At 41.4% G+C, this 105,464-nt stretch overlaps 2 protein-coding genes across 2 annotated transcripts; one reads left to right on the top strand and one right to left on the bottom strand.

Annotated features, from left to right (window-relative positions):
- The first annotated feature begins 369 nt into the window (after positions 1–369).
- On the top strand, positions 370–49,310 carry DRP2 (dystrophin related protein 2). Its single transcript, XM_033412438.2, has 23 exons — positions 370–678; positions 17,812–17,992; positions 22,113–22,276; positions 23,865–24,021; positions 25,436–25,556; positions 27,534–27,802; positions 28,167–28,313; positions 28,757–28,835; positions 30,524–30,584; positions 30,900–30,961; positions 32,402–32,476; positions 33,406–33,607; positions 33,831–33,916; positions 35,816–35,973; positions 36,319–36,485; positions 38,354–38,465; positions 39,719–39,855; positions 40,177–40,242; positions 40,507–40,572; positions 41,462–41,605; positions 43,373–43,610; positions 44,773–44,893; positions 45,212–49,310. Exons 2-23 carry the CDS (start codon positions 17,876–17,878, stop codon positions 45,334–45,336), a joined length of 2,874 nt encoding a protein of 957 aa, XP_033268329.2. The 5' UTR covers positions 370–678; positions 17,812–17,875; the 3' UTR covers positions 45,337–49,310.
- Positions 49,311–51,847: 2,537 nt separating this feature from the next.
- On the bottom strand, positions 51,848–68,734 carry TAF7L (TATA-box binding protein associated factor 7 like). The gene is made up of 12 exons (XM_033412446.2): positions 68,328–68,734; positions 67,427–67,505; positions 65,729–65,862; positions 64,961–65,087; positions 64,666–64,721; positions 62,111–62,152; positions 61,174–61,321; positions 60,726–60,839; positions 60,080–60,298; positions 59,771–59,883; positions 58,404–58,463; positions 51,848–52,893 (listed from the first exon to the last, which is right to left on the bottom strand). Exons 1-12 carry the CDS (start codon positions 68,391–68,393, stop codon positions 52,849–52,851), a joined length of 1,203 nt encoding a protein of 400 aa, XP_033268337.1. The 5' UTR covers positions 68,394–68,734; the 3' UTR covers positions 51,848–52,848.
- Between the last annotated feature and the right edge of the window lie 36,730 nt (positions 68,735–105,464).

The raw sequence follows: 105,464 nt of genomic DNA on the forward strand, positions 1-105,464 counted from the left end.
GATCTAAGAGGAGGTAAGGATGGAACTTACGGGTGACTGGCAGACTGCCCTGGGCCCAAGACTCTACCTTGGGTACAAGTGATGATTCTAGAGCAGAGTGTTTCAACCTCTAACACAGAAACTGAATCCTGGACTGGCTAATGAGGGGCCCTGCCAGCTGCTGGCTCTGAAGTTGGCTTTGGCTCTGAGCTAGATCTGTGGAAGTTGAGGCCCAGGCTCCTCGCTCAGCAGCTTGTATTGATCTCTCAGCCTCTTTTGTCTCCTCCTCCCCAGTGGAAGCCTCTCCCCCTCTCCCCCTCTGCCTCTCAGCGTCTTCCGCTTTCCTTCTCTGCTTCTAATAAATTGAAATCTCCGAGAGAGCTGCCAAGGCTCCGGTAGTTCTACAAAACTGTCCTTCCTCTTCCTGCATTTGCCCAGTCAAGGGTATCTTTGCCTGAGGTGGGAGTGATGCTGTTAGTCCTGTGATATGATTGCATAGCAACACAGAGCGGTTCCGAGAGGGGAGGAGGAGCAGGAGAAGGAGGGCAGGGAGGTGGGAGAGACAGAGGGAGAGTGTGCATACAGCAGCTGTCAGCATCCCTGTCTCAGGGACTTCTTTGCTGATTCACACAGGCAACCCAGCCCTGGCCGCCCAGCTCCCGGTTGTCGCCTGCTCCTCAGACCTGCTGGAATCAGAAGGTAGGCCACAGAGAAATGATTCCCAAGCCTCACCCTTTTTCAGCCCACTGAGGGGAAATGACTGAGGGAGGGGAAGCTCCAGAGGTACTCTGTGTGCGCCCGTGTGTGTGTGTGTGTGTGTGTGTGTGTGTGTGTGTGTGTGTATGCACCTGCCTGCCTGCCTGCCACCTGCTTGTGCCTTTAGGGGAAAACTTGCATTTAAAAAAATGCCCACAATGAAGTAGCCACCGCCTGGATTTATAGAAGGAAAAAAAAAAGATGCCCAGGAATAGAAACTCCATCCAATTTGAGCAACTATGGTCTAAAAATGAATAAGAGGAAGGTCCACAGTTTGCTGCTTTGAGAGTAGAGGGGTATTTATTTATTTACATGTTTGTTTATTTATTTATGTCTGTTCTCAATGACAGGCTTTTTGTCCATGGATGGATTTCCTGGAGGGAGGGAAGGGAAGGGGTGTGGAAAGCATTAGCTGAAAAGGGAGGAGAGAGGAAACGCGGGACCTTGGAGCAGGTTTCCTGAACAAATGAGTGTCTGGCCAGCAGACAGGACACAGGAGCACTTCCTTGGAGCAAACCGGGCTCTGACCTAGGAGCCTGGGGTTGAAGGTGCATCCTAATCTCTGCATTTACTTCCTGGCTCAATCCGGCTTCCCCCGTTGCAGTTTTCCTCTGATTGCTTCCCTTGATTTCCTTTCTACCCCCTGTAACCAGGAGGCTCCTCTCCATTCTTGAGAGCAGAGCTTGGAGAGCTTTGAAATGGGGATCACCTCTTCTGGCATCAAACACCCTGTTCCTTTTTCTCTCTTCAGCTTTCCCCAGCATCAGGCCCAATGCCCCAGCCTGGTAAGTGGGCCTGACACTGTGTGGGTAGTTAAGGCTTATCTTGCCTTTGGTAGGCAGGGAGAGCCAGGCCTCAGAGGTGTTGGGTCCAAGCAGGTAGCTGGGCAGGGCCGGGCTGGGGTGGAGTGGGGTAGAGAAGGAGGAAGGGCAGCAGCAGCAGCTGCCTGGAAAAGAACATACTTTTCTCATGTTTTCTTTTTGATTGTTCAAAAGAACAAAAGCCTTTAAAAAAAATCTCTCTGCCTCATTCACCTTAGCATCTGACTTTTCCAAAGGAATCCTTGTTTCTAGATTAAAGGCCCTCAGGTAAATCACCTTTTAAAAGGCCCTGTGGGAGCCACAAACCTCAGGAGATTTCCCCTCTGGGATTTGGATGGGGAGATAGTTCCAGAGAACCCTGGGATCTTCTAAGGAACCCCTCCCCGCAAAAGGCAGTGCTGCCAGTGGAACTGATAAGTGTCCTGTCCCTGAAAGAAGTCGGATCCCCTCTTTTCCTGGGTGGACTGGCCTCGGCTCTGCAGTCCTGTCTACTGCAAACCAGTGCTGGGCGATGAAGGCACTGAGGGCTCCTCTTCCCTTGAGGCTTGTCCCACAGGAATTCGGCCCTGAGCTCCAGGCCAGAGCACTCCTCAGCTCTGCAATCACCCAAAGGAAGGGAGCACGGCTTGAAGCAGCAAACTTAGCAAAGGCCCAAGAGCCACGTACAGAGGGCACATCTGGGATGCAGCACTTCTAACCAAAGATACTCAGAAGTTTCTCATGTTAAATCTGCCAAAATGTGAGATAGGATGGGCTCTCACTAATGAAGCCTAAGAAGATAGCCTTCTACAATGGCCAGGAGTACTCACTCAAAGGAAACCCACTCTGTGGAAGTTAAACTAGGAAACTACATTCCACTCTTTAAAAAGATTCTAAACATCCATCAGCAACTGAAAGAGCAAGTGAGATAAATCCTCCTAGGATGACATTTACCAAACCGATATTCCACAGAACACTGTTAGGAAAGAATGTTAATAGATTCTGTTTTAAAATAAGGAGTGCTGGTGGTGTGTTGCACGTGGCGGGGGACGTTTTCTTTCTTTTTTTTTTAAATTCTATTTTATCTTTTATACAGCACGTTCTTATTAGTTATCTATTTTATACATATTAGTGTATACATGTCAATCCCAATCTCCCAATTCATCACGCCACCATCACCCCCCCCACCCCACTTTCCCCTCTTGGTGTCCATCCGTTTGTTCTCTACATCTGTGTCTCAATTTCTGCCCCGCACACCGGTTCATCTGTACCATTTTTCTAGGTTCCACATATATGCGTTAATATATGATATTTATTTTTCTCTTTCTGACTTACTTCACTTTGTATGACAGTCTCTAGATCCATCCACATCTCTACAAATGACCCAATTTCGTTCCTTTTTATGGCCGAGTAATATTCCATTGTATATATGTGCCACATCTTCATTATCCACTCATCTGTCTATGGGCATTTAGCTTGCTTCCATGACCTGGCTATTGTAAATAGTGCTACAATGAACATTGGGGTGCATGTGTCTTTTTGAATTATGGTTTTCTCAGGGTATATGCCCAGCAGGGGATTGCTGGGTCATATGGTAGCTCTATTTTTAGTTTTTTAAGAAACCTCCATACTGTTCTCCATAGTGGCTGCATCAATTTACATACCCACCAATGGTGCAGGAGGGTTCCCTTTTCTCCACACCATCTCCAGCATTTATTGTTTGTAGGTTTTTTGATGATGGCCATTCTGACTGGTGTGAGGTGATGCCTCAATGTGGATTTGATTTACATTTCTCTAATGATTAGTGATGTGGAGCATCCTTTCATGTGTTTGTTGGCAATCTGTATATCTTCTTTGGAGAAATGTCTATTTAGGTCTTCTGCCCATTTTTGGATTGGGTTGTTTGTTTTTTTGATATTGAGCTGCATGAGCTGCTTGCACATTTTGGAGATTAATCATTTGTCTGTTGATTCATTTGCAAATATTTTCTCCCATTCTGAGGGTTGTCTTTTCATTTTGTTTGTAGCTTTCTTTGCTTTGTAAGAGCTTTTAAGTTTCATTAGGTCCCATTTGTTTATTTTTGTTTTTATTTCCGTTACTCTAGGAGGTGGACCAAAAAAGATCTTGCTGTGATTTATGTCAAAGAGTGTTCTTCCTATGTTTTCCTCTAAGAGTTTTATAGTGTCTGGTCTTTCATTTAGGTCTCTAATCCATTTTGAGTTTATTTTTGTGTATGGTGTTAGGGAGTGTTCTAATTTCATTCTTTTACATGTAGCTGTCCAGTTTTCCCAGCACCACTTATTGAAGAGGCTGTCTTTTCTCCATTGTATATCCTTGCCTCCTTTGTCATAGATTAGTTGACCGTAGGTGCATTGGTTTATCTCTGGGCTTTCTATCCTGTTCCATTTATCTATATTTCTGTTTTGGTGCTGGTACCATACTGTCTTGATTACTGTAGCTTTGTAGTATAGTCTGAAGTCAGGGAGTCTGATTCCTCCAGCTCCAGTTTTTTCCCTCAAGACTGCTTTGGCTATTCAGGGTCTTTTGTGTTTCCATACAAATTTTAAGATTTTTTGTTCTAGTTCTGTAAAAAATGCCACTAGTAATTTGATAAGGATTGCATTGAATCTGTAGATTGCTTTGGGTAGTATAGTAATTTTCACAATATTGATTCTTCCAATCCAAGAACATGGTATATCTCTCCAACTGTTTGTGTCATCTTTGATTTCTTTTATCAGTGTCTTATAGTTTTCTGAGTACAGGTCTTTTGCCTCCTTAGGTAGGTTTATTCCTAGGTATTTTATTCTTTTTGTTGCAGTGGTGAATGGGATTGTTTCCTTAATTTCCCTTTCTGATCTTTCGTTGTTAGTGTATAGGAATGCAAGAGATTTCTGTGCATTAATTTTGTATTCTGCAACTTTACCAAATTCATTGATTAGCTCTAGTAGTTTTCTGGTGGCATCTTTAGGATTCTCTATGTAGAGTATCATGTCATCTGCAAACTGTGACACTTTTTCTTCTTCTTTTCCAATTTGTATTCCTTTTATTTCCTTTTCTTCTCTGATTGCTGTGGCTAGGACTTCCAAAACTATGTTGAATAATACTGGTGAGAGTGGACATCCTTATCTTGTTCCTGATCTTAGAGGAAATGCTTTCAGTTTTTCACCATTGAGAATAATGTTTGCTGTGGGTTTGTCATATATGACCTTTATTATGTTGAGGTAGTTTCCCTCTATGCCCACTTTCTGGAGAGTTTTATCATACATGTATGTTGAATTTTGTCAAAAGTTTTCTCTGCATCTATTGAGATGATCATATGGTTTTTATTCTTCAGTTTGTTAATATGGTATATCACATTGATTTGTGTATGTTGAAGAATCCTTCCACCCCTGGGATTAATCCCACTTGGTCATGGTGTATGATCCTTTTAATGTGTTGTTGGATTCTGTTTGCTAGTACTTTGTTGAGGATTTTTGCATCTATATTCATCAGTGATATTAGTCTGTAATTTTCTTCTTTTATGGTATCTTTGTTGGGTTTTGGTATCAGGGTGATGGTGGCCTCATAGAATGAGATTGGCAGTGTTCCTTCCACTGCAATTGTTTGGAACAGTTTGAGAGGGATGGGTGTTAGCTCTTCTCTCAATGTTTGATAGATTTCACCTGTGAAGCCATCTGGTCCTGGACTTTTGTTTGTTGGAAGATTTTTAATTGCAGTTTCAATTTCAGTGCTTCTGATTGGTCTGTTTATATATATATTTAAAATTTTATTTATTTATTTTTGGCTGCATTGGGTCTTCATTGCAGTGCATGGGCTTCTCATTGCGGTGGCTTGTCTTGTTGTGGAGGACAGGCTCTAGGCACACAGGCTTCAGTAGTTGTGGCACGTGGGCTCAGTAGTTGTGGCTTGTGGGCTCTAGAGCACAGGTTCAGTAGTTGTAGCACACGAGCTTAGTTGCTCTGTGTCATGTGGGACCTTCCCAGACCAGGGCTTGAACCTGTGTCCCCTGCATTGGCTGGCGGATTCTTAACCACTGTGCCACCAGGGAAGCCCCTGGTCTGTTTATATTTTCCATTTCTTCCTGGTTCACTCTCGGAAGGTTGTGCTTTTCTAAGAATTTGTCCATTTGTTTCAGGTTGTCCATTTTATTGGCATAGAGTTGCTTGTAGTAATCTCTGATGACCGTTTTATTTCTGACGTGCCTGTTGTAACTTCTCCTTTTTCATTTCTAATTTTATTGATTTGAATCTTCTCCCTTTTTTTCTTGATAAGTCTGGCTAAAGGTTTATCAATTTTCTTTACCTTGTCAAAGAACCAGCTTTTAGTTTTATTTATCTTTGCTATTGTTGTCTTTGTTTCTATTTCATTTATTTCTGATCTGATCTTTATGATTTCTTTCCTTCTACTAACTTTGGGTTTTTTTGTTCTTCTTTCTCTAGTTCCTTTAGGTGTAAGGTTAGTTTGTTAGAGATTTTTCTTGTTTCTTGAGGTAGGCTTGTATTGCTATAAACTTCCCTCTTAGAACTGCTTTTGCTGCATCCCATAGGTTTTGGATCGTTGTGTTTTCGTTGTCATTTGTCTCTAGGTACTTTTTGATTTCCTCTTTGATTTCTTCAGTGATCTCTTCATTATTTAGTAATGTATTGTTTAGCCTCCATGTGTTTGTGTTTTTTACGTTTCTTTCCCTGTAATTGATTTCTAATCTCATAGCGTTGTGGCCGGAAAAGATGTTTGATATGATTTCAATTTTCTTAAATTTACCAAGGCTTGATTTGTGACCCAAGCTGTGATCTATCCTGGAGAATGTTCCGTATGCACTTGAGAAGAAAGTGTAATCTGCTGTTTTTGGATGGAATGTCCTGTAAATATCAATTAAATCTATCTGGTCTATTGTGTCATTTAAAGCTTGCGTTTCCTTATTAATTTCCTGTCTGGATGATCTGTCCATTGGTGTAAGTGAGGTGTTAAAGTCCCCCACTATTACTGTGTTACTGTCAATTTCCTCTTTTATAGCTGTTAGCAGTTGCCTTATGTATTGAGGTGCTCTTATGTTGAGTGCATATATATTTATAATTGTTATATCTTCTTCTTGGATTGATCCCTTGATCATTACATAGTGTTCTTCCTTGTCTCTTGTAACATCCTTTATTTTAAAGTCTATTTTATCTGATATGAGTATTGCTACTCCAGCTTTCTTTTGACTTCCATTTGCATGGAATATCTTTTTCCATCCCCTCACTTTCAGTCTGTATGTGTCCCTAGGTCTGAAGTGGGTCTCTTGTAGACAGCATATAGGTGGGTCTTGTTTTTGTATCCATTCAGTGAGCCTGTGTCTTTTGGATGGAGCATTTAATCCATTCATGTTTAAGGTAATTATCAATATGTATGTTCCTATTACCAGTTTCTTAATTGTTATGGGTTTGTTTTTGTAGGTCCTTTTCTTCTCCTGTGTTTCCCACTTAGAGAAGTTCCTTTAACTTTTGTTGTAGAGCTGGTTTAGTTGTGCTGAATTCTCTTAGCTTTTGCTTGTCTGTAAAGGTTTTAATTTCTCCGTCAAATCTGAATGAGACCCTTGCTGGGTAGAGTAATCTTGGTTGCAGGTTTTCCCTTTTCATCACTTTAAATATGTCCTGCCACTCCCTTCTGGCTTGTAGAGTTTCTGCTGAGAAATCAGCTGTTAACCTTATGGGAGTTCCCTTGTATGTTGTCATTTTTCCCTTGTTGCTTTCAATAATTTTTCTTTGCCTTTAATTTTTATCAATTTGATTACTATGTGTCTCGGCATGTTTCTCCTTGGGTTTATCCTGCATGGGACTCACTGTGCTTCCTGGACTTGAGTGGCTATTTCCTTTCCCATCTTAGGGAAGTTTTCGACTATAATCTCTTCAAATATTTTCTCTGGTCCTTTCTCTCTCTCTTCTCCTTCTGGGGCCCCTGTAATGCAAATGTTGTTGCATTTAATGTAGTCCCAGAGGTCTCTTAGGCTGTCTTCATTTCTTTTCATTCTTTTTTCTTTATTCTGTTCTGTGGCAGTGAATTCCACCATTCTGTCTTCCAGGTCACTTATCCATTCTTCTGCCTCAGTTATTCTGCTATTGATTCCTTCTAGTGTATTATTTTCTTTTTTTTTTTTTGAAGTATGCGAGCCTCTCACTGTTGTGGCCTCTCCCATTGCGGAGCACAGGCTCCGGACGCGCAGGCTCAGCGGCCATGGCTCACGGGCCCAGCCATTCTGCGGCATGTGGGATCTTCCCGGACCAGGGCACGAAGCCGTGTCCCCTGCATCAGCAGGCAGACTCTCAACCACTGCGCCACCAGGGAAGCCCCTTCCAGTGTATTTTTCATGACAGTTATTGTATTGTTCATCTCTGTTTGTTTGTTCTTTAATTCTTCTAGGTGTTTGTTCTTTAATTCTTCTAGGTCTTTTTTAAACATTTCTTGCATCTTCTCGATCTTTGCCTCCATTCTTTTTCAAGGTCCTGGATCATCTTCACTATCATTATTCTGAATTCTTTTTCTGGAAGCTTGCTTATCTCCACTGCATTTAGTTGTTTTTCTGGGGTTTCATCTTGTTCCTTCATCTGATACAAAGTCCTCTGTCTTTTCATTTTGTTTATCTTTCTGTGAACGTGGTTTTCCTTCCACAGCTGCAGAACTGTAGTTCTTCTTACTTCTGCTGTCTCAGGGGGCCATTTTCTATGGTCCAATAATTTTTTGAAAATGCTTCATAACTGAATTATCCTCTTGAAGAGTCATAATATATATAAATATGTTAAAGGCTCTGAGAAGTACTGCTGTAATCTGTTTAATTCTGTTTGTTTGTTTGTTTTGTGGTATGCTGGCCTCTCACTGTTGTGGCCTCTCCCCTTGCGGAGCACAGGCTCCGGACACGCAGGCTCAGCGGCCATGGCTCACGGGCCCAGCCGCTCCGCGGCATGTGGGATCTTCCTGGACCGGGGCACGAACCCGCATCCCCTGCATCGGCAGGTGGACTCTCAACCACTGCGCCACCAGGGAAGCCCTGTTTAATTCTGTTTAACCCAATATATCCCAAACAGATTTGACCAGGGAACTCTTTTCTACATGGAAAAAATTTTTGTATCTTGCACACACAGTTTTAGAAATTGCTACTCAAAAAAAAAATCCTGGAAGAAATTGACATATGGAAAAAAACTTTAAAATAATCTAATCCAGCACCACATTTTTAAGTGTGAAAAAATGAGAGGTTAATGAAATTGTTCTTTCTGAGTATTTGAGAGAATGGAACCCTTATCTCCTAATTCTTAGTCCCCCTGTGCCCATTTGCTGCTCCTCTAGCAGGTTCCCTCCTGTTAAATTAGTCCCAGGAAGATGAAGCAGGTTGAAGGAATAATCCTGTCATTTTGAGTGAGATGTTTGTATCTTATACATTTCTTTAGTTATTTTGTTATATATGAAAATTCTGAATTTCCCTTTCAGCCTTGGATTTTTTGCATTCTTTTAAACAATATGCTATGAAAATTTTTAGACATTCAAAGAGGTATAAAGAATAATATAATGAAAATCAGGATATCCACCATCCAGCTTAAGAAAAAACATCTCCAGTAGACTTGAAACCCTCTATCCTTCTGTGATCAAACTTCCTCCTTTCCTCCCTCCAAAGTAACCACTCTCTGGATTTGGCATTTATTATTCTCATGCATCTATTTATACTTTTACTATATATGTATGGGTCTTTAAGCAGCATATGCCACTGCTTTATGTGTTTTTAAAATGTATATCAATGGTATGTATTCTTTTCCAATTTGTTTTTTCCTATTCAATGTTATATTTGTGAAATTCATCCACATTGTGATATGTGACTCTAGTTCATTCATTTTTCACTATTGTATAGCATTCCATTTAATGAATGTGCCATGATTTATTTATCCATTCTGTAGTTGATGGACATTTAGGCTGTTTCCAGTTTCTGGCTCACAGGGCTACTGTGATCATTCCTGTGTAGATATTCTTATGTGACTATTGCTATTGGGTATATATCTAGGAGGGAATTGCCCCATTGCAGGGTATGAGAATTTTTCACTTTGGGGAGATATTGTCAGATTGCTCTCCAAAATGGTTTACTAACTTATACCCCCACCAGCAGTGTATAAAGGTTTTAGATGTATTGCATTAATTGGTTCTTTCTTTTTCCCTTTCCAATTCCTATATCTTTTATTTCATTTGGTTTTCTTTTTTCTTTTTTTTATTGGAGTATAGTTGATTGATAATGTTGTGTTAGTTTCAGGTGTACAGCATAGTGATTATGTTATAAACACACACACACACACATACATATTCTTTTCCATTATGGTTTATTACAAGATGTTGAGTATAGTTCCCTATGCTATACGGTAGGTCCTTGTTGTTTATCTGTTTTATATATAGTAGTGTGTATATGTTAATCCCAAACTCCTAGTTTATCCCTCCTCCCCCCTTTCCCCTTTAGTAACCATAAGTTTGTTTATTAATTGGTTCTTATAATACAATTCTCCTCATGAGGATGCATCTCTGATCTTTCTTCCCACTGGAAAAGAAATTGTATTTCTCAAAATTACTTGACATCTACCTTCTCAGGAACACATTTCATTGTTTCCATTTGTAAATGAAGGGGTTGGCCTAAGTAAGCTCTAAGGTCCCTACCAGCTTGACAATCTGTGTTCCCTGTGTTATTCATTAGTGAGAGCATCTGAAGCAGAACCTTGGTTTTTGGCTACATTGCAGGAATTATTTTAGGAACACATAACAAGGTTTGGTACAAATGAAATGTGTGTCTCGTCTCTTAGTGCCATGCTGTCAGGTAGAAAGGCAGTGCTGTGAGAGGGAGGGCCATCATGCAATGTCACCTTGGACTGGAGAGAGGAAACTGTAGCTCACAAGAAGGGGTCTTCTTTTCACTTCCCTGTTCTTTCCCGAGCCTCTCATGATTTAGAAGTCTTCCTTATTTATTTTCTTCCAAGAATAATAAATGATTGTTGTAAAAATTATATATATATATATATATATAAAATATATGTACACACACACAAAGTGTATAAAGTCAAAATGAGGGTCCCCTTCATACAACTCTCCAGAAGCAATGTCGCTGAACAGTTTTTTGTTTTTGTTTTTTGTTTTTTGCGGTACTCGAGCCTCTCACTGTTGTGGCCTCTCCTATTGTGGAGCACAGGCTCCGGACACGCAGGCCCAGCGGCCATGGCTCACAGGTGCAGCCACTCTGCGGCATGTGGGATCCTCCCGGACCGGGGCACAAGCCTGCGTCCCCTGCATCAGCAGGTGGACTCTGAACCACTGCACCACCAGGGAAGCCCATGCTGAACGGTTTGTGTATCCTTGTAGGCTTTCTTTCTGTGCATACACAGAAAGAAGGTTTTTTACAAAACTGGAGTTATACCAGACATGTTCATTCTGACACTTTTTTTTAACCTAAAATATATATCTTCAGCATCTGTTCAAATCAGTGAGTACAGATCTACCTCTTTCTTTTTAACAGCTACATAGTATTCCATAGCATGAGTAGCTGCAATAATAGAAAAGATTTCAGTACTTACTAGATGTCAGAAACTATGAATTAACTCATTACAACAAGGCTATGAAGTACGTCTTTTCATTATCCCCTTTTTTACAGATGCAGGGACTGAAGCATGAAGTCAGGGAGCTTGTCCAAACCTGTGCTGTTAGGTCTTGGAGCCAGGATGCAAACTCTAGTGTACTGGCTCAGAGCCCACACTCTACACTGCTATGCGGTGCCGCCTCTCCGATACTTAACCAGTCCCTTGTTGATGGAGATTTGAGTCAATTGCAGTTTTGCTATTGCAAACAATACTGTAGCAGACACCCTCGTCCACTTCTGCAAGTACTTCTGTAGGGTAGGTTCCTAAACTTCTCCAGTTTATAGGTGGAAAGAGCTTATTCATTTGTTCAAAAAGCAGTTACTGAGCTCTAAGGCACTGGGAAAGGTCTGAGGTCAGACTGGGAGAGTTGACTAGCATTTTACCTCCCAGATGTCCTTGGAAGGTCATTTAAATGCTCTGTAGGATTTGCCAGCTGGCTGATACCCCAGACCCACTGCATCCTGTCCATTCTTAATTGCTTGTGTCTTTGCCTGGGTAGTGGCATGTCTGAGTCAGCCCTTGGGCTCCCACCTGGTGGCCCATAGCCAAGAATCTTCCCTACTTACTAAGTGTCAGTGACCACAGTGCCTCAGAGCCTGGGTTCTAGAATTAACAGATGCAGAATAGTGTAGCAGTGAAGAACTTGTATTCTGAGACACACTAGCCTGGATGTAAATCCCAGTTCCTCACCTCAGAGTAACGATATCACTTTGAACAAGTTACTTACTGCCTATGTGCCTCCGTGTTCTTACCTGCACAATGCAGACAACAGTAGTAACTACTTCATAGGATTGTCCTGAGGATTCAATACTTGATGTATGTAGACTGATTAGTTAATATATGTAAAACATGGAATACAGTAAATTTTAACTGTTATTATTTATTTGACTGTGGAAAAGCTGCTACACCTACCTTTCCATAAAACAGTTGAAGATGTCCATGGCACTTTGGTGAGGGGTGGGGAGGGAGGGAGAGAATAGCCGTTAAATAGCTAATATACTCACACAGCTCCAAATTCAAAAGGTACAAAAAGATATTCAGTAAAAACTATATCTCCTATTCGTGACATGGGGCTTTTGTGGGTGTGAGTAATTATTCTATTTCTCAACCCAAGCCATGATTATATGGGGATTTACTTTGTAATAATTCAATATATTTTACACATATGTTTTATGCACTTTTTTGTAAGTTATATTTCTCAGTTTTAGAAAGAGAGAAAATAAGGAAAAATCCCAAAGGAATGGAAGGAATTCTCCCACCTCTGTCTAGTAGCCACTTGATGCCATTCTCCAAAGGCAATCAATGTTAACGGGTTCTTTTCTATACTTCCAAAGATATTTTATTGCATATATAAGCACATATTTTCCTTTTTTTAAAACTAATGTAAACTAACCACTTTATTTTTTATTCTTGTTTCCTTTTTACTTAAAAATATATCTTAAGAGATCATTCTATATTGGCACATAAATAGTTCTTAATTCTGTTTTTAACAGCTGTATAGAATTCCATTGTATGGATACACAATTATTTATTTAACAAGTCCTTAGTAATGGACAATTAGGTTGTTTGCAGTTTTTTTGCCATTTCAAGCCTTGCTTCAAATGCTAATGTTCTGTATACATCATTTCACACAAATGTAAGAAATGTGTATATCCAGAGCCTTTCTCTTCATGCCCCTTGGGATTTGTACCTACAAAATTGAGGACCTGTACACTCACCTGTTTGGAGTTCAATTCAGTAGATCAAGTTAGTTTTTGTCTCTTAATCCCATACTCCTATCTCACCTCTTCCTGATTCCCTCTCCCCACTGGTAGCCACTAGTTTGTTCTCTGTATCTGTGAGTCTGTTTTCTTTTTGTTATATACACTTGTTTGTTTTATTTTTTAGATTCCACATATAAGTGATAACATAGAGTATTTGTCTACACATAAAATAATTAAGCAACAAGGATATATATTGTACAGCACAGGGAACACAGCCATTAGTTTATAATAACTTTAAATGGAGTATAATCTATAAAAATACTAAATCACTATGTTGTACACCTGAAACTAATATAATGTTGTAAATCAACTATACTTTAATTAAGAAAATCAAGTCAGAAAACATTCACCGAGTGCCTGCTCTGTGCCTGGCTCTGTGTTAAAAATATGTGAGGTAGAAATAAATATTGGGCATGAATCTTGTCCTCCACCAGCCAACAAACTTGCTTTCATGCTGAAATCCTGGTATTCCACATATATTTAAAGCTTTTATCTCTGCCTAAGTTAAACAATGTCTCCTCCCTGAATCCTCCCAGAAGGGCCTGTATATGGCTTTGAGAACTAGGAAAAGAGTATTCCTATTGGGAAAAAGCCACAGTTTGGTATCTAGCAGGATACCTAGGGGAGAGCACAGACGAGTTGGTTCCACTGCAAAAGCATCCTCCATACTACTTCATGCATCCAAAGCTTCTCTCTCACCTTAGCTCAAAAACATCCATAAATATATCCTATATCCCTCCAGCTTGAAGTGAACAGTTCCTGCTCTCTGACCTTTCAGAGTATGATTTCTGTACCCCACGTAAGGTATGAATCATTTCTCCCCTGTGATACTTGTTTATATGTCTTATTTCCCACACTCGACCTTTTGGGTACCAAGTCAGATTCATCTCCAATTCCTCACAGACTCTGCAAGTTAAAAGGAGGAATAGGAAGAGAACAATCAGTATGTACAGGTAGTAATTGGGACAGGATGGAGATAAATAAAGAGGCAGAAAGAAGAATCTTTATGTAGAACAAGGAGCACTGGCCAAGAGTCAGGAGGTCCAGGTTCACTTGTGTCTCAGCATCTTCATCTGTCAGATGGGATCATAATTCTGGCTGGGCCAACCTTACCAGGTCCATTGAGGATCAAGAAAAACAGTACAGCAGGCTACAAAAGCATGCCCTACAAATATAGCAAATGCTAGCATTTTGATGTGTGGCAACTGTTAAACATTAACATTTTAGCAAACCAAGGTCTAGAGAGGTGAAATGACTTGTCACAATCAGTGGCAAAGTCTGAACATAACAGAAGGTAGTCATGGTAGTACTAGAAAGAGTTTATCCCTTTTTGGCCTGTGTTGGGATTAGAAGATCTGAATTCCCTGATTCCTGGATTTGTTTTATTTTTATTTTGTGAAGCATCAAACTGACATCAGGTCAGTAGAGGAGAATAGGAAGGAAGGAATTTAATCTGTAGAGTGGTGAACCTCAAAAGAGAAAAAGGGATAGTTTATGAAAGAAGAACTACAACTGGCCACTAAAAATGGAAGGAAAAAGTTAAGCATTTCTAGTAGTTAAGGATGCAAAGTAATCCTCAAGATGCCATCTTCACTTACAAAATTGGCAAAGATATTTTAAAAATAAGAATACTAACTGCCGGCAAGTGTGCTGGGAAACTGGCTTTCTCATACATTGGGGGTAGTACAAAGTGATCTAACTTTATTCTAGGGCAATTTAGAAGTATGTATTACAAGTCTGGGATTTCCCTGGTGGCGCAGTGTTTAAGAATCTGCCTGCCAACACCGGGGACACGGGTTCTATCCCTGGTCCGGGAAGATCCCACATGCCGCGGAGCAACTAAGCCCGTGCGCCACAACTACAGAGCCTGCGCTCTAGAGCCCATGCGCCACAGCTACTGAAGCCCGTGTGCCTAGAGCCTGTGCCCCACAACAAGAGAAGCCACCACAATGAGAAGCTGGTGCACTGTAACAAAGAGTAGCCCCCGCTTGCCGCAGCTAGAGAAAGCCTGCGTGCAGCAATGATGACCCAACACAGCCAATAATAAAGTAAATAAATTAACAAAAAAAGAAGTATGTATTACAAGTCTGAAAATGGTTCATGCCTTTTGATCCAGGAGTTTTCCCTTCTAGGAAATTATCTTACGGAAAGAATCACAAATATGCACAAGGCTGTTCATTGCAGTGTGACACATTGAATTGTTAAAATAAATGATGGTATATCCATTCAGTGGGATAGTATACAACAATGATTACAGCTAACATTTATTGAACAGTGTGCCATTGCCAGACACTGTACTAAGTTATTTAAATACATTATTAATTTTAATCGTTAGAAGTAGTCTACGAGGGCAGTCATCCCCATTTTACAGATGAGGACACTGAAGCTCAGAAAGGTTAACTTGTCCCAGGCCACATTGATATTAGGTTGAATAGTGTGGGTTTGACCCTAGGTCTGTCTGATGCAAAAATCCATGACCTCAACCATAGCACTCTAACAGCTTTGCAGCCATTAGAAATCATCTTTTAGAGGAATAGTTAGTGAAATTCTAAACTGATCATGATATAAAAGGAAAATAAAAAAAGCATGATACAAAATTATAAATATATAATGAATATATAAATAATATGATGACAAGTTTATTTCCAAAGTGTAAGTATATATTTTTCACAGGAAAACTACCATAAGGATTCACACCTGTTAGTAATGGTTATCTCTGGATACTAGTATTATAGGTTATTTTTAGTTTCAGTTATTTTTTTAATATTTTCCAGTTTTTCTATAAACATGCATTATTTGTATAAAAATATTAATGTAAAAAGAGGGCTGAAAGCAAGACTTTTGTAGCCATCATACTTACAATATGTCCATAGCAGTACTTCATTTTTGATCTGAGTGGTTAATTCTTTTATGTTGGCGTTGGATCAGAGGGGAGCCACCTTTTCAACCATTCTTTAGGGCAATCTCTTTGGGGATGAGGAATGATGTAGTTGTGTGATCTCTAGGGACTTTGACTACAGTAAAATGTCCTTCAGACAATAAATTCTTGCACCTTCATGATCTGTAATGGTCCCAATCTTTGGACCATAGACCCATGAGGAGGAGGGAAGGGTACTTAATGTGAGGAGTCCACAGATCTTTAAATGTATAAGTGTTTTTCTCACTCCGTAAGTGCTAAAAGTACAGCTACTATGTAGGTGTGAGTGGGTGAAGTGAGATGTTTTTATTTTAAGAAGAGGCCCTTATACCTAAAATGTTGGGAACCACTGAAATAGAGACTAAAAATGGTGGCTATTTAATCATCAGGATCAGGAATCAAAGATGTTCACTTCCTGCCCATTGGATCAAAGCTGGCACATCTTTGCCCAGCACTAAAAGATATCACTTTTATCATCTGCAAGCATTGTTTTAGCCACCCATCCTCATCACACTTGTGTACATTCACTAAACTGTCAGTTGGTCTGTACATTTAACTTTTTCATTCATGTCTTTTCTAAGCTTAGCTCTTGACATCAAAAGCTGAACATGTCTAAAGAATAGTTTATTACGGAATACTGCTCTCACCTGCCCCTGCCACACCAAATTTGCTTCTTCTCTTGTCTTTCCTTTCCTGCTGTTGGCAACATTATCCACCCAGCTCCCAAATTAAAGACCTTTGACTCCTTCACCTCTCTCACCCTTCACCTGCAAGTGATCACCGAGCCCAGTGTGTTTTACCTCTTCAATGTAACTCAAAGCCATGTTCTCTGCTCCCTCCTCACTGCAACTGCCTGCCTATTTTGACAGCTCCTCAATGGGTTTTTGCCCAAGAGAATCTCTCCACAAGGTAGCCAGAGGGCTCTTTCTAAAATGCAAATCTAGTCATGTCACTCCCCTGCTTAAAGTCTTCAGTGCTTTCCTATTGTCTACGAGATGAAGCCTTAGAATCCTCTGCTTATCATTCAAGGCATGACCCAATCTGGCCACAGCCTCACCTGCTACTCCCCACAAAGCACCTACCTTGTACTCTGGTCACACCATACATTTTATTTTTGTGCTGTTTGGAATGTTCTTTTTTGTTTTATCTTCTCTGCTTAATAGCAATCTGATTTCTCTTTTATGACTCACTTCAAGTATATTTCCTCTAAGGAGACTTTTCCTGACATGACCAGGTAGAACTCACCTCATCCATCCCTTCACTACAACCCATAAATACTTCTACAATTAATGCAAGTAACACTTTATGGCTTGATTTTCCCCATGTCTGTTCTCTCCGTATGTGAACTCCTCAGGGACAGGCACCATGTCTTTTTCATCTCTGTGCCTCCCAAACTCCAGCCATACTGAACTTACTGTTCTCTGAACATGCTGTGCTTTTTTTGTGACATCCGCCTTTGCACAGGTGGGTCCCTCTGCTGGGAATGCATTTCTCCCTTTCTTCCCTTCTCTGCACAGGCAAACATCTACTGAGTCCTTCAAGACTCATCTCAAATGCAGTCTCTCTGAAATCTCAGATAGAGTTAGTTGTTCCCCACTCTGTGCTCCCCTAGCCTTCTGGTCAAACCTCGATTATAGCATTTTCCACATAAGTGTTTTATTATCATTATCAGCTTATATGACTGCCCCCCTCCATCTCCCACACCCCATCCCCAGGCAGCGAAATCTCAGCATATAATCTTTGTGTCTCTAGCACAAAGCACAATAGAGAAACAATAAATACTTCCTTGATCAATAATTAAATCAAATTTTGATGGTACATGATAGCCTGGGAAAAACTATTGGATAGGTAAGTAAGCTTTGAATACTTATTTACATAACTGGTCAAGGCACCTCTAGGGAAGTGGTGGATTTGCAGTCCTTTTCTAGATCTTGACTCTAAATTTCTCCTTGTTACTCTTCCAGGTGCTTATGCTCAGCGGTTGGTGCACTGCCTATCCTCACTGCCCCCCCATGAGCCTCAGTTCTGATGCAACCTATGGTCATGCAGGGATGCCCTTATACCCTCCCACGATGTCATGAGTGGCGGGCAGCTGACCACTTCCATCACAGCAGCAGCCTCCGAAGCACCTGCCCCCAGCCTCAGGTAAGAGGCCGAGAGCAAAAGAAAGACCTGTGGAGACAGGGTGGACACATGATCTGTGTGTGATCTTGTGGGTATCCATGCTTCCTAAGGCTCAGGGGTACTGTCCATATACATGAAACCTCTTGGACAGCACGAGGTCTCCTTTGGCCCATCCTTGTCACTCATGAGGCCTTTTATGGGGGGGGGCATGGGGCAAAGGAGGTGTGTTGAGCTGGACAAGCCAAAGGGCCCACAATGGCTGAGGGGGCTGGTTTTATGTTAACCTCCCAAGGGAGGTCCCAGAAAAGCATGACCCTTCAGGGTACAGCCAAGGACAAGACAGGACCTTCCTTTGTCTTGACTTCTCTGTGGCTTACCTCATATTCCACACCTGCAGAATATTCCCTCTCCTTCCATTGGCTCTTCTTCTCAAGTCCCTAGTCTTACTCACAGTGGGTTAACCCCACTAAGGCTCCCCTGAGTTTCATACTGGCCTCTCCTGTCTCTCTCCTCCTGTAGAAGTGGAGTGGTGGTGCTGCGTGTGCCCACCTGCATATGTTCTAGGTGGTCAGAGTATGTGTGAGAGGCAGTAATCCCAAGAGGGCAGCCCCCTTTCCTGACAATTAAGGAGGTCCAAGGGAAAGCTGACTAGACAAGAGAGAAGTATCAGCATACTTTGGCTTGCCCTACAATGCTTTGGGGTCCAGAGGCCACAGGAGTGTGTGAAAGTACTGTTTCTTAGTATCTCACAGATGGACTGCAGCGCTGAGTCACTATTCAGCTGCAAACAGCAGCTGAATATACAGGGAGGAGGAAGAGAGCGACACGGATGGAGAGGTGGCATGGATGGAGAATGTAGGTGCTGGGGAGCCCATTTGGGGGAGAATAATGAGGGAAAGTCAAGGTCCAGAGAGGCATAAGACCCAGGTCCTCCCAAGCTGTTTTCACATGTCTAGCCAGAGAGAATTTGCTGCTTGTAACGTATTCTCAAAGTCAGTGTCAGCTGAGAGTCCCCCTGTGCACCTACCCCTTCCCCAGACTGGGGCTTTCAGAAGGTTGAGGGATTGAGAAGCATGGGTCCTTCCATAAGGCTTGCCCTGCTCATTGCCCACCCCCTCCAAACTTCTCCACCTGGCAACGGGACCTGAAGGCTTCATTTTGTGACAGAGAATGGTGAGACCAAGCCCTCTCCTCGGTCACTGTCTAGTTTCTTCTCTTCCTTTTCTATGGCTCTGACTTTGTCTTAAAGTTTCAAGAGATAAGGAGAGAGCCCTATGGGGAGTGGGGAGTGAGAAGCAAACATTTTGGCCACAAAAGCCAGAAGTAGAAGGCTATTGATAGGGAAAGAAAACTATGATTATTCATTATTTGCCTATTGTGTGCCTGGCTCTGCCCCAGGGGACTTGTGATTATTAGGGGGAACTCGGAGGGGAAAACAGGGTGATGGAGCATAGTAAAGGAGCCAAATGGGGGCATAGGAAACTGAGAAGAAGGCTGGAGGGAATGAAAGGCTAACATGGGTGGAGCCCAGCTCATCGTGGGTGCTTCCATCAGAACCAGACAACTAGGCTGTGGCTGGATCACAAGAGGCCATTTCTAACTCTGGGGCATTCCCAGTCTGGGGAACTCTGTGAGACTGGCTTGGGACCAATTATCCCAGCATAAGCCAAGCTGCGACATAGAGCTAGAGCCACTCCCTGCTCTTGGCCTGCTGTCCCCTGCCATCCCCCATCCACCCCGCAAGGCTCTACCCCGTAGTCCCAGAAAGGGTCAGGCAGCTGCTCTAACTATTCCTGTAGGTGGGCCTCAGCATGGAAACAATGTGGAACTGTGGAAAGCCCAGAAGACTCTGTGGGAGATAAATGAGGATTGGAACAGAACTCTTTTTGGTCAAAATGAAGTGTTTTGCCTCAGTGCTGAGGGGTGGGGGCCCAGCTTGGGAATGTTAACCTTTCTCCAGCCAAGTCTGCTGGCAAAGGAGAAGAGTGGCCACCTCCAGAAGGGGCCCTGCCCCTCAGGCCAGGGACCTATGACAGCACAGGCAGGGCACAGGAGCCTCTCTGGCGCTGGATCCCTGCATGGAGTTTCTGGGTTCCTTCTTGCCCTCTCCCCACCCTGCAAAAGTCCAGGGGGGATTGCCCATTGACCATCCATCTCCCCCTGGCCTTAGAGTGCAGGCGGAGGTCTGTGGGGACAAGGCTCTCCCTCTTCCCTCATTTTCACTGTGGGCTTGGGTCAGTCTTCTGCTGCCCACCTTCCCAACCACAGCTCTGTCCCCAGGTGTGCCACACACATCTCTCACTGCCTCTGAGGAGGCTTACTTAGTCAAGGACAAGGCTTATCACCAAGCTCATTGTCCTTCCAGACCTTGGGGAAATTGCTTACCAGAGGTTTGTCACCAAAGCAGTCTGATCCTTTCCTTCACCTCAGGGGGTGGGGGTGGAGGCAGAGTGAGTCCTTTGTGTCTTCCAGGGAAAGGGAACATAAATCAACAGAAGCTCCCCTCTTCGTGCCCCTCCTCAGCACCATGGAATGCTCAGTCCCACTCTCACCATCCTTGCCAGTCTGGGAGGGCCCTCCTGGCCCCGGTGTGGCGGGCCCAGTTGGGAGTGAGCCGGAATTCCCCAGGGACAAAGCCCTGATTCACCGTCTGGAGTCCTGACATAGCCGCCCCCTCTGGATTCCTGGGGGGTCAGTAAACAAACAGGGTGACAGATCCCGCCTCCTGGCCTGGCTCAGCTTTGCCCACCCTCCCTGAGGGAGCCTGCTCAGAGCCTGTCAGGACTCTGCCTTTAGCTCACCAGGCACTGGGTCCAGATTTGTGTGGAGGGATCATCATGGAGCTGTCCAATCCTGCAACTGGGTCCCCAGGCGGCACAGGTAGGGTCCGCTCCCAGGGACGCAAGGCAACTGAACTCAGAGCTTTGCCCCAGAGCCTGGCTGCTCTCCCGCTTCTCCTTCCGTGTGTGGCTGCGAGCTGTGGGTTCTTTTTTAAATCTTGAATATTTTTTATTCTATAGATTGGGCATCATTAATTTTATCAACAGATATTTATTAAGCACCTACTGTGTGTTAAGCACTTCGAGCCGTGGTTTGAATGGGATGATTGGTTTCCCAACTTCCTGAGAGTCTTGTGTGGGGAGGAGGTATGGTTTGGGGGCAAGGGGAGACAAGAGGAGGTTCAGCCACCAGGACCGTGTGCTTTCCACAGGAGGTGAGGAGGTAGACAGGCAGGCAGGCAGGTGGGTTTCCCGAGGCTGAGATTTCCTCTCCACACTCCGCTGCTCTCCACCCCCTTCTGCCCCTGGCTGCGCAGGTTTGGCACTGCGTTGAAGGTAGCTAACTCCTGAAGGGCTACTTGGCACAACCCACACTCCCCCAAACCCCACAATACCCTACAGGGTGAGCAAGTGACGGGCTCTGAACTTGACGGCCCAAGGCGAGACTTTGGCAGGCTCCACGGCTGGTCCTCTTAGCTGTCGACTCTGGTCAGAGTCCTTTGGAGATCAGGATCCAAAACGCTGCTTTAGCCCTTTCTCAACCCATGGAAGATGAACAGTGCTCTTTAGGACTCTTTCCAGCCTTCCTGACTGTGGCGGAAAATGTGAGCGGGGAAGAGGAAAAGGGAGCACCAAGGCCTAGATTCACTTGGAAGTAGGACATCATCTACTACTGATGGCTCTCTCTGGCTGCTCTCTCTCTTTCTTTCTCTCTCTCTGGAACTTTGTGGGACAGCCCTTCAGCTTTCTTTTCTAGAAGGTTGGCTAAACTGTGGGACACTGAAGTAAGAGTTGCAGCTCACCTTGAATGTCATGGTTGCCTATGTTTGGGCAATTCTGAGCAGCTCTTATCTAACACAAATACGTCTAGGGTCCCATCTGGGCAGTAATCCTGGCACAATTTGCAATAATAAGAGTGATAATGATAGGAGTCAGCAGTTAAAAGTGACCGACCTGTACCAAGAGAGGACCTTGCCATTAACAGAGCCATGGAGTCATCCTTCCTCTCAACCCCCACCCCTGAACACACCCCAGAACCAGCCCTTCTCTCCCTCTGTTCACACTTGTCCCACGCTTGGCTTGGTGCAGACCAGGGTGTGGCACACTCCAGGGCTCACAGAGGTGCCTGTGTTTCTGTCCAGGTTAGAGCTGCTGCCAGCACCCCTGCGCCTCCTCATGATGGTGCTGGGGTGCCCTACCTAAGCCCAAAGCTATTCAACGGGTCTGTTGGTGCTGCTGGACCCCTGGAACCACCAGCCATGAATCTGTGTTGGAATGAAATCAAAAAGAAGTCGCACAACCTCCGGTAAGGCCTGGCCCCTCGAAACAGGGGCTTTAGGGAGTTGTCTGGGAAGGTGTTGGGCTCCTCTTGCTGCTGTAGCTCATCATCCTCTTCTCAGCCTTCTCGTCAGCCTCACCCTCTGTTTCTCCTCCTTTTCCTTCTCTGGAACTGGGGGAAGAACACTGGGTCAGAAGTCAGGAGACTTGGATTTGAACCTCAGTCTTGAATAGCTGTGTCACCTTGCATAATTGGTTTGAGTAACCTCTGAATTTTAGCTTCCACTTGTTTGTATTTTTTTAAGGAAAAAAAAATGAGTAGAAGAATAATAGATGTCCTAACTGTCTCCCAGTGTTGTTGTGAGGACTCAAATAAGATATGAAAATGCTTTCTGAACTTAAATGTATAAGTTCAGATGTATAAATGGAGGATACGATTACTGCCTCCCCCTCTTCCTCTCATAACTGTCCTCCATCTTGGTAGATCTCATCTACTCTCTTTCCCATCTTTTTATCCCTCTATTCCTGTCTATTGCTTATCACCCACCCATGCCTCCCCAAAGTAAGGGCGAATCAGTAAGAGCCTGCAGGCAATTTCTGTATCAGTTGTTCCTCTTTCCTCTACCCTTCTCTATAACCCCTGCCGCCCCCACCCCCCACCCACACTTTTCCTTTCTACTTCCTATCATCAAAGACCAAGCTCCTGGCTTCTGGTGGGTTCTGGCGGGGATGAAGAGTGTGGAGAAGTTGAAAGAATGCAGGCTCTGGAATCAGACAAACCTGAGTTCAAATCATCGCTGTACCAGTGACTTAACTGTGTGACCTTGGACAAATTACTTAACCTCTCTGGGTAATAGCAGTGCCTACCTCACGAGGTTGCTCTGAGAATTAGTGGAAGCAAAAATGTAGTAAAAGGCTTGGCCCACGTGGTAGGGACGCAAGAACTAGTTAGCACTGTCGGCTGAGGGGAATGGGCTCGATGGATGCACACAGCCTGGGCTGGCCTCTGGCTTCCTACCACTTGGACCTCAGCTCATGGCTCATTTGTGGGGGAAGGCAAGCAGAGGTGATTATGCGGTACCCATTTTCCTCCTTCCATATATCAAACTTCCAGCCTATGTTGTCCTCATCCTTTGGGACCCCTGGGCTGCTTGTATTTGTATGCAGCCTCACACACGTGCGTGCCCAAACTCAGCCACCTGACGCGCCCTTTCCACCTACTGCATCCGCTTCTGCTCAGAAGGCAGCCTCCAAGAAGCCTCTGAGGATGAGCAGTTTGGCATGACTTGAGGTCCTCTAGGACAAGAGGGCAACCAGACAGCTGTCACCTCTAATGGCCTTGCTCAGTTCGCTACCCTTCCCAGCGTGATGCTGGACACTCAACTGAATTAGCTGACGTCTGCCAAGTGTTTTGGTACCGTACTCCCTCTGGAGGTGCCTTGGGAGCCTTTGTGGGTGGGTCAGAGGGAGGGCTCTGGGCCTCCTCCCACTTCAACCAGAGCAGCACCTCTTTCATCTGTTTATATATTAAGGTTCCACATATGTATTTGTTGGGGAAAAATGTTTTGCAACTTAACAAGAGGATTGAAAATCACTGGTCTTACCATTGTGTGCAGCGCCCGCCTAGAGGCCTTCTCAGATCACAGTGGAAAGCTTCAGCTCCCTCTCCAAGAGATTATTGACTGGCTCAGCCAAAAGGATGAGGAATTGTCAGCTCAGCTGCCCCTACAAGGGGATGTGGCCCTGGTGCAACAGGAGAAGGAGACGCACGCGGTAGGTTAGAGTTACAGAGGCCGTGGTGTGTAGCCTCTCCATCGGGAAGGGATCTCTTCTGCAACACCCTGACTGATGGATGCCCAGTCTCTGCTTAGATGCTTAAAGTCACAGGAAGCTGTGTACAGTCCTACTGGTCTGTGGATAGTACTCCAGAGAATAAGTCAAATCTTTCCCCTCTATTCTTCCCATCAAATATTGACCTCCCTTAAAATTCTGCGCTGATTTGTAATGGGGACATGGGAAAATGAACATAATATAATATTAAGTGAAAAAACACAGGATACAAAACTATATACAGGTGGATCTCAACTGTATAAAAATCAATATAGATATGTATGTATGTATACACATGTATACAAACAGAAGAAGAAACTGTATCAAAATCTTCACAATGGTTAAATCCAAGTGATGAAATCAGAGTTCTTTTTAACTTTCTTCTTCATACTTTTCTGAGATTTCTAAGATTTCTGTGACATATATTACCTCTATAATCAGAAAATAACAACATGCTTCTTAAAATGAATCCAGAATGCACCGGAAGGAATGATAATTATGTGATGTGACAGAGGTGTTAGCTAATGGCAATCATATTACATAAATGTTTGAAATCAGTATATTGTGCACCTTAAACTTATGCAATGTTATATATCATTTATATCTCAATTTAAAAGATGAATGCAGAACGGAATACCATACAACAAGAAAATAAACTATAAATGTGTGCCACAGCATGGATACATCTTAAAGACAATATGCTGAGTGAAAAAAGAGCCAAATACAAACAAGAGCACACATTGTATGATTCCATTTATATAAAGTTAAAAAATGGGCAAAATTAATCGGTGGTGTTACAAGTCAGGATAGTGGTTACCTTGGGGGAGGGGGGAATGAGAGAGTGACCAGAAGGGGTCATGAGGGAGCCTTCCAGGATGCTGGTGGAGTTCTGTTTCTTTATCTCAGTACTGGTTACAGAGATTGAATCACTTTATGGAAAGTCATTGAGCTGTACACTTTTGATTTGTATACTCTTATTGGTGTATATTTCAACAAAAAAACTAATTAAAATTTTAATATAAATCTTGCCCATCCTGGCTTTGATTTCTCTAAGCCCCTCACAGAGGACTTTCTGAGGCTTCCAGAAAACCAAGATTCCCAGAACCAAATCCCCACATTTCACTCTACCCTGTGGCATAGACAGACCCATTTCAGAGTAAATAGACCTTCCAGTGTCAGAGTTATTCTTCTGCCTAAGGAGAAGACTGCTCTTCTTTAGTCTGAGTAGCCCAAAGATACAGGATAACGCCAAAGGATCAAGCTGCACTGAGGAGAAGAAAGATTGTCAATTGCAGGATGGATTTCAAAGCAATTGAAAGACTTTCCTTCCCCATTGACCATGTTGCTAACTTCACAGGCCTTTATGGAAGATGTCAAGTCTCGGGGCCCCTATATCTACTCTGTGTTGGAGTCAGCTCAGGCCTTCCTGTCCCAGCACCCATTTGATGAATTAGAGGAGCCTCGCTCTGAGAGCAAAGGTGGGTGATCTTCCCCTCTTTCATCTTCTTCTTGAGCTGTGAACAATTAAACACCTTCCTGCCCTCCCCAAACTCATTTTCTCAACTGTTACCTAGGAGGATAATTTTCTCCTGGGAGTCCAAAGTTAGGAAGAAGCCAGATTCACACTATAAGATAAAGCAAAGAGAACAGAGCCCGGAGCAGGGGAGATGACCGTGTGGCCTAAAGCTGTATGTAGCTCTCTGGAGCATCATGTGTGGCCATTTAATAAGGCATGAAAAAGAAAAAAAAAAGACTCAAATGCATTAAACTAACTCAGTAAGTAAAAGTAGTAGTATGTCCTTTAAAAGCATACTGCTTTATTACAACATAGAGAGGCATGTGGCACTGCTATAATCAACCAGAAAATAAAAAAAAACCTTTCAAAAAATTCTAAAAGGTTTGGTGATTGCATTTGAAAAGAAAAATGATTGTGGCTCTTTAATTCTGACCCTGGTGAGTTCTGGCCCTCTTTCATCAATAGAGCCGGTCACTGTAGGTCTAGGTTTAAATAAGGCAGCAGGGTGGGATCCGTGGTGCTCAGGTCTGAGTGGTGGCCCAGCATGCCCTCTTCTCCAGAAAGAGGCTTCAACCCTCTGAGATTGGTTATGTATAGCCTGAAAGGACCCTTTGTTAATGCAGCCCTTTGTCAATGCTGTTGACCCTCTCAGTTTACCTCGAGCCCCTCCTACTGAGTACTAACTAGTACTCAATTTACTGTCCAATGGGCCTCAGATAGAATGAGCTCAAGAGAGCAGGACAATTCCAATTAGTCTGGAGTTTGGGGGCTCTGAATATACTTCTGAGGGGAGATCTGAGGGAGGAAGAGGAAACTTACAATTTAGGAGCCTAGGTGGAAAGGCTGGGCAAATTATACTAACCTCTCCTTTGTTGGGTCTTCATAAAATACCTCCCTTTTTCGGAAGGAAGTGGGCAGCAGACACTAATGCAAAATCGCATTCCAAGGTCATGTGAATAGGACTCAATGATTTGTCTCACTACACATCTTAAATATTTTACTCACTCTTTACCTTGCCCATTTTTTAAGAATATGAGGAAATCCTCATGATATAATAAGTGGAAAACACTAGTATGGTCTCCTGACTGTGGTGGTGGGTCCATGAACCTACACATGTGAGAAAATCGCATAGAGCAAAACACACACACACACACACACACACACACACACACACATACACACAGAGAGAGAAATGAGTACAAGTAAAATTGGGGAGGTCTGAACAAAATTGGTGAATTATGTCAATGTCAATATCCTGGTTGTGATATTATACTATAGTTTTGCAAGATGTTACTATTTGGGGAAACTTGCTAAAGGGTACATGAGATCTCTGTATTCTTTCTTTCTTTCTTTCTTTTTTAAAGAATTTAGGCAGGAGCTGGAAGTGATGTGAGACCACAGGAAAGCTTTATTTATTTATTTAAATTTATTTTTGGCTGCATTGGGTCTTTGTTGCTGCGTGCAGGCTTTCTCTAGCTGCGGCAAGCGGGGGCTACTCTTCGTTGCGGTGCGCAGGCTCTAGGCACGTGGGCTTCAGTAGTTGTGTCCCGTGTGCTCTAGAGTGCAGCCTCAGTAGTTGTGGTGCACGGGCTTAGTTGCTCCGCGGCATGTGGGATCTTCCTGCACCAGGGATCAAACCCATGTCCCCTGCATTGGCAGGCGGATTCTTAACCACTGTGCCACCAAGGAAGTCCCTCTGTATTATTTCTTATAATTGCATGTGAATCTACAATGAACTCAAAATAAAAATTTTAATTTTTTAAAAAGCTGAATCTTCAAAAGGAGCTCAACTATGAAAAAATGCATTTGTGTGTGTGTGAATATATATACACACGTACATGCACACACACACACATTTTACAAAGGGCTATCTGTCTCTGTCTTTCCATGGCTATCCTTGCCTGGCTGGCCTGACTTGACTTCGTGCCTGCCCTTGCAGATACCTCTCCCAGACAGCGGATCCAGAATCTTAGCCGCTTTGTGTGGAAGCAGGCAACGGTGGCCAGTGAACTATGGGAGAAGCTGACAGCCCGCTGTGTGGACCAGCACCGCCACATTGAGCGCACTCTGGAGCAGCTGTTGGAGATCCAAGGGGCAATGGAGGAATTAAGCGCGACTCTGACTCAGGCTGAGGGAGTCCGAGCCACTTGGGAGCCCATTGGGGATCTCTTCATTGATTCACTTCCTGAGCACATCCAGGCTCTTAAGGTATGCAGGCCCCCTCCTGTGGCTACAGTCCACCCCGGGACCAGATGTTCCTCCCAGACCCTGACAGTGTTCCTGCTGCTGAGGCTCCATTGTTGCCCTGAACTTCAATAGAGTCTGTCCCAGTTTCTGTGCTAGATTTGGGGGCTGGTTTAGCTGAAGTCTCCTCTGTCCTTCTACTGGCTTCTCTTTCCCTGGTGTCTTCTGAGAGTAGAAAAGGAAGAGGATAAGGACAATGCCCCCCCCCACACCTTAGTCTGGTTGCCCTAATAGGCAAGCACTGAGGTTGCGCTATTAAAACAAAATGACTAATGGTTCCTCTTTCCTATTTTCTACCTACTGTGGCACTTGGGTTTTGGTTCTATAGCTATTCAAAGAAGAATTCTTCCCCATGAAAGATGGAGTGAAGTTGGTGAATGATCTGGCCCATCAACTTGCCATTTCTGATGTGCACTTGTCAATGGAGAACTCCCGGGCCCTGGAGCAGATCAACATCCGGTGGAAACAGCTACAGGTAAAAGAGAAGCCTGGAGTGAGGCATGAGGAAAAGGCTTGGTATAACTAGGCTTGGAGGGCAACTTACCCAGGCCCAAAGGAAGTGAAGGGGCATTGAAATGGAATCTATGTGGGAAAAGAGTTGTAGAGAATTTGGGGCTAGGAAACAGGCTTCTCAACCTCTAAACTGCAGGAAGTGATTAAAATGGTCTGAGAGGGGCCTGTCTGCCCCTCAGGGTAGACAGGGGCAGATGAAGGGTGTCTGTGACCTGGAATTAGGGATGCTCTTCTCTGACCCCTGGGAGTGCCATGGGAAGGCTAGGATTTGGGTGAATGTTAGGAGGATCTGGAACTGAAGAGGCAGCCTCTGAGGGAATTCACAGAGATTGCCAGAGGCATGTGGAAATCCTACCCTGGATATCTGAAATGAGTCCACTGACTTCTTGCATCTTCTTTCCATAGGTGTCAGTTGGTGAGAGACTTAAGCAGCTCCAGGATGCCCACCGGGACTTTGGGCCTGGGTCACAGCACTTCCTCTCCTGTATGTGAGACAAACTGGGCTTCACTTGGTAGAAACTCAGCCACCTTCCAAGAGGGTCTACTCTTGTCCCTTGGGGGCCTAGTGGGAGCGGAGTGTACCTTGGCATCTAAGAAGCAGTAGGATAAAACAGTGTAGTGTAGTGGTTAAAAGGACAGGCTCTTGAGTCAGAGAGACCTGGATCTGAGTCACAGCTGCTCGACTTTATATCTTTGCAAGCTTGAAAAAAATAGCTTAACCTTTTTGAACCTCAATTTTCCCATATGTAAGAAGAGGGAAAATATTACATAGCTGGTAGAATTATGGGAATTAAATGACTTTATTGTTCCAACAATATTTCTTGATGGCCTACTGTGGGCCAGGTACTGTTCTAGGTACTGGGGCTACATCAGTGAACAAAATAGACAAAAATCCTTGGACGTGGAGAGCTTACATTCTACAGGAGGAAGCCAGACCATAAACAAATAAGTAAAATATATATAAAGTCAATCGGTGACAAGTGCTATGGAAAAAAAGTAAAGCAGGGAAGACGTGAATTAGGGAGTGCTGGACTTAATGAGGGAGGCAACTGAGTGGAAACCTCAAGGAGGTGAAGGAATGAGCCATGTGGATATCTTAGGGAAGAGCAGAGGGAACAACAACTTCCAGGACCTTAAGGCAGGGGCATACCTGAGGAACAGCAAGGAGGCCAGTGTAGAAGTGAGTGATGAGGGGAGAGAGCAAGAGGTCAGAATGGGAGCAGGAGGCCAGAGCATGGAGGGCCTGGAGGGCTATGGTAAGAACTTGGGATTTTATTCTGAATGGAATGGAGAACGATTGCAGGGATTTGAGCAGAGGGATGACATGATCCGACTTATGTTTTAACAGAGTGTTGGGGGGCAAGAGTGGGAGGAAGGAGACCTATTAGGATGCATATTGCAACAATCTAGATGAGGGATGATGGTGACCCAGATCAGGGTGGCAGCAGTGGAGATAGTGGAAATGTACAGATATGAAAATTAGATATGCACACAGAGCATTCAGCAGAGTATCTGTCACATAGTAGGAACTTAATCAATGTTAATGGTGATTAGAACTATTGAATTATAATCACTGGCATGCAGATATACCTGCAGAGGGCTCTTGTACCCAGGGAAACTGCAATGAGGAGGTTCGCCAGGTGACTGAGCCTCTCCTGGAGCATCCGGATGTTAAAGACACAGAGCAGAGAGAGACATCCTTTCCCAGAGTTCCTCACCAGAGAGGAGTGAGCAGTCCCATTCCCCATTGTCCCACAGGACTGAGAAGCTTGACCTTCTGGGGGAAGGGCTTTGAGCCCCATGAGGAAAGTAGAGTCCACTTCATATCCACAGCAGCACACCAGCTGCCTTCTGCTGAATGGATAAAATGGCAGACAGCTCAAGGAGAAGATAGGGTGGCCAAGGCCACCTGTTCATGCCCTTGTCATGTCTCTGGCACATGAGGGTATCAGTGACAACCTCTTCTCCTTCCCTCACCCAAATGACAGGGAGAGAAGTGTGTTCCTTAAAAGTGTTTACCTCATGCGCAGGGGCTGTTAAGAGCTGGCAATGAGAGTCAGGCATCCCCTTTTGGGCTTAATTACTTCTTTGAGAGGATAGAGCAGGGGAGTAACCAGGGGCTTGAAGAGCATTAGTGGTCAGCTTCTTTCTCTTTCTCTTCTCCCTCACCAGCCTCTGTTCAGGTTCCTTGGGAAAGAGCAATTTCACCCAATAAAGTTCCCTACTATATCAAGTGAGTGACCATCTGAATCGGAAATGGGTCAGTCACCTGCCCACCCCCTCCTTTTCCTGTCTTTTTTTCTGTCTATCCCTCTCACCCCTTACCTGTTGGGATTCCTCCATCCACTCCAGTTTTTCCTCCTGCTCATCTCAAGAGCTCAAGATTCTACCTGGTAAAGGTGAACCCTTGTGCTTTGGGATCCTCAGGGTTCACCCTCAGATCCTGTTGCTCCTTGCATCCAACCTATTGCTGAGGGGTGTGTGCATGTGTGTTTGAGGGGTTGGGGGGTGGTATAGACCCTGGCACTATTGATGCTTTTATTTGTAGCCACCAGGCTCAGACCACATGCTGGGACCATCCCAAGATGACTGAGTTATACCAAACCCTAGGTAAGAATTCAAGTTTCCTGTATAGTGTGGAGATCTATACAGTTGCCTTTGTCCTATAAGAATATAAGGGAGTAGTATTCCATTGTGTGTGTGTGTGTGTGTGTGTGTGTGTGTGTGTGTGTGTGTGTGTGTGTGTGTGTATACCATATCCTATTTATTCATTCATCTGTCTACAGGCACTTAGGTTTTTTTCATGTCTTGGCTATTGTAAATAGTGCTGTGATGAACATAGGAGTGCATATATCCTTTTGAATTAGTTTTTTTATATTCTTTGAATAAATACCCAGAAGTGGGATAGCTGGATCACACACACACACACACACACACACACACACACACACACACACACACACTCAGCCATAAGAAAGATGAAATCTTGCCACATGTGACAATACAGATGGACCTTGAGGATATTATGCTGAGTGACATGAGTAGAAAGACAAATACCATATGATTCCATTTATATGTGGAATATAAAAAGAGACAATCAAAATAAATGAACAAAACAAAAACAAACACATAAATACCGAGAACAGAGTAGTGGTTACCAGAGAGGAAAGGGTAGGGGGAAGTTGAAATGGGTAAAGGGGTTCAACTGTATGGTGACAGATGGAAATTAAATCTTGGTGGTGAGCACTTTGTAGGGTATACAGCAGTAGAAATAAAATTTTGTTCACATGAAAGTTACAAAATGTTATAAACCAATGTTATCTCAATAAAAAATAAATTAAAAAAAATAGAAGGGAATCCTATTCAACAAGCAGGTGAGGGTGGAAGTGAGTGCTTGTGCTTTTTCCAGTAGCCTTCTTTCCTTTCCCCTCTGCACCTCCCTCAACTGGAAGCTCTATACTCTCCCTGAACGATTTTATCATCACATTAGGTAATTATGCTTATAGATGTGTACTAGAGCTTCTTTGAAAGATACTATCCAGGCTACGAATATGACTCTCATGTGCTTTATCTTTGACTGCCAAGAGAGACTCACTATTATGTTGTAAATTTTACCCATGTTGATGCATGTGACTATAGTTCATTCATTTTCACTGCCATGGAGTGTTCCATTGTATATACCACAGGTTCCTCAACCATTCTACTGTTAATGGACATTTCGGTCATTTCTAGTTTGGAGCTAACAAGAACTATGCTGCTTGGTCAAACAAACAAACAAAACATGTGAAAATCACTGCTCTAGGATATATAGCTGGCTGGGTCATAGAATATATGAATGTTCAATTTTACTAGGTAATACCAAGTTGTTTTCCAGTGTGATTGTATCAGTTTACACTTTCACCAGCAATTCTCATTCATCCATATCTTTGCTGACACTTGCTATTGTCAGACTTTTATTTTTTGCCAATCTGGCAGGTGTAACATGGTATCTTGTTGTGGTTTTAATTTGCATTTCCGTGATCTGAGTGGATCTCTTTCCATTCTCTGCAGCTGATCTGAACAACATTAAGTTCTCAGCTTACCGCACTGCCATGAAGCTACGCAGAGTCCAGAAGGCACTGCGTCGTAAGTCTCCTATTACACTTCCCTTATAGCCTTCATCCCACTCCTACCCTTCCTCATCTGTTGACTGTTTCCCACTTTCATCCCACCTGTCCAGTGTTGTAGATTGGCTTTGTGGGGACTCTCCAAAGGCTGGGATATGCTGGCTGTGGACACCTGATTTTTCCAGGGCCCTTCTATTTTCCCCAACCCCCAGACTTATTTCCAAATTAACGCACAGCTATCCTCTTCCTTTTACCTTCTTCCCTGCCCAAAACGGATAATCAAGCAAGTGTTTTATGGCAAGAAGTATCCCAGCAAATGGTTTGGAGCCACCGGAGGCTTGTTCTTTCACCATCTTGGGGTTATTGGATGTAGCAGCAGAACTGTTGAAGCAAATGCCAGTGGTTAGGGGACAACATGGCTGCAGATATAATGTGCCTTCTGTCTTTTCTCTGAGACACTGTCCATTCAGTCTTCCTGGACCACGTTATCTGGCTAGGCTGATTCCAGCATTGGAGGTAGTTAAAAAATCCTCCTGAGTTATGTCACATTTACCCAGGCATACCTGAGCCTTCATAACCAGTGTCTAGGTTTTCAGAATGAGGTTCACAGACCAACTTATTTGCAGTTGAAATGCATGTAAAGACAAAGAAAGTTTAAAATAATGGTATTCAACCCCTGGGAGTTTACCCAAATCCCACCATCTTCTTGAAACTGATGTCAAGAAACATTTGGGTATAGAAACATTTGGGGTTAATTTAGGGGGCCTTCTGCTGCCTTCTCCGTACTTGGGTTGAGGGTCTTGGTAAACGGCAAGCTTGTTTCATACTTACAAATGGTTAGTCTGGAGATTGAGTCAGATTTGGTGATGCTGGTGGCCATATCTTCCTGTCTAGTCCCTGGGGTTCTACTTTTGGCTATACTTTCTCCTTCTCTCCTTTCCTTCCCAGTGGACCTGGTAACTTTAACCACAGCCCTGGAGATCTTCAATGAGCATGATCTGCAGGCCAGTGAGCATGTAATGGATGTGGTGGAGGTCATTCACTGCCTGACTGCCTTATATGAACGACTGGAGGAGGAAAGAGGCATCCTTGTCAACGTGCCACTCTGTGTGGACATGAGCCTCAACTGGCTCCTCAATGTTTTTGATAGGTAAGGGCTTGCAGTCCTGACAGCCTCCATGGTGAAATTCAGTGGGACATCTGGAGTGGGCATGGTGGGAAGGAATTGCTCCCCTGGTGCACTTGGACTCAGCTCAGCTTGGGGGCATGTCTGGCACAGAGCCCTGCTGGGATCAACCCTGTGAGGGACATGACTGCCAAGATGTTAACCCTTTATAGATATTCATATTCTCAGTCTCTTCTTTTAAACCTAGTGGTCGCAGTGGAAAGATGCGGGCATTGTCCTTTAAGACTGGCATTGCATGCCTGTGTGGCACAGAAGTGAAGGAAAAACTGCAGTGTGAGTACAACTCCAAAGTTTGGAGTAGAGTTGTGTGGAGGGAGAGGTGTGGTGGGAGGAAGAAAAGTCTAAGATAAGCAGAAGATGAGTCTTATGACTCAGCAAAGGGCTACTCAGGCTACCTTGTAATGCTTCCTGGTCCAAACTATTGCAAAGAATCCACGACAGCCAAAGGCCAAGATGGGTCTAAGGCCTGTTATTATTCCCACTGTTACTCCAAGGGCATTGGTTTCTTCTGATCTGGTGTAATTACTTGATGGGGATCTGAGTTGGGATCCTGGGATACCCAGGACCTGGACTTTCTAGTTCCATTTCCCTTTGGCCTATCAGGCTTAGCCCTCTCCCAATCTGAAGCTCAAACCGCATCACACAAATGTGGAAGAGGACAGTTTTATTGTTTACGAGGCAGGTGTGTGCTGGTTTTTATAAATGGAATGGTTTTCACTATATAATACATCACTGAGAATTGTTCAATTTACCCTGACTGTCAAAAGCTTTGAAAGGCATTTATAGTTTTGGGGGTTTCCTGAGAACCTGCATCATCAACACAGGCATCTGAAATAAAATAAAAAGCTATACATTAATAAAAAAAAACTACGTCACACATTCTGTTGGAGACTTCCCATGTGATAACGTGGGTGGTGTGCAATAATCCCCATTATCTGGGAAGTGGACAACATGTAATTCTGTAGTTTGAACCTCTCTGGTGTACAGTACCTTTGCTTTCCCCTCCATCCTCCATCATTTGTACAGCATTTTGCATTTTTCTGCAACAGCATCATTAGTGTCAAGTGTTTAATGTGCGTTGACCACTGTGCTACATGTGGTGAGTACAAGGTCCAGTTAGACATGGTCCCTGCCTCAAGTGGTTTACAGTCCAGAAGAGGATACAGAAGTACACAGAAAGCATTTTTTAGAGTGCTAATTAGAATAATCTGAATGGCAAAGGATATGTGCTATATCAGATCACAAAAGAGTGAGGACAGCCGTCTAGGAAAGATTTACAGGGAAGAAGACTTTTCAAAGTATGTTCATATCTATGATATAATTTATTTCTCCCAATGTTCCTTTGAGACGGGATGGACAGTGATGATTTAGTCTCCATTTATAAGTAAGGAAACTGCAGCATAGAGTGGTTCATGACTTACCCAAGGTTTCACAAGCTAGTCAGTAATGGATCCAGAAATAAACCCCAGGCCCTCTGCCTTTTGGTTTTGTTCCATTTCTGGGCCTTAGGTGAGGTATGAAACGGACAGACAAGAACCTCTGGAGGAGGTTTTCTAAAGTTGGGGTGGGACGGGCGAGTTCCCACAAGGGCAGATATAGACCATGCTCAAATATATAAGTACCATAGTCTGTTCCACAATGATTTAGAGTGAATTCTTAGATGATCAAATGTTTTGAATTATCCCCTTTTTTTGGATTATCCATGCCAGTGTTTCTTTTCATTTGTGTGGATAACTGAGAGATTACTGCAGTATCAGACTACATGGGCTACATGAACAAGAGGGGATAGGGCAGACTGACTGCAACTCATATTCAGGCACCCTTGAATCCCACACCCCTTCATCTTTCTTCTTGAGACTTTGTTTTCCCAGCAGTGTCATATCTGTGTCTGGCACCGCTCTCACACACAGCTTGCTCTCTGTCTTCACCCCTCTCTCCCCTTCTCTTTCTGTCTGACTCACTTTTTTCTCTCTGAACCCAGAGGAGTGCTGCTTTTAGAACACCTGGACTTCTAGAAGGTCAGGGATGGACCTTTAGGTATTCCAATTTCAAAAGTCATTAGCTAAGTCAATGTGCTCTTTCCCTGTCTTCCTTTTCTGTTCTTTCTCCCCTCACCAATTCTCTGGCCATTCCTGTATTGGGCTTGGCCATGACTTACGGTGGGGCCAGCAGACCTCTTCAGCCAAGTGGCCAACTCAGGCAGCCAGTGTGACCAACGCCACCTTGGTGTCCTGCTTCATGAAGCCATTCAGGTGCCCCGTCAGCTGGGGGAAGTGGCGGCCTTTGGGGGCAGCAACGTGGAGCCCAGCGTCCGTAGTTGCTTCCGTTTTGTGAGTATGGAACTGGGGAGGGAGGAAAGGAGGAATGATGGGACAGACGGTGGGAAGAAGGGAGGGAGGACTGAGAGCTGGGCTTTTGATCTGAAGTACTCAGATGCAAGGGAGTTTGTTGGGCTGGAGCGACAGGGCAGAGGGTTCTCTGGGCTTTTAGGGTCAGAGTCCTGAGGGGAAGGCACCAGGTCAACTAGGACAGGGTAGAAGGTGGACACCTCTGGAGAACAGTCTAACCCACAGTCCAACCAGGTCTTGCTGTTTCTCCTCCTCCCCTGAGGGCTGCCATTCTGGGCACAAGACACTGGGCCTCAGACATCACTACTGGGCTTCTTGTTTCTCTAGAGCACTGGGAAGCCAGTCATTGAAGTTGCACAGTTCCTGGAATGGGTCAACTTGGAGCCCCAGTCCATGGTGTGGCTGGCTGTTCTGCATCGGGTCACCATTGCTGAACAAGTGAAGCATCAGACCAAGTGCTCTATCTGTAGGCAGTGCCCCATCAAAGGTTTCAGGTAGGGAAAGCAATACCTGCTGGCGTGATACTAATAATAAATAGGCCATGTTACATATAAACCATATATTGCAAAACAGGGCATTACATAATTATATAATTACAATTAATCTATTGTATGTTGTGATATACTGTTATAATCCTTTCTACTGCAGAATGTTTAACTTTTAAAAAACTCAAAAATGATGAAATTTTTTTCTGTTAGTTGTGTTATGAAGTATTCAGACCTATAAAAATGTATAGAGAAGCAAAAGGGGGTGGGGTGGGAGAACAGCACAGAAAGGGAAGTAATTTGTTCATTGTTTCTCAGGGAGCATTAAGTAGAACCCAGAAGCCCCAGCATCCTGACATATGAGAACACCTACGCACCAAAATGTGTGCTGGCAAATGTGCTACTCTCTAGAAAGCAAAAGAGAAACGTGATATAGCATTGGCTAATTTCCATGATGTAAATACTCCCACTGTGGCCAGTGTCAGGCTACCCATAGGAGGTCAGGAAGAGACACACAGTTGCACACCATTTATAGTATTTCCACCACCAGGTATAACAGATGTAGACAACCTCGAGAGCATAGATAATAGTGAAATAAGAAGTGATGAGTTTGAGTATTTATTACCTTTGTTTTTAATACCATTTGCTTAATTGTGAGTTTATACAATTTAATTTTTAAATAATGGCTATATTTAACAACTGGCTTGGAAAATTCCTGAAATTTTAACAACCAGCTCTCGTGAGCTTGTATGAGCAGGCTCCAGCGCCCCATGGTGGGCACCCACCATCAAGCTGAAGAAACAAACAATATTTTACAATATATTTATATATATTATATAATATATTTATATATCTACGAATTTATATATTATATACATATTTTATATAATATATAAAACAATATATTTGAAGTTTCCTTGATTATATTTCCCTCCTGTCCCCACAAAGGTAGCCGCTACCCTGAATTTGGCTTTCATCATAAAATGCTTGTTTTTACCACTTTAAAGCACTAGCACATACTCTCTTTACAACCACCCTGCTTTTTATAAGCAAATGAGGCACAGAGGTGGAGTTCACACTTCTGGCTAGTGTAGCTCCAGGATAAGATATCAGATCCTCTGACTGTTCTAAGTCTAGACATTTCACCATGCTATGCTATTAGGTCTGCGCAGTCCAATCAGGCTTTGGAATTGGATCTTAAGGGCTAGTCTATATTCAGTCATAATAGAGTTATTATTATAAATAACTTTGGGGAATAATTTTTAGCCAACTTGCCCACGGCTGATAGAATCAGTTGTTTTCATATTGAAAGTGTGCCTTCTCCAAGGAAGGTGGTCATACCTGTGAAACTGGACCCTTTCAGGCCACCTTTGTTTAGAAGGTTATTTGATATAATGAGCTCTTTACCCCATCCCAACCTCCCTTTTATTTTTTATTTTTTTCATTGAAGTATAGTTGATTTACAATGTTGTGTTAATTTCTACTGCAGTTATACATATATATATATATTTTTATATTCTTTTCCATTATGGTTTATCATAGGATATTGAATATAGTTCTCTCTGCTATACAGTAGGAGCTTGTTGTTTATCCCACCCTTCCTTTTAAAAAAGATGGTGAGACAGGGCTACTTCCCGAACTTCCTGGGATTCTGAGCATGTGATTTCATGGAGATTTGTGGTCTCTGGAGTAAGACTAGTTATCTAGTGAGGACTCTATCACTGCTATGCATAGGAGGTTAAGTGCTCCGCGTATAGGAGGTTATGGTTCCATGCCTCACCCCCTTTTAATGTATGTGTATATTTGGATGTTTGGGGGAGGGGGAGGTCATTATAGTACATTGCATCCTGTTTCCTACCACCTCTCCTTTCCCCAAGGTATCGGAGTCTGAAACAATTTAACGTGGACATCTGCCAGACCTGCTTCCTGACAGGCAGGGCCAGCAAGGGCAACAAGCTTCATTATCCCATCATGGAGTATTACACCCCGGTATGGAGCCTCTGGGCTGGGCGGGAGGGGCAGGCAACTCTCAGCTTCTGGGTGCTTGATCCATTTTGTCCAGCATTAGCTCACTGTATTCTGCTCTCCATTGGGGAGCATCCTCCAAACAGGCCTGGTGATTGACCAATTTGGGGGATCCAGGGCTGTCCTTCTAGCAGAGCTTCTCCCTCACCCTCACTGGGGCGGTAGCTGGCTGTAGCACCCCAGGACATTCTTGGCCATCTAAAAGACACTCACTATACTCCTGCAGAGAGAAGTCTCAGGAAAAAATAGAGACAGCAAGGCAGTTACAGGTGACTAGCCTTCGATCGCTCAATTTAGTTTTTCCTGCTTAGCTTCCTGGATTGTTTCTGTCCCCTGGTCTTCACCTGCTACCTTGTCATTGCTTCCATCCCTTCTAGTCAATACCAAAGTTTGTGCTCAACTTCATTACTCAGTCTCTTGCGTGAAAAGGGGGTATGCTCTTTACCTGGGTCCCCAAAATCAACTGGGCTTTCATTGGAAACTGTGCCCTTCATAGCCTCCTGAGCCCAGCATCCCTGAACTCCAGCCACAGAATTTCTCCTCTGCTATGTTCAGGACTCAGACCTCCAGGCTTAGCTTCCTGAGCTGACTCTGCTCCCTAAACTCCTTTATTGCTCTCTCCGCACACATTCTCCCAACATCCCAAGCATATCTCCAGCTCCCCCCACTGCTCTCTCCCATCTTACCTCCCCATCTCCATAATCCATCTCCCTGAGCTGTCATCTCTTCTCCAAGTTCTGTTGACACAGAAACATGTGTGACCCAATGGAAGCAGTGACCTTGACCTTTATTTTTCTTTTATTATCATTTTAAAATAAACATTATTAACGTCATACATGGGAAACTGGCTAGAGATGGTAGACTGATAATTGTCTAGCTCCTGCTCATCTTCTACATCCCTAGAATTTATGTAAAAGATATTTAAAAGTTAACAAATATACGATCATGTAAAAGATTTAAATTATATAGAGGTGTTTAAAGTATAAAACAAAGTCCCTTTTTCTCCTCAGTGCGTTCCCCACCCCTCAAGTCTAACTTCCCTGAGGCAAGCAGTGTTCACAGTTTGACATGTATCCTTCTAGATCTTTTTCTAGGAGCAAGGTGTGGTAAATATGAACAAGAGTGGACTACCAGTCATGGTCCGTGCTCCAGGGGAGTGGCCACACCTCCCTAGAATAGCCCATTAGGGTGAGTCCCTCTATCTTGTCTCCTCCCAGACCACATCCAGTGAGAACATGAGGGACTTTGCCACTACCTTAAAGAACAAATTCCGCTCAAAGCATTATTTCAGCAAACACCCTCAGCGAGGTTATCTGCCTGTGCAATCAGTGCTGGAGGCTGACTACAGTGAGACGTGAGTACCGGTAGCTGAGCAGGGGCTGCAGGCATCCTCATTGAGCCTAGGGATGTGCTGTGAAGGGGCTGAGTCTCACATGGGCTAGGGCAGTCTTCCAGGGCAAACCCAACTAGTGACAGGGCAGTTCAGCTGGGGCCTGACCAGGAATCTGACCTGAGAAACAGACTAGAATCCAGTCTCTGTATCTTGTTCCCATCAGCTCTTGGGAGCTCCCTAATTTGGTGGTGGTGTTGCGGGGTGTGGAAGGGTGGTGGTGAGGAGACAGGCTGCCCAGCTACCCAGTCCTTGGTCTTCTGAGTCTTTGCTGCTTTCTTCTAGGCCAGCTTCTTCCCCGATGTTGCCACACGCTGACACACACTCCCGCATTGAGCATTTTGCCAGCAGGTACCACCAGGTTTTGGGGAGGGGAATTGTAAGGAGTCCAAGGGGGAAAGGAGTTTTCAGTTGGGGCAAACACAATGAAGTCAGGGCCAGGGGAACATGCACAGTGGGCTTTGCAGCAGCCAGCGAGGCCTAACGTTTGGGGCAGGGGAGGGGGAATTGGGACAGCCCCCCAAACGTGATTATCCTACTATGGGATTACAGTCCTTGAGATGAAAGCAGTCTTCACATACTGTTTTCCCTTCTGTTCCTGCTCTTTCTTCCTAGGCTTGCTGAGATGGAAAGTCAAAATTGCTCCTTCTTTAATGACAGCTTGTCCCCAGACGACAGCATGTGAGTTTTCACAGATACATATTTGCCAGGAACAGCTCTCCTTTGGGATCTTTCTACCACTACTTGGGGAGGGTATATCCTCAGTGGGAGGTGGGGTGTGTGTGGATAGGGTCCCTGACACCCTAAGGAAGGAAGTCTGCTTTCTGGGCACAGTATTTAATGAGAGAAGCAGTCTGCCCTCTATCAACTGAGCAGGGTAATGAAGGATGAACTACCTCCCTGCCATCTGCCAAGGTCCCTTTCTGTTGCAAGATCCCATCCTTTTATTCCTAACTCTGAGGGAAGAAGAATATGCCCTCAACTAAAGTTGCAGAAATGAGCCATTATCTTATGCTCAAAATGCCAATGCCCCATCTAGTGCCACATCAACCCTGCGGAGATACCAGGGACTTGACTGAAGTGTGGCCAGAGAGATTCCTTGGTGCTATAGCCCAGAGAAGGGGCCCTTCATCTCTAGGGAGGTCCCCGGCCTCCTCAGAGGACCTAGAAATTGTTGGCTACACGGATAAATCCAGCCCTGGGACTGGGACTCAGGCAGGCCACAATTCCCCTGGGGATGGGAAAGCGAAGGGGGGTGGGGTGGGGGAACATCACAGATGTTATAGTGACCTGCTCATTGTTTCCCAGGTCACTATAAGTAGAACCCAGGAGTCTTGGCATCCTGAAAACACTCTCTCCTACTACCCCCAACAATGACCCCTGCCACCTTTGAACACTTTTATCCCTCTTAAACCTGAATACATGGCTTTTCCCCTCTCTATGTATCTTAGAGAGGGAATCCTCCAGCATGTGTCTCCTGGGGCTTGAGGTGGGAGCTGAGAACTCACACCCTGAGCTGTTTCTTAGTTCAATGCCTGGGCCCCTCTTTCCTCTCCCCACCCCCACACAGAGACGAGGACCAGTACTTGCTGCGTCACTCCAGCCCCATTACAGACCGGGAGCCAGCCTTTGGACAGCAGGCTCCGTGCAGCATGGCCACTGAAAGCAAAGGGGAGCTCGAAAAGATCCTGGCCCACTTAGAGGATGAGAACCGGTAGGTGTGGCAATGGCACAGATCTGCGTGGGTTCTAGAGTCAGACGGCTTAATTCAAGTCCTGAATTTCCACATCCCAGCTATGTGGCCTTGAACAAGTTACTTATATTCTGTGATCTTCCATTTCCTCATCTGTAAAATGGGGATGATGATAAGAGTACCTACCTCTTAAGGTCACTTGTGAAGATCAAATGATCAGGCATATAATGTGTTAGCCAGTGTCTGTCTTATTGGAAGTGTTCAATAAAAGCTAGCTATCCTAATAATTATTTGAATCTTTTTAACTCAACCCAAATATCTCCAAGTACCCAACAGATACAGGCGGAGAGAATATAAACATAGAGAATACAGACGAGATGATGTCTCTGCCCTCAAGGAACTTTCAGTTGTTGGAAATGGAAAGAGGTCCTTATCACTTAGTGAAAGTAATAAGAGGAGGATGATACTGCATAGAGCATTTGAGGACTGGAAGAGGGAAGGTGAAGAAGATTATGGGGATGGCATTGACCTCTGTAAAGCATGGAGGGCAGCAGGAGTCTGAGGAGCATCCAAGACACTTTGGGGGTGTGTAGTAGAATCAATAACAACCCCCAGAAAAGTAATTCTCAAACATTAGTGTGCATACAAGTCACTTGGGAAGCTTGGTGAAATGCAGATTCTGATTTGAAGGTCTGGGGTGGGGCCGTAGTTCCTGCACTTCTAACCAGCTCCTAAAGGATGCCCATGCCTCAGGCCTACAGACTGTATTTGGATTAGCAAGTCCTTAGAATAGGGCCTATCTGCAAAGTATTTGTGGTTCAAGACAAGATAAATACATAAATAGAGAGTAAACTTTTAGAAATTTTCATAGCAATTTGACATGGCCACAATATCCACGCACATAATTAGTGGACTTGTCTTCTTTGAATTGGGTATAGGCCAGGTTGAGTGTTGTTGAATTTGGGCAGCAAGTCATGTGTGGTGTGAGCTGTGTACTAGCTATGCACATTCAGACCATGTATTGATCCATGATGGATCAAAAAATCCCCCTGTTTTTTTGCTATGGATAGTTTGCAGTGGTGGGGAGGCCCTGGGAAACACTAGGGAGAGAGTGATTCTGTTGCAAAAAAGAAAAAAACAGTAATGTTCTCCAAAGGAGACCAACTCTTTGGAATCTGTTTCCTTGATGACTCAACATGGGTGTTTAAAGTGGGTCAAAGAGGAGGGCAGTAGAGAGAAGAGGAAAGATGGGTGATTCTTTGTTTATATTATGTCTTCCCCTGGAATCTAAAAATCTAAAAATGGAGTAGGTGAGTCAGTGGCCCTAATGCCTCATTTATTTGCAGACTGTGTTTCTGCCTGATTTTAAGGTCAGAATTAATCCCCGAAGCAGTACATCAAAGCCCTGAGACATTTGTTATATGAAATGTCAGCTCTCTCTGCTCTGTGGCCTAATGATGGCAAAGTAAATGATATATGTGTTGGAGAGGAAGTGGATATGGCCATTCAAGCAAGAGCATGGCTGGGATGGACTTCCCTGGCCGTCCAGTGGTTGGGACTCCACACTTCCGCTGCAGCACTGCACGGGGCGCGGGTTCGATCCCTGGTCGGGGAGCTAGGATCTCACATGCTGCGACCAAAAAAAAAAAAGCACGGCTTGGGGGCTGGGGTGGGGGTGGGGATGGGAGAGCAAAGAGATTGCTCACACCTAGGTATGAGGGGCCACTGAGCCCTGGACAGTCGATACCCTGTGAAGGTCATTGGCCTTGGCTTCTCCATCCTTGGCAGGATTCTCCAGGGGGAGCTGAGGCGCCTGAAGTGGCAGCATGAGGAGGCTGCTGAGGCACCCACCCTGGCTGAGGGCTCTGCCGAGGTGGCACAGGACCACTGCAATGAGGAGCTGCTGGCTGAGGCCCGGATCCTTCGGCAGCACAAGAGCCGCCTGGAGACACGCATGCAGATTCTTGAAGACCACAACAAGCAACTCGAGTCCCAGCTGCAGCGCTTAAGGGAGCTGCTCCTGCAAGTGAGTCTGGGGCCAGGGGAAGAATCAGAGCAGCCTCTGAGCACAGGTGGGCCGGGGAGAGGTGCTCCTTGCTCCTGGGAGGTGGCTGTTAGAAGACTTTCTAAAGAGAACTGGGCTAGCAATCAGGAAATTTGGGGGGAGGAATGGGCTGCTATATCACATCGCTTGGCCAATTCTCTTGTACCTAGCTTCCATTCCATCCTTGTGTGTTTACTCTCAAGCCACCGTGGGGCCTAGGGCACAGGGAGGGCTTTTGAGGGCTCACTTCCCCACAACCCATTTGAATCTGGTATTGAAAGAACAAAGTTCAAAGAATCATCCAAAACGTTGACTTTGCTACTTTGATGTTTGCTGGAAAGAAGCGAGTTTGGACATGCTTGGCAAGAGGAAGATTTTTGCTGTGAAGGGATCACTTGTTACTTTTTGCCGCTTTCCTCTTTGAGAGGTAGTGTATAGGATGTAGTGTGGTTCTGGAGTTAGACAGCCCTGAGTTTGAGTGTAGTGCTGCTGATTAGTGGCTGTGGGATGTTAGGAAAGTTACTTAGCCTCACTAAGCCCCAGTTCCCTCATGTGTAAAACAGGGATAAAAATATACCAACTTCATGGAATTGTGGTGAACGTCAAATGAAATAACACATTTAAACAATTTGGAATGATGCCAGGACTATAATAAACATTTCATAAATGAATAATTTATGAATAATTATTGTCATTATCCATACCAGGTAATACCACACTGTGCCTCTTCCCCAGATCCTCCAAGGGATGGCCTCTAGATGAATTCCTGGAGGTCTTAACATATGATATTATGTCATGCACCAAGGATCAGGTGTGCAACTCTACATTTCCAGAGGGAATTGAGTTCTAGATAGCTTAATTATAGCTGAAATGACAGCAAGAGATATTTAGGGGCAATGGTATCCTTAGAAGAACTGGGAGCCTTTGATACATGTTGTTGAAGGAAGCGGGTATTCAGTAATTAAATATTCTAAGAAGTTTCATGAAAGGGGAAACCACTGTTTGGGGCACCACCAAAAGCTTCTTAAAGTCCCAGGGCAAAGGGATGGGCATGATGTCTCTAAGGACCTTTCTAAGCTCGGGAGTCTGTCAAAGAAAGGTCAGGAAGGCAAAGCCACTTAAGTCATGCCTTACCTCTTGCTAGCCACATAGTGAATCGAATGGCAATGGCTCTGCAGGCTCGTCCCTGGCTTCCTCTCCGCAGCAGTCAGAAGGCAGTCACCCCCAGGAGAAGGGACAGACTACTCCAGACACTCAAGCTGCAGGTGAGTTCCCCCAGCCCCTCCCAACCCCTTCCTCCATGGCTTTGTCTTGCCCCAGGTCTCCTGACTAAGGTTCTGCTAGGGCTGGGACTGGTTTCTCCTCATGGCTTTGAGCTTAGGGTCAGGGATGATTGGCTTATTGACTGATTCATTCATTTTATTCCACAAATGTATGTCGAGTACCTCATATGTACCTAAGCATCGTGCCGGGAAGATACAAATGCTATAGGTTCACCTTCAGCCGGCAGCATCCTACCTCAGCCCCTTGACCTCATAAGGGAATTTCTAGTTCTCTTCCCACATCTTTCTTCTCCAACTCAGATGATGTGGGGTCAAAGAGCCAAGATGTCAGCCTGTGCTTGGAAGACATTATGGAGAAGCTCCGCCATGCCTTCCCCAGTGTGCGAAGTTCTGATGTGACTACCAACACTCTGCTGGCCTCCTGATGGAACCAGATCCCCATCCTATAGTCCACGGTCCTCTCCCAGTTCTGGTCAAAGCCTTCCCTCAGCCTTCACCTAACCTTTCCAGTCCCCACTGGCCCCACATTCCTCAGCCGGAGTTATCTGGGCTCCAGGCAGCAGCAGGGATTCGATGGTATGCGAGGTGGGTGTGTGAGGGCCGGGGGAGGGAGAGGCATGATTCCTCTGACTCTAGAAATGTGCCCTTTAATCTTCAAGTTTGAGATCAATCCCTTAAGTACAATTCTGTTGCAGCCCAGGCTAATGGCACTTGGAGGCCATTCAGATGGGGAGCAGAGAAGCTGCCTTGCAGAGTGAAGCAGTGCCCATTGGCCCCTTTCCATTCTCCATGGAATGATGGATTTGGGGGAGCCTAATGACCCGAGGGCTCCAGCACTGTGAACACACGGGACTTAGCCCTACTCTCTGGCCCAACACAGGGAGGTGACACTGAAGACACTCCCGCTCCCCCCACAAAGTGCCCCTGAAAAAGTCTGGGCAACGTGTGTCATATAACTTCAGCTCAAAGGCATAGATCTAGTCATCCCGATGCTACCTAGATGCTGTTTCCTCCTTGAATATCTTCAGTTCCTTCTGCCTCAGTCCCTGGCAGACCTTTCTCAAGGGGGGAAACAGTTCATTCAGGTTCCTATTTTCACCTTATATTGGGAAACATTAAAGAAATACTTATGGGCTTCGATATTTTCCCCAGATCCTCCTCTTTCCTGAAAACCTCAGCATCTCAGAGACCAGCTGAGTTGCTCTGGAAACCCAGCTGAAGCCACCCTTGGCTCTCTAGTCGGCCTTCACAGCCCTGGGGGAGGGCCAGCCGCTGCTCAGCAAGGGGGTCTTCTCCTTGGGTGAGGAAGGGGAAGCCACCCTCTAGACTGGAGGAGCGTGACCACCCAACACCCTTTCAGGCTGTGACCCTTCTTTCTCTTAGGCTGAATCAGATGAGGTGGCTGATATCCCCCAGCTAGTCAGAAGGCAGATGCAACAGGCCATCCTGAATAGCGGCCCTTTTCTAGTATCCACGGGCTACAGATCAGGAAGTTGGCCACTTTCCACAGAGACAACAGCAAGGCCTTCCTTTGCATAAAACCATTCTTTCTAACTCTGGAAGGTGAACCCAGTCCTCAAACTGAGCTAAGTCTTCCTAGGCAACATATACCATGATTCCTTTATCCAGAAACTGTTCAGAGTAAATAGTGGGGGTGGGGGATGGGGGGTGGGCTTGGGGACTTTGAGCAGAGTCAGAACCCACTGAGGCAGCTTTCTACCAAAAGGAGCTTTATAACTTAGAACCCTGCAATTGACTTAATTTGCCTAAGTTTATATACATACATACCTATCCTACATATCTACTGTACATCAGTACTCCCCTGGCCTCACTCACACATTAAATTCTAATACCTCTTGAAGTATTAATGTTCTGCCTTGCTCTTTGTTAGTCCCAGCCTCTGGTTGGACAGACAGATGCCTCCTGGCTGCTCCCCTAGGATGTCTCTCCATTTATGTTTGAGGTGAGCTGTCCTCAAGACCAAAGCAACAGAAGCCTGTGGCCACAGAGGAATCTAACAGGAAGAGTCACTCTGCTCTCTTCATTCATTCCACACCTTGTTCCCTGGAGACGTGGGCCTCGGGTGAATCTTCCTGGGCTCCTCTAAACAATGGTTCAGAGGCCAAAATAGAACAAATCCAAGCTCTACTCACCCCATGCAGAAAGGGAGGAACAAATAGCCAGGCTAAGACACAGAGTACATCCTCTTGCCCCTTCCAGTTTCTAAGTCTGGCTCAGGGCCTTAAGGAAAGTAGCAGTTGATACCAAGGTCAGGAGGGTGTGAGACGGTTGGGGTGCTGTCTTATAACCAAGCAGTAGGCCAGTGGGTAGAACTGCTGGGAAGGTAGATTTATCTACTGCTGGGCAGGGAAGGCAGTGGCTTGGGTCCAGAAGCCAAGGATTGCCTCCTTCTAGAATCACCAGGGGGCACTAAGCCACAGGTTCAGGGTGTCAGACTTCATCATGACATCTGCCTTAGAGCTCATGAGGTCTCTGGGCAGGAGCACTGGTGATGTATGGTGAGCAGGTGGCAGGTGGGCATCAAACACAGAGCCTGGACATCAGTTACTGGGGTCGGGCGCGGGGGAGCTATATTTGTAGGAGCCTAGATTGTAGGTAGGAATAGTATAGAGAAAATTTGCTCTAGGACACAGAGTTCAGGGTCTTTGAGGCATACGCCTGCCTAAGAGAAAGTGGGCCCTGTCCTAGGGCTGTGGAGACTTACCTGCTCAGCTCATAAAGAGGGCAGAGGTTATGAAACAATCTTACCAGGAAAGTCCTGGAAAATCCTTTTCCTAACTGCTACTCCACATGAGAGATCTTGGGCTGTTGAGGGCCTGTGGCAACTGCAGTAGGCCATGGTAGAGAAGACGTAGATCTCGTTATGTAGGATTTGTGCTATAGGTAGACTGAAGCAGCAAGTCAAGAGTTGAATTCTCAGTAACAGGGTCAATGACACTTAGTGGTCCTGGGTTTACCTTGATGCCCAAGGTGAGTATATCGCTTGAGAGTCCAGTGATAGTCACTGCAGCATGTGTGGAGAGTTTTCCCACAGTGAGGTAAACGGGTCTTTGGGCACTGTGAATTCAAATTAAGGTGGGATTTACGGAGATGTGTTGCATGTTGTTAAGCATCTGTCGTGTATCTTGTCTCCTAGAGGTATTGTGTGTGATGCTGCGTAGTTTTTGGCCCCGTACTGGAAGGGTGGTGAAGGGAGTTGCTGGGTAGGCAACCTAATGAAAACCCCTGGCTTGTGGGATTAGCATCAGCGATAAGGAATGTGTTTGCTGGGGTTGTTGTCAAATAGTATCGGGGAACAGTTAGGATTGATAGGTAATGTATTCTCGACAGAATCTGGTAGAGGCCAAAAAACCATTATGAGGGTGCCTCTGCTTCTAGTGAGAGCAGAGTGGAGTCAGGTTGACTGGGAAATTATTAAGGAAGGCTGACTGGCTGGAGGACATCAGGCTGTTTGTTGTATGGTTCCCTAGAGAGGGTCCTACCCAGGAGGATATGCACCCTTCCCTCCAGAATGGAAAGACCTTCAAATGTCCATTTCCTTCCAGGCCCAAAGTTTGGAGATATTTCCTTGTAGAGAAACCTGTTTGAGTTTGTTGTACTTTAGGAGCTGGGCTGGCAGGCCATGGTAATGCGAAACCCTGAGGCCAAGCAGAGGCAAATCCTGGGAGATGGTTTCCTTCCTGATGAATTTTAAGGAATACCCATGATGCTTGAGGTGTGTGTTTGGGATCTGGGCTCCATAGTCAGCTTTGGGCTAGAGCATTCCTTGAAGAGGCATTCTCAATGGCAGACTCACGACCTCCGAGACCATTTCAGGCCAAGACTCTCATCAAAGTTCCCTTGACATAGGTGACAGATAACCAAGAAAGTAGCTACATTAAGATGAACAGTCCTGGAGGAGAAAGTGGGGGCCCTGCCCTAGGGCTGTGGAGACTCACCTGCTCAGCTGGGCAATTCTGTCTCTGGGCCTTCCTGCCAAAATCTGGCCCTGAGAACAAAGGAATACTTCAGCTCCTTCTTGTTCTTTAAACACCAATGACTGTGGGAGAGGGAAAGGCTCAAGGCCAGGGCTCAGCTCCCAGTCTCCATCTCCTCCCACAGCTGCCGCATTTGGAGGGGCACCTGCTCAATGTCCTTGCTGTCCCCAGGGAAGTCTTGAGGCCAGACCGAAGCCTGCGATGCTGCTCGCTGGCTGCAAGGACTGGTCACAAGGATGGGATTTGGGGAAGTGGCAAGGGCCGCGCACAAGTCTAGAAAAGTTTGGGATGAAGGGGCGGGGCTGGAGACAAATTAGTTAACTTTGCCACTCACTGTGGTGCTTTTCCCCTTTCCCGTAAATTCTGCTTTGAAAAGAATAAATTCGTATTTGTTTACTTTGGTTCCTCTGGTTACACTCTTTGACTCTGACACTCCACATCTTTACCTTATTTGGGTGTGGGAGAAGAGGGTGGGGCCAAGAAGCCACAGGAACACTGCAAAACATAGGCCACCAGAAGAGTCCAACACCTACAGGACAAGAAGACACCCCCCACTAGCCCCATCCACCACTGTTACCTGGACTGGTCGCCTCTCAAAGCCCCACACAAATTAGCTAGTTATCAGCTCATGGGATGAGCTCTTTGTAGCAATGGTTCTTCAACACCATCCTCATCAATCTGAGGAATTTTTCACCAGCCTAAAGCATTAAGAGAAAAATCTGGACAATGCAGTGAGTTTCCATAAAGTTACATATAATCAATTTAAAAGTCTATCCTTTATTCTGAGATTATGGTTATATATTTGGGGGTGTGTGTTAAAATGTCCCTGTGAATTGGTGGCGATAGTTTTTTTTTTTTTAATGCCATTTTCTGGCAAAATAAAACCCTGTCAGTCCCTCCTCCCCACCACCAATTTTTCTTTCTTCACTGATCTATAACATCACTGTCCAACAGAAATATAATGTGAATCACATATGCAATTTTAAATTTTCTAGCGGCCATATTAAAAAGGTAAAAAACAGGTGAGATTAATTTTACTAATATTTCGTTTTACCCAATATATGCAAAGTATTATCATTTCAACATGTAATCAGTATAAAACCATTATTGAGATATTTTATATTCTTTCTTTTTTTACTAAGTCTTGGAAATTGTCAAGTAAGCTGACAGATTTCAACTGGTAAAAAAGAACAGGAAACCCACATACATCCAGGCACTTTATTACTTAGAGACAGCAAAAGCAAGACCAGCAATGGGATCCGTTCCATGTCGCTGTTGCACAGGATGACACTGAAACAAAAGGGGCCAGATGACATGCAACATGAATGGCAGGACACCATGTTGCTGAGTACCAACTCCACACCGCTGCTAAGCAGCTCTATGGCCTGCAGCTGGACCCTCTGGGGCAAGGGCAGGGGAGTGGGGAGGCAGGCAGAAAGTCTCATGCTCACCAGAATGAGGGAGGCAGATGAGAAACTGCCCCATGACAGCCTCCCTCAAAACAGGGAGGTGAGAAATGGTCTTGTCTCAAATCCTCGTGAGATTGCCCGTCTTCCCAGGTTCCAGGAGGATCACAGGGCATTCTGCCAAGGCCTGGGGCCACCTGCAGTTGAGCCTTGCCTATGTGGAAAGACACACCTCAATTTGGCCTAGGCTGGCCTAGCCATATGTCAAGTGCTCAAAAGCCACACATGGCTAGTGGATACCATATTGGACAGTGCAGTTCTGTAACATGCCAAAGTCACAATCACTGAGCTGTAGAAAAGGAAACCTTCATGATATATTACGTGTGTGTGTTGGGGGAGGGAGGGAGTCAGGGCGGCAACAAGCCTTGGGTGACTGGAGGGCAGTGGTGAAGCAGTTACCCAGGGTTACAAGACGTGGTAGTAGAGGGAACAGAAGGGCACCACAGATACACGAATTTGCTCCTTCCCGTTGTCTTCCCTTCCCCACTGCCTCTCAGCAGAGCTCTGGCTGCTCTTGGGCTACAGTATTGGACAGAGGCTGGACTAGGGCTCTTCTACTTCTCTCACCCCTGGATGCCACCTGTGGTCTATGTGCCACTCTCTCCGGCCTCAGTCTCTCCAGCCACATCCCCAGGGTACTTTTTATGTTTTTGCCCCAGTCCTATGCCATCCTTCATCTGGAAAGGTCTATCTTCTTTTCAAACCCTGCCTCTTCCCCCACCTTCTGCCTCTGACAAGTCCTTTTCCCTATTCTTTCTTCTCATCTTTTAAATTTTGGGTTTCTGAAAAAAAAAAACTTCAAAAAACCATCTTGGTTTTCAAGCTATCCTCTAACTTTTCTCCTAATCTTGGCTTCATTTTGTTTGTCCATGTCTCTCGCCCTTAGACCCACTTCTTCCCTGCATTTGTCCCCAGCATTCCTTCTGCATTCATCCCTTCTCCATAGGCCCTGCCCATGCATACTGACTTCCCCTTCTCTGCCCTTGGCTTATTACCTTCAACTTGGAATGAGAGAACTAAAAGTGGCAGAGAAATCTTGGGGGTTCATTTCCTAGAGTGGCACCGACTTCATCAATTGGGACCAGACCTGGGTCTAGCTGGGCTACTTCCAGAAAACCTTCAGATGTCTCTTGGTGACAAGCATTATCACCCTTGATTTCCAGATAAGGACACAGAGGCTCTAAGAGGTGTAGGGACTTGCCCAAGGTAGGCAGCAGAGCCAGGATTCCAACCTTGTGTTCCTTCCACTACAACATAATTCAGTGCAAATATTGGAGCTGCCATTTTTGTTACTTCTCTGTACCTTCTCTCAAAATCCCAATGATTTATGGTGAATATGAGATGATCTGCTTAGTTCATTAGGAGTTATCCTAAGAGCTCTTTAGAAGGATGTCCCAGTGCTGACAGCATCTTCTTTAATTTCCTAACTGCAGAATTTATTGCTTGTCTCACCAGTTTCCTTTTGGATATGAATGTACTTATCATGGGAGCTGTTTAATAAAGTGACAGTAATCCACTTAAGGAATTTATTTATTGCTTAAGGAATACAGACTATAAAATCTTAACATAGCTGAAAATCACCAAACTGGCCCAGGGTTTTTAAGGAAGTTTTCACAGGCAATACAAGTATCTGTTTTTTGTTCGGTTTTTTTTTTTTTTTTGGCCACGAGGCTTATGGGAGTTCCCAGACAAGGGGCTGAACCCAGGCCATGGCAGTGAAAGCCTGGAATCCTAACCACTAGGCAACCAGGGAGCTCCCACAGGTATCTGTTTTTTTTCCTAACCTTTTCCGATGGGGGTTAGGAAGAAGAGGCTCAGAATAAGGATAACAGCTCAGAATATCATCTCTGTTCTAACTAGTCCCATAGCTGCCAAATAACAACCAGACACAATCCTAAAACCATTAACAACAGAACAAAGATAGCAGCAGCAAGAAATCATCCCTGAGCCGGAAAGCAGCCATTAATGCCTGAACAGAGACAGGATACAACCTAGTATCAACTGCTGCCAGATAGGCACTTATTCACTGTGGCAGGTGCTAGCCCATGGTAGAAATGGTTTGACTCTATGTTTTAGGAAATATTTGGAACAAACAGAAGAAGAAAAAGCTAAAAATCTATGCAAACCAGCTGTATAGCCTTCAGGTTAGACTGTTTGCCTTTGGCAAGCATGGCTGAATCATCTGAGACACCATAAAAGAGAAACAATTTAAGTTAATTCTCAAATTGATAAAGAGAAGCAAAGTCCCATAGTTAAGTTGGGTCTTCAGGTCTACTACTTTTTAATACTTTGTCCCTTTCTACATGGCTACAAACTTTGAATATAACTAGCAAAAAAAAAAAAAACGTTCAGAGAAACAAATACAAATGATGCAACATAAGGCAAAGAAAGGAGAAGAAACAGGTACAATTTCATCTAGGTCTTCAGTCTGGATGGTGAAGCCAAGGTTTGTGTGCCAGGCTGAAGGCTCTCCTCACTTCTTCAGAAAATAGTTCAGTCTTTTCCGTAGATAAATGAGCTGTAGGGAGAGGCAGAAAAACATGAAAAATTCATCTGAAATCTTAAGTTCCATTACTTGATCTAGAATTTACTTATATAAACCAAAAAGGAAGACTGTAATTTGGCATTTATAAGGTTATCTTAGTCTTACAATATTCCAAAGAACAGTGCCACAGTCAAGAACACAAACAATGATGCTGTCCTTTATCATGCCAAACTTATAAAAGGAAGCTTCAAAATTGAATATACTAAAGAAATTAAATATGCTTGCTGTTAAGAATTTGTACTTCTGGGAAGAGTGTACAGAGGTCACAGCTCACTGTAGGGGCAAAGGAGATGGGATCACTGTAGCCATAGTCTAAGACTCAGAAGATAAGGCAGTTGTGATAGCCGATTGCCCCACTGAACGCACCGTGTCTTAAACCGAGTCGTGGCTGCTGCTTCCTGCCATGTTATGAGACCCTTGAAAACTGGCTCAGAGTCCTAACCAATAACAAGTCTGATGACGTTCTACTTACCCTGATGCTTTTTAAGTCAGAAGCCCTGAACATTTTGTGATGTAAGATTTATTTTTTTTATTTACTTGAAATGGCAAAGTGACCAATAACACTCAGGTATACTGTCTTTGAGACAAAGATTGTTTTTGAGTATTATTCAATTTAGCTCACCCCATATCAGTGTGGATTTTCATTTTGTGGAATGACAGGAATGGAGCATTACAAAATGATCCTGTGCTGGACATGAGCTACCAAACTGCTATAATTGCTAGCTGTAGTAATTGAGAGCATCTTTTCACTCAGATGCTGACCATGATTACCACCACTGACTTCTCCAGTTCTTTCTCCTTTATTGGCACTTTCTCCTCCCACCACCTCCTAAAGGGAGGTTTTTCCTTAGGTTCAGACTTCTTGCTGAACAGTCAACCTGGCTAACTCATCTATCCCCACAGCTTCAATGATCATTTCTATGCATGAGGCACTCTCCAATCTCCCATTTTAAAAAGTGCTTCCAACTCAACTCATCATCTTCTCCATCCTCCACCCCCCAAGAATCCTCTTCAAGTTGTCTTCATTCCTGTTAGTGGCTCACCATTTTCCAGTCACCCAGGCTCCTTGTTCCCTTTTTGTCCTGGAAATCCAATCAATTTTTAAGTTCTGATTCCTTCTATCACTTGCATCTTCCTCTAGTCTTTCCCCCCTCCAATTTCTCCTATATACTGCTAGCAGAGAAAATTTCCTGAGTTACTCCCCAGGTGAAAAAGCTTTTAGGGCTTATTATGACCTACACCAAAAATCTAAACTCTTAAGCCTGGCATCACCACCTCTGAGCCATTGTGAATGCTACTTTCTATACAGAATGCCTTCATTTCTCTATCTCTTTATTAGAACCTTACCCACCTCTTAAGGCCCCAAACACCATCTCTCCATGAAGCTTCCCCTAATCTCCATGGACAAAAGTGAGCTCTCATTCCTTTAAATTCCTATCCCTCTCATGTATTTCTCCCCAACTGGAGGCAGAGACTATGTCATAAGCATTTTGTAGTTCCCTGTGGAACCTAGCTTTAAGTAGGTGCCCAATAAATCTATGTTGAATAAATGAGCTAACATAAAGGGTTCTGAGTGAATGAAGTTTACAACTGTAGTTCTATGTTGAAAATAGCACTCCCCAATACTAACTACTTACATGTAGGAAAACAAAGATGTTTAGTGGGTGCTAAAGCAATCCTGGCATTAACTGTTCACATGGCTGTTTATAAGCAGTACTTGGATGAGTGATGTGCTGAGGGGAAGGGAATATACAGAACATAAGAATTCTCCTGGCCTTGTTTGTATGGGGATGAGCATGGGGGATGGCATCACTACCTTAAGAGCTCTATGCTCGGGAATTCCCTGGCGGTCCCGTGGTTAGGACTCCACACTTTCACTGCTGAAGGTGCGGGTTCCTGCAAGATGCGCGGCGTGGGCCCCCCCCAAAAAAGCTCCATGCTAAGTCCATCCTCATAATACGACCTCCAGTCTCTTTAAAACTGTTACTCTACCCTCAACAGTATAGGGCTGGAACCAGCATACATTTCTATACAGCTACTTGACCCTCACTTATCCCACACTGCCCTCTTTTCTTTTCACTCTGCTCACTCTCTTGTGGCTTTAAATGATAGTCTTTCAAGTTAGAAATCTGGCATACATCCTTAATGCTCTTTTCTCCTTCAACACTCAGTAATTGGCCCAATTCCCATCAATTCTACCTTTAAAATACATTCTCTCATATATAAATGTTCACAACAGCATTATTCATGGTAACCAAAAAGTGGAAACAACCCAAATGTCGACTGATGGATGAATGGATAAACAAAATGTTGTATATCTGTACAATGGAATATTATTCAGCCATAAAGTGGAATAAAATACTGATACATTCCACAACATGGGTTAACCTTGAAAACATTATGCCAAGTGAAAGAAGCCAGACACAACAGACCTTGTAGTGTATGTTTCCTTTTTTTTAAAATTTCTTCAGCATCACTGTATTTCTTTTCTTTTTTTTTTTACATCTTTATTGGGGTATAATTGCTTTACAATGGTGTGTTAGTTTCTGCTTTATAACAAAGTGAATCAGTTATACATATACGTATGTTCCCATATCTCTTCCCTCTTGAGTCTCCCTCCCTCCCACCCTCCCTATCCCACCCCTCCAGGCGGTCACAAAGCACCGAGCTGATCTCCCTGTGCTATGCGGCTGCTTCCCACTAGCTATCTACCTTACGTTTGGTAGTGTATATATAGAACTACCATATGACCCAGCAATCCCACTACTGGGCATATACCCTGAGAAAAACATAATTCAAAAAGAGTCATGTACCACAATGTTCATTGCAGCTCCATTTACAATAGCCCAGAGATGGAAACAACCTAAGTGCCCATCTTCGGATGAATGGATAAAGAAGATGTGGCACATATATACAATGGAATATTACTCAGCCATAAAAAGAAACGAAATGGAGCTATTTGTAATGAGGTGGATAGACCTAGAGTCTGTCATACAGAGTGAAGTAAGTCAGAAAGAGAAAGACAAATACCATATGCTAACACATATATATGGAATTTAGGGGAAAAAATGTCATGAAGAACCTAGGGGTAAGACAGGAATAAAGACACAGACCTACTGGAGAACAGACTTAAGGATATGGGGAGGGGGAAGGGTGAGCTGTGACAAAGCGAGAGAGGGGCCTGGACATATATACATTAACAAACATAAGGTAGATAGCTAGTGGGAAGCAGCTGCATAGCACAGGGAGATCAGCTCAGTGCTTTGTGACCGCCTGGAGGGGTGGGATAGGGAGGGTGGGAGGGAGGGAGACGCAAGAGGGAAGAGATATGGGAACATATGTATATGTATAACTGATTCACTTTGTTATAAAGCAGAAACTTACACACCATTGTAAAGCAATTATACCCCAATAAGGATGTTAAAAAAAAAAAAGAGTCATGTACCAAATTGTTCATTGCAGCTCTATTTACAATAGCCCGGAGATGGAAACAACCTAAGTGCCCATCTTCAGATGAATGGATAAAGAAGATGTGGCACATATATACAATGGAATATTACTCAGCCATAAAAAGAAATGAAATTGAGCTATTTGTAATGAGGTGGATAGACCTAGAGTCTGTCATACAGAGTGAAGTAAGTCAGAAAGAGAAAGACAAATACTGTATGCTAACACATATATATGGAATTTAAGAAAAAAAAATGTCATGAAGAACCTAGGGGTAAGACAGGAATAAAGCCACAGACCTACTAGAGAACGGACTTGAGGATATGGGGAGGGGGAAGGGTGAGCTGTGACAAAGCGAGAGAGAGGCATGGACATATGTTTCCTTTTTATATGAAATAACCAGAATAGGCAAAATAGGCTAGTAGAAAGTAGATTAGTGGTTGCCTAGAACTGGGTGGGGGGGTCGTGGTGAGTGAGAGGGTCAGAAGAAACGGGAAATGACTGCTAATGGGTACAAGTTTCTTTTTTGGGTGATAAAAATGTAAAATTGATTGTGGTGATGGTTGCACAATTCTGTGAATATACTAAAAGCCATTGAATTGTACAATTTAAATGGATGAATTGTATGGTATATGAATTATATCCCAATAAAGCTGTTATAACACATTTTTATTGCCGTTAAATATATATATATATTCTTTCCAAATGAAATAATGCCATTTGCACCAACATGGATGGACCTAGAGATTATCATATTAAGTGCAGTAAGTCAGAGAAAAACAAATATCATGATATCACTTACATATGGAATCTAAAAAAATGATACAAATGAACTTATTTACAAAACAGAAATAGACTCACAGACATAGAAAACAAACTTATAGTTACCAAAGGGGATAGCAGGAGGGGGGAAGGGAGATAAATTAGGAGTTTGGGATTAACATATACACACTACTATATATAAAATAGATAAAAAATAAACAACATGGACCAACTGTATAGCACAGGGAAGTATACTCAATATCTTGTAGTAACCTATAATGGAAAAGAATCTGAAAAAGAATACACACACACACACACACACACACACACACATACATACATATATATATAACTGAACCACTTTGCTGTACACCTGAAACTAACACAACACTGTAAATTAACGACATTTCAATAAAAAAAGAAAAAATATTTATTCTTTCCATCTCCATTGCCACCTCCTTATTTCAAGTTACCATCACCTTTTATTAGACGACCCCACAGCCTCCTAACTGGCCTCCCTGCTTCTAGTCCTGCCCTCCCACAATCCATTCTCCAGATAATAATCAAAGTGATCTTTACAACTTCTAAATTAAATGTGACTCTCCTGCTTAAAACTCTCCAAGGGCTCCCCATTGCACTTAAGACTAAAACCCATCCTCCTTATCATGGACTGCAAGGGACCATACAATATGGCCTCTGCCTACTTCTCCAACCTTACCTTAAGTCACTCTCTTCCTCGCTTTAAATACTGCAGAGGTCCTCAAAGAGGCCAAGCTCTTTTCCAATGTGGGACCTGGCATACACTCCACCCAAGAAGCTCTTCATACACTTTTTGCCTGGACTTTTCCTTCAGGTCTCTTAAGTATCACTTCCTCAGAAAGGCTGATTATGATCTCCCCAATTTAATTCAGGACTCTATTCAGATAGCACCACTGACTCTTTCTCCTTCACAGCCCTTCTTTATGATTTGCACCTTTATATTTGTATGATAATTTGTTTGCTGTTGATCTTCCCTGCTAGACTGTTAGCTCCATGAGGAAAAGTATTGTATGTGTCTTATTCAACACTGTGTGTACATCCAGTGCTTTCCACTTAATAGACATTCAATATCTGCTGAATGAACAAATTTTCACAAAGACTTTGTTCCAACCTGCTACCCTCATTTAGAAGATTTGGCCACTACTGTTCCTGTGAAAGAACAGCCAGAAATGAGATGGGGGGTGGGGTTCTTTGCATCAAATATTTTCTGGTTGATGTGAAAACACACTTCTCACCTGCTCATTTTTTTGTTTTTCCTGTAGCTTAAGCTGCTCCAGCACAGACTGTAAATGACTCTGGAAAACGAATTATATAAAAGATGAATGCTGAGTCTCAAAGGAAAAGAGAACCAAGAGAGACAAAGAGTTTGGCAAATAATTTGATAAGTAAGAAAACTGTCAGTCGTAACAAAAGAGTACTTTTAAAATAGGATTTGGAAAAAGAATGTCTCTATGTGTATAACTGAGTCACTTTGTACAGCAGAAATTGGCACAACATTGTATATCAACTCTACTTCAATAAAAACACATTTTAAAAAGGATTTAGAGTATAAAAACTACACTCTCCAACTGCAGGGCCATTCGATTTGATTTTATACACCCTACATGGCACTTTTTTTCTTGCCCTAAAACAAAGAGTTAGAATGCCTTCATGTTACCTTTTTCTAGTTTAGCACAAATCCTTTGACTGTGGTGACCTACTTAAAGAGCTGGCTTGGAATCTGGTGCTGACTCCTTCATTCCCCTGCACTAGGGCAGAATATTACCATTCTTAACTACTACTGCACACGACAACAATCATAATACCATATATCTGTATCTTTCAAAGTATGTCCACATCTATTATCTAACTTGGTTATTCTGAAGGACAACACTCTAAATAAGTATAGTTCTGTGTCAAGTTGCTCCCCTTTGATGACAACAGCTCTATAGAAAAACAAATCTGGCAAGGAATTCTCCAGATGCTTCAGAATTTCCCTCACTATAAAAAGAGAAGCAAACATGGCCTAAACATACATTTTCCTTTTGCTGATATGTGTATTAATAAAATATGTATTAATGCATATTAATAAAAATAAAGCATGATATTAATTTTTGTTCAAGCAGGCATCATAAAAATTTTAAATTAATTTAGTTTCTCTTTCATTGTAATGAATATGTTTTGGTACAGAGCAACAGGGTTCAATCTATGCCCTACCACTTACTGTGGTCCTTGGCAAGTTACTTAATCTCTTTGAATTTCAATTTCTTATCTATAAAACGGGAATAGTGACAGCACCTATATTTCAGGGATGTCAGGATGAAATGAGATAATACACGTAAAATGCTTAGCTCTGTACATGCCTTTCACATAGTTAAATGTTCAATATTGGCAATTATTATCTCAAGTCTCCTGGTCCCCTCCCAAAAATGCTTATATAAGATGATCAAAAATACTCAGGTAAAAGGAAATAGGGCTATCTTTTATTAGGGGTATCTAAGAGGTTGTTCAGGTTCATGAATGAGCCAGAATGCTGCACAGAGATGACATGAGTGGAAACACAAAGATGGGATTTTGAAAGTAAGATATCAGGATATATTTATACCAGCCAACAAGAATTTACCTTGAGCATTAGGTTTTCCACTTTCATAATGAGCTTCTTCTGTCTTTGTGCTTTGCACTGAATCTCTTGGAGTTTTTTCTCCACGTAATGAGTCTGCTTCTGAATTTTCATGACTAACAGAGATAGACAAAAACTTCATGTATCTAAACATGGCCTAAACTAGTGGACCAAGATCCAAATCAACTAAAACTCCACTACACATCTGAGCAATAATTTCTCAAACTTAACTTTGCAACTAACACGTGTTTAAAGTCAGTCTTTAGTACTGCCACGCACTCTGTCCCACCCCTTTGTTTTTCCCTAACTTACCCATTGAGCTGGTTCCCTCCTTTGCCTCATACTGGCCAGATTCAGTGAACTTGTCCTGTAGCTCCCTTTCCATATACATTTCATAATAATCTTCTTCCTCTTCCTTGTCTTTATCCGCATCATCATAGTCCTCCTCTCCCTCTTCATCTTCCTCCTTATCATCCTCAACTTCACTGTTACTGCTAGAGTCATTGACCATCTCCCGAAACACACCATATTCTATGGGTTTTAAGCAAAAGGAAGGTGAAACCATCTGAAGCTTTTCAAATAATTCCCACTCCAGCTGCAATTATACTCCCCCTCAAGTTTACTGGGCAACCAATGAATTTTAAAAATAATTTTTCTCACAGGAAGATTATTCCCTTTATAAAACAAGGACAGGAAAGGCAAAACACTGTAACATTCATTCATGTACTCAATGATCAAAATATTCAGAGAATCCAAGGGCCCACAGGAATTTAGAATAGCAGAGATGGATGGGATATTAGAACCCCAATCTAAAACCCCTAAACTTGTGGGACCAATATGAGGAGAGAAGGGCAAAGGCACCCTTTTTCTGTGATTGGCCTGAGTTTACAGAGAATGGTCCTACACACAGTCAACACCTGCCCTCTCTGAAGCTCCTGCTTTGCCTTTATTAATGCACCTGGTAAGGTATGACGCTGCTTACAGCCACTCATTTCTGAGGCTATCTCAAAGCCTGGAATGAAGCCTTGACTTTCTATTTCCTTGGTTTCACCTTCGGCAATGACCTCCCATCCTGAAAGGAGAGGCAGTCAAGGAAAAAGCAGAAAGAAAGCAGAAGGCAAACTTGAAAGGGAAGAGGCTCTCTGGCTGAAAGTGCTATTTAATTTAGTCCAACTTCAGGCCATTTGTATCTGGATTCCTAGTATAGAAAAGTGCCTTATACTGAATTACGCAAGTAAATAATTTCTATTACATGAATGTACTGTTCCTAGCTAGAAAGTAACATTTCCAAAAATCATAAGTTCTGTACATTAACATCAGCACACAATATCAGAAATGAGAGCTTGTCACCAAGTGCATTCTGGGTGGACCAGACTACACAGAAAATATTTAGTATAAAAGGATACGGACACTGATAGCTTCAGCATCTGAGTGCAGTAGTCTTTTCACTTCCTTTTCCACATCAGGAGGTTCAACATGCTGAACCAAAGTTGGAGAAGAAGGAATACCAGTACCATCACTTAACACCCTGTGTTCTGCAGAAATGTCCTCTTCCTACATACAAATGAATTCAAATAATTAGGCCTCTTTAAGATACATCCAATCAAATTTCTACTTTAAACAATGCTATTTATGAAGGAAACTTTGATCAGGGTCTATATTTTTGTACAGTAAGCTTATTTTTTCCCAATCAAATTACTTGAGACATTTAATCTTTTCAATCTGCAACTCTATATTAAAGACCTCCTCAGAGGCATGACCCTTAAGCCTCAGTTGTTAATTATTTGTGCTGACCCACACTGGCAAAGAACTATAATTTTTTTGTTACTTGGAAGTAATTTGGTTTAAAGATCCAAAATCCCAGATTCCACTTCTCCACATCTTTATTATTAGAGAGTTTCCTATAAAAACTGGGTCTTAGCCACATATTCTCCCTTAAATCCAGTTTTAGACAATTATCTCCACAGCAACCAATTCATCATGCCACAAATAGAGATTAGAACTTTGAGGGGGAATAACTAATTACAAACAACTGCTGGTAAGAGTGAACCCTGGCTTCCAAGAAATGGTTTTTAAAAATAAATATCACAGAAAAGAAGCAGATTAAAATACACAGGGTCACTGATCAAATTGTATCTTTTGCTCTTGGAGTTGTCAGACATTGAACAATGAATTCATTTTTCAGTGAATCAAATTCAGTGTACGTGTATGGGAGTGGGGGTTACAGGTGAGAAGGAAGGCTTGAAAGCAATCTTTATGATTTTTTTATTTGTTTGAAATTAAAGAGCTGTGAAATAAAACACAGCATAGGTTAACAATAAAGTTATATTACGATTTGTCTACCTCAGGAAAGCTGACTTCTTCAGTTTGTTTGATATCAGTGACCTATGAAATAAAACACAATGAACAATGAAGTTATATTATAATTGTTGTACTTTACTAAAGCTTAAAGAGTTCTAGAACCATTCTTAATGTAGTTTTTTTTTTTTCTTTGCGGTACGCGGGCCTCTCACTGTTGTGGCCTCTCCCGTTGCGGAGCACAGGCTCCGGACGCGCAGGCTCAGCGGCCATGGCTCACAGGCCCAGCCGCTCCGCGGCATGTGGGATCTTCCCGGACCAGGGCACGAACCCGTGTCCCCTGCATCGGCAGGCGGACTCTCAACCACTACACCACCAGGGAAGCCCTTAATGTAGTTTTATATTTAGTAGGCACTCAATGAATGCTGTTGACTGACAGTATAAAACCAGAACAACCATGTTCATAGATTAAACATAGTAAAGCTATTGATCTATAGGTTTAATGCAATTCCTATCAAAATTCCAACAAGGTTTTCTATAGACATAGACAAGCTTACTCTAAAATGTATATGGAAATTACAGACTCTAGAATGGCTACAACAATCTTGAATAAAGAAAAGTGAGATCAGTCTTCCTGATTTCAAGGCTTATTACAAAGCTACACTGTGGAATCGGTGATCAACACAGATTAATGGAACCCAGAAAAAAATCTCACACAAATATGCCCAACTTAGTTTTTACAAAGGTGCAGAAGCAATACAATGGACAAAGGGTAGCCTTTTTAACAAATGGTGCTGGAACAATTGGACATGCAAAGGGGGAAAAAAAAGAACAACCTTGAACTAACCCTCAAACCTTTTACAAAAATTAACTCAAAAATGGATTGCAGACTTAAATTAAATATAAAACTTAAAAAAGATAGGAGAAATCTTCAGAATCTGGGCTAGGCAAACAGTTCTTATACTTGACATGAAAAACATGATCCTTAAAAGGAGAAATCAATAAATTGGACTTCATCAAACAAAAAACCTTTTGCTCTTTGAAAGACCCAGTGAAGAACATAAAAAGACAAGTTACAGACTGGGAGAAAATATTTGCAAACCACGTATCTGAAAACTAGTATTTGGAATATAAAAAAGAACTCTCAAAACTCAACAATAAAAGCAATCCATTTAGAAAATGGGCAAAAGGCATGAACAGACACTTCACTGAACTGGACATATAGATAGCAAACAAGCACATGAGAAGATGCTCAACATCTTTAGCCATCAGGGAAATGCAAATTAATACCACAGTGAGATCACTACACATCTATAAGAATGGCTAAAATAAAAAATAGTGACAACACCTAATGCTGGTGAAAATGTAAAGAAATTGGATCACACATACATTTCTGGGGCAAATGTAAAATGGTGCAGCCACTTGGAAAACACTATGGGTAGTTTCTTATAAAACTAAACATGCAACATACCCAGTAATTGCACTCCTGGGCATTTATGCCAAAGAAATGAATACTTATGTTCACACAAAAACCTGCTGGCAGCTTTATTTATAATAGTCAAAAAATGGAAACAGCCAAGATGTACTTCTATGAGTGAACAATTAAGCAAACTGTGGTACATTCATAACACGGCATACCACTCAGCAATAAAAAGGAATGAACTATTGATACATGCAACAATCCACATGGACCTTAAGGGAATTAATCTGAGTGAAAAAAAAAAGCCAGTCTCAACTGTTATACTTTGTATGATTCCACTTATATGACATTCTCGAAATGACAAAATTATAGAGATGGAGAACATATTAGTGATTAGCAGGGGTTAGAACCTGGTGGTTTGGGGTGAGGAGGAGATGGGTGTGGCTTTAAAAGGGCAAGATGAGGGATCCTGGTGGTGACAATACTGTTCAGTATCTTGACTGCGTGGGTGGATACAACAACATACACATGGGATAAAATTGCATAGAACTAAACACATGCACACACATACACAGGAGAAAGCAAAACTGGAGCAATTTGAATAAGATTAGTGAATAGTAATAATGTCAATTTCCTATTTGTGATACTGTACTATAGTTTTGCAAATGTTACAATGGGAAGAACTGGGTAAAGGGTACACAGTATCTCTTTTCTATTGCTTACAACTGCATGTAAATCTACAATTATTTCAAAATAAAAAATTTAATTAAAAAAGAAGCCAAGGTATAGTACTCCTGTAGTTTGCCCAGGGTTCTACAAGTCTGAGTTAAGGTTAGAAATACAACCACAATTCCCAATTCTCAGGTTCTGGATGTGTTCACTTTAAAACAAGATTTTGCAGTTGGAAACTTTTAAAAGCATTAGCAGGAGTTTCAAGTTCATGACACATCTAGATCCCTAAGTGACTACCCTATAACTTCAAGGGTCAAGTCTGTTTTTGTTCTTTACATATTTCCAATTGTTAGCACACAGTGCCTGGCATGTTGCTCATACTCAGCAAATGTTTATTGGACATATAAATGACTGAAAAAATGAATACCCAACTGACTGTCTCCCTTCCCCCCCATTCATAATCCTCTTCCAATCCAACCAGTAGACACAGAAATAGCATGGCACTAACCTCTTTTGTTGTTTTGCAGAAGCTTCTCTTTTTGACATTCCTAAGTGGTGGAGTAACTAAAATAAATTCAACATGGTGAAATGTATATATGACTGATGGTAGTCACATATCTGTCTGAATTTGATAAGGTTATGCTCTAAGCCACTGGCTCATGACACGACTCGTTCCTTTAAGAGTGTCTGGATGCCTACTGAACCAAATACCTAAGTGTGGTTACAGATCCCTGGCTCACAAGTAATTAGGATCCAGCAGATAAATGTAGTTAGCCAGAATGAGCAAGGGACTGATGACTTACTGCCATGCTTCCAGATATGTTTTTTCTGTCTCTCCTTTTTACTTTTCCTGATTGCTTTAAGATCAGTAGAGGTAACCGGTTCTTCAGGATGAGAGTGGACACCACCATCAGCAGTGCACACAAGCATCTGCATTTAACAAAGACAAAGAAGTTGACTGTGGCCACAAATCTTGGGTTAGTAATGGATAATGATCATTCTTACCACCAGAAATCCTGGAGCACAAAAGTAAGGAGAATGCTACTTGGCATTTCCAGAAAACCAAGTATTACATACACTCGTATGCATTCTCTCTCTATCTCGGCAGCACAGCATATGGACTCTGAGTTTGTTGTTGTCTTTTTTAGCTCCAGTGCTTACCACTGCGGAAGGAATGTGTTGAAAACAAGATATATCTTAGCATTTTGATTTATAAAGGAAACAAAAAATCAACAGTAGAGATGATGAATAAGAACCAATGTAAACCTCCAGAGTTAACAGCACACTGCTTTAACAGGAATTTCAGACGAAGATCCCAGATGCTCATATTTTTCAAATAATGAAAGGCACTATAAATGGCAAACAGGAGGCTCTAAAAGCTATTTGGATAAAGTAGTGAAAAGTGATGGATCAAACACCAAACCAGAACATGACATTGTATTCCCCGTGCAATTGAGCTGGAAATTAGAAATGACAAGCAGGTGAAAAGAGAATTGAAAGAAAGAAAAGGAGGGAGAAAGTAAATCCTTGAAGGATGTGTGGGCGAGTAGATTAAGAAAACTTGTCCATACCTGGGAAATATCTGCCGTTTTATAAAAAGTTGTTTTATCCAGAGTTTTCAGGCTTTCAACAACACAAGGCAAATCAACCAGCTTAGCAGATAGTGAGACATCTTCAACCCCAACAACTGCATGACGTCCATCAGCTGAACAGAAGTAGAAAAGATTAAAGCTGACATCTTCCCAATGTACTCTCAAGACTCCTGGGGTTTGAATAATGAAGACTTATGGGGGACAGAGGAGTCTTTCATTGAAACTTACTATTTCTCACAATGCCAGAATTGTGTACGCAATTAGTAACTTCCCACAGCAAAGAAGGCAGAGTATATGGAGCTCTTTTTTTCTAGTTTATGTCATTCCATCAAAAGTAGCTGAGTTTCTTGGTCATGGTTGTGAACTAAAGTGAATGAAGTGGTAACTGTTTCATTCTCATCTTGAAAGGCCAACTCCATTCATTTAAACCCATTCGTTTGGATACCATTAGGAGCATTCGATCATGTCATTGTACATGGGTGTTTTCAAAGGGTTGGGTAAGGGGAGGGTTGATTCTAGAATAGTACTAATAAGTCTCAAGTTATAATCTCTAGTTAAAATTCTAGATAAAAATTCTAGATAAAAATTCTAGATAAAATTCTACACAATCGCGAGAGAGAGAGAGAGAGAGAGAGAGAGTCAGCTATATACTGACAACTCTGAATCCTGCCCAGATGTCTCAAACATGAACGTCTCTTGATACAAAAGGATTCAAGTGTAATCTTCTAATATTAAGTGAAAAAAGAAAGATGCAGAACTATGTTTGACATGATCCTTTTTGTGTAAATTATCTTTAAAAATATAGAGAGATTATTTATATGTTGGTATTATGCATAAAAGTTTTGTCTATAAGGAAACACAAGGAGAAAAGGCCAATATTAGTTATCCTTGGCATTGAGGTTGAGGCACTGTGAAGGATAGTTTCACTTCTCCTTTTGAACCTTTCTGTTTTATTTGAATTTTCTAGCCATGCATTTGTATTCCTTTTTTTTTTTTTTTTTTGCGTTACACGGGCCTCTCACTGTTGTGGCCTCTCCCGTTGCGGAGCACAGGCTCTGGACGCACAGGCCCAGCGGCCATGGCTCACGTGCCCAGCCACTCCACGGCCCGCGGGATCCTCCCGGACCGGAGCACGAACCCGTGTCCCCTGCATCGGCAGGCGGACTCTCAACCACTGCGCCACCAGGGAAGCCCTATGTATTCCTTTTTTTTAAAAGTGTCAGTAAGGGCTACCAGAGTGGTGGGATTATGGGCCATTTAAAATTTTATTCTTCATATACTTCTCTGTATTTAAAACTCTAATAAATATTATTTAAAAAAGATAAAGATATGTCACTTTTGTAAACAAAGAATAGTACATCCACCTGTCATTCCCCTGGACAGTCAGAAATCACAAGTTTCATATAGGAGACAATCAGCAGTATGCAAATCCCACAGTTGACCTCCAAGTTCTTCCTTATACACACCATGATAATTACCTCAAGTTGTATAAGTTCTACTTCCTTTCCTCTTAAAAGGAAGAGATGGAAGTGACTGAAGCCTCTCTTTGAGTCCATCAAGACAGAGACCACATTCTATTCTTTGTCACATACTTGGTATCTAGTATTGTGCCTGACACATAGCAATCCCTTAATAAATTACTGTTCAATGTATGGTGAATGGATATTAACTACTTACACAATAAGTCAATTTTCAGTTTATCCTTCATGGCAGCACTTCCAGACCGTATTATCTTTCTGGCAGTAGAAGCATGTTCCTAAAAAGGAGGTAGAAGGATGAATTGTCTACTTAGCAGGTAATAGAACAGATATGTCAGAGACAGTCCTCCCTTAAATAGAACCTTAAACTTCCAAAACGTTAGGAACAATGCCATGTACCATGAGATACTGTGCACTGGGTAAGTCAAGTTAGGATGAGGTTGACTCTAATCTCATTGTTGTCTTTTAGTAGCTACAGATAATGCCTTCTCCTAGCTGTACCTTCCTGTTTCTCACTGTTACCCTTCAAGTTGTAGTTGCTACGGGAAGGCTTAGCTGCAGTTTACTGGCTATATTAACTAACCCTAATTAGGGAAATACCTTTCTGAAGCCCATCCTTAATGTACCTTTCTTAGACTAAATAATACTTAAATACAGGTGTCAATAGGGGAAGAGTCCCTAACACAATGCTGAAATGAGCTTCAACAGCCTTGCATGATGATGAATTTGAGGAGACAGTGCTAACCCCTCCATTGCCCCTTTTTGAGGTGACAGAAAGGAACTCTCTTTTAGAAGAGTCTTATCTTGGCTGTCCAGTGAGCAAGGCTGTTGGCATCTGTGATAAGTGACTGAATCCATCATTGTCCCACCTGTTTGCCAGGAAATCAACCCACACAGTAGGTGGCATGTGCAGGACAAAAGAAATGCTGCTTAAAGGAGTACACGCTAGAATAGGACTGCTAAATACAACACAACTCCTGGGAAACAAATGTTCTTGGTTTTTATAGCCTACATTAAATAATCAGAAATGCTACAGAATCCAAGCAGGGCTGATACTTATGCCCTGAAGATATTTGGCCTGAGATACAAGGGTTTCTTACCAGAGGCAGACGCAATATAAACTGCTTCTCAAATTCGTAAGGAGGTTCATCCTGGCTTCTACTCATCTCTTGTTTTTGAGTTCACGAAAACAAAAACAAAACCAACAGAGTTACCAAAAACTCCTCTTGCCCCCTCTACTGACCACTTCTGGTAAAATTATACAATATCTTGCTGATAACCCTCACTGGAATGATGTGTGTACAGCTTCAAAACACTTTATTTGACATAACTTGATTATTTATAAAGTCACCTTATCTCCCCTCCCATATGTGCAGATTTTCCAACGTTAATACTAATTACATGATAACAAATGAAGTAAGAGCTGTTACACATGATTTAGTCTTCTTAATATTCTTAGACTCTCCGGTAAAGGATTAACTCATCAATACAGTGGTGACTACCAAAGCAAGTAAGCTACATACCTCTGCAGAGAAGACTGCCAACCAAAGGCCAAAATCAACCCCAAAAACCACTGGCAGAAATGCTCTATGATGATTTGAAGGAAACAGAGCTTAATTTTCAGTATTTCACCTTAATGATCAATAAAATGGTAGGAATTAAACAGTCCGTGTGAGAGCAGGCAGCTTTTTATGACTCTAAAGCCAACATCAACAGCTCCGAGCTATCTCGGGGAAAAGTTAGGAGCCCCAGTCTTATGGCTGGGCTATCTATATAAGTACATCTAACTTCATGGAATAGACTCATTTCTGAAGGGATGATAATGAAAAAACATAAAATCTAATTTGATTTATTCATCACTAACATTTACTGCATGCACTCCATGTGCCAGGCTCTACATTGAGTGCATAAGGTCTATTATTTCATTTAATCCTCACAACCACCACTTATTTGAAATACCCCTAAGAGCCATTTGAAGGAATCCTAAGATGAATCCATACACACACACACACACACACACACACACATATACACACACACATATATATATAATGCACATTCTGTAAAGTGAATAATCTCCAAGTTGATCTTTATTTTTTCATCTTATTTTCCATCTATTAGGGATATATCTGTAGTGGCTTGCATTTTGAGTTTTAGGGCCCACACTACTTCTGAGGAAATTTTTTCTCAAAAATGGAAAAAAGTGGGCTTCCCTGGTGGTGCAGTGGTTAAGAATCTGCCTGCCAATGCAGAGGATGCGGGTTCGAGCCCTGGTCCAGGAAGATCCCACATGCCGTGGAGCAACTAAGCCCATGTGCCACAACAAGTGAGCCTGCGCTCTAGAGCCCACGAGCCACAACTACTGAGGCCTGCGCACCTGGAGCCTGTGCTCCACAACAGGAGAGGCCACCGTAATGAGAGGACTTCGCGCTGCAGCAAGGAGTGGTCCCTGCTCGCCGTAACTAAAAAGAAGGTCCGCATGCAGCAGCAAAGACCCAGCACAGCCATAAATAAATAAATGGAAAAAAGCAGTGTACATATATGAAAACTGAAAAAGTTTTCTTATGTTCTAAGGACACTATGCTATACACCAAGTTATAAAATCTTATAATTTAAGTTAGATGAAAAGCTCCAGATAATGTATAGCCCCTAATTCTCTGTAAACCATTAATTCTGAGTTTTGAATTTGAATCTCACTTAAAAGCACTGGAACCTTTTTAAAAAACACATACAAGTGAATATAACAAAAAAGAAGCAGACTCACAGATATACAGAACAAACTAGTGGTTACTAGTGGAGAGAGGGAAGGGGAGGGGAAATGTAGGGGTAGAGGATTAAGAGGTACAAACTATTAGGTATAAAATAAGCTACAAGAAAAAAAATAATAAAATAAGCTACAAGGATATATTGTGCAACACGAGGAATATAGCCAATATTTTATAATAACAATAAACAGAGCATAATCTTTAAAATTGTGAATCACTATATTGTACATCTGTAACATATAATATTGTATATCAACTATACTTCAATTTAAAAAAATTGGAAAAAGTGGGGGGAGGACAAAGAATATTTAGCACTACCAGTTAAAATAGAGAAAAGGAAAAACAAACAAACAAAACCTCATACAAGTGAGTCTGAGACCCTATTACAGGTAAACCATTCACCAGTTATGATTTCAGTCCTTTAGGCTGACTTCAGAAACTACCAGAAAGGCATAGAAAGCACAAGAGAAATCAGGAGTGAAAAATCAGACACCCAGGATGGGAGGGTGGGGTGGGGGGGGAGGAGAGAGAGAGAGAAAAAGAGAAAGGGAGAAAAAGAGATTGATTATTTGTGATAGCCATTTCTCTCCTTTTCCTGCCTCATACAGTTATACACACACACACACACACACACACACACACACACACAAAACTAAATGTAAAGGTAAGGGGGAAAGTTAATTAAAATAAAATAAATTGAATAAAAAATCTTCGGACTGGGTACATTGCCTAACATAAGAGTAACAAACATTTAAGGTTGGAAGCAGAAATACAGATTTGAAGAACTAGCTGCTAAGCAAGATTTTATCAGATCAGTAGTAACTTTTAGATTTATCAGCAGAATTAAGACTAAGGCATTTTGTTCATTTCAGTGCCTTTCTGGCAACTCCTCTCTTATGAAAGAAAGAATGTAAGAACTGGAACCATTTCAGAGAAGGTAGACATCCCTGGTAGAAATGAGTTTTAATGATTTTTTAGATTTGCTATCTGCATTTATACAATGAACTGGTTGCATCATATTTCTTTTAAGAAAAGCCATCCACATTTTTCCAGCAAGCACTCTTTGATACCTAATTAAATTAACAGGGCCTCTCTCCACCATTCACCGCCCCCACCCAGCCAGCTCCATCTCGCTTCATCAGAATTAGAATTGGAATCAGAATTATGATTAAATGGAGGGCGCCTGACCGCAAGCTCCCATTAGCACAAGTCAGCACAAAACTAAATTGGTAGTTTCTCAAGTTCATAGCTGCTAGCTGCAGTTTGGAGGCAATGACCACTCCATCCTTATCCCAGGGGCACTAGGCTCCCAAGGGAAGACCGCAGCCCTAGGCTTTGATCCCATTTCCCTAGAAAACCTCCCACCAGGCCAAGGGGCCCTAAGCCTTCGCGCCACCCCAGGTGGGCTGGCAAGGGAAGAGCAGCGAGCAGCCCTTGGCGCCTCGTTGAGCCCTCCGACCGCCGGACTCACACGCCCCTCAGCCGACTCGCGCCGGGACGGCCTCTCTGCACAGGGTGGTTCCAGAGGGAGCGAGTGGGCTCCCGGCGGCGGGCGGACTGTGTGGCGACAGGGAGGAGCCTCGCGCGCAACCCCTCCCCACACTTCCGCCACCGCGGATAGGCGGATGGCCTCGAGGCGGCGGCCAGCTTGCCGCGTGCCTGGGCGGTAACTCGAAGGGTGCTGATTGCGGCCGCTCAAGTACCTCGCGGAGCAAGGCTTCAGAACAAATACCCGGGCTTCCCTGGTGGCGCAGTGGTTGAGAGTCCGCCTGCCGATGCAGGGGACGTGGGTTCGTGCCCCGGTCTGGGAGGATCCTACATGCCGCGGAGTGGCTGGGCCCGTGAGCCATGGCCGCTGAGCCTGCGCGTCTGGAGCCTGTGCTCCACAACGGGAGAGGTCACAGCAGTGAGAGGCCCGCATAACGCAAAAAAAAAAAAAAAAAAAGAACAAATACCCTTTACACAGGGACGACCCTTGGGTCGGCCACGGGGGTTTTACCAGCACACAGTGATAACTGTAAAAGGGGTGGCAGAATCGGTTGCTCCACAAATCTGTTAGGTTGGACCGATTTGTTCCTTGGTGACGCGACCTCGCCTGGTGAAAACTACACCGCCGCGCAAACGCATTAAATAACTAGAATCCGCGCCCAAACTACTCTAACTAGCTGATCCCTTCGAAACAGTCACTATTTTACATCTTTTGGACAGAGATACAGCGTACTCCGCTTATTTCTCTTAAATGGGCATCGTGGTTCAAATAAACTTCTAGCAGTTCGTTTCTCCCATAGATCCTTAATGTACGGAAAAAATCTTAAAACCACTTACCTGTCCCTTCTCGTAAGTTTTCCAGAGGGGTTCTGGCAGCAGCCTGGTTGCCGATGGCGGCATCAGCTTGGGCGCCATAGTCGGCAGGAGTTTGGGCGCCAAGACCGCCTTCAGTTTGGGCGCCAAAACCGCCGGCAGTTTGGGCGCCAAGACCGCCGGCAGTTTCAGCTCCATGGAAAACGGCAGTTTGGGAATATCGGAGGCTCATTACTTCTGATGTTGAAGTCGGTGTTAAATCATTTTCTGAGGAACTGCAGCGCCGTCCCTCAGGGCACTCCATGGTCTCTCGCTGAGGTCATAAAATGGCTTCCTATTGAGTCATGTGACCTAAAAGTTTCCAGAACTTTCCTAAAAATGAAACCGTTCCTAAAATGGTGTCCTTAAAGACACAGGGGTAATATTAGAGACATTAAGTGGTGCCACTTAGAGATTATAGACGTGAAGTCTCTGTTGCCTTCACTTATCTAAACTTCATGGTAAGGAATAAATATTTTTAGAAGACTAATTGTGGTACAGTCGTTTCTTCTGGATACGTGATATTTTTTTCCCTTCAGTGAAGCTAAATTGCCAGAGCTTCAGACCAAGACAAAACCGTTTTTTGTCCCTTTGAGAATTCATCCACTGATCTTTACTTTAGCATAATGTGGTGAGGTACACTGAAGATTATAATACAAAATGGACCAATGAAACTCGTTTTTCATGTACTGTAGAAAATTATTGATGGCATTTATATCAAAAATTATTCTTTAATAATAACTCAAAGGAAAATTTCTATTCTCAGTAACTGAAATACCATTAATAGTGTGTTTTGAATCATTGGACAATGTGAATTATGTAATTTCCTTTTGATGGCTGCTAGGAAGCTCAGAATCAATTTTGCAACCCACCTCTAACAACTGTGAACCTCACTGGCATATGTTGATCTCTTGTTTTGAATCATCACATTGTCTCCCAATCCCTAATTATTTTTATCTGTTGTGGTACATAACACTGAAAACTGCTTCAAAACTTTTTGTGAAGAGAATCAGATATAAATATTAGATAAATAAAAATAGTGCTCTGACAGAAGTGTCAGAGGGAGTATCCCTATGGGTGAAGGAGGGGAGCATAGTAAGTAACTGCTCACTTATAAATTCAATCATCCAACAAATATTAACTGATAATCTAATATGCCAGACTTGATTTGAAATATTTATTAAATGCTTAAAATATGGTAAGACTTTCATGAAAGGAGGCAAAAATTAAGGCACAAACATACACATATGTAATTTTTTCCTTTACTGCCAGATTTCCAGCCCCTTCTTGAGAAAGAATGGAATGAAAAGTGAAAAAAAGGAAAAGGCACGAATTATGGTTTCTCTTGGTAGGGGAGAGCAGATCCAAGAAGTAGCTCTGATGTACAGGTAAAAACCTGTCATATACATACTGTCATATTGTCAGAATATTTTTCTGGGTTTTGTCCTGTCATGTTGCTGTCTCTCTGATATCTTCTTCTGAACCCCCATCCCCTCCAAAGCCTTCCTCCCTCTCCCTTAACTATGGCTTCAGTCAATTTCATCATTATAGGAAATATGCAGTTGCATGTATTCCTTCAACAGAAGTTTGAGTTATGTGCCAGGAACTGTTCTAAGGTTAATAATCACTAAGCACTTATTAGGTGCTAAGCACTTTTTTTTAACATCTTTTTTTTTTTTTTTTTTTTTTTGCGGTATGCGGGCCTCTCACTGTTGTAGCCTCTCCCGTTGCGGAGCACAGGCTCCGGATGCGCAGGGTCAGCGGCCATGGCTCACGGGCCCAGCCACTCCGCGGCATGTGGGATCTTCCCGGACCGGGGCATGAACCCGTGTCCCCTACATCGACAGGCAGACTCTCAACCACTGTGCCACCAGGGAAGCCCCTTAACATCTTTATTGGAGTATAATTGCTTTACAATGGTGTGTTAGTTTCTGCTTTATAGCAAAGTGAATCAGTTATACATATACATATGTTCCCATATCTCTTCCCTCTTGCGTCTCCCTCCCTCCCACCCTCACTATCCCACCCCTCTAGGTGGTCACAAACCACCGAGCTGATCTCCCTGTGCCATGTGGCTGCTTCCAACTAGCTATTTTACATTTCGTAGTGTATATATGTCCATGCCACTCTCTCACTTTGTCACAGCTTACCCTTCCCCCTCCCCATATCCTCAAGTCCATTCTCTAGTAGGTCTGTGTCTTTATTCCTGTCTTACCCCTAGGTTCTTCATGACCTTTTTTTTTTTTCTCCTTAGATTCCATATATATGTGTTAGCATACGGTATTTGTTTTTCTCTTTCTGATTTACTTCACTCTGTATGACAGACTCTAGGTCCATCCACCTCACTACAAATAGCTCAATTTCGTTTTTTTATGGCTGAGTAATATTCCATTGTATATATGTGCCACATCTTCTTTATCCATTCATCCGATGATGGACACAGGTTGCTTCCATCTCCTGGCTATTGTAAATAGAGCTGCAATGAACATTTTGGTACATGACTCTTTTTGAATTATGGTTTTCTCAGGGTATATGCCCAGTAGTGGGATTGCTGGGTCATATGGTAGTTCTATTTGTAGTTTTTTAAGGAACCTCCATACTGTTTTCCATAGTGGCTGTATCAAGTTACATTCCCACCAGCAGTGCAAGAGTGTTCCCTTTTCTCCACACCCTCTCCAGCATTTATTGTTTACAGATTTTTTTGATGATGGTCATTCTGACTGGTGTGAGATGATATCTCATTGTAGTTTTGATTTGCATTTCTCTAATGATTAATGATGTTGAGCATTCTTTCATGTGTTTGTTGGCAGTCTGTATGTCTTCTTTGGAGAAATGTCTATTTAGATCTTCTGCCCATTTTTGGATTGGGTTGTTTGTTCTTTTGTTATTGAGCTGCATAAGCTGCTTGTAAATTTTGGAGATTAATCCTCTGTCAGTTGCTTCATTTGCAAATATTTTCTCCCATTCTGAGGGTTGTCTTTTGGTCTTGTTTATGGTTTCCTTTGCTGTGCAAAAGCTTTTAAGTTTCATTAGGTCTCATTTGTTTATTTTTGTTCTTATTTCCATTTCTCTAGGAGGTGGGTCAAAAAGGATCTTGCTGTGATATATGTCATAGAGTGTTCTGCCTATGTTTTCCTCTAAGAGTTTGATAGTTTCTGGCCTTACATTTAGGTCTTTAATCCATTTTGAGCTTATTTTTGTGTATGGTGTTAGGGAGTGATCTAATCTCCTACTTTTACATGTACTTGATTAACTATTTCCTTTCCCATATTAGGGAAGTTTTCAACTATAATCTCTTCAAATGTTTTCTCAGTCCCTTTGTTTTTCTCTTCGTCTTTTGGGACCCCTATAATTTGAATGTTGCTGCTTTTAAAGTTGTCCCAGAGGTCTCGGAGACTGTCCTCAGTTCTTTTCATTCTTTTTTTGTTTATTCTGCTCTGCAGTAGTTATTTCCACTATTTTATCTTCCAGGTCACTTAGCCGTTCTTCTGCCTCAGTTATTCTGCTATTGATCCCTTCTAGAGTATTTTTAATTTCATTTATTGTGTTGTTAATCGTTGTTTGTTTCCTCTTTAGTTCTTCTAGATCCTTGTTAAATGTATTTTGCATTTTCTCTATTCTATTTCCAAGATTTTGTATCATCTTTGCTATCATTATTCTGAATTCTTTTTCAGGTAGACTGCCTATTTCCTCTTCATTTGTTAGGTCTGGTGGGTTTTTATCTTGCTCCTTCATCTGCTGTGTGTTTTTCTGTCTTCTCATTTTGCTTTTCTTACTGTGTTTGGGGTTTCCTTTTTGCAGCTGCAGGTTCGTAGTTCCCGTTGTTTTTGGTGTCTGTCCCCAGTGGCTGAAGTTGGTTCAGTGTGTTGTGTAGGCTTCCTGGTGGAGGCGACTAGTGCCTGTGTCTGGTGGATAAGGCTGGATCTTGTCTTTCTGGTGGGCAGGCCCACGTCTGTTGGTGTGTTTTGGGATGTCTGTGGACTTATTATGATTTTAGGCAGCCTCTCTGATAATGGGTGGGGTTGTGTTCCTGTCTTGCTAGTTGTTTGGCATAGGGTGTCCAGCACTGTAGCCTGCTGGTCGTTGAGTGAAGCTGGGTGTTGGTGTTGAGATGGAGATCTCTGGGAGACTTTTGCTGTTTGATATTACGTGGAGCTGGAAGGTCTCTTGTGGACCAGTGTCCTGAAGTTGGCTCTCCCACCTCAGAGGGACAGCAGTGACTCCTGGCTGCAGCACCAAGAGCCTTTCATCCACACGGCTCAGAATAAAAGGGATTTAATCCGCTGCTCATGAGGCTGCTGGGAAAATTTTCCCTTTCTCTTCTTTGTTCGCACAGCTCCTCGGGTTTAGCTTTGGATTTGGCCCCGCCTCTGTGTGTACGTCACCGGAGGGCGTCTGTTCTTCGCTCAGACAGGACGGGGTTAAAGGAGCCGCTGATTCAGGGGCTCTGGCTCACTCAGGCCGGGGGGAAGGGAGGGGTACGGAGTGCGGGGCGAGCCTGCGGCGGCAGAGGCCAGCGTGACGTTGCACTAGCCTGAGGCACGCCATGCGTTCTCCCAGGGAAGTTGTCCCTGGATCCCCGGACCCTGGCAGTGGCGGGCTGCACAGGCTCCCCGGAAGGGAGGTGTGGATAATGACCTGTGCTCGCACACAGGCTTCTTGGTGGTGGCAGCAGTGGCCTTAGCATCTCATACCCATCTCTGGGGTCCACTCTGATAGCCGCGGCTCGCGCCCGTCTCTGGAGCTCCTTTAAGCAGCGCTCTTAATTCCCTCCCCTCACGCACCAGGAAACAAAGAGGGAAGAAAAAGTCTCTTGCCTCTTCGGCAGGTCCAGACATTTTCCCAGACTCCCTCCCGGCTAGCCGTGGTGCACTAACCCCTTCAGGCTGTGTTCACACCGCCAGTCCTCTCCCTGCACTCCGACCGAAGCCCGAGCCTCAGCTCCCAGCCCCCACCCGCCCCGGCAGGGGAGCAGACAAGCTTCTCGGGCTGGTGAGTGCCGGTCGGCACCGATTCTCTGTGCGGGAATCTCTCCGCTTTGCCCTCCGCATCCCTGTTGCTGCGCTCTCCTCCACGGCTCCGAAGCTTTCCCACTCCACCACCCGCAGTCTCCTCCCATGAAGGGGCTTCCTAGTGTGTGGAAACCTTTCCTCCTTCACAGGTCCCTCCCACTGGTGCAGGTCCCGTCCGTATTCTTTGGTCTCTGTTTTTCCTTTCTTCTTCCCATCCAGGTACGTGGGGAGCTTCTTGCCTTTTGGGAGGTCTGAGGTCTTCTGCCAGCATTCAGTGGGTGTTCTGTAGGAGTTGTTCCACGTGTAGATGTATTTCTGATGTATCTGTGGGGAGGAAGGTGGTCTCTGCGTCTTACTCTTCTGCCATCTTCCCCTTCTCCCCTAAGCTCTTTACTAAGTGTTTTTCATGCATTATCTCATTTAATGCTCACAACTGCTTTGTGAGTTTGATGTGACTATGATCCTGTTCTTGTTTTTGTTTTTGCTTTTTTCAGATGAGTAAACTGAGATTTTAAAAAGTTATCTTGACTCATGTCACACATCTAGTAAATGGCAGAGCCAATATTGAATTTAAGTTCAGTTCCATTTGACTCTGTGTCTATGTCTACATATTCGGACTTCCCCTAAACAATTAGTTGTACAGTTATTCACCATTCCCCCTCTTCCCCCAGCTCCTGGTAACTTCTACTTTCTGTCTCTATGAATTTGCCTATTCCAGGTACCTCATATAAATGAAATTGTGCAACATTTGTCTTTCTGTATCGGGCTTCTTTCACTTAGCATAATATTCTCAAGGTACATCCCTGTTGTAGCATGTATCAGAGTTCATTCCTTTTAAAGGCTGAATAATATTTCATTGTATGGATATACCACATTTTCTTTATCCATTTATCTGCCCATGGACATTTGGGATGTTACTACCTTTGGCTACTGTGAATAATTCTGCTATGAACAGTGGTGTACAAGTATCTGAGCCCCTGCTTGCAATTGTTCAGATTATATACCTAGAAGTTGAATTGCTGGATCATATGGTAAATCTATGTTTTAAATTTTGAGGAACCACCAAGCTGTTTTCCATAGTGACTGCACCATTTCACAACCAACTAACAATGCACAGGGTTCCAATTTCTCCACATCCTCACCTACTCACCAACACTTATTATTTTCCATTTTTAAAAAACAACAGCTATCTTAATGGGTATGTAATGGTATCTCATGGTGGGCTTTTTTTTTAGCACTCGTATTCATCTTTATTAGATGTATTGTTGAACAAATCCCTAGAACGTTAAAAAAGAGCAATCACATCCATTCCCGGAAGCAACACTCTTGTCAAACTAGCTTGCACAGAACATATATAGCCATCATTTTTATTGTGGTGTTTTTTTTAATTTTTGAATTTTATTTTATTTATTTTTTTATACAGCAGTTTCTTATTAGTTGTCAATTTTATACACATCAGTGTATACATGTCAATCCCAATCTCCCAATTCATCACACGACACCCCCACCCCCCCCCACGTCTTTCCCCCCTTGGTGTCCATACGTTTGTTCTCTACATCTGTGTCTCAATTTCTGCCCTGCAAACCAGTTCATCTGTACCATTTTTCTAGGTTCCACATATATGCGTTAATATACGATATTTGTTTTTCTCTTTCTGACTTACTTCACTCTGTATGACAGTCTCTAGATCCATCCACGTCTCAACAAATGACCCAATTTCGTTCCTTTTTATGGCTGAGTAATATTCCATTGTATATATGTACCATTTCTTCTTTATCCATCCGTCTGTCGATGGGATTTAGGTTGCTTCCATGACCTGGCTATTCTAAACAGTGCTGCAATGAACATTGGTGTGCATGTATCTTTTTTAATTATGGTTTTCTCTGAGTATATGCCCAGTAGCGAGATTGCTGGATCATATGGTAATTCTATTTTTTGTTTTTTAAGAAACCTCCATACTGTTCTCCATAGTGGCTGTAACAATTTACATTCCCACCAACAGGGCAAGAGGGTTCCGTTTTCTCCACACCCTCTCCAGCATTTGTTCTTTGTAGATTTTCTAATGATGCCCATTTTAACTGGTGTGAGGTGATACCTCATGGTAGTTTTGATTTACATTTCTATAATAATTAGTGATGTTGAGCAGCGTTTCATGTGCTTCTTGGCCATCTGTATGTCTTCTTTGGAGAAATGTCTATTTAGGTCTTCTGCCCATTTTTGGATTGGGTTGTTTCTTTTTTTATATTGAGCTACATGAGCTGTTTATATATTTTGGAGATTAATCCTTTGTCCGTTGATTCGTTTGCAAATATTTTCTCCTATTCTGAGGGTTGTCTTTTTGTCTTGTTTATGGTTTCCTTTGTTGTGCAAAAGCTTTTAACTTTCATTAGGTCCCATTTCTTTATTTTTGTTTTTATTTCCATTATACTAGGAGGTGGATCAAAAAAGATCTTGCTGTGATTTATGTCAAAGAGTGTTCTGCCTATGTTTTCATCTAAGAGTTTTATAGTGTCTGGTCTTACATTTAGTTCTCTAATCCATTTTGAGTTTATTTTTGTGTATGGTGTTAGGGAGTGTTCTAATTTCATTCTTTTACATGTAGCTGTCCAGTTTTCCCAGTACCACTTACTGAAGGGACTGCCTTTTCTCCATTGTATACCCTTGCCTCCTTTGTCATAGATTAGTTGACCATAGGTGCATGGGTTTAACTCTGGGATTTCTATCTTGTTCCATTGATCTGTGTTTCTGTTTCTGTGCCAGTACCATATTGTCTTGATTACTGGAGCTTTGTAGTATAGTCTGAAGTCAGGGAGTCTGATTCCTCCAGCTCCGTTTTTTCGCTAAAGACTGCTTTGGCTATTCGGGGTCTTTTTTGTCTCCATACAAATTTTAAGACTTTTTGTTCTAGTTCCATAAAAAGTGCCATTGGTAATTTGATAGGGATTGCATTGAATCTGTAGATTGCTTTGGGTAGTATAGTCATTTTCACAATATTGATTTTTCCAGTCCAAGAACATGGTATATCTCTCCATCTGTTGGTATCATCTTTAATTTCCTTCATCAGTGTCTTATAGTATTCTGCATACAGGTCTTTTGTTTCCCTAGGTAGGTTTATTCTTAGGTATTTTATTCTTTTTGTTGCAGTGGTAAATGGGAGTGTTTCCTTAATTTCTCTTTCAGATTTTTCATCATTAGTGTATAGGAATGCAAGAGATTTCTGTGCATTAATTTTGTATCTTGCAATTTTACCAATTCATTGATTAGCTCTAGTAGTTTTCTGGTGGCATCTTTAGGATTCTCTATGTAGAGTATCATGTCATCTGCAAACTGTGACAGCTTTACTTCTTCTTTTCCAATTTGGATTCCTTTTATTTCTTTCTCTTCTCTGATTGCTGTGGCTAAAACTTCCAAAACTATGTTGAATAATAGTGGTGAGAGTGGGCAACCTTGTCTTGTTCCTGATCTTAGAGGAAATGCTTTCAGTGTTTCACCATTGAGAATGATGTTTGCTTTGGGTTTTTCCTATATGGCCTTTATTATGTTGAGGTAGGTTCCCTCTATGCCCACTTTCTGGAGAACTTTTATCATAAATGGGTGTTGAATTTTGTCAAAAGCTTTTTCTGCATCTATTGAGATGATCATATGGTTTTTCTCCTTCAATTTGTTAATATGGTATATCACATTGATTGATTTTCATATATTGAAGAATCCTTGCATCCCTGGAATAATCCCACTTGATCGTGGTGTATGATCCTTTTAATGTGTTGTTGGATTCTGTTTGCTAGTACTTTGTTGAGGATTTTTGCATCTATATTCATCAGTGATATTGGTCTGTAATTTTCTTCTTTTATGGTATCTTTGTTGGGTTTTGGTATCAGGGTGATGGTGGCCTCATAGAATGAGATTGGCAGTGTTCCTTCCTCTGCAATTTTTTGGAAGAGTTTGAGAAGGATGGGTGTTAGCTCTTCTCTAAATGTTTGATAGAATTCACCTGTGAAGCCATCTGGTCCTGGACTTTTGTTTGTTGGAAGATTTTTAATCACAGTTTCAATTTCATTACTTGTGATTGGTCTGTTCATATTTTCTGTTTCTTCCTGGTTCACTCTTGGAAGGTTATACCTTTCTAAGGATTTGTCCATTTCTTCCAGGTTGTCCATTTTATTGGTATAGAGTTGCTTGTATTAGTCTCTTAGGATGCTTTGTATTTTTGCAGTGTCTGTTGTAACTTCTTTTTCATTTCTAATTTTATTGATTTGAGCCCTCTCCCTGTTTTCCTTGATGAGTCTGGCTAATGGTTTATCAATTTTGTTTATCTTCTCAAAGAACCAGCTTTTAGTTTTACTGATCTTTGCTATTGTTTTCTTTGTTTCTATTTCATTTATTTCTGCTCTGATCTTTATGATTTCTTTCTTTCTGCTAACTTTGGGTTTTGTTTGTTCTTCTTTCTCTAGTTCCTTTAGGTGCGAGGTTAGATTGTTTATTTGAGATTTTTCTTGTTTCTTGAGGTAGGCTTGTATAGCTATAAATTTCCTTCTTAGAACTGCTTTTGCTGCATCCCATAGGTTTTGGATAGTCGTGTTTTCATTGTCCTTTGTCTCTAGGTATTTTTTGAGTTCCTCTTTGATTTCTTCAATGATCTCTTGGTTATTTAGTAACGTATTGTTTAGCCTCCATGTGTTTGTGTTTTTTACATTTTTTTCCCTGTAATTCATTTCTAATCTCATAGCATTGTGGTCAGAAAAGATGCTTGATATGATTTCAATTTTCTTAAATTTACTGAGGCTTGATTTGTGACCCAAGATGTGATCTATCCTGGAGAACGTTCTGTGCGCACTTGAGAGGAAAGTGTATTCTGCTGGTTTTGGATGGAATGTCCTATAAATATCAATTAAATCTCTCTGGTCTATTGTGTCATTTAAATCTTCTGTTTCCTTATTTATTTTCATTTTGGTTGATCTGTCCATTGGTGTAAGTGAGGTGTTAAAGTCCCCCACTATTATTGTGTTACTGTCGATTTCCTCTTTTATAGCTCTTAGCAGTTGCCTTATGTATTGAGGTGCTCCTATGTTGGGTGCATATATATTTATAATTGTTATATCTTCTTCTTGGATTGATCCCTTGATCATTATGTAGTGTCCTTCCTTGTCTCTTGTAACATTCTTTATTTTAAAGTCTATTTTATCTGATATGAGAATTGCTACTCCAGCTTTCTTTTGATTTCCATTTGCATGGAATATCTTTTTCCATCCCCTCACTTTCAGTCTGTATGTGTCCCTAGGTCTGAAGTGGGTCTCTTGTAGACAGCATATATATGGGTCTTGTTTTTGTATCCATTCAGTGAGCCTGTGTCTTTTGGCTGGAGCATTTAATCCATTCACGTTTAAGGTAATTATCGATATGTATGTTCCTTTGACCATTTTCTTAATTGTTTTGGGTTTGTTTTTGTAGGTCACTTTCTTCTCTTGTGTTTCCCACTTAGAGAAGTTCCTTTAGCATTTGTTGTACATCTGGTTTCGTGGTGCTGAATTCCCTTAGCTTTTGCTTGTCTGTAAAGCTTTTGATTTCTCCATCGAATCTGAATGAGATCCTTGCCATGTAGAGTAATCTTGGTTGTAGTTTCTTTCCTTTCATCACTTTAAGTATATCATGCCACTCCCTTCTGGCTTGTAGAGTTTCTGCTGAGAAATCAGCTCTTAATCTTATTGGAGTTCCCTTATATGTTTTTTGTCATTTTTCCCTTGCTGCTTTCAGTAATTTTTCTTTGTCTTAATTTTTGTCAATTTGATTACTATGTGTTTCGGCATGTTTCTCCTTGCGTTTATCCTGTATGGGACTTGCTGCGCTTCCTGGACTGGGTGGCTATTTCCTTTCCATGTTAGGGAAGTTTTTGACTATAATCTCTTCAAATATTTTCTTGGATCCTTTCTCTCTGTCTTCTCCTTCTGGGACCCATATAATGCGAATGTTCTTGCATTTAATGTTGTCCCAGAGGTCTCTTAGGCGGTCTTCATTTCTTTCCATTCTTTTTTCTTTATTCTGTTCCGCAGCATTGAATTCCACCATTCTGTCTTCCAGGTCACTTATCCATTCTTCTGCCTCAGTTATTCTGCTATTGATTCCTTCTAGTGTAGTTTTCATTTCAATTATTGTATTGTTCATCTGTTTTTTTGTTCTTTAATTCTTCTAGGTCTTTGTTAAACATTCCTTGCATCTTCTCGATCTTTGCCTCCATTCTTTTTCTGAGATCCTGGATCATCTTCACTATCATTATTCTGAATTCTCTTTCTGGAAGGTTACCTATCTCCACTTCATTTAGTTGTTTTTCTGGGGTTTTATCTTGTTCCTTCATCTGGTACATAGCTCTCTGCCTTTTCATATTGTCTGTCTTTCTGTGAATGTGGATTTTGTTCCACAGGCTGCAGGATTGTATTTCTTGCTTCTGTTGTCTGCCCTCTGGTGTATCTAATAGGCTTGTGCAAGTTTCCTGATCGGAGGGACTGGCGGTGGTTAGAGCTGACTGTTGCTCTTCTGGGCAGAGCTCAGTAGAACTTTAATCCCCTTGACTGCTGATGGGTGGGGCTGGGTTCCCTGCCTCTTGGTTTTTTGGCCTGAGGCAACCCAACACTGGAGCCTACCTGGGCTCTTTGGTGGGGCTAGTGGCAGACTCTGGGAGGGCTCACGACAAGGAGTACTTCCCAGAACTTCTGCTGCCAGTGTCCTTGTCCCCGCCATGAGCCACAGCCACCCCCTGCCTCTGTGGGACACCCTCCAACACTAGCTGGTAGGTCTGGTTCAGTTTCCCCTGGGGTCACTGCTCCTTCCCCTGGGTCATGATTCACACATTACTTTGTGTGTGCCCTCCAAGAGTGGAGTCTCTGTTTCCCCAAGTCCTGTCAAAGTCCTGCAATCAAATTCCACTAGGCTTCAAAGTCTGATTCTCTAGGAATTCCTCCTCTTGTTGCCGGACCCCCGGACCCCAGGTTGGGAAACCTGATGTGAGGCTCAGAACCTTCACTCCAGTGGGTGGACTTCTGTGGTATAAGTGTTCTCCAGTCTGTGAGTCACCCACCCAGCAGTTATGGGATTTGATTTTACTGTGATTGTGCCCCTCCTACTGTCTCATTGTAGCTTCTTTGTCTTTGGATGTGGGTATCTTTTTTGGTGAGTTCCAGTGTCTTCCTGTCGATGATTGTCCAGCAGCTAGTTATGATTCTGGTGTTCTCACAAGAGGGAGTGAGAGCATGTCCTTCTACTCTGCCATCTTGGTTCAGGGCTGATATCACCTTCATTGTGGTATTGATTTGCACTTCGCTAGTGATGTTTGATTTCCCTAGTAATATTGAGCATCTTTGCATGTGATAATTGGTCATTTGTATATCTTCTTTGGAGAAATGTCCATTCAAGTCCTTTGCCCATTTTTAAAATTGAGTTGGTTGGTTTTTATCTTTTACTGTTGTTTAGTTGTAGGCATTCTTTATATATTCTAGAAACTAACAACTTATCAGATATATGCTTTGAAAATATTTCTCCTATTCTGTGGATTACTAATTCATAATCACGATAGTATACTTTGATGCACAAAATTTTTGATTGTTATGGCATCTAATGCATTTTTCCTTTTGTTCCCTGTACCTTTGGTGTTATATCAAAGAAACTGTTGCCAAAACCGCTATCATGACGATTTCCCCTATGTTTTTTTCTAAGAGTTATATAGTTTGGGGTCTTATACTTAGGTCTTTGATCCATTTTGAGCTAGTTTTTGTATATGGTGTAAAGTAAGGGTCCTACTTTATTCTTTTGTATGTGGACGTCTTATCCAGTTTTCCCAAAACCATTTGTTGAAGAGATTATCCTTTCCCCTATTGAATGATCTTGGCACCCATGTGGAAAATCAACTGACCATATCAATTAATCTATGACAAAGGAGGCAAGAAAATACAGTGGAGAAAAGATAGTCTTTTCAATAAGTGGTGCTGGGAAAACTGGACAGCTGCATGTAAAAAAATGAAATTAGAACATTCTCTAACACCATATACAAAAATAAACTCAAAATGGATTAAAACTGGGGCTTCCCTGGTGGTGCAGTGGTTGAGAGTCCGCCTGCTGGTGCAGGGGACACGGGTTCATGCCCCGGTCCGGAAAGATCCCACATGCCGCAGAGCGGCTGGGCCTGTGAGCCATGGCTGCTGAGCCTGCGCGTCCGGAGCCTGTGCTCCGCAACGGGAGAGGCCACAACAGTGAGAGGCCCGCGTACTGCAAAAAAAAAAAAAAAAGGATTAAAACTTAAATGTAACACTGGATACTATAAAACTCCTAGAGGAAATCATAGAACACCCTTTGACATAAATCATAGCAATATTTTTTTGGATCGTTTCCTAAAGTAATGGAAGCAAAACCAAAAATAAACAAATGGGACCTAATTTAAACTTATAAGCTTTTGCACAGCAAAGGAAATCATAAACAAAATGAAAAGACAACCTATGGAATGGAGAAAATATTCGCAAATGATGCGACTAACAAGGGATTAATTTCCAAAATATACAAGTAGCTTATACAGCTCAATATCAAAAAAACAAACAACCCAATCAAAAAATGAGCAGAATACCTAAATAGCCATTTCTCCAAAGAAGACATCCAGATGTCCAAGAAGCAGATGAATAGATGCTCAACATCGCTAATTATTAGGGAAATACAAATCAAAACTACGATGAGGTACTACCTCATGCTGGCCAGAATGGCCATCAAAAAGTACAAATAGTAAATGCTGAAGAGGGTGTGGAGAAATGGGAACCCTCTTGTACTGTTGGTGGGAATGTAGGTTGGTACAGTCACTATGGAGAACAGTATGGAGGTTCCTTTAAAAACTAAAAGTAGAGTTACCATATGATCCAGCAATCCCATTCCTGGATTTATATCCGGAAAAGACAAAAACTCTAATTTGAAAAGATACATGCACCCCTATGTTCATAGCAGCACTATTATAATAGCCAAGACATGGAAGCAACCTAAATGTCCACTGACTGATGAATAGATAAAGAAGATGTGAGAATATATATATATATGTATAAAATGGAATATTATATATATAATGGAATGTTACTCAGCCATAAAAAAGAATGAAATAGTGCCATTTGCAGCAACATGGATGGACCTAGAGATTATCATACTAAGTGAAGTCAGAGAAAGATAAATATCTTGATATCACTTATATATGGACTCTAAAAAAAAATACAAAGGAATGTATTTACAAAACAGAAATAGACTGACACACATAGAAAGCAAATTTATAGTTACCAAAGGGCAAAGGGAGGGGGATCGATAAATTAGGAATCTGGGATTAACAGATACACCCTACTGTATGGAAAATAAATAAACAACAAGAAGCTACTGTATAACACAGGGAAATATATTCAATATCTTGTAATAACCTATAATGGAAAAGAATCTGAAAAAGAATATATATATATAGCATAATACCCTCAAGGTCCATCCATGTTGTCACAAATGGCAGGATTTCAATTTTTTTATGAATGAATAGTATTCCATTGTACATATATATAACATATTCCTTATCCACTCATACATTGGTGGACACTTAAGTTGTTTCCATATCTTGGATACTGTAAATAATGCTACAATGAACATGGGGATGCATATATCTTTTTGAATTCGTGTTTTTGTCCTATTTAGAAAATACCCAGAAGTGGAATAGCTGGGTCATATGGTAGTTGTGTTGGTATTTTCTTATATTTTCTATTTCTTTGTTGAGGGTCTTACTGTGTTTCTCCATTCTTTTCCCGAATTTGGTGAGCATCTTTATGTCCATTACTTTGAACTCTTTATCAGGTATATTGTTTATCTCCATTTTGTTTAGTGCTTTTTCTGAGGTTTTGTCATGTTCTTTTGATTGGAACAATCTGTTTCCTCTTTTGCTTAACTCTCTGCATTTGTTTCTATGTATTAGGTAAATCAGTTACCTCTCCCAGTCTTGAAGGAATGGCCTTATGTAGGAGATGTCTGTGGGGTTTGGACGTGCAATCCCACCTAGCCACCAGAGCCAGGCACTCAAGGAATGTCCCCTGTGTGGGTTGCTTGCACCCTCCTGTTGTGCCAGGGCTATGGCTGCACATGACCCCTTCAAGAGTGGGTTTTTCTGTTCCCTGTAGTTCTACAGTTTTCCTGGACTATTACTCATTGGTTTTCAAAGCCAGGTGTTTGAGGGTCTTTTATTTTCTGTGAAGGATCTAAGAATTGGGTGCCTGATGTGGAGCTTAAATCCCTTACTCCTCAGGAAAAATAAAGTGTTTCTGCCATTTTGCTATTTGTTTTCTATGTGTCTTATAGTTTTTTCGTCCCTCATTTCCCTTTGTGTTTAGTTGATTTTATGTAGTGACACATTTAGGTTCCCTTCTCATTTCCTTTTGTGTACATTCTATAGATATTTTCTTAGTGGTTACCATGGGGAAGACATTTAATATCCTATAGTTATAACAGTCTATTGGGTTGGCCAAAAAGTGCCTTCAGTTTTTAAGTAAAACTAAAAGACACATTTTTCATTTTCGCCAAGAACTTTATTGAACAATGTAGTCACCCTTTTGTTCCACTACATTCTGCCATTTTTCAGGCAACTTCATAATTCCATCTTCCCAAAACTTTTAATTTTTTTTTAGCAAAGAACTCTTCCGGGTGCCTTTTACAGTCTTCCAAGGAATTGAAATCTTTTCCATTAAGAGAGTTTTGTAAAGACTTAAACAAATGGAAATCTGAAGGTGCAATGTCTGGTGAATACGGCAGATGAATCAGAACTTCCCAGCCAGGCTGTAACAGTTTTTTCCTGGTCATCAAAGAAACAAGCGGTCTTGCATTATCCTGATGGACAATTATGCGTTTTCTGTTGACTAATTCTGGACGCTTTTTGTCGAGTGCTGCTTTCAGTTGGTCTAATTGGGAGCCGTACTTGTTGGAATTAATTGTTTGGTTTTCTGGAAGGAGCTCATAATAGAGGACTCCCTTCCAATCTGCCATATACACAACATCACCTTCTTTGGATGAAGACTGGCCTTTGGGGTGGTTGGTGGTGGTTCATTTCACTTGCCCCACGATTTCTTCCATTTCACATTATTGTACAGTATCCACTTTTCATTGCCCATCACAATTTGTTTTAAAAACGGAACTTTTCAGTAAAAAAAAGAACTTTTCAGTAAAAAAAGTAAAACGGAACTTATGTTTCAGTAGAGAATCGCATGTGGAAATATAGTCAAGATTCTTTTCACTTAACTTATGTGGAACCCAAACATCAAAGCTATTGACAAAACCAAGCTGGTGCAAATGATTTTCAGTGCTTGATTTGGATATTTTGAGTATGTTGGCTATCTCCCACGTGGTATAACATTGATTATTCTCAATTAATGTCTTGATTTGATCTCTATCAACTTCAACTGGTCTACCCGACCATGGAGCATCATCCAGCAAGAAATCTCCAGCACAAAACTTCACAAACCACTTTTGACACGTTTGATCAGTTACGGCACCTTCTCCATATACTGCACAAATCGTTTTTTGAGTTTCAATTGCATTTTTACCTTTCTTGAAATAATAAAGCATAACATGCTGAGAATGTTGCTTTTTTCCTTCCATCTTCAATATTAAAATGGCTACACAAAAATTCACCAATTTTGATAAGTCTTTTTTCAAATGCATGCTGATATGACAGCTGTCACATACAATCTAGCAAAATTGTTTCTAACGAAGTTAAGGACAACTAAGTGCCACTAGAGCCATCTAACAGAATAAAACCAAATGAAAATTTTGGCCAACCCAATAATTTGAATTGATATCAATAATTTAAATGGCATACAATAACCCTATGCCTGTGTAGCCCTTTCCCCCACTCTTTATGTTATTAATGTCACAAATTACACCTTTATATATTGTGTGTCCAATAACATAGATTTATAATTATTTTTAGGTATTTGTCTTTTAAATACTGTAGGAAAAGAAAAGAGGAGTTACAAACAAAAAATGCAGTAATACTGGCCTATACATTTACCTATGTAGCTATCTTTGTGTTGTTCATTATTTCTTCATACGGCTTTGAGTTATTGTCTAGTGTCCTTTCATTTCAGCCTGAAGGACCTCCTTTAACATTTCTTGCAGGACAGGTCTACTAGTAACAAACTCCCTCAGTTTTTGTTTATCTGGGAATATCTTAATTTCTACTTTGTTTTTGAAGCATAGTTTTACCACATATAGGATTCTTGCTTGACAGTTTTTTTCTTTCAGCACTTTGAATATGTGACCCCATTGTCTTCTGGCCTCCATGGCTTCTGAAGAGAAATAGGCTGTTAATCTTATTGAGGCTCTCGTGTACATGATGAGTCACTTCTTCATTATTTCAAAATTCTCTCTTTGGCTTTGTATTTTGACCATTTGACTATAATGTGTCTCAGTGTGGATCTCTTGAATTTACACTGCTTGGAGGTTGTTAGCTTCTTCGTGTATACATAGGTTCATGTCTTTCATCAAATTTGGGAAGTTATCAGTTATTATTTCTTTAAATATTTTTTATTCCCTTTTCTCTCTCTTCCATCCCTCCAGGAATCCCATTTGCATATGTTAGTATGATTGATAGTGTCTTATCAGTCTCTTAGGCTCTATTAATTTTTCTTTATTCCTTTTTCTTCCTGCTCCTCAGACCAGATAATATGGATTAATCTATCTTCAAGTTCATTGATTCTTTCTTCTCCTTGCTCAAACCTTGCTCAAAACTCTCTCCTCTAGTGAATTTTTTATTTCAGTTATTATACTTTTCAACCCCAGAATTTCTTTTTCATTCCTTTTTATAATTTATATCTCTTTATTGATATTCTCTGCTTGGTGTGATATTGTTCTACTCTCCTTTAGTTCTTTGTTCTTGGTTTCCTTTAGCTCTTTGGGCATATTTAAGACAGTTGATTTAAACTCTTTGTCTAGTAAAAACAATGTCTCAGCTTCTTTAGGGACAGTTTCTATTAATTTCTTTTTTTCCTGTGAATGTGCCATTCTTTCTCCTTTCTTTGGCTTACTTTAATTTTTGTTGAAAACTGGATATTTTGAATGTTATAATATGGCAACTTTTGAAATACGATTGTTCCTCTTCCTCAGGGTGTGTTTTGCTTCCTATTGTGGACTGTATTTGTTTAATAACTTTTCTAAACTATTTTTATAAAATCTCTACAGTAGTTCCCCCTTATTCTCAGTTTCACTTTCCATGGTTTCAGTTACCCACAGTCAACCATGGTCTGAAAATATTAAATGGAAAATTCCAGAAATAAATAATTCGTAGGTTTTAAATTGTGTACTGTTCTGAGTAGCATGATGAAATCTCATTGTTCCACTCTGTCCCACTTGAGACATGAATCATCCCTTTGTCCAGCATATCCTGCCTGTTAGTCACTTAGTGGCCATCTTGGTTATTAGATCAACTGTCACAGTATTGCAGTGCTTGTGTTCAAATAACCCTTATTTTACTTAATAATGGCCCCAAAGCATAAGAGTAGTGATGCTAGCAATTCACATATGCCAAAGAGAAGCTTTAAAGTGCTTCCTTTAAATGAAAAGGTGAAAGTTCTTGACTTAATAAGGGAAGAAAAAAATTGTTTGCTGAGGTTGCTAAGATCTACAGTAAGAAAGAATCTTCTATCTGTGAAATCAGGAAGAAGGAAAAAGAAATTCATGATAGTTTTCCTGTTGCACCTCAAACTACAAGAGTTATGGCCACAGTGCATGATAAGTGTTTGGTTAGGATGGAAAAGGCATTAAGTTTGTACAATATGATATTTTGAGAGGGAGAGTGAAAGAGAGAGACCACATTCACATTACTTTTATTACAGTATACTGTTATAATTGTTCAGTGTTATTGTTATTACTATTGTTAGTCTCTCACTGTGCCTAATTTATAAATTAAACTTTATCATAAGTATGTATGTATAGGAAAAAACACAGTATTCATATATATAGAATTTGGTACTATCTTCAGTTTCAGGTATCCACTGGAGGTCTTGGAACGTATCCCTCATAGATAAGGGGAGACTACTGTATTGTGTAATGTGGCCAGTTAGGTTTGTATTCCATTAGATTAGTGGTCAACTAGTATTTTGATGGAATTTTCTTAAATGCTTAGAGCCAAGAAAAGAAATACAGAAAGGAAAAAAGAGAAAGAGAAAAGTACTCTCCCAATGTTTGTAGATTGCCTCTGCGTTGGGGGACTCTGTAAATGCTTAGCCAGTTCCTTTACAACTCTGCCTTAACCTTCAGTTCCTGCTTGGACAAATCCTGAAGATCAGGCAGAGGTGAAAGCTTAAATCTTCTCAGGCCTTTTCTGAACATGTGTCTAGCTCTTGGCATGCATGTAGCTTTCTCAATTCCCTGGTATACATAAGAGCTGTTGGAAGGCTTCCTTTCCCAACTCCCTTTTTCCAGGGCTTTTCAGGCTGTCTATTTCTTGTCTCTACTGTTATCCCTTCCCCCAGGCTGCTCCAGACAATACTTTTGCTTTTAAATGCTTTTGGCAAAAGCCACTGAGGAAGCCCTGAGATTGCTCTAATTCAGATGAAATAAAGGCAGGCCCTTATACCAGTCCTTGAGGGAGCCACTAGTCAGTTTGAAAGAAACAATCACAATCCTTGGGAACAAGGTCTGTATTGCTCACTCTGGCAATATCAACCTGTGCCAGGAGTGCAGGATGTCATCTTCATGGCTGCCACTGACCTGGGGAGTGAGGAGTTGGTAGGTAGGTGATTAAAAACACCACAGCACTCTTTTACTGCAGTGTAGCCAATTTTTTCCTCATTAAACTTTCCACTGCTTGTATTTTTTAAATTAGATTCCAGAATTCTGAAAAACTTGACAGTTTTTGACCACTTATTAGTTGTTTTCATGGAGATGGAACCCTGGAGTTCCCTACTCTGCCATTTTTGGTGATGTCACTCAACAAGTATAGTTGCTATAAACTTTTGATTTGTTTCCAGAATTCTTATAAAGTTGATTTTGACAGTGTTTTCTTCATGGATCACAGCCAGGTTTAGAATAAGCCAACAAGCATTCAGGGTTTCTCTTTTTCCCAGATATTTTCAGTAAAACCTCATTTCCGCCCATAATTACATGCACACTCACATACACAGTTACATAAGCATAGATACATATTTACTTACTTTTATATAATAAAAAATTATCTCAAGAGTATATTTCTGTCTCTGCCCTACATTCACATCCATTTCTGTGTGGCTAAGCAAAAGCAAATTTAACTTCAGCTCCTGTTGCCTTGGCCTAGAGTTACAGTTGAGTCTCACTTCTCAAGGCCTGCACTATAAGGAAGCAACTTCTTTTAAGGAAGGGAGGGAGGAAGTAAAAGAGAGATCTGTCCCAGTCTTTGCAGATGGGCTCTATGTTGGGGATGAAGCAACTTCGCTAGGAAAATTATCCAAATGATGGTGGCATCCTGGGAACAAATAACGTAAGGAGATGAGGATAAAGTTGATGTCAGATTCCAGAAATTGAGGCTGTCTGTGAGCTTTTCAATAAAATCCTGCCTTTTCGGTCTTCTGTTCTGGCAGAAGCACAGTTTTCTTAATCACAGTAAAATATAAATCAAATGCTTATCTGCTGCTCATTTCTCTGGAAACATGATGCATTTGCTCCTTATTTACCAGTCATTTGTGCACATTTACTGATACTTTAGTGGGTCATAACGTATTAGAAACTATCAACTTAAAAAAAAAAACTATCAGGGGCTTCCCTGGTGGCGCAGTGGTTGAGAGTCCGCCTGCCGATGCAGGGGACACGGATTCGTGCCCTGGTCTGGGAGGATCCCACATGCTGCAGAGCGGCTGGGCCCGTGAGCCATGGCCGCTGAGCCTGCGCGTCCGGACCCTGTGCTCCACAACGGGAGAGGCCACAACAGTGAGCGGCCCGCGTATCGCAACAAAAAACAAAAAACTATCAAACTTGGCTCACTGGAATAATGATAAAAATTACTAGGGCATCAGTAAGAACTGTCTTGTTTTATAGCTGCTGTGGGATTTATTTAGTCATGAGAAAAGGTAGTGCTGAACTGGAATTTGGTAGAAGTTCAGAGTTTATACAGCACAGTGGATGTATAAGAGCGTTTGATTCTTTATGTGGGCTGGACTTAACTTTAAGAAGTGTAGTATATGTAAAAATTAGTACAGATATGCCAAGTTTGGTTTATACATACTCATGTTCCCTCATGTAACCATGAACTTTGTGTCTCCTTTGAAGTGGGAGTCAGAGAAGCTGCCAATTCTGTAGCCTGTGTCTTTGCCCTAGTAACCCTTGGGTGCATTGAAGGTATTAGGTAGGCAGAATGAAGGTGCTTTATCTGGGATGTCCATTAGTATCATCATAATTTTTACTCTATCTTTCTCATTTTTAATTGTTATACTCCCAAATTAGTTCTGATAGTATTTTACTTCTGCCAAAGATGGTCTTTTATTTCATTTGTCTCTTTATTTGGTAGAAGTTTTAATTTTTAGAGTATTTAGAAGATACTATATATTTCAGTGAATATTTGCCTGTATATAAAGCACACCAACTGTAACTTTGCTTAAATTGTTACTTCTGCAATCATTTTCTTTAGTTTAATTTATCTGTCTTACATGCCCCTTGCTGCCTCTTTACTTTGTTCCTGGGAACTGCCCACTAGATTTAAATTAATCAGCCAGTTTTTATTCCTATTGATACACTAGAAAAAAATCTATGTGGTAAAAGGAATAGTAATCAACTTGGTCATTTTTACCATTTTTCTAAGAACTGCCTAGTCTAAGTCTAGAGAAGGAATTTTAGGTTTATTTACCTTTTATCTGTTTTCCCCTAGTCCAATTCTATCTTCTTACCTTTTGAATAAGTAATTGAATATGCATGTGAAGATGGGCTGCATCCTAGGTGATCTGAGCTCTACAGAAATGGTGATCTATGCCCAACAGGGGGAGCATAGTTCTACCTTGTCACGGCAGAGAAACAGAAAGATCTAGGTACTCTTGAAGAAAATAGAGCTACTGTAGAGCACAGGGAACTCTGCTCAATATTCTGTAATAACCTAAATGGGAAAACAATCTGAAAAAGAATGGATATATGTACATGTATAACTGAATCACTTTTCTGTACACCTGAAACTAACACAACATTGTTAATCAACTATACTCCAATATAAAATAAAAATTTTAAAAAGAAATAACATAATTTCTAGTTAAAATCACATTAAATTTTTATTTTAAAATCATTTAATAACAAATTAGACTATGACTAAATATGGGTTATTCCAGGAATGAGAGTGGTTAGACATAAGAAAATCTATCATCATAATCCATTATACCACTAAGTTAAAGGAAAAAGCCCTATGATCACATAAATAAATAGTAAAAGTAATTTGACAAAATTCAGCAGGAATTCCTAATAAAAACTCTAAGTAAAATAAGAATAGAAAAAAGCCCTAAATATAACAGCCTGTTTACCAAAAACCAAGACAAAGAGTATCCTAAGTAGCTAAAGTTAAAACCATTTTGATTAAAAGCAGGGACTATAAAGACATACCTACTATTGTTATTATTTAACATTATTTTAGATAATATAGACCTGTGCTGTTTGATATGGTAGCTACTAGTCACGTGTAGCTATTTACATTTAAGTTAATTAAGATTAAATAAAAACTTAAATGTAGTTAATCTTAAGTGTTCTCACACACACACAAAAATAATAACTATGTGAAGTGAGGGATATGTTAATTAGTTTAATTGTGGTAATAATTTAACAATATATAGGTATATCAAAACATCACGTTGTACACCTTAAATATATACAATTTTTATTTGTCAAGTATATATACCTCAATAAAGCTGGAAAAAAACTTTTCAAGAACCTATAAAATACTTTGGAATATATTTAGCCAGAAAGTCACAGGAGCTATATGAAGAAACCTATAAAATTTCATTATAAATATTTTATAAATATAAGACAATCTCGTGAGCTAATGAAAAGGCACATGCAGTGTTCTTGAATGGGGAGACCTAATGGAAAAATGTCAGTTATCCCAGAATTAATATATAAATGTAAAGCAATTCCAAATAGAATCCCAACAAGATTTTTTAGGGAGAATTGGATAAAATGAGTCATCAAGAAAAGTCTGAAAAATAAGAACACTGAAGGAGGATTTGTCTTGCTAGGTATTAGGAAATGCTATTAAGCCATTGTGATCAAATCAACATAATATTAATATAAGATTAGACAAAAAGATCAGTGTAACAGAAAAGTAAATCCAAAATGAGACACCAGGATATGTGAAAAGTTAATGTATGACCAAGACAATAGTTCAGTTCAGTGGGAAAAGTATAGATTATTTGATAATTGATACTGGCACAATTGGCTATCCATTTGGAAGAAAATAAAAATGTATTCTTATCTTATACATTTTTGAAAAATAAATTCCAGATAGTTTAATACTTAATATAAAAGTAAAATGGTAAACATGGAAAGTCTGGTAGACTGTGAGTACAGTGCAGGGGCAGAAGAAATCTTTCTAATAAAGGCTATATATCTGGAAGTTATATAAAAGAAGAGATAGATGTATTCAACTATAAAAACATTAAAAGTATATTTTTAGAAAGAGAAAAATAAATCAGTTCATCCTGATATTTTCAGCTCAAAATTGAAATTATAGAATTTGTTCTCAACTACTTTGATTTTATATTTGTGTCCCTTTTCTCATCCTGAAATCTCAGTTGCTAATGACATTAACATAATTATTTATTTACTCTATTCTACAATACATATCTTATAGTTTTAAAATAACAATTCCAGTACTATTGCTAACAAATACGGTTATTGAAAGTAATTTGATTTCTTTGTGATTTTTTTTCTCTTTTGGGTCTATCCCACCAGTTGAGTCAAATTACTGTGCCTTAAAGAAACGTGGAATAATTCTGTGTTGCTCTGCCAACAACTGATATATATGTAATTTGTTGTATTTATTTTGTTTTCAAATGTTAGGGAGTTTTTTGTTTAATTTTTATTATAATTGTGAAAAACATTTACATGATTCCAAAGTCAAAACTAGTGACACATTCAGAGAAGTCTATCTTTCATTCCTGACCCCCAATAGACTGTTCCTTCTTCTTCTTAGAGGTAACAATCTTTATTAGCTCTTAGTTTATACTTCCATTGTTTATTTTTGAAAACATAAACAAGCATGTATATGTTCTTATTTTCCCACTTTCTTTCATAATACTGTTGTGCGCCTTGCTTTTTCACTTAATGGAGATCACTCCATAGCAGTATATAGAAACTTTCTAATTTCTTTTAACAGCTGCATGGTATTCCATTGTTCCAGTGTGCCATATTTTACCCAGCAAATCTCCTATGATGGACATTTGGGTGGTTTAGGAGCGGCAAAAATTTATTGCTGGTGGATATGGGGGAAAAAGAATATTGTGAAATAATAGAAAAATATATATATTGGTCTCTGTTCCCAGTTCCTGGCACAGAGCTCCTGAAACCCTTGTAAATTTCCTAAGTGATAAGAGTACCAGTAGCATCTTTTGTTCTAATATTTGGTCTTTGCCCCTGGTTGCTGACACAGAGCTCCTAAATCCCCTGTAATTTCCTGGGCAATAGGAATGTCTTTTGTTCTAATGAGGCAACTCTTAGTGGGCTCCTGAATAACTTCAGGATGGGAACTCATCACCAGAAAGACCAAACCATGATTAGAAGTTTGGGAGGGTGCCGCATCCCAAATCCATGAGGACAGAAGCCCCTGGGCTCAGTGCCCTTCTGGACCTCGCCCTATGTATCTCTTCATCTGGCTGTACATTCATATCCTTTATTATATCCTTTATCATAAACTGGTAAACATAAAGTTATCGATATTAAACCCAAGGAGGGGTCATCAGAACCCCGATTTTTAGCTGGTCAGTGAGAAGTACAGGTGACAAGCTGGGACTTTCAACTTGTGTCTGAAGTAGGGGGAGTCTTGTGGGACTGAACCCTTAATTTGTGAGATCTGACACTAAGTAGATAGCGTTAGGACTGAATTGAATTGTAGGACACCCATCTGGTGTCAGAGAATTGCTTGATGTGTGGAAAAACCACACATCTGGTGTCAGAGATATTGTGTGGTAGTAGTGTGAGAGTAAAGGAGAAACACAGGAGAAAGAGTGCTTTTTCCCATACAGGTGTTCTTACACATTGATGGTAGAAATATTTAGTATTATAGTCATGGTAAACAATCTGGAAATATCTACTGATGTATATAATATGACTCCATTTTAAAAAAATCAGTGACTGCTGCATAGCACAGGGAGATCAGCTCCATGCCTTGTGACCACCTAGAAGGGTAGGATAGGGAGGGTGGGAGAGAGGCTCAAGAGGAAGGGGATATGGGGATATACGTATACATATAGCTGATTCACTTTGTTATACAGCAGCAACTAACACAACATAGTAAAGCAATTATACTCCAATCAAGATGTTAAAAATAAATAAAAGTACACAAAAAATCAATGAGCAAAAAACATATTTACCTATCTATCGTCTATCATCTATCTACCTATCTATCTATCTATCTATCTATCTATCTATCTATCATCTATCATCTATCTATATCTATCTGTATAGATTTCTCTAAGTATGGGGAAAACGGAAAGGTACATATTAGGTTATTAACATGTGTGGCAGGGGTAGAAGTGGAGAAGAGTTGGGGTAGCCAAGCAAAAAACAAAAGAAAAAAAAGGCTGTGATTAATAAATAAAGCATGTGTATAATTCACATTTATGCATTTAGGTAAAATTGTGTGGATATACATAAAAATATCTTTTTAATTATTTAGAAAATATAATGGAGGAAAAAAGATCCCATTTAATATAGCAGTATAAAATTTTAGATTGCCTAGGAATGAAATGTATGTAAGGGCCTATATGAAAACAACTTTGAATCTTTGATAAGAAACATGCAAGAAGACTTGAAAGAGGCATTCCATATTGCATGAGAAGACTCAATATTGCAAAAATGTCTGTCCTCAAATTATTTGTAACTGTAATGCAATCCCACTAGAATTTTTATTTTGGGATTTGGTAAAATACTCTGAATTTCATCTAGAAGGAGAAACAATCAATTTTTGGAGAGAACAGTGAGGGGTACTTGCTCTATTAGATATGAAGATGTATTATAAAGCAACAGTAAATAAGACAGCATAGCAATGGCACAAGAAAAGACAGTGGATATGTTGACCAACCACTCTATCCAATGGGGGGTTTGCCCAGGACTGAGGGGCTGCCCAGGACATGGGACTTTTGGTGCTAAAACTGAGACGGTCCTGAGCAAACTGGGATGATTGGTCATCCTAACAGTGGAAAAGAATAGACAGCCCAGAAACAAACCTTAACAGGTAATAGAGAATCACAAATCAGTGGGAAAAGAAAGGAATTTATAAGAGATGGTGCACAGAGAAATGGTAACTATTTGGGAAAAAGTAAATTAGACTGCCTCCTTCATACCATATACCAAAATAAATTCCATGTGGACTAGTGAGTTAGATATAAATATAAAAGTGAAAGTATGAAACAATAAGAAATTATATAGGTAAACATTTTCCTCAATCTGATATGGGGAAGAACTTCCTAAGTATAAATACAGGAGAAGATATCACAGAAGAAAATACTGATATATTTGAATATACAATTTACTTTTTATATGCATCAGAAAAAAACCTCATACATGAGAAAGACAAATTATAAATTGGAAGTAAAAGATTTGCAAAAAAAAGTTTAACAGGCAAAAAAAGCCACAGCAAAAGGAGCCTAAGAAGACATGATGACTAAATGTACTGTGGTATCCTGGATGATAAAGGACATTAGGTTAAAAAAAAATAAGGAAACCTGAATAAAGTATGAACTTTAGTTAATAATGTATTGGTTCATTAGTTGTGACAACTGTACCATACTAATGTAAGGTGTAACAATAGAGGAAACTGGGTATGGAGTATATGAAAACTCTGTACTGTCTTCACAACTTTTCTGAAAGTCTAAAGCTATTCTACAATAAAAAGTTTATTAAAAATTTATATGATAAAACTGGCTAATATCCATACTATATAACTATAAAACATATAACTTAATATATATTATATATAACATGTAAATATATACATATAACATAAATGTATATACCATAACATAATATATAACTATTTAGCATACAAACAAATTAGAAGAATGAATGTCTTTGAAGAAACATGGTCAAAGCATATAAATAGGTGGTCAATATATGAAAACATATTTAACCTTATTCTCATAAACTACCAAAGTTCTGGAAAGCAGTTTGCCAGCTTATGTTAAGAGCCTTAAAATGTTCATACTTAGTCTAAGTCCACTTCAGAATAACTACCCTAAGGGGTTTTTCTGAAGTTCACACAATATTTTATGGACAAAGATGTTCTTCACTGGGTTATTTGTAATAGGAAATGAGTGGAAAATATCTAAATGTGCAACATTTGGGGAATATTGTGATGAGCTTTATGATCTCTACATACCATGAAGCCATTCAAACATATTGAAGAAGAAAGAGTGTAGCATGACAATCAAGAGTATAGGTTTTGGAGACATCTGAATTCAAGTTGAAGCACCATCACTGGCTATGTGATTTTGGGCAAATCACTTAGTCTTTCTAAGCCCCACTTTTCTCATCTGTAAAATAGGGGCAATAACAGTTTTAACCCACAGGGATTTTGTGAGGATTAAATGAGATTATTCATGCATCTAGCACAGTGCCTGGCAGATAGCTTAGTTAATAGTAACTCGCAATAACTCTAGGATGTAGGTTCTTACAGATGAGAAAATGGGACCAGAGAGAGGATGAGTCACTTACCCAAGGTCACACAGCTAATAAGTGGTGAGCTGGGATTCAAACACAGAAAGTTTGACTTCAAAACCCATGTTCATAACCACGACACTAAAATGTTAGCTGTTATTTGTGCCTTTGTTGCTGCTGCTGCTGCTTAATGACATAGGAAAATGCTTATGGAAAGATGTTGAGTAAAAAAATAGAATACAAAATTATATGTGTATTATTATTCTTATCTGTCTTCGAAATTTTTGTATATGTACATAAACATGCATGGATAAAAGACTGGAAGAAAAATATACCAATATATTAAAATGATTGTCTTTTGGGTAAAGTGTTGAGAACAATCCTGGCACACAGGAAATGTTAAGTATTATCATTATGATCATTTGTTTTGATGTTCTGAAGATACACCAAAATGGTCTAAATGTGAATTTAATTTGTATTTTTCCTGCTCAGGACTCATACTTCCTGAATCTGAGAATTCACATCTTTAATTCTTCAGTCCTGGAACATTCTCAGCCATTAGTTCTTTGAATATTACTTTTTTTCCATTTGTCCTCTATGTCTCTTTACCTCTCTTTCATATTTTAAATTCTTTATCTATCTCTCTGTGTTATATTTTGTATATGTGTTCCAGTTTACCACTTTTTAGCTGTGCCCAATCTATGGTTTAATCTACCCATTGAGTTTTTAACATTAAAACTGTGTTTTTTAATTTCTAGAATTATCTTTCAAAACTACTTGGTCTCTTTAAAACAAATAGTGTCTTCTTTTTTTATCATGTTTCACTTATGTCTTTAATCTTAAGCATAGTTATTTTACAGTGTGCATTAGATGATTCTATTATCTGAAGATTTGGGGTCTAATCCTGCTGTTGTATCTTGAGACATTGGCTTATGGTGGGGTGTTTCTTCATGTGTTTTATAATTTTTTATTGTAAGTCATGTTCAGTGTAGCTTTACCTGTGGGGATCTTGTGGAGGATTTGTCCCTTTAGAGCTGTTTTATGTTGCTTCTGCCAAGTAGTCTGAGGGATATCAACAGCTAGGACCCACTTTGTGCTAATTTTTAGATCTGGAGGATTCTTGGACTTTGCAAGGAGTATACATTTTGAATCTCAAACCCATGTGAAAGAAGCCTTGAGGATACAAATCCTCGTGGGAAGAACTTTTTTCCACCTTCCCAGATCCCAGGTTGTTTCTTGTTACTAGTGAATGGATTTTTTTGTCTAGTTCACCCTTACTGAAGATGTAGTCCTTTGAAAGTTCCAACTTTCTACAGGTGTCCCAGCTCCAATTCTCTGCCTTACTTAGGCCCAAGGCTCTGTCTCCTGCCTCTACATGGGCATCAGAATCTAAGCACCCTACTTTGTGAGATAACCAAACCACTTGCACCACACCATCAGAGCGGCTAAAACTTCAACATTCACTAAATGTTCTTGTGTTCGGTTTTCCACTTTGTGTTTCGACCCCTAGTGATTTCCTTTACTTACCTGTAAACTCAGCTATACATTTAAAAGGATGTTATACTTTATTCTGTATTTCCAAGTGTTTTGTAATGTGGTTGGACTTTCAGGTTATTTTGGCCACCGCATTACTGAAAATGGATATCAAAGATTATTTTTAAAGGTAAGTAATCGTAGGATGGCAGGCAGCATTGTCTTAGATGTTAGATACAAACTACTATGCATAAAATAGATAAGTAACAAGGATATATTGTACCACACAGGGAATTACAACTTTTATCTTGTACTAACTTTTAATGGAGTATAATCTGTAAAAATACTGAATCACTGTGCTGTACACCTGAAACTAGTATAATATTGTAAATCAACTATACTTCAATTTTAAAAATTCTTATTTAAAAGGTCATCCTCCTTTCTTTCATGGAAGAATATAAATGGATTTTTCTGCCCTATTTCATCATCTTTAAATATTTCTTCTTGCCTAAAAAAGAAAACAAAACTGTCAACCTACCAGTTATCTGAGGCCTGCTGCTTTTTTTCTTTTATCCTAATCTTGGCATATTTGGTAGAATACCAGATTTTGTGCCAGTTTCTTGAAAAGAACTTTGTTGAAAAGGACTATAGTGAGGGTGAGAAGGATACATTTCACATATATCATATATATATATTATGGATAGGTCATTTGTAATATGAGAAAATTGACCAGATTAATGATCCTCAACTTTTTTGGTGAGTTCAGCTACAAAAATAAAAGGTGCTTGGCATGCTTCTTAGAAAGGAGAGAGTAATATATTTCCTTTCACACATTTCAAGAACAAATGTGTAATACGGATACACAACAGGTGGTAAATGGGCGAATCTTGAATGGTGGGTCATCCTCATTTTTTCTCTTTTGCTCCTCTTTTTTTTTTTGGCCACACCGCGCGGCATGTGGGATCTTAGTTCCCCGACCAGGGATCAAACCCGCGCCCCCTACGTGGAGTCTTAACCACTGGACCACCAGGGAAGTCCCTTGCTCCTCTTATTTAGTCATCAAAACTTACCCTATCGGGCTTCCCTGGTGGCGCAGTGGTTGAGAGTCCGCCTGCCGATGCAGGGGACACGGGTTCGTGCCCCAGTCCGGGAAGAAAAAAAAAAAAAACTTACCCTATCTACCTTGGAATTACATTTCTGACTTAAAAATCTATCAGGTACCTACTGCCAGTCTTGTCCTTTTTCAGTCCTTGGCACTGGTGTGATTGTAATCTTCCTAAAACATGTGCTTGAAATACTTTAGAGGTTCACCATCACCTTCAAAATAAAATCTAAACTCCTTAACATGGCGTAACTAAATAGTACATGTCTACCTTGTGATCCTTATTTCCAGAGATTCTCCAATATCCACCTTGTATTATTTATTTATTTATTTTTATAAATTTATTTAATTTATTTTTTAAAAATTTTTGGCTGCGTTGGGTCTTCGGTGCTGCGCGCGGGTTTCCTCTAGTTGCGGCAAGCGGGGGCTACTCTTCGTTGCTGTGCGCAGGCTTCTCATTGCGGTGGCTTCTCTTATTGCAGAGCATGGGCTCTAGGCACGCGGGCTTCAGTAGCTGTGGCACATGGGCTCAGCAGTTGTGGCTCGCGGGCTCCAGAGCGCAGGCTCAGCAGTCGTGGTGCACGGACCCAGTTGCTCCGCGGCATGTGGGATCTTCCCCAACCAGGGCTCGAACCTGTGTCCCCTGCACTGGCGGGCGGATTCCCAACCACTGCACCAGGGAAGCCCCTACATTGCATATAAATCCCACTAGATTACTAGCACTTCCCCCAAATTCTATATATTCTTATTAGGCCTAAGAAAATATTTAATGAGACTATTATTGGTTTTAATGAAAATATTATTGATGAATTTGCTTCCATTAAAGGCAGGAAAGTAAATTTTAATTCTGCTTTTAGTGTTGATAAAATATTTAAACTTAATGCTGTGAGTTGTAATGTATCTACTTTTCAATTTTTCCAACATTTTTTCAACTGCTTTAATGTTCGGGAAAAAATTAACCATTCAAGAATACACAAAAACACATATATGGGGCCCACGTTTTTCCTTTTTCCTCACACTCCAGTATGGCTCAGTATGGCATTGTCTTTATTTAAAATTTTGACGTTTTGTTCATCATGAATTTTTGCACTAATTTTGATTTTTAAAATATTGCATTAAAGTATTTATCTTGATCACTGAGTTTTTTGGCATCCCCTTAAATTTTGCACACAAGGTGAATGCCTTACTCACTACCCCCCACTTATCCCATCCCTACTTGAGGTCCTTAGATATATAAATAATCTATTTGCAACTAGTGGGCATCTGAAATTACTGAAGCTGAGATATAGGATTTTTATTCCTGGAAGTGGTTTCCATCACCTCTCTGCTTCTTAGTACAGAGCTCAGAGTTCTGAAGTGGGGAGAAATTTTATTTTTAACATAATATTAATTTTTTAGAAGAGTGAATAGAAGAGTCAGGAAGATGACAAGGATGCTGACCAGCAATGCTTCTACTCACTATTGTACTGGAAGCCCGTGAATAAAGCAAAACAAACCAAAAAGTGTAAGGCTTAGAAAGAAACAAAAGCAATGTTGTTATAGATGATATGTTTTTTTTATTTTCTACTAGAAAAATCCAAGAGGATCTACAAACTACTGGGTACAAGAATATATAAAAATGAGAGTTTGATTTTTCTTCCAAAAAATAATATTAATTTTTGAATAAGTAATATAGTCACATGATTCAAAATTCAAAAGGCATAGAGAAAAGATATATAGTAAAAAGTCTCCCTCTCACTCCTACTCTCTAAACACCCAGTTCCTCTCCCTGCAATCAATGTTAACAATATCCTTCAAGAGATAATTTATGCTTATTCAAGCAAATGTGTACATGTATTTTAATCCCCCCCTTTTGCACAAATGGTAGCATATTGTGTCTTAAATACTGCTGTTTTAATTTAATTTAATATGTATTGGAGCTCATTCCATATCAGTATATAAAGAGGTTCCTCATTTTGTACATGTGAGTATATCTGCAGGATGAGTTTCTAGAAGTCAGATTTCTGGAATAGGTTTATACATCTATCAATTTGGTAGATATTGCTAAACTGCTGTCCATGGAGGTGGTACCAATTTACATTCTGACCAGTAAAGAGTACCTGCTTCCTTGCACCCACAAAGATGATATCTCAGTGCAGGTTTTAAAAATTTCTCTTAAATATAAACATCTTTTCACATGTTCAAGAGCCATTTGCATTTCTATTTCTTTGTGCTGTCTCCTTATATCCTTTGCCCATCTATCGAGTGACTGTTCTTTTATTATTGACTTGTAGGAGCCCTTTATATAAGAAGTAAATTAGGTCCTTTGTAGAAAAGTTTCAAATATTTGTTCCCCATTTGTTTTTCTCTTAACTTTGCTTATGGAAGTTTTTGCTGTTCATAATTTTTTATGTAGACAAAATTAATAACCCTTTCTTTTTTCACTTCTGAGTTTTGTGTGAAGTGGGGAAGCTGAAAGCCCACTAAAGAATAAAGACCGAAGGAGATCTTGGTAATCACTGTATCAGTAAGGAAGGGAATATGAATCAGAGTTGATTGTTAGAAATTTGTAAAATTCTGTAACCTTTGTAACTTCCCTGTATTTATTCTGCATGTTGTCCCATGTCTATTCTCCCATGGTGATTCAAAGCAAAACCCTTACTATGCTAAGAGCCTATATGTTTGTCTTGTGGAGAATGGAGTGATTAGGAA

This window comes from Orcinus orca, chromosome X (genome assembly GCF_937001465.1).
Source record: "Orcinus orca chromosome X, mOrcOrc1.1, whole genome shotgun sequence".
In the NCBI taxonomy this organism is placed as follows: domain Eukaryota; kingdom Metazoa; phylum Chordata; class Mammalia; order Artiodactyla; family Delphinidae; genus Orcinus; species Orcinus orca.

Bases quoted from the DNA above. Each gene is read 5' to 3' on its own strand.
- TAF7L (XM_033412446.2), bottom strand. From the start codon at position 68,393: ATGAGTAGAAGCCAGGATGAACCTCCTTACGAATTTGAGAAGCAGTTT. The intron at 65,088-65,728 runs GTATGGACAAGT...TGTTAAATGCAG, and splicing joins AAACGGCAGATATTTCCCAG to ATGCTTGTGTGCACTGCTGA. The intron at 60,840-61,173 runs GTATCCTTTTAT...CTCTCCTTTCAG, and splicing joins TGCTGAAGCTATCAGTGTCC to GATGGGAGGTCATTGCCGAA.
- DRP2 (XM_033412438.2), top strand. From the start codon at position 17,876: ATGCAACCTATGGTCATGCAGGGATGCCCTTATACCCTCCCACGATGT. The intron at 33,917-35,815 runs GTGAGTACAACT...TGGGGCCAGCAG, and splicing joins AGTGAAGGAAAAACTGCAGT to ACCTCTTCAGCCAAGTGGCC. The intron at 40,243-40,506 runs GTACCACCAGGT...CTTTCTTCCTAG, and splicing joins ATTGAGCATTTTGCCAGCAG to GCTTGCTGAGATGGAAAGTC.